Below are 144,179 nucleotides of genomic sequence, written 5' to 3'. Positions count from 1 at the left end.
AAGGTTGTCTTATGTCAATTTGACTCTTGGATTAACACTTGATTATAGCCTTAAAAACCATCTAAAAAAGAAAACCTTTCTGAACCACTAACTTTGGATAGAATTTGTTCCATAGAAGGAAATAGATGGTGGTCTTTAAGAGAAGCCTTATTTAGGTCCCTAAAATCTACACATAGCCTAATCTCGTTATTCTTCTTCCTAATTGGCACAAGATTAGCTACCCATGAGGAGTGTTTAATAGGGAAAATAATATTAGCCTCTATGAGCTTAGACAATTATTTTATCATTAATGGTTCAATCTGAGGGTTAACTAGCTTCTATTTTTGTATAACGGGTTGTGCATCATGACTTAAATCTATAGTATGCTGAAATAAGCTTGGGTCAAAACCCTTTAAGTCTTCATGTGTCCAAGAAATAACATCATTGAATTCTTGACATTATTTAATGAAAACGTCTTGTTTAGCATCAATGCATACCTTTCCCAAGTTATGAGTCTTTCCATCAACAATGGTGATGGCTATGTAGTCATCCCTCTTTGCAGTCAAGTTTGAACCTTTGCTCCTTGCTTGATCATTAGAGTTAAATATACCCTTCAAAGTGACTAGACCTTTAGGTAGTTTTTTAGAATTAAGATTCATAATCTACTCCCCATACTGGCTTTGTAACTTGGACTGATTTCTAGCAGAGAATTTTGCTTCATTTTGCAAGAAATTAACAATTTGCAAATCAAAATAAAAAACTTGCCAATTCGAGCAGTTATCTGGGACAATAGGCCTTACAACAACTCTGATTTGTTGCTCCTTTTCATTAGCAACATTCTCTAGTATATCATGATGAGGACCAATTTATGCAAGCCTATGAGCATGCTTATTCTCATTCCTATGGATACTATGAATGTTGAATGCTTGGAAGCCTTCAAGTAAATCCCATACTCTATGCTTGTATGACTTGAGAAGGTTGTTCTTTATGACATTCTAATTTTTTATTTGATTCACAACCAACTCATTGTCCCCAAATACTTTCAAGAGCTTAATGCCTCTCCTTTGTGCAAGTTGGAGACCTTGGATCAAAGCTTCATACTCTGCCACATTTTTAGTGCAGTTGAATTGGATTCTATAAGAATAATAATATTTTTCCAAATCAGGTGAAACAAGCATTACACCAGTGCTTGAACCATTTTTGTCCCTTGAGTCATCAAAGAACATATTCCACAATCCACTTGTATCTTCTTTTGTTTTTATGAGATTGGGATAGGAGCATCATTTTCCAATACACAATAAGTTCCAAGACCTATCTCCTCAGCCTCCTATATTGGATCAAATTGATAAGCAGTGGCCTACTCATCTAGAAGATAATCAAGCACCTCTTTTAAAGAAGTTGTTTGTTCATGAGTTATGCATTCCTTATCCTCCTCCCAAATTGTGCAATTCAAGTTTATGGGGTTGGGAGTATAAGTTTCTATATGATTGAGGGCTAAAGGCTCTACTCTTAGGGAGGCTTTTGTTCCATATCTCATTCTAAAAAACATCTAGGAGTAGTCAGATGCAATGTAACCACCTATTTGTATGGTGAAATCCCTAGAAAGGTAGATAGAAAAATGTGGCTCAACCTTAGTTACTGATATTCCTTGAGTGATTGTACAACCATGCATGCATTTAATGCCATTTTCATGTCTCTTAATATTCCTACTATCTTGATAGAGCTACCATCTAACTGGAGCACATCCTTAACCATTGGCTCATATTTAATACCAAGGAGGTTAGCAATACATCTAGGCATTACAAAGTTACCTATGACCTAAGAGACATAAAAGGGAGGAGGTTTGTTTTTATTACATGTTTCTCCTTCCTGTATTGGTTGTACCAGGCTTGTTCCACCCCCCTCTTTGGTTAACTAACTTGTCTTCTTTATAGCCTCCAATCCCTATTGCGGTAACTCCAACTGTGATGGCATAGTGCCAACATCCCACATAGCAACACTAACATTCGTCATCTTCATTTGATCTACAATATTGAGAGGAGTGCCAACTACTTTGACTAGAGCCTTGGGGTTTGTAGGAACTACTGATTGATTTTTAGCGGTTTGAGGTTTAGTGGACTTCCTGTTGCTCATATCTTGCTTCTGTTGGGGAGCAACACTTGGTTGTACACTTGTAACTCGAGTAGAAGAGTCAACACTTGAAGTTGAAGCTTGGTTTAGTGGAAAAGGTGTAGCATTTTCAATAGCTCTCCTTTTACTTCTAGTTTTATGGGCAATGACATCATAGTTATCATGATTAGCATGGTAGTGTTCTTCTGGCTAATGGTTCATCAAAGAATACTCACCCCACTATTGTAGATGAGAAGCATCAGTGGGCTAATTGGAATTACATTGATGTCTTGTTGTTGGATCTTATATAGTTAGTGCTTGGAATGATTCTGCCTTTTGGCACATATAATACCCATATGAATAATTGCAAGAGGGACAAAAATCTTCATCTTGACCAAGATTGTTCTGAGGAACTAATGCCCTATTCAGATTTGTATTTGCATTTGCAAGGGTAGTGCCCATAGGTCTATTTTTTTTATGTGGAACATAACCATGATTTTGATTTGGGGGTTTGTTGTATGTTGGACCTTGATAATGAGGCTAAAAAGGTCTATAATTTTGAGCTTCTTTCCTTTCCAATGTCACCACCTTGTTACTCATTTTTTGCACCATCAAGAAGCTCTTCTACTAATCCTACAACTCCTTGTCTATATGTTGCATCAAGGCCTGCATCATGTCCTTTAATTCTCCCAACTCAAAAGAGTATGTAGAGGCTATTGGAGTTATGGTGAGAGGTTGGCTTATAGAAGTGGTAGAGATAGGGGCTACTAGAGGTTGATGAATAGGCATGTCAGGAAAGAAAGGCATTGGATTCCTTGGAGCAAACTTCCCTCCTTGTATTAAGAAGTTTTCTGCCTTTATAGTAATCTCATAAGCATTTTAAAAAGTGTCCCCTCCCATGGTATGTATTGTAGTAGCAATATCACTATTAAAAGCTCTAAGGTAATGTGAAAAAGAATTACCAAGAGTAGGCTTCACAGTAGCAAGTATTATATCCCGTGTCTATTAGAACCTATAATTGAAATCTGTCATGAACTCATGAGGTGCCTTTTTTATTGTAGTTAGTTGCTCCAAAAGTGATAAATAATCACTCTTATCTTCAAAGTGTTTACATAATCCTTCTCCTAGCCCATCCCAATCAATAGTAGAGTTATGTGATAAACTTTTATACCATTGTAAGGCTTTTCCTTTTAGAGATGAAGCTAATAATCTAACAAAAACATCATCTTCTGTAATACCATGTATATTGTAGATATTTGAAATCTCTTGAATGTGCTCTATAGAAGAGATGGAAGTTTCACTAGTAAAATCAGGTAGACTTTTAAGAGAAGATACTGGGATATCATGTCTCTATGCTAGGATGCAAGGACTTCCACCATTGAATATGGAAAAAACTTTATTTATAGAGATAGCAATGTGAAATAATGATCTATTCAAATGGATAGATGGTACCCTAGGTTGTGATCTATCAACATGAGGAGTAAAAAAAGATCTAATAGGTGTATGTGCTACTTCTGAACTTCTAACTAGTAATAAAGAGAGTCTATTTTTTTTTTTCTTGGATTTGAAAATGAAAATTCAGTATATTGAAGAACACCTCTAGAAGATGCTCTTTTTTTATCTTGATGCATGAATCACAACAATTCTACTCTGAAACCAAGATGTAGAAATAAAGTCACCAAGTTCTTAAATGTGAACTTCTTGAAGGCCTGAAATGTTTTTTGGCAATTGGCTATATGAAGATATGTAAATTTTGTCATTAATGGCAAAACATGATGTACATACTTGTATAAAACCTCATAAATAAAGATACTTAGCTTTTTGGTACTTAGAGAATTGTCTAAGTATGAAAATGGTTTACAACAGTGTATTATTTTGTATGCAACTTGTTGTTGACATCATACTATGACCAGCAAGGTTACATGGAGGAAGAATGAAGTAAATTGAACATGTGGTTAACATCACTTGTAGGAATACTAACTCTGAAACTTGTTATTCAAGTTCTAGTGAATGCAATTATGTGTTTATCAAACAGGAACAGAGAACAATATTTGAAGTATAACTTGTTTATATGATGTTATTTTTGAGAGAGAAGTTATATGGAAATAGTATACATGTTGATGATGATGTATATAACCACAGACATTAGTACGGATAGTATGAAAAAGAGATATTTAAGATTTACCAGTATAACTATGTACAGAATAGAGGAATGAAAGGTAAAGGAATTATTTTGTTTACAAAATAAATACTTGACCAATTAGGGATGACATCCTAGATGTTTACTCTAAGTTGAAAAGTTTATTTTGGTCCTAGCTAACCTACCAACAATTTGTGAAAAGGCATGTTATTTATGCAAAGACATCTTACGAATTTATTTGCAAGTTATCCACAAAAGATATGAATGTGAAGTTTTCTATCATACTTGTATATTTGAGGAACTTAAAGGATAAATTACTTGTTTGGGTAGTGAGCTCTTCTTGTAATTGAAAGTGCATGGTTGGGCAGTGAGTTCTTCTTGCATACATTGTACCACAACTCCTAACAAGGTTGCAATCTCCTAATAGGGATTCAAAGTCTCCTAATAAGGACTTTTATGTACTAAATGTGTTTACAAACTCCTAACAAGGTTCATCCTCTAACAAGGAATATATATCAGTATATCTTTGTGGGCATCATTCCCACCGGGCTTTTCCCTTGGCCAGGGTTTCCCTAGTTAACAAAATATGGTGTTATGAGTTCTCTTTGTGCATGGTTACTCTTACTATTCAACATTACTTGTTTACTTTCTTATGTATGGTTCAAATTAATAAATAATATCTAGTTGGTAACAAAAGTTTGTAGAATACTAATTCACCCCACACCCCCCCTCTTAGTATTCCCTATTTCTAACAATTGGTATCAGAGCCAAAACAAAAGGAAGATGAGACTAAAGTATCTAGCTCATCCACTCCACTATCTCTTGGTGACCTTACAGGTGATGATGATGATGATCAATCTAACTTGATCTCATCTTTGACCAAGTTGATTGAGAAGAACAAGAAATTCAAGAGTCAAAAAAGGACACTTATTCCAATTTCATATATTTCAACCTTAATGTAGTTGAGATTGCATCATATGCCTTATGTGTAATTCTCACTACTGCCGAAGTAGCTAAGGACACATGGGAGAAAGGTATGGATAGTCTAAAGGAAAATTTTGATGATTGTATGAAGATGATATCATCTTAAGTTAGGGAGACAAAATTTTTGACAAGTTTTGATAGTTTTTGATAGCGGTTAGACATAACTTTTTGACTTTTTTTTTTGGACATTTTGACCTTTGTCATTGATGTCAAAGGGGGAGAAGTTGTATGAGAAAATTGTAAGTAAGTTATGCATTTTGTAGTCATATAAAAAGGGGGAGCATTTGTAATAAATGAAGATGAAGCATTTGTAATAGATGGTAAGTGTAGTAATTGATGTTCTAAGTTTTGGTAAAGTTTTGATACTTAGCCAATTTTCCCTACTTTTTTGCCCTCAATTCCAAAGGGGAATATTGTTGAAAATTATACATATTTTGAAATGTAAATGTTGTCATTAATGGCAACATGTGATGTACATGCTTTTAGAAAACCTCAGAAACAAAGATACTTAGCTTTTTGGTACTTAGAAAATTGTCTAAGTATGAAAATGGTTTACTCTTTGTTTTGCATGTAGCTTGTTGCTGACATAATAATATGAATACCAAGGTTACATGGAGGAGGAATGAAGTGATCTGAACATGTGGTCTCTGACACTTGTTATTCAAGTTCTAGTGAATGTAGTTATGTGTTTATCAGACAGGAACAAAGAACAGTATTTGAAGTATAATTTTTTTATATGATGTTACTTTTGAGAGATAAGTTATATGGAAATAGTATACATGTTGATAATGATGTGTATAACCATAGACATCAATACAGATAGTATAGAAAAGAGATATTTAAGATTTACTAGCATAACTATTTACAAAACAGAGGAATGAAAGGTAAAGGAATTATTTTGTTTACAAAATAATTACTTGACCAATTAGGGATGACATCCTAGATGTTTACTCTAAGTTGGAAAATTTATTTTGGTCCTAGCCAACCTAGTACCAATTTTTGAAAAGGCTTGGTATTTATGCAAAGACATCTTGTGAAGTTATTTGCAAGTTATGCACGAAAGATATGAATGCGAAGTTTTGTATCATATGCACAAAGTAAGTTTTTGATAACCTATCTTTTCGATCTAAGATTGAGTTGAGGTTAGAGGTCAACAAAAAATAAGGTACAACATCTATACTTCTATATTTGAGAAACTTAAAGGATAAACTACTTGTTTGGGAAGTGAGATCTTCTTGTAATTGAAAGTTCATGTTTGAGTAGTGAGCTCTTCTTGCATACATTGTACCACAACTCCTAACATGTTGGAATCTCCTAATAGGGATTCAAAGTCTCCTAATAGGGACTCTTATGTACTGAATGTGTTTATAGACTCCTAATAGGGTCCATCCTCTAACAAGGAATATATATATATATATATCAGTAGATCTTTGTGGGCATCATTCTCACCAAGGATTTCCCTTGGCTAGGGTTTCCCTAGTAACAAAATATGGTGTTATGAGTTCTCCTTATGCATGGTTACTCTTACTATTCAACATTACTTGTTTACTTTCTTATGTATGGTTCAAAGTAATAAATAATATCTAGTTGGTAACAAAATTTTGTACAATACTAATTCACCTCCCCCCCCTCCCTTCAGTATCCCCTATTTCTAATAATGTTGAGAGTAGAAATATATCCTTAGCATTGATTTGAAGATCTTTTCTTGACACCAATGAACCAGTGGACTTAAGAAATGTTTCAATATGAGTCCCACTAAGAGTGCTAAAAAATATTGACATGAAAGTTTGCACCATTTCCTAAAGTTTTGACCTAAAGGCAACCTTATGTAACATGGAAACAATCTCAAAAGTGTGGTAATTTGCAATCAGAGATTGAGTCTTTGCAGAAGGCCAACTTCCTTACTATCAGGGTGCACCTAACTATTGCTTTGAGAGAAAAAGGAAGAAGGAATGCATAAGAAGAAAACTACCTATTCTAATCTAGAAGGGGTGATACACCAAATAGTATTGTTCAATCTTATCTCTACCTAAGGAAGCACAATTCATCAATATAATCCTCAGATACACAAATTATATCTTAGCTTTAACTCAAAAATCATACATAGATTGAAAATCAATTGAATGATATAAGGAAGAACTTTACTCTTTATCATTCAAAGATAAATGGATACAACATATAACTAAAGAATGGCAGAAATACATCAATATAAGGCAAGAAGATATTGCATGATATATCAATGAAAGAAGGAGATACAACTAAGAATTATATTCACTCAGGGGTGAAGGAAATTATAGTAGCAGAATAAGTAATATAATGGCTATAGAATTAGAGAAAAGATTGACCCTTGGAAGGGTTACAAAACTTTCTTTTATAGTTCAAAAAAAACTAATAAAACTTCTATCTGAAGCCAAAGTTCAACTACCACCTTTGAATTCATAAAGAACAAGCATTACAAATCTAAAGAAGATTTTATCAGGTGTGCATCCATTTGTATAAAATCATATCTTTCATACAATTTCTGACCTCGAAGAGATAGAAATGGTGGTCATAAATACATGGTTGAGTAAATGGATAACTCAGGTTAGCAATAGAATGTCCTTTGCATCAAATAGGCATGGAGAACATCAAAATGTAGTTGCAAATGATCAAGGAATTGGTTTTCCATTAAAGAGTTTCTTCTGATAGTGTTTTCGATGTGTCAGATCAAATATGTCATCATTTCAACTGTCAAACTCACCACATGGCCCAATATCATCAAATAATTCTACCACCTTGCAAAATATTCAACTATCTATTTTTCTCATGCTTATCTCTGTTCGTGTGTTCACAGCTTATTCATTTCTTTAACTATCTAACCCTAGGAAACTATGACCACCCATGTTTCATTTTTATCGTTGCTCTACAGCTTGCTTTCACTCTATCTTCTTAACCACTACAACCCTACACTCATTGTGAAATTGATCAGTCGCAACATCACCATGATTTGGGCTTGACAACCCTCTAACCATGTCATGTTGCAAATATTGTTGCTTTTCCTTTGTTGCCCCTTTACAAGCTTATTTCCTAGTTTGCATAAAATTCTTGTGACCTCACATCAAGCATTCAAATTGACTGTCATCACACCATCATGACCTGAGTTTGAAACCTTAGCTTAACCAAAGCGATGATGCGAACAAGGATTTTTGCAACCTCACAATCTAAACCCTAGATCAACATTAACCTCATGCAATGGTGTGACTGCCTCAAACCTTCATTATTTTCCATTAATCCGCAACAGTGTAGCTTAATTTATTAACTCATCTACTAACTTAAAAAATGTGTGAACAAGGAAATTTTGTAGCATCGCCACTTGAATTTCTAACCCATCTTTTAACATTGCGAGCATGTGATAAAGGGATTTCACAGCATCACCATCCTGACTTTGAGTTAATGTTGACCACATGCAAAGCAAATAATCTGAACTATTGGGGTTAGTTTTGCATGGTTGCAACCTAAATCTACTTGTTGGCCTTTTGAGCTACAAAGCCACACTGACTATTGAGATGACCACTTCACTTGTTCATGGCCTTCATGATGGTTAAGCCTTAACTGTGTGTGACTAAGTGAAAAGGTAATCGTATCATCATGACTTAAATTCTCTCATTCATTACAAAGGGATTAAATTCTTATGGATATAGGGAAAAGTCAAAGTATAATGTATCCATGAAATTCTTATATGGAAAATAATGAATAGTCAATGGGCAGAGACATTATTGTCACTCTGGATAATTGAAGTTCTAGGAAGGGGGTAAGAAATGGTTAACACTTCCCAATCCTCCTAAAGAATTTTTTGCCTGGTGAAGGTTGCACTCTCCGAACCCTGATTAAAAGACTTGTCTAGAATGTCTGATAGTTGTTTCCTAACAAGATCTTTTTCTTATATAAAAAAATTGGGTCTTAGAAGGTATCCCCACGACCCAAGCCCAACGGGTTCCCTTTACGGAGAAATTTTGGAGAGAGACTAATCCCTTCAACCATGGGATAACCAACACCTCCCCCTAGTGTCTGTGGTGGGGTAATGATGGGTAGGGGAGTTGAACCCAAGACCATGGGGATCACCCACAACCTCAGACCAACTCACCTAACCTGTGGGAGCTCTTTTCAAAAAACAAAAAAAAATGTCACCTCATTCTACTTTTTAATATGCTTCTTAATGAATCTGAGTTTCTGAGAAAATTGGTGCATTTTAGATCCATCACATCTTGGAGCAGTCACCCACCATTTTTGCATGAGTGACATAAATTGAGGGTGCCAAAACCACATCCTCTCAAATTTAAAAGATGGTTGATGTTAAAACCTTTTGTTAGGAGGTGGTATAACAAGCTACAAGGTAATAGGGAAGTGATCAAAACCTGGACACCAATATCACTACATGGAATGTGATGCCAATTAATTTCCAGTCCAAAGTAACCAAAAACCTATCCAATCTAACCGCAATCTAAGAAAAGTCTTCCCTTTTATTTGTGCATGTAAAAGAACCCTTAATATGCTCAATATCCATTTGATTATTATCTACCAGAAAGTTTGAGAAATTTGAAATATTTTTCAAGGGAGGAGATATGTCCCCCAATCTTTTTTGAAGCTTTTAAAATGGCATTAAAGTCTCCTCCTAGGGTTATATGTTGGATAGACTATGATTGTATAATTCTAGTTAAATTCAGCCAAAGGGCTTGCTTGTTTTTTGTTTCCATAGGTCTATAAACATTAATTAGGATAGAATTTAAGTCATAAACAATAACTTTCAGAATTTGATAGTTATTAGACTAGGCTAAAGCTTGGACTTGAACTATTTTTTAATCCCATAGTATTGCCAAACCCCTTAAGGCTTCATTACCCTATTGATGAACCAATTGCCATGATCTCTGTTGGGAGAACTTAGCTGATCTCACTGAAGATTTAAGGGTGTTGATATCCAAGGAAAAAGGCGAGATAAATTCAAGATGAAGTCTATAAACTTTAAAAGTAAGGCCAAATTTGGCAAGATGGCAATTTTAGTCGCTAAATTAAACTATTACATTTTGGAAGTAAAGGGCAGACATTGCCATACAAATGGCAAGTGGAGTGATTACGAATTAAGAAAAATGTATTTTCGTAATTATGGAAACCCTTTGCAAGTTTCAAATTTCTCTCCAAAGGGAAGTATGAAAGATATTATTAATCAGGGTGTCAGAAATTGTCGGGGTGATCTAAAATTATGATTTTTCACATCCACGAATTGCATAATAACTCGGTATGGGATTTTGGAGCTCATCAAAAATGGGTCTAAACTTTTTATTTTTCATCTTTTAAAAAGAGTTAAGAATAAGAGTAGTCACAGAAAGATCGAAGCCGAAAAAGTCAAATGCGTATTTCTGAAGAAGGGGAGTCAGAAATTGGAGAAATTAAAATGGGGGGGACCTGAATAGGTTGGAGCAAATGAAAATTGAGAACTTTAAGGATAGAATGACTACCTGGTTTTTATTGAAGGAAGGGGGTTTTTTGCCCTACATGATGTCGATGGTTGGATATGATGAGAATTGCATGCACTAGTTTGTGAATAGTTGGAATGATAGGAAGGTTACCATCAATGGTATCACCTTCCAAGTCACAGAGGAAGTAATCACCATGGCAACCAGCCTCTCCATGAAGGGCAAAAAATGAAGGAAAGTTACCAAAATTACTGACGAGGCTAGCATGAATAGCTTTTTTGTGGAGGGTGAGGAGTTGATTCATTACAGAGATGGGTTTAAAAGAGATAAGTTACCCGCTCCCTGGGATGATGTGTGCCTGGTCCTTATGAGGTATCTGATGCTAGAGGGCAGGTTTGGTGTATGCTATTACTATCATTTTTCTCTGTTGAATCATTTCAGAAATAGGGACTTCATTTCTATTCCTTTTTTTTCTTCTCCACTCTCTTGAAGACATGGTTGCTAATGTTAGGGGAAAAAAGAGTAAAGGTTTATATTTTAGCATAATTCATCAAGGCTTAATTTTCTGCCTTTATTAGTTTCACCTCACATTGTGTCCCCCCAGAGAGGTGGTTGTGGAAAACCCACACCATGGTCAGAACTCCCCCTTGAGCTCAAGTACAAGGACGAAAATGCACACCCCCAGGCCATCCCCTAGTAAGGAAACTAAGAAAAAGAAAAAAATCTGACATAGCCTTAGAATAAAAGGGAAACAAGAAGATTAAAATTGAAAAATTAGTGGAGCTTGTTGGAGAGGATTCGGGGGAGGATAATGGGGGTAAACCTAGAAGAGGTCTGGTAGGCTTGCCCAATCCTAGGCTAGGTGCAAACAACAGTCCCTTAGATACCCAGTGGAGGAGGTTGAAGAAGATAGCTCTGGCAACAACAGTGATAGAAGGGAGGAGGAAGATATTCCCAACTCCAAGAAGGATGATGGTAATGAGGAGGGGGAGAAAAATTTTAACTCTAGGAACAATTCGGTGGATGATACTCAAACCCAGGTGTCTGATGGAAAAGCGAGGAAAACTGAGACCACCCATGTGTCTGTCAGCTTCTCCCTCAAACCTATTACCTTTTGTGAAGAGAACAACAAGAAGGATAATTCCCCCATAACCATTTCATCCCCTGTTAAGGAGAATTTGAAGGTTTCCTCTAACCCACGGGTTTTGCAAGATAAATCACAGGTGCAAAAAATGAAGGAGGTTGTTGCAAAGGGAGACGTGGGGCCTAAAGATAGGACTGAGGTGATGGACGAGCGATACATGCATCTAGAAAGAAGGGTCAAATATTTGGAGGAGGAGTTCTTCACCTTCTCCAAATTCAGCCTTAAAGTTACCCATGTTGTGGCAACAACCCTTCAATTGTTGGCACAAGAAAAGGAGGACGAGGGCTTGGACATGGAGGACCATAAGTTGCTCTTCAAGTTTCTTGCTGATGACTGGGCTCAAATCCTACTACATGCAAAGGGGAAGGGGAAAAAGGAAAACTAAGTTTTTTTATGTTCTTATTAGTTACTGGGGTCTTTGGATCCAAAGACTTTTAATACTTTACTGGCAGTATTGGTTTTGTTGGTTATCAGCTGTAATTAAGACTTGGGTTGGCTTGGGTACCTTTTTGGATAGTGTAGAAATCTAGTAGTTAGTTTGTCTCCTTTTTGGTTTTAGCTTAGTTGTTGGTCTTTGTTCGTGGTTGCAGACTTTTGGATCTTTGCTTAGTTAATTTTTTGACTACTAGTGTTTCTAGCTAGTAATGTGTTGGTTACCAACTTTTTGATTGTATTTGGTCCGACCCCTTGCTTTTGATCGCTTTTAATTTCAAAAAAAGCATATCTAACTTCTAATTGCATGAATGAAACTCACATAACAAATCTAACACAAATATTTGGTAACGTAGAAACTGTCCAAGTTTAAGGTAAAATTGTGGTGGGGATGACACCCACAAAATCTTCACCACTGCAGCAATAAATTGTTTGTGTTAAGGTTATAATGTTTGATCACTTCTGATGATCCATCATGTGAGGTGTCTACCATGTTAAAGGATTACAAGACTGTTAAGTCCTACCTTGATTAAAGGATTTAAACATCACAACTAAGTGAGTACTTTATTAGGAGATTCACAAAGTCCTGTTAAAGTTGCTCTGTTAAGAGATTTAAACCCTAAAACACTTGTTAAAATGTATCAGTACCCGGTCCTTCAATTTTTAGTTTAGTGTTGATATAAGAAATCCTTTATGCAATGTATTATCAGCTCGTTGTTTTTGATCTTCTATAACTCTACTCAAAAAAATTCACTACACTGCTCAGTCGCTTCTACTCAATTCACCTTCTACTTCACATACAACCAAACTCTTAATCATATATGCTCCACACACGTGAACTAGTTCTTAAGCCCTTCTGAAATAGTTATTTGGGTGAAGCTTCTAGATCCCAATCAACAATCTAGATTCATTCCTTTTTCCACTTAGTCTTTGCAATTTTTTGATTGGAGAATTTCCTTACATAGAGATTAATGATCCTCTATTGGATGCATAGTCAACTCCTCAATCTATAAAACACGCTTCTAACTTGATAAAAATGGTTTTTATAGAATTTTGTGTCATTCCATATATTTATACAAAATTTTCTTACTTGGTACTTATACCATAGTAGTGCTTGGCACATACTATTTATGCATGTTGTCCCTTGGCCTTTACTATACTCAACATACTCTACTTTGCTTGGCCTCTATTTCACTCGACTTCTATTGCTTTCTCTAAAAAAATTGGAAATCACTAGAGTACTTGATGACCTTTGACTTTCTTAGATTATATAATATTAGTAGTACTGTACTTAAATATGTAAAATTCTTTATCACATGGCTCGACATTTATAGGATGGTTTTGTCACAATGATGAATGATCTATCTTGCCTTGTGAATGACTAAGTGCTTGACACTAATAGACAACTTTTCCTTAGGGATCAACAATCTCCCCTTTTGACATTAGTGGCAAAAATGCTTTGTCATGATAAAAAACTATTGATTACAAAAGTTAAACACAAGTACTCCCCCTTAGAATACAATCCATACCTTGACTCAGTAAGAACTATACACAAATTATGACTCTGCTCTCAATATATACATGTTCAAAACTCCAACTTCAAAATCAAAATTCCCCTTGACTTAATCATCGTCATATTTCCCAATTATTTTTGTTACTCATGACTATTGGGGTGTAGGTTCAAACCATACTTATCCAAAAATAGTTTGTGGACTTGAAAAATTGTACCTAATATACTATCCTAGTTTGTCCATATGGATTCAAGTTTGGCTCTAATTCTTTTATACTTTGTAGTCAATTAGGTGAGCCTCCCATGTTGAAAATTTAGCTTGCATAAGTGTATTGCACTGGAACTTGTGTCCATTTTCAACATTGGCACTATACTATAAATCTCCCTTTGTCTTATCCATTCTTCCCCTTATCTCTTTTGTAAATGTGGAACTATCACATAGCTTCCTAAACAATGCATGAACATTTTGAAAACTTATTCTAAATTATTTACAAGGTTTGTTAGCTTTGTCTATCTAACAACAATCTCTACTACAACCTTCTTCGTAACTCTCTTCTCAAATTTTCTTTCTCACCACCACATCACTCTTTCGTTTGCATCCATGTTAGGGTCATTAATTTTCTCCACAATTTTAATCAATTTCTCAACAATAGGAGCATTCTCATCCAAATTATCAACAACAAATGAATCAAAAAATATGTCCTTGATATCATAAAATACATGTTTGTGTGCTTTCTTTTTTTGATATTCTCTTCTTAGCTTGGCTTGCTTAGCCTTCCTTGCAAACAATTCACTTAGTATCTTCATCTCCTCCTCTATTAAATTTAATTTGTCACATTTTTTTTTCTTGATCTTATTTCCTTTCGAATCAAGAGTACTAGAGCTTGGCACTAGTAACTGAAAACTCATACTCCTACTAAAGTGGGGGATAAATGTACCATCTTAAAATGGATTCACTTTTCTTTCAAGCCCTTTTAGCTCTCTCTTCATAGTTCCCTCTATGGACCATGGATACTCCTGTGCTTGATCTCCTTTTTCTCCTATCTTCTTCATCTTTCCATCCTTATCTTTTTGGCTACCTTTTCTTTCTATGGCACCCAGGACTTGACGTCCAGGACCACATAGACTCAAGTTGACCTAATCTAGACTAGGTCAACCTAGTCCTCCCAAGTCAACCTCATCCTAGACTAGGTCATCCTCATCCTAGACCAAGTCAACCTCATTCTAGACCAAGTCAACCCTGGTCAACCTAGACCCTAATTTTTCTGGAGCTTAGGGCCCAAAAGGCCTTGGGACTTTAATTAATTTATGACTATTATCTAGTCGACATGTATTTTTTTCTCACCTGACTTGGAGGCTTCATTTTCATAAATTCATACTCATAATGCATTCATTGCACTCTACCTATTTCTCTTAAGTGAAGATTTTTTCCTTTTGCATTCAAGGAGTTCAAGTATTAATGCTTTTCAAGAATTCAAGCAAGGAGACTTATATTTAGTGTTGAAGGATCCTTTTTTAACATTTCATCTTCAAAATCTATCTTATTGTTGGCCATAAAGGGAGGAGATCTACATTGAAGCGTTCACTATCTTCTTTATTGATGCACTTATATATCCATGACACCATGATAGGATTATGGTAGATTCATAGCAAAGAGTTGAGATACCCTACATTCCTAAATGCAAGATCTACATTACATTTGTGTACATAAAAGAAATGTAAATCCTAACATTTATCTTGTCTTTCAGTCATTTACATTTACATTTCTCAATTATGGTTAATTCCTTAACCTAGGGCTTGACCAAGCCAAGCCCTCATCAAAACCCAACCTCTAGACCTTTCTTTTCTATGTTGATTTAAAGGTCTGGAGTAAAAATGACTACACATCTAGAACCTATAGTTCAGAAGCTTTCCAGAGTCATCATTTACAAATCACCAAACTACATCAACCTAGTCCTTTAGCCTCAGATTCTAGGGAGATTTTTGGGTGTTTTTCCTTTCGTCATTTCTTTCTGAGATCCACAGATGGATATTCCAATATAGTTCAGACCTGTGCATGTTGGAGCACATTTCAAGATGAGTCATTTATATATCATTTCCTTTCATATCTTTACTTTACAATTGTCTCTACATAGCATCTAGATTTATATTATTTAAGCAATTAGTTCAGTTTTACATTCTCATTATCCTATTAAGGGCCAAAGAGACTACATTCCCTTGTATTGCATTGCTCTTTATAATTCAAATTTAGTATTATCTCCCTTCTTCCTTTGGGTTCTAGCTAATCTAATTTTGACATTAAGAGGAATCATACTTGGAAATTCCCCTCTTTCCCTCACACACATATTTGAATGGATTAGTGACCCAGTAAAGTGGAAGTCTACATATTATTTCAAGTGCTTCCATTTTACCACTAAATATTTAAAATTCATCTTTTAAATTTCTAACTACTTTTTTATTGCTTTATTTGAATTCTAACTTATCATACTTATACCCAAATTATTCCTAAGATCTAATTATCCTATCTAGGTCCCCTCTAACTATCTAGATCCCAATTAGGCACTATTGTGTCCCCTTACAAATGCATTGGCTCTAAGGTCCTCATCAAGGCCTTTAAGAATATGGATTTCCATATTAGATTGTTAATACAAATAGCCATTATTGGACTTAGAATTTCCCAATTTACCTTCATAGATGTCCTGAAGTGTTGTAATGCACTGCCCAAAGATCCTTCGAACAAGGACTAAAAAAGGCTAATATTTTTTTTTCAAGGGTAAGGTGTAATAACAACAAAAACTAACACTAGAAAGAAACAAAAGACTAACATAAACCCACATCATAGATCCCCAAGCATCACTACTTACCAATTTAGAATCAAAGATCACATAGTTCACAAGAATACCTAAGGTAGATGTTCTTTTTAAAACCAAAGTGAAAGCTTCTAAAATGATTAAACATACATGTCCATTTCCAACGAATCATAGCATAATCAAGAATACTAAGTAGAGACTTTCAAATAGTCATGTACAAGATGAAGGCTTGAGGTTACTACCATTCATCTATTGGACACCCTACTAAAAGAAAAATGTTGAGCCTTGAAATTTGGCTAAGTCTAAAATCCTAAGGCCCTAAAGTTAGGCTAAGTCTGAGTTTATGAACCCCTAATTTTTTATAGAATCTTTATCTCAACTCCTAGAGGGTTGGAACCTATCTCAAATGAATCATCGCATATATTGAAATATATCTTAACTATAAGGAATTAATTATATGCCAACTTATACTTAAACAATATATTTTATTCACCATATACCTGATCTATTTTAATATGGGAAGATGAAAGACCAAAAAGGGTAATCAAAACCATAATTCACATCTTCTCAAAGTGTGTACAAACACTCACTATTTTCCATGTGAGAAAACAAGAAAGATGCTTGCACAAGTGAGGATTGCCTCTTGCACGAGTACTACCAAAAACCTACATGATTTTCCCCTTTAGAAATGTATGAGACTTTGTGTTTCCATGCAAGGGAGAAAATGCCCATGAGAAAGAATGCATGTTCTCATGATAGAATACATGCTCAAGTGAGTGAATGCATGCTCACACTAGAGATTTCTCTCCGATGCAATGAAAGCTAACAGTGTATCAACAAAGAAATAATATATTGTGAAAAGCATGAAACATCCACACCAGAGAGTATTAGATCCACATAATTTGAGGAATGATCACTCAGGAGAATAAAAGTAGATCTAAGAACTTGAATGAAGCTAAAATATACATTGCAATAACATACATCCATCTAATCAAAAATATCAATCTACAAATTGAGCATAAGAAATTGTACGCATTTCTTCCCTAACATAATGGCATCATGAGACCTCAAGGGCCCTAACCATACCCCTGAGCATGAATCTCAAATTGCCAACAAGATAGTTGGATTTGTCTCCTGAGATCATTCTTACCAATAACCATCAATTAACATCATAAGAACAAGTACATCCAACATGCTAATCTACCAATAGCATCACTAATTAAAGTAGTGGTAAGAACTCTCAACTAAGAAATATGATACATCTATTGGAAAATTACAATTGGAACAATTGTTATTTTTTCATTGATGTCAAATCTATTGATAAGACATATTGTTACATAATCTAAATGTAATATATATTTGATTGATGAAGAGGATTTGAGAAATTGCTCATAACAATAGAACCTAGAGGAAATGTTGAGTTATAAAAATAATATTACAATGGATATTTGATTAGATAGACTTTGATAAAGAAAAGTGATTGTTTATATCAAGAAATTCAAGCCAAGTCGATCAATAGAGTAAAAGGCTAAGGAATGCAAAGTGATACTAGTGTCAACCAAGCCACGATAAGTGTCAAGAAAATCTTGTGTTGACCAACCACCAGTATTGACCAAGAAAAATAGTTGATGTCAAACTAGATGATTTATAATGATGTCCGAGTGTCAAAATTTAGAGATTGTTGAGTAATAGTGTTGAGAATGAATTTGAGGAATTCATGATATATAGCTGACTTAGTTGATTTCTTGGGAGATGTAAATTGTGTTGAAGATAAGATTCATGAGTTGTATCATTAAATTCAAGGTGAGGATTAGATAAGACCTAACAGACAGATTCCAGATAAGCTTCTAGAGGATGATAAAGAAGATGGACGGACATAATGAATCATGTTGAACCTGATCATAAACCCTAAGAAAACATTGATCATGGAAAATGGTAAAGAAATAATTTTTTATTTAAAGAGGTACAAATCCAAATAAAAGAGTGTGGTCTAGTGTAAGGAACATAAAGAAAGGTTGACAAGAGATGCACAAGGGTGAACACAAGAGTATGTGAGTGAATGCGAAGAAAAAGGAGATAGATTGCACAAATGCTACAAATTTTGATGAGTGAATATAAGAAGATGGTTTAAGTTTTTTTTAAAGGAGAAGGTTGATTTCTTGAAGGGTTGCCAAGAGAATCAAGAACAAAGATGACAATGGGGAGCTTATCAGTGAATTAGCACATGGACCGAATAGAGATTTGAACTTGCAAAGTGAGTTGTAGTCATATAGATCAAAACCAACTATTTTCTTTCTTATCATTGTAAATAATTTGTATTGAAATCCTTTTAACAGAGGTTGACCTAATAGTCATTTGAAAGACTTAACAGTCTGAGTGAATCCTTTAACAGGGTGACATTCTAAATAGAATGATCAAGGTCTTTTGACAAGACCACTCCTAATAGGGTGATTAAATCCTTTAACAAGGTTACATTTAACAGTGTGAAATATTGGAAACCTTTAATAGGGTTGGCTCCCAACACGGTTCACTTCAAAAGAGTGAAAAAATGGTGACATGTTACTTCTAGTTTTTGCCAAATTGGGTTTCCACATAAAATCCTAGTATCAAATATCTGTTAAATGCTTTATATGTTTTTTATAATATTTTCATTAAGAAAAGTATGTTATGTTTGAGAAAGTAATTTTATCAATACATTAGAGATAGAGCAAGAATAGGATAAGTAGACAGTAAGTGCTTATGTTTAATTGTTGAAATGGTACTTATGGACTTTAAGTAACTAATTCACCCCTCCACACACCCCCCCCCCCCCCCCCCCCACCCTCTTAGTTATTCTAAACATTTGTAACAATTGGTATAAAAGCCCAATGCTTATAGAGAAATTTTTTAAGGTACTTAAAGCTAAAGATCATGACTAACAAGATATGTACCAAAGTTGAGAAAGGAAAATTTTTCTACAAAGTATCTTTCTATGAGGTTGCACATATCCAGTATCAGTGATGTTGCTATCAACTTTATGGACAATGAGTATGTGAAGGTAAAAAATACTCCTCTAATAGCTAAATAGCTATAGAAGAAGAAAGAATACAACCAAGCAATGTTGGAAATTGCCTTAGCCTTAAGCTATGTCAAGTTTGATGACTTACAAGATTGTGACAGTGCATAGAAAATGTGGGAAAATTTGAAAACCATATATGAAGGTGATGAAAATGTATTAAGAGCCAAATCAAAAAGCTTGAGAGAAAAATTTGATGACATGATAATGATGGAAGGTGAGAATATAGTACAATATTACACAAGAATCAAAGAGGTTGTCAATGCTATTCAAGGTGTAAATGGAGAAATCAAAGATAAAATAGTAATAAGAAAGGTATTGAGGACTCCACTTCCTATATATGCCATTAGAATTTCTACAATCCAAGAACTAAGATGTACACTAGGTAACACTTTGAATTTAAAAGCAAGAACTATCAATCAGAAGATGTTTTGGAACTTGTGCATATTGATTTATGTGGACCCATTGAAATAGAAACTTATAATGGAGAAAATTTTTTCATTCTTTTTGTTGATGATCATTTTAGAATGATGACTGTTATGTATCTCAAAGAAAAATTAGAAGCTTTTGAGAAATTCAAATGGTATCTTGCTAGAGTAGAAAAGGAAACTAGAAAAAGATTGAAATGCTTAAGATCAGATAGAGGTGGTGAATTCATCTCAAATGAATTCAATAATTTCTACATTGAAAGAGGAATCAAAAGAAAATTATCAGTCCTTGGTACTCCTAAGCAGAATGGAATAGTTGAAAGAAGACACAAATCCATCATGGATTGTGCAAGGACATTAATGATTGAAAAGAATGTTGTTATCAAATATCGGAAGGAAGCTATCAGTACTGTAGTTCATACTTTGAATTGAGTTCAATTGAAGAAGGACTCAAACAAAACTCCCTATGAATTATGGTATGGCTACAAACCCAATGTAAGTTACTTGAAAGTATTTGGCAGCAAATGTTATATCTTGACAGAATCTAGAAAAGGAAAATTTGATATAAAAGGTGATGAAGGTATATTTCTAGGATATTCATGTAGAAGTAAAGCATACAAATGTTTGAATTTGTCCACTCACAAAATCATAGAAAGTGCACATGTGAGAATTGATGAGTTTGCAGAAAAGACTAAAGAAAAAAGTGAAAAGGAACCAAAAGATTACAAAAGATTTTTCTACTATGAACCTAGTACATTGCCAAACACATTTGACAAAAAGGAGACTTCATCTCCTAAGCTCCCTAATTCTCTATCAGCTACCGAGTTGCAAGAAGTTCAAACTGAGTCATAGGGACCTGAGTCACATTCAGAGGATATCGAGTTAGTGCATACCAAGTCTGAAGAACTTGAGCCATAGATAGAAGGACCCGAGCCAGAAGTTGAAATTCAAAATGAAGATAGTTCAGTTCATTCAAAATTCAAAGAATTTGTATTGGCTAAATATGTCAAAAGGCATCATGCACCTAATCAGATTATTGGAGACAAATCTGATGGAACAATGGCAAGAAGCAAACTAAAAGGTACATGTTTACTTGCTAAATTTGAACCTAGAAGTGTTAAAGATGCATTGGAAAATGAAAGTTGGATTGAGGCTATGAATGAAGAAATAGAACAGATAGAAAAGAATAAAACTTGGACTCTTGTACCTAGGCCCAAAGGTAAAAATGTGATTGGTAAAAAATGGGTATTCAAAAATAAGTTGAATGAAGATGGAAAAGTGTCAAGAAAAAAAGCAAGGTTGGTATGTAAAGGTTATTCTCAAGAAGAAGGTATTGATTGCGGTGAAAATTTTGCCCATGTTGCAAGATTAGAAGGTGTTAGGATTCTACTAGCTAATGTAGCTCACAAAGGATTCAAAGTATATCAGATGGATGTTAAATCTGCATTTTTGAATGGAATTCTTGATGAGAAAGTCTACGTTGAACAACTAGAAGGTTTTGTTGATCCAGACAAAAGAGACATGGTCTGCAAATTACAAAAAGCCCTATATGGTCTTAAACAAGCTCCTAGAGCCTGGTATGAAAGACTACATAACTACTTGATACAAATTAATTTTCAAAGAACAAATGATAACAGTAGCCTATATATCACGGAAGGACCAGATAAGAAAATTATGTTGGCAGAAATATTTGTGGATGATACTTTATTCATAGTAAATGATGACTTATGCAAAGCATTTTCAAAACAAATGAATAAAGAATTTGAAACGTCCATGTTTGGTGAAATAAAATTCTTTGTTGGATTGTAGATACAGCAGAACAAAAACGGTATCTATATCACTCAATCTAAGTACATCAAAGAGATACTCAAGAAATTTGGAATGGAAGATTCAAAACCAGTTGGAAACCCCATGTGTACTAGACTTAATCTTACAAAAGATGATGACTCCAAAGAAGTAGATCAGACCTTATACAGATCAATGATTCAAAAATTACAATATGTGGTACATACAAGGCCTGATATTGCCTTAGCAGTTGGGATAGTGGCAATATTCTTAGCTAAACCCAAAGAAAACCACATGATGGCAATAAAAAGAATCTTGAGATATCTGAAAGGTACTAAAGACTATAGCTTATGGTACAAACTTGGAGGTAACCTTGATCTAAAAGTATTTACTGATGCTAATTGGGTAGGAAATCTTAATGACAAAAAGAGCACTAGTCGTGGAGCATTCTTTCTTGGTAAAAGGTTGGTGTCTTACACAAGCAAGAAGCAAAACTGCACATCTCAATCCACAGTAGAAATAGAATATGTGGCAACAACAATAAATTGTTCTAACATTGTTTGGTTCAAACAATTGTTGGAAGGAGTGAAGGTTGAAATCAAAGAGCCAATAGTGATGTATTGTGATAACACCAATGTAATCAACATATCAAAGAATCCAGTGATGCATTCCAAAACAAAGCACATTACTATCAAATATCACTTTGTAAGAGAATTAGTATAGGACAAAGAAATCAGATTGGAATATGTGCATACAAAAGAACAAATTGTAGATGTATTCAACAAGCCATTACCTAAGGATGTATTTTTGTATCTAAGAGGTAAGATAGGGGTCATTACCCTATCTAAAGCTCACTAAATAAATTTTAGTGATGCATCAACAAGAACCAAGTTGAAGATCAATTAGTTGATGTATTATTGATAAGGACATATTACAAATGAATCTGTACTCAAGGTACATTGATACTAATCAGGATTGTCTTTGGCATATGTTGTCAAAGAGGGAGAAGTTTACTATCATATCTTTCTAAAATTTTACTGAGGGAGAATTTAAGAAGTTCCTTCCCAGAGGAAGAATACTATAAGAGAATTTTTTTGCATAAAATCAAAGAGGGAGAAACTTTCTGACAGAAGGAGTCTTGTTCTCAAAATTTCATTGTGCCATGACATGTTGTGTTGCCATCAATCCCAAAGAAGGAGATTTTTGGATACAATTGATTAATTGTGTGTTGTCTTTGATGTTACACAAATGTCATATCAGTTGACAGTCAGTGCATGTCGGGCTCACTTGGTCAATGAAGACAGTTTTCCTATTCTATCGAGCATTCCTGAGTTCACTCTATGTAGAAGGCAGTTTCTACCGAGCTCACTCAGGCGTCGAAGGAAGTTAAGCAAAAAAGAGTGTTAACTGAGCTCACTCGATTAATGAAGGGAAAGTTGAGCAGAGTCAGTATTAACCAAGTTCACTTAGTTACCAAAGGAATTTTGTAAGTTCTTAGTGTTAACCAAGCTTCTGTTGGTTAACACAGGAAATCATTTCAGAATTAGTTTCTACCAAGCTGGGTTGGCTACCAAAGGATTTTCTTATTTTGACATGTAAAGCTTAATTATTTTACCTATTGATTCTAGCCGATTGAGGTGATGAATATTGGTTATTCTAAGTTGTATTTGAGTTGACTTGACAATCTGAAAAGTATAAGTAAAAGGTCAAGTTGTGATTTCAAAGTGTGAGATGCGAGTTGAATGAGTTGAAAGAGATAAGAAGAGAGGAAGCAAACTTGAAGGATAAAGCAGATATCCTTGTGGAGTAGAAAAGTATTATTCGAGTAGGAAGGATCAAGTATGAACCAGAGTAGAGATCTATAATCAGCAATTGAAATGCATCACAATGAGGTCATTTCATTGTTACTCTCTAACCATTGTATGCAATGAACTAAAATCTCTTAACAGAGTTGGTTAAACAATCATTTGTAAATCTTCTAACAAGGTGGCAATTCGATTGAATTATTTCAAGACCTTTTTACAAGGCCACTCCTAATAGGATGATTAAATCCTTTAATAGGGTCACACCTAATAGTGTGTTTTGTAACCTTCAACAGGGTTGGCTCCTAACAAGGCTCACTTCAGAAGAGTGAAAAATAGTAACTAGTTACATTGGTGGTTTTTCCCAAATTTGGTTTCCACATTAAATCCTAAAGTCTCATGTGTTCATGTTATTTATTTCATGCTTGCAAGTAATTACTAATAACATCCTAAGATTTACTAAAGTAATTCACACTTTGCATTTACCAAGTTACAACAATTTTTGTGTGTTTGTCGAGTATCAGCAGTAATCAATTTTATTAGTTTAAATTTTATAATTGACATCTAAGGGATCTAGGATTTATTTTAGTAGTAACTGATTTACCCCCCCTCTCAATTACTTCTCTTATATTTCCAACAAAAATATCTTCACAATAAAAAACATCCTACTACTAAACCAATTAATAAGTTTGTCTTCATTCATCTTCCCCTCATACATGATGATATCTAATTTTCCTTTATAGTCATATGCCTTAATGTCTCTAACCAACTTTTCCATCCTAACATCATTCAAGTCCAACTCCTCTCTAGGTGTTCTTCCCTCTCCTTCTTCGACCTCAAGTTCTTCTTCTTCATCATCATGATCTTCATAATCATTATGTCCTTTATTCTTCCTTGTTTATCTTCTCATCTTCTCCATTTATGCCTTCATCTTCTTGATCTCTTCAACCTGTTGTGCCACAAGCTTAGCAAGCTCTATATTTGTCATTCTATGAGGCATTTCTTCAGCCTCTTCTCCAAATGTGTCAAATTATTCTTCCTCATACATATATCTTGTCCTCCTTCCCAAATATTATATTATTCTCTGATATCACTATGATGTAGAGACAAGGTGAGGAGCAACAATAACACTAAGGCAACCTTGTCAAATTGCTCCAAGATGTTTCACAACCTTACAATATTCTAAAGGCTACAAATGGTCTTGAGGAATCCAACTATGAAAACCACTTGACCAATGACCTCCAATGATCTTAGAGATTTCTACCAACTCAAACTCTTTAAACTAACCCATTTAAAAAGTTTCATTTTCCCATTTCATTGGCAAACTCCAAAACTAACCTACTAGGCCTAGTGACCAATTAAGCCTCCAAAGACTATTTTCTCCCCTTTTCTTCAAATTTATCCAAATTACTCTTAGAAAAAAATACATATTTGAGCACCCATTTGGATCTACTTTAAAATATCAAAACATTACTATGGTTTGTTTTGATCCAATACACCCTAATTGTTAACTGTGACAATTTTTAGGTTAGAAATTGGTCACTTTTACAAAGGAACCCCTCTTAAAAATTAACACCCAAACTTGCCACTTTGTACAAAAGGTTAATTTGGTCTCAATTAGATAAATATTCAATCAAGTTGCATCTACAAGCCTTCCAAACCCAAAAGCCCAAATCACCCTATAAAACCATCATTAAACTAGGGCATGTTAAATGTCACCCTTCTCAACACTTATACAACCTAAAAATAGTTGATTCACCTTCTCCTAGGCATATATGAACATATTAAATCATAAAATGTGGGCCTCCAAAATGATCACTCGTACATGTCACTTACTTCTCCAAGTTCACTTTCTACAAATTAATGTTATTCGCCCATTATACATGTTAATCTATGATCATTCCATGAGGATTAGACTCATAAATTCATGGAATGATCATTCTTCCATATAGGAACTCAAAACTGGTAAATAAAAGAGTAATTTTCCTCAATCTTGTCAGCAAATTAATGAAAAAATGTAGCAATAATGGTCTCACATCATTTACAGGCCATATAAATGGGTTTATGGATGTCCTTGGATTATTATCAAGTCGTAGAATGAAAGATCAAACAACCATTAATAAAGAAAGTACAAAATACTTACTTTTATTGTTATTTCCAAGTGTTTGTCCATACAAAATGTTGTTCCACCAAACAACCACGATGAACCTAGGCCTTGACCACGCTATATAGGGTGTCTCTCAACTGTAGCAACCAATCCAAGTCAATTGGAAGATGTTACCAACTTTTTTAAGGCCCTAAATCCATTTCCCCTCTGAATTCTACCTAACGTTAGGATTTAGAATTTTGTATTTCTAACTTTTGTTTTATTGCTTTATTTGACTTATAACTTATCAAACTTGTATCCAAATTCTTCTTAGGATCTAATTATCCTACCTAGATCCCCTTTAACCATCTAGATCCCAATTAGGCACTATTGCCCCCCCCCACACACACAAATACTTTGGTCCTAAGGTTTCAGATTCCACTTTAGATCACTCATTACAAATGATCATTATGGGCCTTAAAATCTCCCAATTCATCTTCATAGATGTCATGGAGTGCTCTTCCTCACTTTGTGTCTTCGTGTGGCCTTGGGACGTTCTAGGTGCTCTTACACCATAGTTCTTTTAGTTATACTTTCTATGTTCCATGAAGCTCTTGTCATGTTGTAGTTCAATACTTTGTTATATATTTTTTATCAAAATTATTTATACATAAATTTATCTCTTAATAGCTTAAAATTGTTGTCCCATTTAATATTTAAACTATCATGCATTCTTAGAATTATTATCAATACATTAACCAATTTTATATTTATTTTACTAGACGAAATGTTGAAATACAATCCCTTAGCTCAATGTTGTTAGAATTTTAGTTCATATTATATTTATTATCACTTATAATTATTATTATTAAAAACGTAATATTGATCATTTACAAGATCATAAATCATTCTTAAAAATATACATATATACATACACATACATTATTTTAAAAAAATTGTATTAAATAGACCATGCCATACAATTATCTAACTACCTTGCAACTAATTACTTTGTTTAATCCTCCATATTTGAGCTTTAAGAGGCAATATTTTTTTTTATATGATTGACTACATTTCTACAAATAGGAAAAAAAACATCATCATTGACTTATGTGATATAATCTTTTATTCAAATAATGAAAATCTCTCTCACCCCATTATATCAAAGAGGACAAACCAAACTATTGCATTTCAACAATAATGACACCAAACTAATGTTCGAGATTATGATGATTTGAAATTAAAAAATGTTTTTTTGTTAGCTATTGTGAGTGCTTCCTTCACTATCTTATGCTTTATGAGCATGAAAGACATGAATATCCAAAAGTAATCTCTTTCATAATCATACCACTTCGTTGAAACATTCACCTTCCAATCATGCCACTAGGTAGGTAAGTGTCCCTCTTGCACACGTTATTCAATGCATTGGATTCTCAAAGTGAAGATTTTATAAATGACATTCTACATTTTATAAAACAAATAAACTATTATTATTATTTTATAATATAGAGAAGTCTTCAAGATTAGGTTGATTAGTTGATGTTGATATTTGTCGTTATGTGATTTATATTTATATTGATATAGTATTATACAATTTATTAAAATATTTGATTAATTAATATAAAAGAATTCCAATTCCTCCTACATTAAAAAGACATAGGTAAAAAAACATCAATAATGATAAAAAAGGATTTAGATTTGAAAAATAATTGTTTACACCTTTTCAAAAAAATTCATGAATGGAATTATTGAATTTGGAGGGACCCAAAAAAATTGCACTTAGTACTAAACGTAAAACAAAAAAACAAAAAATTGTTCACATTTATAGTACCAAAATTGTTCCGTCTTTTAGTGTTTGTTGGCTCCACACGAAATATACGTGGGAAATATATGACAATTTCTAAGAATAAAAATAACTGCAATTATTTATACGCGGCGCTCAAATAAAGTTGTACCTTCTGCGATTCACATTAGACACTAATGTTGTCTAGCTAAGTATATTTTTAAAATGAATTCTTGGCATTTATTTCCGTAGATATTATTTCAAGTTTTACGTTGTGTAATATTATTATTAATTAAGTTAAACAAATATTTTAATATTTTAATTATAAATATATAATTGCATAAGTCTTAATTAATCTATTAAGAAAGGATGATATGCATCAATATTAATATTAATTGTTATTGAATGGGTATAAAGGAGCATTGTATGTGTGAAGTGCAAAATAAAATAGTCTTAAAATATGAGTAATCATGATAGTTTAATAATGTCTATGAAGATCAAAGTAGTCTAAGGACTTAACAACACCATAGTAGCATATGAATCTTGTTCTTAAACATAAGCACTGTCGAATTTCAAGCAAAAAACATTTCCATGTAGTAGATCTTTATTTTAAAAAATTGCAATTTTACCCAATCTTGCCTCCTCGAATAACTAGTTCAGATTCTCAACTATTATGTTGTATTCATAGTTGACATTCATTAGAGGACTAAAAACTCTATAAATGAAAAATTAATATCTACAAATATACACTTGCTACATAAAATTGATGATGACCATTAAAAATCAAAATTCCTCTTAAAAATTAATTCCATATGTATTTAAAATGTTAAAATATTCACAACCAAAAAATCTTTTTACTTGAAAATTATTTCATTATAGAAACATTACTTTTGGTTTAATTAATGAAGTGATATTTTAATTTATTTTTGAATTTCTTTTACTTAAAAAGAAACATTACAAGGGTTTTGCCACTTACAAAACAAAAACATCTTAGTTGTACAATTGGGCTAGCCAATGAAACCAAGACATTATGTCAAAAGATAAATACTTGAACCAAGACCTAACAATGATTAACAAAGGAAAGACAACCCTCAAGGGGTCACTTATTTTGTTTGACATCTCTTGCTCTCTCATCCTGATGATGGATCACGTAGTGTGATTCGAAACGTTGATGGTAAAAAAAATTGTCACACAATCTAATCCAGAAACTGATTCACAAAAGAAACAACAAGGCAAACATATCCTTGCACTTCTCAAGATTTTGAGCTGCTCCTCCTTGAGGAAGTTGAGAAGTTCCAAATTACAATTTTTATCAGTTTCCTAAGGATTGTACAACAATAAACATAAGGTAGTTGAAACATTGTACATGATCTTGGAATCTAATTTTGCTATGTTCTGCATTCTACCGTCCACCTCAATAACCTTTATATCTACTTCTATACCTTTTTTATCCAACACCTTCACCTATTTAGAGAGAAAATTTGTTAAATAACCTCTCTCTTTTCGGTAGGGGGGGTGGGGAGTGGGGGTGAATTAGTTATAACCAGTTATCCTGCGGGTCCTTAAAAAAACTCGAAACTTAACACTTTAAAATTTCAATCAACTAGCTCAGTAAACAGATCAATCTTCACAATATCATTCAACTTAATCTTTGCAGTAAATTGTTAACTTCATATACCAAGTATCAAAGTAAACTTCATATGTATATATCGAGTTGTAGCAATAAAAAATAAACCAAAAATAACATGCAACACAATCAACATCCACACATTTTGGCACAAGTATTTTAACATGGAAACCCTATTAAGGGAAAACCCACCTAAGAACTTACAACCCAAAAAAATTGCTTTGTTAGGAGCCAACCTTGTTAAACGTTACATACACATTATTCATCTAATTGTGTTAAAAGATTCACACCAAAGATTATTTAGACCTTATCAATCCTCAATATTTAGAGTGGTCCACTCTAAAGGACTTACAAACATTCAACTGAATGTCACCACACAAATGGATTGACAAATAGGACTGTTAAGTCCACTCGATTAAGAGATTTTTTGGTATAGTGATTAAAGAGTAATAGTGAAATTATATGAGAATAATCCAACTACCTTTCCTATTTCAGATTTCCATTTCACTCATTCTCTTTCTTTTGTTCATCCTCTTACATCTTTTTGGTTGATCCACTCACATACACATCAATTTAGCACTTCACTTGCTAGATTTCACAATGTTGCTATGCTCGGTTATACCTTGGCTATCAACTTCAACTTAAACTTGATCAGAAACAACAAACATCTTGTTCATCCCTTAAATAGATAATTTATTGTCGCTTCACTAGATTCATGTTTATTTTGTTCCTTAATCACAATCGCCTAATCTTCATCCATCTCAAATTCATTGAATCTAGACACTCAGATATTACACCTTCTCCTTGAACTTTGTGCTTTAAATGAAATCATTAAGTCTCCTTCATTAGATCTTCTTTGAATTGCTCCAATCCTATATCTCATAACTAACAACATCTTTATCTTTGAAACTCCTCAATCAATCTTTATTTTTATCAAATGTTGGCCTTCAATTGAATCTCCAAGAAAATTGTTCTTCTTTTCCTAGCTCAGTTACCACAACATTACGCTCGATCAATATTAAGCTTGATTAACATTCTTATTTCTTAGTTAATACTATCCATCATTCACTTCTTTAGCATGAACTTGATTACAATTGTAGTAGATCAGTGACCATTGAATTATTTATTCATTGACCAAATTGTCTTCTCACTTCATGACTTCATATCTTGCTTATACATTATCTCAATACCTAATCAAATCATGTAATACAATCAAACCAAAATTATACTATCAAAGCCTAACTCATCAATTTCCCATTGAAATCCATACACTTATCATTTATTATCTTTATCATTATACTTTTTCGAAATCCTCATCATCGATCAAATGATATGGCACTCTACTGAACTAGCACGATGTCTTACCATTTTAGGTTTGACATCAATGACAACATAATAATTGATATGACTCTGTCACATTCATTAGCAACATTATTAGTTGGGGCTAACAATCTCCCCCTTCAATATTGATGGCAACACATTATTATATATCATTACATTATGAAATAATAAACTATTAGATACCAACATAAACATCTTCAACTCTGACATCATTAGGTTCTCTGCAACTTCATGATATTTTCACCTTACTAGTTTATTTGTTCTCCATCACGTTCTCTTTCTTAGATTGCATCTTCTTCATTCATTAAATTCATATTCTCCCCCTTTGGATACACGTCATTGTTCAACAACTTCTTCATATTCTCATACTCCCCCTTTGATTGATCCCACATCATCTCCTTCATTGATTCCCAGCTTTTTTTCATACATACACATCTCCCCCTTACAATAATTCTCCCCCTTTGGAAGAAATGCCAAGGTAACAATCAACTTCAATGAGAAACTTATAAAACCTTGTAGTTATACCTTGTACCTTACATGTACTAATTGCATCTTTGACATTACAATCATTTTCACAACTCTAGGACAATTCCTAAAAAGTGAACTCCTGCATCAACTCCATAGAGATATTCTAATCATCCATAAATTTATGCACTATGTGTCTTCACTTAGTGAACATGGGATAGGGTAAGGACCCCTAGTTTATCTCTCAGATACTCAAAAGAAACCTTAGTAAATGGCTTTGTCGATATATATGGGTAAAAGCACAAATATGTGTCACCCTTTTGTAAAGGAAAAGGCTAACAAAAGCATAATTGTTCACCTTCAATAACATAACAATGGTATTATTATTTAGAATTTGAAAATGAAGTAAACTAATGAAATATGTAGAAATGAATGAAATTTAGGATTATAATTTTTAATAATTATATGAAATAAGAATTGATGTATTTTCCTAATTTTTTAGGTGCTAAAAAATGTAGAAAATCAGGGGTCTAGTTCCCACCACAAAACTATATGGAAATAAACTTTTTTTTCCCTTTGATCTTAGACTATGTTATAGGTAACATATATAGCTAGAAAAATCAAAAATAAAAATTGGCTTTAGACGAATATTTTCTCTTTTATAATGATTCAAATATCAACTCACCTGAAATTGATAGTTTTCATCTCCCGCCAGATTTTTCAAAACAATTATATTCTAACTAGAAGAAAATTTATACATTTTGGAAGAGGACTCTCTCCTCTAGAACGTTATATAATTTTATTTTATTTTATGATATAGTATTTATTTCTTTCTCAAAATTGACATCTTTTCTAGTGTTAAAATACGAGCTTCTAGAATTTTTTAATTACAATAAAATATATCTAATTAAAACACTATAGCCTCTATATGAGAATATTCTTGACTTTGAGTAGAGATTACTTAAGCGACGAATCTTCGTCATTTGTTGATCCCATCTAATGGGTCAATCATCATTTGGTGAATAGTGCATGCAATGTAGACCAACCGCGTCACCAGATATTTATCAGATTTGGGTTCAACGCCCGTGGTAGTCACCCATTAGTTATCACATGATTAGTCAAAAAAATTGGTTCAATTGCCAATGCAATATACATTTTGGATACATTTATTTTAAACATTTTTCCATCATTTGCATGTTGTTTCTTATTGGCCCATGTTCTTTTGCCATTACTACAACCAAAAAATTTTCCCATGGGTTGGGTGTCGCCTACTATTTTCTCGACGTATGTCGACCACCAGCCTCGTTTAGCCAACTGTTTCCTATTGTGGGCTTGCATAGGAAGGTGCATTTCACTTACATTTGACATTCCCACTTGTTAATCCCACTTAATTCGCCAACCTAGACTGGACTATAAGATATTATTATTCTACACAATTTTCTTTTTTTTGGTCTAGATACTGACATTTCTTATTGCTGCCAAACTTTCAAAGTACTAAGTGCATTGCCCATTAACTTGTGGACCATGGTATTTGTAAAAGGCAAGTGATTTTTAATTTATTTTTTATGTCAACAGTGGTACTGGTACAATGGTACTAGTTATTTTTTTTAGTTTTACTGTTAGGTGTCCACTAGTGATTGGACATCTCACATGCTAAGATAGCCTATAGGTTTACAAATTATATTAGTAGTACCATAGACTATAGTACCATAGTAGTAGTACCCTTTTTTGAGAATGAATCATATTATTTTTATTATATGTAGTCTAAGTAGTCTACTATCATTGTTCCTAGTCTTTGACTTGTCACTATTTGAGTCTTTTGTTCAAAAACTAAGTTGATTTATTTTTTGCAACCTTTATCGATTTGCAATGTCAAACAAGAGGGGTAACAGGGGTTCTAGTAGGATCCCTAAAAGCCAAGAGAGGCCACCATTACCAAAATGTAGAACTATATTGGCATATTTTGGTGGTGTAAATGTTGGCAAGCTACAAGATTCACAAGTTAGATCTCCAGTGCTTATTGAAAAAGGAGATTCATCACAAGTTAGAGACCTAGGTCATATTGAAGAAGTTCAAGTTGGTGAACCTGATATCTCAGTTGAGGATGAACTTGAACATGATTTGGAGGAACTTCCCCTAAGTAAGGAGTCACAAACTGATATTATAGAGTTGGAGTCAGTCTTGGACAAGTCGAGTGAGAAAATCAAAAGTGATTCCATAAATCATGTTCATGCACAAAAGGGGAAAAGAAAATTGGAATCAAAGAAGATCGATCTCGCTGCTCAATTTGTCCAAAAGGAATTTTCAATTAGAATGGGTGGAAAATTATTGGTTCATTGAACTAGTGGCCAATCCAATTGATGGTGAGCCTCCTAAAGAATGCAGATGTAAGATTTGTATAGAGATAACAAAGAAGGATAAGAGGTTACAATTGAAACTTGATACCATAGAAAAGCATGTCGATAAAGTTTACAAAAAGGAAACTATAGATGGAGTTGAAAAATTTTTGCTAACTTGGAAAATAAAGGACAACTATCTACATATTAGGAATGCCAAAATATACGAGTTACACTAGCAATTACAGGAGAAGCATTCTGCAATAAAAGGTTTCATTGAAGATTTCATTGGGAAAGCAATGGAAGTGCAAAATATGAGAAAAGTAGGTCAATTAAGTGTGATCTTTTATATTCTGAGTAGAGGATGTCCTACGATGGACTACCCTTCAATTACTACCTTATTGCACTTTTTAAAAGTTTGAAATTATCCGAACAGTTACTGGTCAGTAAACAATGGGTGGGAATGGGCTAGATGTCTTGCACAAGTTGAAAAATAAGATATGAAGGAAAAAATAAAGCAATCAAATTTCATTTCATTGTCTCTAGATGAAGTTATAGCAATTGATAATATATCCTGGGTGTGCATGCATGTTTATACTATAAATGATCTTTTTCATCAACCCTTTCTACTATCTGTTGCTAAATTGAATTGTAGTGTGACAACTAAAAATTTATATGATTTATTAAAGAGTACTCTAATCAAATGTGGAGGTTTGGATAACATGGAGATTGCCAAAAAGTTGGTGTGTGTTGGAGCAGATGGAGCTTTGGTTGTGCAAGGACATAAAGGCAGTCTTTGCAAAAAGATCAAGAATGATTTGGCACCCTACGTTATTCCCATTCATTGCATGACCCATCGAATGAATCTAGCTTTTGGAATTGTCAGTGATTTTGGTTGTGTAAGTAAAGTGGAATCTCTAATCAAAGAGATTTACCAATACTTTTGTCAAAGTCCAAAATGAGTCCAGGAATTTCAACACTTTGCTCAAGGACTTACTTATGGGAGGAAGCCTCTTAAAGATAATGATACCAGATCGATCTCTTTGGATGGACAAGTGCATCAAGTAATCTCTAAATATCCATCATTTCTTGGACTAATCCACTATGTGCAAGATAGATTCCCTCAGCTATGTTCAAGTCTCACTAATATTAAGATACTCTTAACTTTAGCAACTATTCTCCCCATACTACAGGACATGAGAAATATTATAAAAAAGGTTCAACAAAGAGCTATGTACATAATAAGCTGTGTAAAATGACATGTAATAGCCTAGATACTCTATATTGATTACTACCATTAGATGAAGCAAAGTTTGCAAGTAGATAGAAATCACATATTTGAACAACCCTGGAAAATTTTTACATATTGGTGCAAATGATGAGGTATGTGCCACGGTACGTGGAGTTGACATACCAATGTAGTACTATGCCCACATCAACCTCAACTCCAACCACAACAAAGCAAGAAGCGAAGTAGAATCAGAACTAGAGAAGGTACTTTCATGTGTTACAAGTGAAGACTTCAAGAAGATCAAAGACTTTGTGCTTGACTCTATCAAGCAAGTTTGCTACAATCTTTCGTCAAAAATTAGATTCAAATTCCCTGCAGAGGAACTACTCGAAGAAATGTCAATTATTTTTCCTCAATATTGGTCTCTAAACTATCCGACTAATTTTCAAAGAAGAATTATGAATTTAATTTAGCATTTTTGCAAACTTAAAGTAATCAATGAAGTAACTATAAATGGAATTTTAGATGAATCTCGACTGAGAGATCAATCATATTCTTTTGCAAACATAATGAGGGAACAATATGATCATATTGAGAATCCAAATAAAGAGGGAGCAGTAACAAATCTTTGGAATAACCTTGGTGTGAGCAATCAGTTGAGACAGTCAATGCCAAAATATTTCAAGCTTATCGATTTATGTTTGACAATGATATTGAGTTCAGTGGAGGATAGAGAGTTTTCAGTACTTTGGGCTTCCTAAAGTCAAGGGTTAGAAACAAACTAGACAAAAATTTGGATAATTATCTAAGACTCTATAATTCTAGGTATGAGGTAGATAGTTTCCCTTATGACAGGGCTCTCAACATTTGGAGAAACCAATGTCAAAGAAGAGGGATGGCCAACATTTCAAACCCAAGTGGCAGTGGTAGTGGCGGTGGCAGTGGCAGTGGTTCATGTCTTGATATTGGAAGCAATGAAGATGATATTGACTTTGGCATGCGTACTAACATTGACAGTGAATTTGAAGAAAACACAATGAACAATGAAATGTTATATGCAATAAATGAGGAGGATTCTGATGATAGTGATGTTAAGCCTATCCAGGCAGAGTGGCAACTATAGCAACTTCTCAACTTCAAGTTTTAACTTCTACATGAGTCAAGTAGTAGGCTAGTAGCTCTGATCTAAGACTCCATCTACTAATTAATTATGTATGTAGAAGTTAATTTATAGCCTTCATTCATTGTATTTTTATAGATGTTTAAATTTTGTTTTAAACATGTTGATTTTACAAACTTGCATGTTAAGATTTTCATTGAAACTAGTTTTTACTTTTAGAGTCTACATATGTTGAGAATTTCATTGATTGTATTTTTTAAACATGTTGAGATTTTCATTGATCCTAGTTTTAATACAATAGTACATTTTGAACTTGAGATTTTCTTTCATTCTAGTTTTTAGACATTTTTACTTTTAGATTTTCATTGATTCTAGTTTCTTTAAAAAATTGTAACATACTGCATTTAACAGAATAAGCTCTATTTTTAAAAAATTATATTATAATCTATAATTATAAATGAGCTTGTAATATAATACATTTAACAATTACAAACAATTAAAACCCTTTGCAAATGACTCAATGTCAAATTGAAATTACCCTAAATTCCCTTTTGCAGATACAAGGGAGAAACAATAGCTATAGGTTGGTTTGTAATTGTATATATAATCAAATTATTAATACATAATACATTATGTGTGTACAATCACATTGCCAATTGTACAATTTTTTCAAGAAGTAGGAAAAAAATTTCAATCTGCTCTATGTAGTAATAGTATGCTAGTGCTTGGCTGTCCAACTATCCTAATATGTTGGCTCTTGATTCCTGTAACAATTAACATTAAACAAAGTTGAAATTAAATCTAAAATTTGAAATTAAAGAGAAACAAGTAACAAAATGATTATAGTACTATCACTTACTAAGTTGTTACTTCTTAGTGCTATCAGTTATGAATACCACTGACTGCAAAAGTAATAGTTTGAAAAGATGACCCAACTCAAATGAAATTCTTTAGGACACTCCATTCTACATCATTTGGAAACTCCAGCTATTTGAGGTTGTAGCTAAATAGTTATAACCTCATCAACAATGAATACTTCACAAAGATATTTTTACATGAATCGAGGAATTTATCTATAACTGCATTCATTTTTTATAGTGGTTTGATGCAACTTGCAATTCTTTCTGGAGTGGTTTCCTCAAGCAAGTTGCCTAAATCATAATTTGTGAGGCCTCACCTGACCTACCCTAGCATAGATGACAAATTTGCATTTTGATACTTCTAACTCAACGTTTTGATACACTTTTGAGACTAAAGGGTTATGTCATTTTAATATTTTCATTTTGATAACCCACACTTATGTCTATACATTAGGACCTAATCGATATATTTAAGGATTTTAGTTCATGTTCTAAATTAGTTGCATTGCTTTAATAGAAATTTAATGGTACAAATGCTTGTAATGTAACATTTAAGTGGAAATTAGAGGTAAAGGATAGATTGTGTTATGCACTAGGATCTAATCCACATGCTTAGGGACTCAATAGTCATGGATTCAACATTTTGTCACTAGGATATAAAGTAGATTATGAAGTTATTTAGAATATTAAATTGATCATGCTAAGAGAAGTTTAATGTTGATAAGTAGAGTTTGATATTATAGTATTCTGAATATTTATGTGAAAATTATTAGAAAAAGTAAGTTAATCAGAAATGATGAAGTATGGAACCCAAATGTTAAATGTGATATGCAAATTTTGATATTTTAATATTTTGAATGTTTTATTTGAAATGATTAAGAAAGGGAAAGTTAATTTGAAATGAAGAAATATGCAAGCCTAGTGTTGAATGGGATAATGATTTATTGCACATATTTACTTATTGCTTACATGATTCTTTTGGACTACTAATGCTCGAGTTTAGTGTGCAAGAATTTGACCATGGGGTAATAGGGAACCAAGACTCAAGCCCATGTGAACATGACATAGCCGAGGTGAATCTTTGGAAGATTCAAAGCCTCATTGAAATGTATTTATTTTGTAAATGTGAGTTTGCATGTGTAGTAAATTTAAATTCATGAATACATTAGGGACATGTCATTGTGAATTGTGAGGTGTTTTAATTTGTCACTTGACACTTGTATTTTCCATGTGGAGATGACATGTCATTTAGGGTTTGGAAAGAAGTAACCTAACCTTAACATAACCCCAGCATAGTATCCAAGTTAACCCCACATTTATAAGTGTTAGGATAATTCCCTATCCATTGAAATCCGAATTCCAACCTTCCATTAACTTTTGGGGATCAAAAAGTGATCCTATAGGGTTACCATGGTGAAAAATAAGTGCCCACATGATAATAGTATGGGTTGGGGATCTAAATCTAACCCTTAGTAGGCCTAGATGACCTTGGGAACCCTCCAAACAAGTCACTTTCAAAGCAATTCGAAAATTGGAGTGTCACATGACTTCTTCCACCCTATTAGTTAGTCAAGGCTATATTTTTAGAAGAGACAAGGGTGTAAGAAGAAAACGCTCATGTTATGACCAATTTTAGATAGTGGGGGTTTTGGGATCCTTTTAAGAGGACTAGGGGGGAAGTTAGTGGATTGTCTACCCACTCTCTAACTTTAGAGACACTTAGGGTTTGGAAGCTTGGAGGGAGCTTTTCTACAACTTTTTCATCTCCATTTGCAAAGGGATTCAAGGTTGGTGTTCTTGCCATGTAGTTAGTTTTCTTTCCATTTTGAAGTTGAATTTTGGTATTGCATTCATGAGAATGTAGGTAGTGAGAATGACATTGTAAGGTAAATGTGTGGAACCATCTTGTATCTTGTTGTGTTGTGTTGAGCATGAAGTTTGGATTTTCTCTTGTTTTCTTTCTTTTGATCTTCCATGATTTTGAGCTTGAGTGTTGATATGGGTGTGAGGGCTTCACTCAACCTTTGGGAAGGGAAGAGAAGTCCAGGGTGAAGGGCTTAGTTGGGCTTGAAAATGTATTGAGAACCTTGGAGTATGGGTTCCATTGTATGCCATAAACATTCATATCTTGTTGGGGTGATAAGGGAAGTATGGTGCAGAGAGGAAATTTATGGAATATGTGATTCAAGGAGGCTAAAATTGATGGTAGTGGGTTTGGAGGATGATTTGTGAAAGCCCCGAAAGGGGCATGAAAATTGTTGATTTATCATAGCCCTGAAAGGGCATGAAATTTGTTGATTTATGATAGCCCTGAAAGGGCATAAAAATGGTTTATTGCAGATATAGTTTGATATGGCAAGTCTCCATTTTTTTTAGCACACCCTCACCCTATGTTTATGGTTCCATTTGTGAACTATTGTGAAATATCCTTGGGAGGGAATTGTTCAAGTTTGGAATGTAATTTTTATGCATGTGTAACTTTGTATGTGAACCCTGGTTTGAGCCTTGTTCCCCTAGCGTAGGGGTGGCCTCCTTGGAGGCCTATGGTTGGGTGGAAAGCACCTATGGTCCCTGTTGTTTTGTTGTGGTGTATTTGCAAATTATATGCTCAAGAGAGCAAGGGAAAAAGCTTGAAAGGATCACCTTGTAAACGTGCTTGAAGGATAAAACTTGTCCTTGTGCTTTGTACATGATATACAGAATCTCTCCCCACCTTATTCATATGTTGTGAGGTATGATAGCAAAGAAGGGATGGGTCATTTTGTATTGTTTTGAAAGGATGAAATCCTCCTCCATGTTATTGTGTGTTGTAATGTAAAATCTGCACTCTTCACCTATGTTCTTGCAATTTCATTTTTATGTATATCATTGTGAGGAATGGATCCATGAAGGAAATGGTGAAATATAAGTGTTTTCATTTGTGCTTTATAACATGCATTTAGATGTAATGAAATTAAAATAATTGTAGTACTGACTAAGGATACTAAGGATACTAAAAGATAGTTGGTTATTAAAGCTATTAGAATGTCGAGATGTAAGTATACAAGTAAATTATCAATTAGTTGGTATGTAAATAAAGGTCGATCAACATGCTAGTGTAAATAGTTTACCAATTGTGTCATATGTATTTGAGTCATGATGGGGTAGTATTTTCAAACCTTACATCAATTTAGCATCTTGAATCTTTAAGTATGGGTTCTCAATTAGTAAGTGCCTACGCTATGATTAGGAGGTGGTATAGAGTTAGAGTAGTACATATAGTTGATATGGGGTTACGTTAGGGAGTGATTTAAGTGTCGTAATTGATTTAACAATGAGAGATTAAGTTTTTTTTTAAATAAATTAATTAATTAATTTTTTAAATTAAAAAAATTGGTTGTATTTTTGCCCTAAAATTTGGGCATGACATAATTCATGGTGTTCTGCAACTTTTTCATGTAATCTTCTTTTCTAATGAATTTGTTGTCTGAGTAAGTTGGATTTGGTAATCCAACATTTAGCAAGTTCAATATGTTGTGATTCATCTTCATCAAGTCTTTGGAAGTAGATTTGAGAGCTTCATCTATTTCTATTACTTGTTCACAATTGTGACAGATAGCAAAGGTCATTACAGAGGTATCCAAGCGGTTGTTTACTCCATGGTTTGCCAAATCCTTGTCACTGGATCTCTGTACTTTATTCAAAATTTGTTTAGCAAGATTTTTTAAGAAATTGGTGAAGATTCCTCTTTTACCCTCAACATCTTTTTTAACATTTTCAAAGACAAGTCTGAGATTGCTATTTAAATCAAGCCATTCAAACAAACTATCACTGTTCTTCATTATTTTGTCCCAATTTTCTTGTTTGATAAGCTTAACCGTGTTTATTATAGTATCCTTGACATAATGGTCTTTGGAAGATGTCGCTCTATTTTATGCAATTACATCCACCATCTTTTTCCTCATTTCAAACATCTCTATTTCACTCTTTTTTTGTATTTCCTCTAGTTGCCCTTGTCAATTAGTTGCTCTCTTCCTCTCATCCTCCAATTTCTTCTTCAAATCTTGGATTATCTTTGTAGTATTTACCTCTTTTTTCTTCTCATCCTCGAGTTCCCTTTTTAAATCATGGATTTTCCTTGTAATGGACTCCTTTTTCTTCGCATTGTCCAATTCCTTCTTCAAATCATGGAGTGTTTGAATAGACTCCTCTTTCTTCACGATCTCCAATTCCTTCTTCAAATCCAAGATTTTCTTTGCAGCTGACTCCTCTTTTTTCTTTGCATTCTCTAATTCCTTCTTGATATGGTGGATTGTGTTACTATTTGCAATAGCACTAGACTCCATTTTCTTCACATTCTCCAATTCCTTCTTCAAATCAAGGATTATTTTTGCAGTTGACTCCTCTCTTTTTTTCATATTCTCCAATTGCTTCTTCAAATTTTGGATTGTGTTTGCACTAGACTCCTCTTTTTTCTTCTCATTCCCCAATTCCTTTTGCAAATTATCAATTATCCTTGCCTTAGAATCCTCTTTTTTCTGTACATTCTCGAATTCAATCTTCAAATTATTATTTTCCTTGACAGTAGAGTCCAGGTCAGTTTTCAATTTATTGTTGACCTGTGCACTACTCTCTACAGACTTGAACAACTATGCAGTAGAGGCTTTTTCATGCTGAATTCTTTTTTGGCACTCATCCAATTCTTTAGTCAAATTTTACACTTGTTCATTCATTTTTTCTTGTTGGACAACTACCTCTGTAGGAGAAGAATTCTTTATTCTGTTTTACAATTATTTGAACCTATTGTTTGTTACTTTCTCCTTGGCCTTCACATTATCAAGGTCTATCTATAACTTTTCTATTTTCTTTGTAAGCCTTTTGTTTTCCCTCTCTGCTTTTAGAAGTATAGAGTAGACCATTTTGTTTTTTATTAGATAAACAAGTTTTACAGAGATCCTGAAACCCAATAGTTAAAACATATAAGGCTGATAATAAGCATGAAAGCCCAGCCAAAAAAGTATAAGTTTAGAGGCTAATAATAAGCATAAAGCCCAGCCAAAAAGTAAAGTTCTGAGAAAAGAACAGGAAAAAAGACAAGTATTACCACGGCCTAAATCCAGAACAAAAGCCAAAAGACATAGAAAAACAAAAGAACAAGTGAGAGTTATTCCTCATTCTTTTGCTTCAACTCTTGCATAACCTGAGTAGCCTCTAAGGATAGTTGATTCTCCTCTACTTCTAGCTATTGTGCCCTTTGGTCCCCCTGGTCCTGATCAGGAATGGTGTTGTCCATTGTAGACTCGTCCTCCGTTCTGGCTTCTTCCCTGTATTTTCCTTCCTCATCGTCTTGCATTTATCTGTTTTTGATCCAACCCATAAGAGAGATGATGTTGTTGTTAATGGAGCTTAACAAAGAGAACATCTGATTCACAAGGTTGCGATTGTAGTTCTCCAGGTTGTGTATCCCTCTTTCCACCAAACTGAGCCTGTCAGCCGAATCCATCCTCCTGTTAGCATCCATCCCATTCCTTGTTGCCTCAATATATTTCACCTATTCTTTGACCTCCTCCAGCTTGTGGAAAAGCCATTTGATTGATCTAAAATTGTCAATCATACTGTTACGAGCATTATTCAAGAGGTTCATCCCTATCTCCCTAGCTCTGTCTGAAATAGCCACTATCATCGAGTCAATGAGTTCTTCCAGCTGCAATTCATCTTGATTTTCCATGAGGATTTGGGGATTCATGGCCTCCCTGAAGATGCCCATCTTCAAAGTCCTAACATTAAAGTTTTTCCAAGCTCTACTCCTATCATTGACTTGCACTTCCCCTTCCACATTCCTTGCATTCTCCTCTTTCTGCTCCTCAAGTTGGGCTTGGAGGTTGACAGGAGATAGGGGTAGCACTGACGCCTCCTCAAACTGAGAGCGCACTTCCTCCAAATTCTCCCTCTTACATTTCTTCCTTCCACTTTCATCCTTAATTTCCTCCTGCATCTCCTTAACCACCTCCTTAGACTCTGACTCCTCCTCATCATCATTGTCTCCCTCCTCATCCTTCTCAGGAGGCTTCTGCCCATGATCCCTAGGGCTTTTTCTGCTAGGGGTTATGGGGGAGGTTAATTTTTTATTTTGGTGGGTCACTAATTTCCCCAAAGAAGAGATCCCTCCTTCCTTAGAGCTGAGGCTCTATATATCTTCTAAATCAGAGGAGTAACTAGAACTACCAGATTCCACATTCTCTACCTGAGGGGGAGCAATGCTTATAGTCTGAGCCTTGAAGTGCTCGTGGATAAGCAGCAGCAACCCCTCGTGCAGAGCCGAATTTGCGATGGGCTTCTTTTTGAAGCTGTCCACCGCCTTGCTCATAGAGGTTAACAGATAATATGGAAAGGAAATATTAACATTATGCCAAAAATGATTCAATATAAAAAAGTGGTGGGTATGAGCTCTATCAAACCTAGGTTCCAACATGATGTACTTGATAACAGCTCTCAGAACATATCTCCACCGCTTCTTCATGGAATCGGAGACATAGTAGGTGTCAATCTTTCTTAGCGCCTTCAGTTCCTTCTCACTCTCCACAAAGTCCCTAACCGCATTGGCTGAGAGCTTCTTATCCCTGAAGCATTTAAAACCCTCGATAGGGATTTCAATGACAGTCGCAATCACCTCTTCAGTAGACCATTTTGTTGCTCTCTTTTGATATATTGATTTTGTCAATATATTTCACTTTTGACAATCCATTTGAAGATTGGTAACTTGTACATCATTACAATTTATTACATATTCTAGTGGATTATTATCTCTAGCCAAGAGCATAACAGACATGAAGTTCATCATTTCATTGTTTGGATCATATGTTGGAAATATTCTATTAGTAGATCTCTGACATTCATCAACTGCATCACTTTTCAAAGTCTTCATAATTTGCCTATTTCTTTCGCTTGTCTAATCAAACTTTGATGCAAACTCATTCAAACTAAAATATGTGTTTATTGACACAATTGAGTGTTTGAAAGGTGAATTATCAATTGTATTGTTGTATGCTCCTCCAACTCTAGGTAAACTTCCTCCACCTACAATTGTATTTTGAGGATTGCCAACATACTAAAGATAACCCATTCCAAATCCTCACATTTTAGGACTAGTTTCAGGGTTTTGTATAGAAGCTACTAGTGCATACATTGGTAAGTAACTATTGACATTTCTTGCAGTGTAATTGTCATAACTTTTTGTTTTTTTTCAAAAGGTTCATCCATGCTAGTGCCAGTGTCAGTGTCAATGGGATCAACTACAACTAGATTTGAAGATTTAACAAATAATGTGTTGGGATGACCTTCAGAAGTAGAAGTATAATGTTTTTTACCCTTTCCAAATGAATCATCTTCAATCTCATCAAAGAGTCCAATGATTGGTTTACTTCCTCTTTTGGGTGGGTCTCATACTAGATCTAGATTCCAAATCCCTTTAACACTTGCACCAATGGGTCCTATACCTACATAACCCATTTTTTGTTTCATAGTTGCCCCTTTACTATATGTTTGTTTAATAGAATCACTCATTTGAAGATTAACAATATGTTTGCCCCTGGTTTACCCAGAATCTTAAATACCTTGAATGTCAGCATCAGACTCAAGGTCCTTCTATCTTTGAATATCAATATCACTACAACTACCAAAATCTTATAGTACAATTGGATGCTCTTTATTCTAATAATCATTGAAAAGTTCATCCTCCTCAATTTCCTCAAAACTTACTGATGTCTTTGGTTCACCCAAATTTTGCATCATTTTTCAAAAATTAGTCATCTTGGTTTGACACCACAATTTAGATGCGCATGCCTCTTTAATTTCTTTTGGCATAGACCTCTCAGAAGGTTGAGATGCTTTCTTGTAGAATTTTAAGTATGTCAGAGGCTTTGATTTGTGACTCTGATATGTGCAATATTGTAATTTGGGATGACAATTCCTGCATTGAAATATTATTTTCTATTGCATGTTTCTCCATCTCTTTCTTAACCTCATCCCACGAATCCTTGTTTTTTAACTTTTCTATCAATGGCATCTCTTGATGTTGATATTTGCTCACAGAGTTCCCATTGGCAATAATTCTTGTTTTTATTATGTTTAGTGGATCATAATTCCAATGACTAACAAAATCAAAGCCAAAAAAAGTTACCAATTCATTTACCACTTTGAAAGCCTTTCTCTCAAATGTGAGGCTTCCAATTGCAAAAGGCAAGGAAGGAAATATCATTTTCTTTTATTGTCCAATGAAAATGTTATTTGTGCTCTCCATTTTCCATACATATTCCAGTGCAAAATCCCTTTATGTAACATGCATTGGAAGTTTGCAAGGTTCAACCAATGAACTGTAAAACCTTAAGACAATGTACTCTTCCATGAAGAACTAGTCAGCCAATTGAATTCGACTTCCCAGTTGAATGCAATCTTTACAAGACACAAGCAATCTAGGCATCGAAGTGATTGTGATTTTTTAGTAAATAGGTGCTAGAAAGAAGTCTACAAAATGGTTATAGTTATTATTATTAGCAGTCATCCTCATCTTATGTGTCCACTCATATACTAGACTCGAAGTCTCTAATTTCTTCTAGGTTTTCTCATCAAACTTATAGACCTCAATATCAAGCTTGTTGTTCTCTGTCTCAAATATTTGGCAATGCTTTTCAAAAAAGGTAGCACAAGTAACTTGTGAACCTAAATTTCTTTGTCTTGCTTGTATTTGTACTTTGTTTAATCATTAGTAATTGTTGTTGCATCGATTCAACAATGTGCTAAACACAATTATATCTTACATCTACCTTCTCAACTAACTGACCTCGACAATGGCTATTATAAATCATTTCAAGAACAATGGCCCCCACTTCCTTGTTATTGTCAAATCTCAGAAAAAATGATAACAAAGAAATAGTATTCTGAACCCATGGCACAAAAATATCATATTGATAAGGAGGCGTATGGTTTATGTCCAGTGTAACACTAGTAGATGACTCTGAGTTTGTTAAATTCTTAATATATAAATCTTGAAAAACTCTTTCTAGTTTTTCATAAGCCTGTGCTAGTTTATCGAATTCAATGCACTCATTAAAGCTTTATGGTTTAAACCATAGCCCTAGGTCTAACAAAGTGAAAAATTCACTCTTAGTTATGGATAAAATTTCCTCCTGAGTGTTTTAGTTTACAATTTTCTTTTTATTATCATCATAATTATGAGTGCATAGCATTACAATTTCAAAGCAAGGGAATACTTTTGGTACAGCGAGGTTTGCTAATCCAGTAACCAAAGTAGCTAGTTTATTTGTATGTGCACAAATACTATTGTTATATTTGTAATAAATTCTCCCCTTCTGTGGATCTTTCCACTTATCAAACAATGAATGTCTAATTCCCATGATTCTAAAATCTCCATGGATAACAGGATCAAAAATATCATGACATTCATTGGTGAAACTTAGGATTTGTAGCATTTTCCTGAGTTCTATAATGTCTTTATTTTCCTTTGTGCTTGCACTCGTACTGGAGGTTTTTGACTTTGTTTTTCTCATACCTGCTACTGGTTATTACACAAAATTATTCTTCAAGCCCTATTTAAAAAAATTGTAAAGTGTAAACTTAAGACAATTAAAATCAAGGTTTCTATTGCTACAAATTGCAATGAAATTTTTTTTAAAAATTTAAATACCTAGAATCGAGATTCGATATTGGTGTTGTCCTGTGATACTCAAGTTTCACACTTTCAGTCTTCAGAACACAAAATGGAATTCAGTTAGTCTTTGAAAAGTTAAAATTTGAAAACCCTATCATATCGGACTCTTGACTTTGAGAACTTTCAACTTCATACTCTAAAAACATAGAAGGTGAATAATTAAAAGATAAAGCAAAAGTATTAAGTAATTAATGGTTTTAGGTACTTTACTAATAGTATGTACAATGTACATGTAAATGACACAAAGACTCAATAATGTAGTAATGTACATAACTATAATAATAAAAAGTAAAAATTTATTACATTAATATACATTTGAATTTTGAAATTTGTTCATTTTAATTAATAAATTAATAAAAATTGAACTTAATTATCAATATGATTTTTGGGTCAATTTGTGGAATGCTATCATTATTGTCAAGAGTCATCCGAAATCGTGACACTTGTCAAGGACATGTGTCGAGATTCTAGATGTTTCTTGACAACAGTGATAGCAGACCCAAAATTTACCTAAAATTCATCCCGAGCCATTTTCGTTGGCATTGATCTACCTTTTACTTAACAATCATGGCATCGTCGAGTCAGGATTAAGTAATAATTTTTTTTAAAGACTAAACATAATTATTATTAATATTAACCAAGTCCTGACACTTAATTGATCTTTGCAATGACTAGACACGTGTCACAATTCTAGATGAAACTAGGACATGGGAAAACATTCCCCAAATTGGCCTGAAATTCATCCCAGGCCATCGATCTTTCTTTTAGTCAACAGTTGGAATTTTGGGTAGAATCTTTGAGTACACGTGTCTTGATTTCAAGCAGAAATAGAATTTAACTTCAATCTTTTAAAATTTAGCCCAAAATAGAGCCACAGTTGTTGATCTATCATTCATTGAACAGTCTAGATCAAATCGTGAATTGTTAAAATTTAAACCTTTTGAATAACTAATATTAATTATTTAAACAAGGTTCCATAGCAACTAAGTTTGTGGCAAAAAAATTTATAGAATTAGTAAAAATTTGATTTAAAAAAATATTAGCATGAAAATAATTTAAATAGCATATTAATTAATATAGAAAAAATTATTGAAATAAATATTATTAAAGAAATTGTTATTAATTATTATTATTTTATTTTTAAGTTTGAGCAATGAGCATGTCAAAATCATGATGTTAATTAAGTTATTTATATAAAATATTATATATATAATATAATTTATAATTATTATTATAATATTTATAATATAATATAATTTATAATTATTATTATAATAGTTATAATATAATATAAATAAAAGATTTTCTTTTCTATTATAGAAATAATTTTCTTTTCTATCATAAACTTTTTATTGTAAAGATGATATGACAAATTTGATGAAGATATATTAAATTTTATAAAATAAAATTGGTGCAAGATATGAAATAATAATTACAATAGTTTAATTTAAATAAAATAATTTAAATTTAAAAATATAATTACAAATGCTATATTTTATTCATATTTATTATTTAATTTCAAAATTAAAATGTAATATAGTTTAATTATCTATAAATTATTAACATGTATTGATAATTGTGATAATTGTTTATATACATAATTATTATTAATTGAGTTTTGCAATGATTGGACATCTATCACAATTTCTGATGAATTTAGGCACATGGGAAAACATTCCCTAATTTGGCCTGAAATTCATCTTTGGTCATCGATCTTTCTTTTAGTCAGTGGTCAGGATTCAGGTAGAATCTTCAAGTACATGTGTCCCAATTTCGAGTAGAAATAGAATTTAACTTCAATCTTTTAAAATTTGACCCAAAATAGAGTCACAGTCATTGATCTATCATTCATTAAACGGTCTAGATCAAATCTTGAATTGTTAAAACTTAAATCTTTCGAATAACTAATATTAATTATTTAAACAAGGTTCCATAGCAACTAAGTTCATGGCAAAAAAATTGATAGAATTAGTAAAAAAAAGATTTAAAAGAAATATTAGCATGAAAAGAATTTAAATAGCATATTAATTAATATAGAGAAAAATATTAAAATAAATATTGTTAAAGAAATTGTTATTAATTATTATTATTTTATTTTTAAGTTTGAGCAATGAACATGCCAAAATCATGATGTTAATATATATGTATATATAATTTATAATAATTATTATAATAGTTATAATATAATATAAATAAAGGATTTTCTTTTCTATTATAGAAATGATTTTCTTTTCTATCATTTTTATTGTCAAGATGGTATGAAAAATTCAATGAAGATATATTAAATTTTATAAAATAAAATTGGTACAAGATATGAAATAATAATGAGAATAGTTTGATTTAAATAAAATAATTAAAATTTAAAAATATAATTACAAATTTTATATTTTTATTCATATTTATTATTTAGTTTCAAAATTAAAATGTAATATAGTTTTTTTTTTTTTGTGAAAGTGGATGAGCCACGTAATATATATTTATAATATAAATTGGTTCAAGAGCTCAACTGGGAAAGAACCAGAAAGAAAACCTAGTATCGTCGCCTATGTACAAGTTACAAATCATCAATATTTACAACTTTAAATTATCAATGTGCAAAAATTATCTTCCAAAAATAGAAAAGAATCCCACCAACTTTTACGTTTTCACAAAAATATACAATTACCCAACCAATCCATTAGCCCTGAAGCAAACCCAAACTTGAGCAAAAACTAGTACCACTCACTCCTCCTTAATTTCATACCAGATCTGGCAAACACAACACTGGAACAAAACTATCATATTGAGCTCGAGTCGATGAAAATTGATAAAACTTTGCAAAATACGAATATCAAGCCGAATACCCAACTGAAGGAATCACCAACAAAAAAGTTAGAAAGGCTCCCAATCCATTGAAATCGGTCCATCCCTAGTTGACAAATCTAGTCTCGCAAAGGTATTATCAATATTCATGATTTGCAACTTGTGATGGCTAGAATCCTCCGATAAACTTGGAATTGAGCATGCAAAACAGTTGAAAGTATCCATCATATGATCATGTGAAAGTAAAACATCAATAGCACGAGCTTTGGTAATTAAGTCATCAATAGACTGTGAAGTTAAAAATGGGTTGTAATACCATAAATATAAATGAGCTAGTCCAAGATTCCCTTCACACAAAGCCTTTGAGAACGACACCAAAAAAATTTGAAATTCCATATGTCCCCTATTTTGAAAGAAGCCTTTAATACCTGCAAAAGGAATCTCACCTCGTAATATATCATACTTTCGTAGGGCACATCAATACTTTCCATACCAAACAGCCTACCAAGACCAATTTTATCCACAATAATCTCCACAGTAGTGCAATCCTGCAAAAGGTCAATGATAAAAGTGAAGAAAAAGGATAATATGTGGGATGGAAGAATAACTCGCGAGCTAGGAGAATATAGAATAGAGGGACCCAATATATCCATAAAGCAATGCAAACATATATCACAATTGATCTTCAAAACATCTCTCAGTTCACTGACCGAAACGTATTTGAGCCATGGATATTGACGATCATACCCTTGAAAAAATACTTTGAACACATTACGGCAAAGCTTTGAGAAATTCATAGCCCACAATTTTGAATTCTTCCACAAAACAACCATGGCCACAAAATTTAAAAGTTGCCTCACATAAATTGCATAATTAGAAGACACCATTCCCTGCTACATAACAATACAATCTTGATCGAATATATTCATCAGTTGTGAATTACTCATATGAGTGACTTTTCATTACACAACATGTACTACCAGTGCCAATTTGCAAGGGAAGATCCTTATGAGTTATAAAATCAATTTTTGTACTTGCCTTGAAGAATAAAGGTCATAGCCATTATAGTTGCCAAAGTACATAGCACTAAACTCATGTCATCTGCATTATCAACCCATGAATTTCATCATTTACAATACAAAATAATTAGAACCAAACCAATTCTTTTTGTGCGACCATCATGACATAATAAAGGGATTGAGCTAGTATTAAAAAGTTTGCTCTTGTTTAATTAAGGTAAATAAACTGGGAAAGTTGGCAGATATAAACTTTGTAATCCTTGCCTCATTAGTCTTCAAGTCACAACCTATATTGGATAAATTATCTGCAACTTGCTTTCCCTCCCTGAGGGTATGAGAGAAGGACACCACTTTAAAATATCTCGTAATGAAAAAAAGTGAGGTGAAAAGATAGGAATAAAATAAAAAATTGACACATAAATTATCAAATTTTTATTTAACTTTGTTAAGGTTATAATCTTTAGTTTTCCTTGAAATCCGCTCTTATCGCTCGATTTGTTTTTTAACAAATCAAATTAAAGAAAAATAGTTTTAGAAATTACAAAACTTTTAATTGGATAATTTTCAATTGAATATTTTTTTACTATAAAATGTTAATTAAATATGAAACCATAAAGGGATCCAGATTGTTGAAACCCTTTTTTTGTTTCTAAGTTCTAACTTTATAACTATTAATAGTTAATTTTTTATAACAAAGTCACAAACTAACATTTCAACAGTGCATTGAGATGCCAAAAACAAAGTCGTAGACTAACAAGAACAACTTGAGAAGCCAAAAACTATTATTTTCATTGATAATATTTTAGAGTGTACAATGTACATAATATTGATTCATAGCATAGATATTCAAAATAGCTAATTAAATCAGCCTTTTTTTATTATTTTGTAATTTACATTAAAGGGAAAGTGATGGTAGCCGACTTGATAATAGTGATACTGACGTAACGACATTACGACATCATTAATAATAATAGACCTAAGATAGTACACAAGTTAAAACTTGAAGTGACTGCTAATTTACTTTAGGATTAAACAAATTTTTAGTTTACCACTAAAGATTAGCCAAGACCATTATTATTCATTTTCCTACAAAACAAGTAATTCGCCTATAACATTATTAATTCATTTTGGCAAGGGAAAAATAGTCATCATTTATTTATATGTCAGCAAGAAAAAACATTAATTTGCTACATTTAAAATAATTTTTGCTAGGGCAAAAAAAAATTGTGAACATATAATATTTTATTTCCCTATATGGAACAGAAAGATCACCCTCGACATTAAAATTTTTCTACCCACAAAATGTTAGATTCACCAGCATTTTAGGCATATTTTTTGGGAGGGTTTTCTTCAAGTTATCATTGACTTTGAGCTCTATAAAATGGTGTTTATATCTTATTAAAAATATATCATAAAAAATAGTAAGAGTGATTGAAACATTAGTTTTCTGAAATACTTTTATTTCTTTAGTAATTAGATACAAACTAGTATAAAACATGCATTTAATAGACATTTCCAATTGGAAAAGTGTGAGCCCATATATAACTTAGCTAGAATGAATTTATCTAGATCATATCTTTCAACAAAATTGATTTTTAGATAGAAATACTCAAATTCAGTCATTCTGATAAGTCAACCTCAAAGGTGACACAACTTTGTACTTTTACCCATCTTTTATCTTCTCCTTGGACTTCACATATTCCAATCTAACTTATTTGTCTTATACTTTCTCTCTTATGTAGTGATACTTGATGGTTATTTGATTGGTATTTGCATGTGTCACAAGGTTCTTTGATATATATTAATAACACTTGTATTGTCACAAAAGATAGTAAAAGGTTATGTGACTTCCTTTTGCATACCTTCCAAAAAATATTTGATTCATCTTTTTTCAACAATTAATTGTAGCAATTACACACTCAACTTCAATAGTGGATTGTGAGATACAAATCTATTTCTTCTTATCCATGTTATCAAAATTTCTCCTAAAAAGAAAACTCCTCCACTAGTACTCTTTTTGTCATCAACATTTCTTACCTAGTCAATATTAGTGTATACTCTTAGCTCAAAACATCCTCTTTCTTATTCCATAACCCATAATATTTAGTACCTTTGAGATATCTTAACAATCTCTTCACTATAGTCATGTGTGTCTCCTTGGGATTTCCTAAAAATATCGCAACTATCCCAATTGCATGTGCAATATTAGGTTTTCTATGAACTTCGTATTGCAACTTTCCAATCGTAGATCTGTACAAAGTCTCATTCACTTCAACTCAGTTGTCCTCCTTATAAAATCTACATCTAGTGACCATGGGAGTGCCAATGGGTCTTGAATCATCCATGCCAAATGTTTATCAATATCTCCTTGATGTATTTGGATTGAGTAACATATATTCCATTTTTTGCTAGATGAACCTGTAAACCAATGAAGATCTTAATCTCACCAAACATAGACATTTCAAATAATTTACTCATTTGATCAAAAAATAACTTACACATCAATTCATTACCTTCAAAGATAATGTTATCAACAAATATTTATGCTATCGGGACCTTATCTTTAGCTTCACTCTTCAAGTACAAGTTACCGTTATCGCTAGTTCTAAAAACTACAATTCTAATCAAATAGGAATGTAGTCTTTCATGTTTATACTTTGATGCTTGCTCCAAGCAATATAAATATTTTTTCATTTTATATAACACATTTATTTTATTTGGCTCCACAAATCCATCAGGTTGTTCAATGTAGATCTCTTCCTCTAGAATTCCATTCAAGAATGCAAACTTGACATCCATTTGGTAGACCTTGACTCTTTTGTACTATGCCACATATGCCAATAGTGGTCTCAATACTTCCAATAGGTTTCTCCATAGTTAATTCCTTCTTTATGTGCATAACCTTTACATACAAGTTTGGTCTTATTCCTCTCAATTTTTCCTTTGTCACTCAATTTGTTCCTAAATTTCCATTTAATTCCAATCACATTTTTGTATTTGGATCTTGGTACCAATGTCCATGTATTTTTCTTCTCAATATGATCTATCTCATCATTCTTTGCATTTATCAAATCTTCGTCTTAAAGTGCATATTTTATAGTTGTAGGCTTAACCTCACAAATCAAACATGTATTTTATCTCAACTTACTTCTTTCCATGACTCCACCATTCTTATCTCCAAAAATTTAATTCTATGAATGATGCCTTTGACATATTGTTCTCAAACAGGCCTTGTTATGCATTCTCTAGCATTATCATTATTCAGTTGGGGCTCAACATTGTTCTTGATGTTCTCTATCTATGGCTCAAGTACTTCAGGTAGTTTCTTGGTCACTCTTTATTGTTGTTTAGTGACCCACTATAGTGACTTGGTTTGGTTCTTAGGTATGGTATCAAGTGTTGAATCTTGTATATATAAAAATATATTGTAATATTTAGGCTCTTCCTTTCTTTCCTTATCATTCTTATTTGCAAACTCATCTATTCGTACATTTTTTCTTTTAACCATGGTGTCTATTACTTTATTCAAACACTTATAAGCCTTGTTCATAGGAATTTACCTTAATCTCCATTTGAATCAAACTTTCCATTTCTTGTAGCTTTATGAATTTAACATCTCATTTCAAAGATTTTAAAATAAATTGCATTCGGTGTATATCCATAATAGCGTTCATATGGTGTCTTCTCCGTGTCTTTCTTCATATGAACTTAGTTGAGGGTGTAAACAACAATGTTTGTTTCTTATCTCCAGAATATTTGTGCAACTCCTTTTTCAATTACTAATGTTCTAACACAATCAACAATGTATTTGTTTCTCCTTTATAAAATGCAATTATGTGGTTATGTTCTAGGTGTAGATATTTTCCTTTTAATTGCATGCTTAATACAAAAGTTAGTAAATTCATTAGACATGAACTCACATCCTTTATTAGATCTTAAACATTTTAACTATCTACTAGTTTCCTTCTCAACTCTTTCCTTGTAATATTTGAACATATCAAATGCATAATATTTAAACTTTAGAAACATTACAATCATTATTATTGAATAATAATCACCAAATAGAATGGAGTTTCTATCACTATAGTATTTCTCAACTTTCATAGGACCACAAAGATAAGTATGAAACAACACCAATATATCAATAGATGACATAGTCATGAGATTTATGAAAGTTTGGTAAACCTATAACTTTCTTCTTTCTACTCACTTTAAGCATATTATCAAAGTTCACATGACAAAGTCTCTTATTACATAACCAAACATCTTCAACTTTTCTATACAAGCTTGTAATTATAGTAGGATATGTTGGAAATATAGATATAGATAGAGTGAGTGAGAGGAGGTTTGAATCAATTACCACAAAAACAAATCCACATATCCCTTAGATGTCTTATAAAACTAGTTACTATTGTCACTTGGTAGCCATACAGAAAAATGATGTAACTTAGTAGATGTAGTGTATGTTATCTTTAACAGAGCTTAAATATTCATAGTGATTAACATGCATGCATAAAAGAAATAACATGAACACAAGAGACACCAGATTTAATTGGAAACTCAATATGGGAAAAACCACCAAGTAACTAGCTACCAATTTTCACTCTTCTGAAGTGAGCCCTGTTAGGAGCCAACCTTGATAAAGGTTACAAAACACACTGTTAGGTGTGACCTTGTTAAAAGATTTAATCACTCTGCTAGGAGTGGCCTTGCTAGAGGTCTTTAGAACAATTCAATAGAACTATCCACCTTGTTAGAGGATTTAAAAAATGGTTGTTAAACCAACTCTATTAAGAGATTTAGAAATCATTGTTAGAATGGTGAGAAAATAACAATGACTTGACCTGAATGAGATGCAACTAAATTTGCTAATACAGATCTTTGTTTTGCTTCACTATATCCTCACTGATGGAATAAATCTTTGCTGCTCCTCAAGGATATTTGATCCTTCTTCAAAATTTACTCATACTTACACAATCAACACACTTGCATGCTCGCTCATTACACTCATCCATACTTTTGAATTCACAACTTTACCTCTTATTTATACCTTACAAATTATCAAGTCAGCTCATTTACAAGTTACAATTACCAATAATCATTACATCAGTTGCCTACAATTATTACATAAAACATTAAAATTTATTTTCCAAAGCAATGAAATCCTTCATTGGCTGACCCTGCTCAGTAAACACTACTCCATAAATGATTTCTAGTGTTAACCAACTGAAGCTTGGTGAATACTGTAAACTTTGCAAAATTCTTTGGAGATTGAGTTAACTCGATAAACACTGACTTTCCTTCACTAACTTTGTGAGCTCGGTAGAAACTGACTTCTGCCATAGAAACCTTTGATGCCCGAGTGAGCTCGGTAAGAACTATTTCCATAGAGTATCTTTTAGGAATGCTCGGTAGACTCTAAAATTTTCTTTGCTGACCAACTGAGCTCGGTAGACTCTATCTGATAACTAATATGACATTTTTGTAACATCAAAGACAACACACAATTGAAAAATTGTATCCAATAATCTCCCTCTTTAGCATTGATGGCAACACAACATGTCATAGAAGATGAAATTTGAAGATAAGTCTTTTTCTGACAGAACAATTCTCCCTCTTAGATTTTATGCCACAAACTTCTCTAATGCAGTAATCTCCCTCTATGAAGGAATTACATAGCATCTTTTCTAAACAAAAAACTCTCCACAAACAAACTCAAATTTTAGAAAGATATGACAGTATACTCTCCCTCTTTGACAACACATGCCAAAGACAACACAAGCCAAATGAGTAAAAATGTACCTTGAGTACTAATTCATATACAATGTTTCCATGACTATGCTACATCAACTGGTAGATTTTCAACTTGGTTCCTATTGATGCATCACTAAAACTTCATTTTAGTGAGCTTCAGATAGTGAAATGACCCCTAGCTTACCTCTTACATACAAGAATGCATCCTTAGGTAATGTCTTGGTGAATATGTCAGCAATTTGTTCCTTTGTATGGACATATTCCAATCTGATCTCCTTGTCCTGGACCAATTCTCTAACAAAGTGATACTTTATTGCAATGTGCTTGGTTTTGAAATGCATCACTAGATTTTTAGATATGTTGATTGCACTTGTATTGTCACAAAACATAACAACTAGTTCTTTGATATCAACCTTCATGCCTTCCAATAACTATTTGAACCAAACAATATTAGAATAGTCCACTATTGCTGCAACATGCTCTGCTTTTGCTGTAGATTGGGATGTACACTTTTTCTTTTTACTTGTCCAAGAAACCAACCTCTTTCCAAGAAATAATGCTCCTCCACTTGTGCTTTTTTTGTCATCAATGTTTCCTACCCAATCAACATTAGTAAACACTTTCAAATCCATATTACCTCCAAATTTGTACCACAATCCATAATCTTTAGTGCCTTTCAATTATCTGAAGATCCTCTTGATTGCCATCATGTGATTTTCTCTTGGTTTTTTTGAAAATTTTGCTACAATAGCAACTACAAGAGCAATATCAGGCTTTTTATGAACTACATACTACAACTTTCCAATCATTGATCTATATAAGGTTTGATCTACCTCTTTTGATTCATCATCCTTGGTAAGCTTTAGTCCAATACAAATGGGAGTTCCAACTGGTTTACAATATTCCATACCAAACTTTTTGAGTATCTCCTTGATGTATTTAGATTGAGTGATGTAGATGTCATTCTTGCTCTGCTGAATTTGAAGACCAACAAAGAATTTAATCTCACCAAACATTGACATCTCAAATTCCTTGTTCATTTTCTCTAAAAATTCTTTGCATAAATCATCATTTCCTATAAAGAAAGTATCATCCACAAATATTTCTTCCAAGACAATCTTGTTATCTGATCCTTCCTTGATATACAAACTATTGTTATCATTAGTTCTCTAAAAGCCAATCTAAATAAGGTAGTTATGCAATCTCTCATACCATGCTCTAGGGGCTTGTTTCAAACCATACAATGCTTTGTGTAATTTGTAGACCATCTCCTTCTTGTCTTGATCAACAAAACCTTCAGGTTGTTTAATGTAGATTTCTTCATCCAGAATACCATTGAGAAATGCAGATTTGACATCCATTTGATATACCTTAAATCTTTTGTATGAAACATATGCAAGTAAGGTCCTGACACCTTCCAGTCTTACAATAGGAGGAAAAGTCTCTCCATAATCTATTCTTTATTCTTGAGAGTATCCTTTACATACCAATCTAGCTTTGTTTCTTGATACCTTACCATCTTCATTCAACTTATTTCTGAATACCCACTTAGTACCAATCACATTTTTGCCTTTAGGCCTTGGTACAAGAATCCATTTCTTGTTCTTTTCTATTTGCTCTATCTCTTCATTCATAGCCTCAATCCAACTTTTATTTTCTAATGCACCTTTGACATTTCTATGTTCAAAATTAGCAAGTAAACAAGTACCTTTTAGCTTACTTCTTGTCATAGTACCTTCATATTTGTCTCCAATAATCTGATCTGGTGCATGATTTCTCCCAACATACTTTGCTAATATAGGTTCCTTTCCTTTTGACTAAGTTCCACTATCTTCATTTTGAGTTTCAATTTCTGGCTCTGGCTAATCTGACTATTGCTTGGGTCCTTCAGACTCAGTAGGCATTGGCTCGGTAGCATCTGACTGAGACTTGGGTTCCTACAACTCGGTTTGAACTTCTTGCAACTCAATGACTAAAGACTCAAGAGTAGAAGCTTCTTGATTGATAGATGTATTTGGCACTGTATCAAGTTCAATGAAAAAAAATCTCCTATAATCTTCTGGTTCCTTTTTGCTTTCTTCTTCAGTACTCTTTGCAAACTCATCAAATTTTACATGTGCACTTTCTATGACTTTGTGAGTAGGAAAATTGAAACATCTATATGCCTTACTCTTGCAAGAATATCCCAAAAATATGCCTTCATCACCCTTCACATCAAATTTACCTTTTCTAGATTCTTTCAAAATATAATTGCTTCCAAATACTTTTAGGTAACTTACATTGGGTTTATAAGCATGCCATAACTCAGAGGGAGTTTGAGTGAGTCCTTCTCAACTGTACTTGGTTCAAGGTATGAATTACAGTGCTAATAGCTTCCTTTCAGTATTTGATAGCAATGTTCTTTTCAATCATTAGAATTCTTGCACAATCCATGATAGATCTATTCCTCCTTTCAGCTATTCCATTATGCTCGGGAATTCCAAAAGTTGATACCTATATTTTCATTCCTCTTTCAATGGAAAAGTTATTGAACTCATGGGAGATGAATTCACCACCTCTATTTGACCTCAAAATTTTCAATCTTTTCCCTGTTTCCTTCTCTACTTTGGCCAAATATCATTTGAACTTCTCAAATGCTTTTGATTTCTCTCTCAGATACATGACAATCATCATTGTAGAGTAGTCATCAACAAAAAGAATGAAGAACTTTTCTCTAGTATAGCTCTCAATTCTAATAGGTCCACACAAATCAATATGCACAATTTTCAAAAAAAATTCAGACTAATAATTTTCACTTTTAAAGCTAGTCTTTCCCATCTTACCAATTTGACAATTCTTGCATAGACCAACATCAAGTTTCTTTACACTAGGAATGCCTCTTACTTTCCTGAATTTGCTTATTTTCACCAGGTTATCAAAGTTCACATGACATAACCTTCTATTCCATAACCAACTTTCTTCAACTTGAGCAATAAAACATGAACATTCACCAAGTTCATGATAAAACAAGTTACCTTTTGTTTGTATGCCTGATCCAATCAGCTTTCCTTTGTCATCTAGTAGTCTTGCTTTTCCATGCATGAATTCCACCTTGAATCCAATATTGATTAGTTATGCCACACTCCAAAAATTGTGTTTTAGACCTTCAACTAATAGGCATTATCACATACAAGCTCTTTGGTTAGTGAGATTGTTCCTCTACCTTTTATGCAACAAGGTTCATTATTACCAAACCTCACACTATCACCATCATAGTCTTCAAATTGTTCAAACATTGTTTTGTCACCAGTCATATGATGAGAACAACCATTTTCTATGATCCATGTATCATTTTTTCTTACACGAGAAATAAGTGTCATCTTATCTTCCTCATCATTATTAGATTCATCTTTCACAGCAATGTAGATAATTTCATCTTCGATATTATCAAAATCCTTAGAATCTTTAGCCATGAAACATGTTTTCTTACCTTTGTCCTTGAATGATTTGAAGTTTTTCTTGCCATTGCACTTATGACCTTTCTTCTCATCCTTTTTTTTCTTGTTTGGGCACCTGGCAGCAATATGACCAATTTTCTCATATGAAAAATAGATTAGAGGAACATTACCTTTGTATTTTCCTTTGCCTCTAGAATATTTCTTTACAAGTAGAGCCTCAACCACCTCAAGATCACTATCAAAAATCTATGCTAATTCTTCTTCACTTTCTGACTAAGAATCCTTTACCTTTTTTTCCTTTTCTTTGAGTGAAAGCTTGGCTTCAAATGCTGATTCAGTGTTCTTGGAAGCTGGAACATAGTTGTCATAGTTATCTAGCTCAAATGCAGTCAATCTTCCTACTATGGTCTCTAAATTTATCTTATGATTTGCTTCACATCTTCTTTCTTGAATTGCAAAAACTCTAATTGCATAAATGGGAAGCAATGTTCTAAGAACTTTACTTACAACTATTTCTTCTTTGATATCTCCTCTAGAAGCCTTGATTGCACTGATGCTTGCTTTGACTCTTTCAACATATTTAGCAATGTTCTCATCTTCTCTCACCCTCATTTGATCAAATTATCCTCTTAAACTTTCTGCTTTGGCTCTTCTCACATTGTAATCACCTCCATAGATATCTTTCAACTTATTCCACATAGAAAAGGAAGTTTTGCAGTCCTTGATATCATCAAATTATTCATAGCTTAGGGCTGATGCAATGTCTATCATCATGGTGTTATGAGTCTTCTTCTCAGCAATTTCATTAACAGATAGTGTACCAAAAGGAGTCACATATTCTTCATCAAGATATTTCAATCTTGTATCTCCAATGGAAGCCAGATGGAGTCTCATGAGACCTTGTCATGTTGAAAAGTTATCCTTGTTAAGCCTTGGAATTTCTCTCTTGTAAGACATCCTTATCTTTAGCTTAGATCCTTGAAATCCTTCCTACAAGCACCAAAAGCTCTGATACCAATTGTTGGAAATATAGATGGAGTAACTAAGAGGGGGGGTGAATTAGTTACCACAAAAAAAAAATCCACAAATCCCTTAGATGTCTTATAAAACTAGTTAATGTTGTCACTCAGTAGCCACATAGAAAAATGTTGTAACTTGGTAGATGCAGTGTATGTTATCTTTAACATAACTTAAATATTCATAGTGATTAACATGCATGCATAAAAAAAATAACATGAACACAAGAGACACCATATTTAACGTGAAAACCCAATATGGGAAAAACCACCAAGTAGCTACCAATTTTCACTCTTTTGAAGTGAGCCCTGTTAGGAGCCAACCCTGTTAAAGGTTACAAAACACACTGTTAGGTGTGACCTTGTTAAATGATTTAATCACCTTGCTAGGAGTGGCCTTGTTAGAGGACTTTAGAACAATTCAATAGAATTGTCCACCTTGTCAGAGGATTTACAAAATGGCTGTTAAACCAACTCTGTTAAGAGATTTAGAAATCATTGTTACATTGGTGAGAAAATAATAATGACTTGACCTGAATGAGATGCAACTGAATTTGCTAATATAGATCTTTGTTCTACTTCACTAGATCCTCATTGATCGAATAATATTTGTTTCTCCTCAAGGATATCTGATCCTTCTTCAAAATTCACTCATACTTACACAATCAACACACTTGCATGCTCGCTCATTACACTCATCCATACTTTTGAATTCACAACTTTACCTCTTATTTATACCTTACAAATTATCAAGTTAGCTCATTTACAAGTTACAATTACCAATAATCTTTACATTAGTCGACTACAATTATTAGATGAAACAATTAAACTTTATTTCCCAAAATAATGAAATCCTTCATTGGCCGACCCTACTGAGTAAACACTGCTCTAGAAATGATTTCTAGTGTTAACCAACTGAAGCTCGATGAATACTGCAAACTTTTCAAAATCTTTTGGAGACTGAGTGGACTTGGTAAACACTAACTATCCTTCACTGACCTTGTGAGCTTGGTAGAAATTGACTTCTACCACAGAAACCTTCGATGCCCAAGTGAGCTCGATAAGAACTATTTCCATAGAGTATCTTTTAGGAATGCTCGATAGACTCTAGTATTTTCTTTGTTGACCAACTGAGCTCGGTAGACTTTGTCTAATAACTAATATGACATTTGTGTAACATCAAAGAAAACACACAATTGAAAAATTGTATCCAATAGGATCTAGGTAAAATAGGTTACCTCTTGTTTGTTCACTAGTTCCAATTAATTATCCATTAGCATCAAATATTTTCACCTTTCTATTCTAAAACTCCAATCAATGACATGTGTTATTGAGTTGTGCAACTCTCAAAAAACTACAATTTAGGCCTTGAACCCAATAGGAATCATCACATAGAATCTTTTCATTCAACATTAGTGAGCCTCTACCCTTCAGAGGACATGGAACACCATTTCCAAGCTTAAAAAATCCTCCATCATTATCTTATAACTAATCAAACTTATCAATATCACCAGACATGTGATGAGAACAACCATTATCAATAATCCAAATATCATTTTTACTAACATGAGATATAAAGGATTTCTATTCTTTAGACATTTTCCTCCTTTGAGTCTTTTGAAAAAAGAACATATATAACTTCCTCATCTTCATTTTCATCATCAGAGTTTGACTCGTTGTGTTTTTCCTCAACAATGTAACATGATCTGTTTCCTTTATCTTTGTAGTATTTTTTTTCTTTTGGTACTCTCCCTCTTTTCATTCTTGTCACTCCTCTTGGTGGTACATCTAGATGGAATATGATCAACTTCATCACATTTGAAACATGTTAGGGGTGTTTTACCTTTGAATTTTATTTTTCCTTTTGGTATCCTCCTAGATAGTAGTTCTTCAAGCTCATATTGCTCTTTGTTATCTAAATCCGAATGACGATCATGTTTGCTACACTTATCTTTTATTGAACTTTAAATAGTTAGTGATTAACTCTTATCAAAGTTAATCAAGTCAAAAGTAGTCAATATACTGACCAAAGCATCAAGAGTAAGTACATTACCAAGAATAGCTTTGAATTATTGAATAGTTCAAACACTAATAGCATAAATAGACAACAAGGTTCTGAGTACTTATAAGTATTGAAAACAGGTTGATACAAGTATGATTAATGTGTTTCAATCCTTGTTTTGTCACTGATGTCAAAATTGCTACTTACTGGTAAGACAATTGTTTATATGATTTGGGTACTATCATTTTTTTTATTGAAGAAGAGGATTTGATCAAATGAGGTAACAATAGAACCTAGAGGAAAGGTTGAGTTATGATATGGAAAAGGAGTACAAGGATCACTTAAAATAGTAATATTATAGTGGATTGATAATCTACTTACGGTTGCAAAGGATGGTTACACTGAATAAGTTTAGAAGAACAAGTTAAAAAAAGTATGTCTGCCAAGCTTAAAATTTTGCATAGTAGGTGCCAAACAAAGTCAATTTCAATGTAAGCCGAAGTGATATAGTGTAAGCCAACTAAAGTTTAGTTGATGTTGAGCAACAACAAACTTTAGTTCATGCTAAGTGATTTGATAGAGAATGTCAAGAAACATAGTATGTGTTGAGCACTGGAAGCCAGTTAATATTGAGTGATAGAATTATGAGAAAGATTGAGAATTTGATGAATCTAAGCTAACAAGTTTTATTTCTTGAATTGTGTGAACTATGTGGAAGATAAGTTTGATGATTTGGTAGCATAGAATTCACGATGAACCATTTTGAGGTGAATGCAAAGAGGATTGAAGGAGAAGTTTCTAGAAGGGAATAAAATCAAATGATGGGTAGATTCATTGAATCCTACTTAATCTAACCTAACCCTAAAATGGATGATGGAGGATGAATGACAAAAGATCTCAATTCTCTATTTATAGATATGGTTGGTGAGAAGCAAAGGTTGTCATGTGCAAGAACCTAAGGAAGACAAGGAGTCTAGGGTATTTCTTCATTCAGTGACCTAAGAGAAGTGTTTGCATTAGCAAGTAAAGTAAGAAGGCTTAAGGGTATGGATGCTTGAAGGGTGAACAAGCTACCAAAGCTGAAGTGTGAAAGCTAAGAAGAATGGAGGACTAAAATAGAGTTCTGTAATCTGCAAGTGTGTCGTAAGTTGTTATCAGATTAAGCCTTATTATTACTTTCTAATCATTGTACTAGTCTATGATAAATCCTTTGAATTAAGGTTAACCTAATAGTCATTTGTAAATCTTTTAATGGGGTGACATTCCAATTAAATGATCTAAAGTCCTCTAACAAGGATCACTCCTAACAGGGTGATTGAAATCCTTTAACCAGGTCACATTTAACAGTGTGCATTGTAACCTTTAATAGGGTTGGCCTTTCATACGGTATCACTTTAAAAGAGTGAGAATGAGTAGCATGTTACTAGTGGTTTTTCCAAATTGAGTTTCTAAATTAAATCATTGTGTCAAATGTGTTATTGAATCTATTATGTTTCATGTTTACGTTTCTACAAAGTTGATTTGACAATAACCTACTGTATGCAACCTAAAATGGTCACCTAGACTATGGGCCCCCATTATTCAATTTATCAAATTTCTCAAATCAATGGTGTGTAATATTTTATTAAATCAATTCAAATCAATTTCCTTGATCAAATTCAATTTGTTTTATTTCTAAGGTTGATCATTTTATCCTAAGTCTTATTTAATTAAAAGAACTTGCTCTCTTTTAATTAAATAAAATAAGTCCCCGTTTAATTAAAAGAAAACCTCTCTTTTAATTAAATAGTTCATCCACATTTAATTAATTAAGAGAAAAACCTCTCTTTTAATTTAATTAAATATTTCATATTTAATTAAAAGAACTTGCTCTCTTTTAATTAAATAAAATAAGTCCCTATTTAATTAAAAGAAAAATCTCTCTTTTAATTAAATAGTTCATCCACATTTAATTAATTAAGAGAAAAACCTCTCTTTTAATTTAATTAAATAATTCTTATTTAATTAAAAGAACTTGCTATCTTTTAATTAAATAAAATAAGTCTCCATTTAATTAAAAGAAAACATCTCTTTTAATTAAATATTTCATCTACATTTAATTAATTAAGAGAAAAATCCCTCTTTTAATTTGATTAAATATTTTCTATTTAATTAAAAGAACTTGCTCCCTTTTAATTAAATAAAATATCCCACTTAAATCTCTTTTTGATGAAAAAGAAGTTATAACAAATAAAAAATTAAATAAATCTTTTATCTACACTTAATATGGGACTTATCTTCATCCTTTCTCCACTTTCTCCTCAACCACTCCACTTTTCTCATTGGTGGATCTTTAGTTCACATGGATCATTATTTCTCCACCCTTGATTAAAACCTTTTCCTCTCAATCTAGATCATCCAATCTTCTTTATAAGGGAGAGCTCTCTCCTCATTTTAGAGACACCCATTATTATGCTATTGTTATGTTGCAGGTTTGGAGAGTGATTTTTGAAGAAGGAGTTTTGAATATTAAAGCTTTTGTGGAGAACTTCTATCTTCTTGTCTCATTCTCTCTTGCATGCATGGCTTCCATCATCATGATCCATACTTTGATTTTCATGTTAGCTTAGATCTTGCTTTCATAGATTAGATTTGCATTGTTATTTCTTTTCATAGATTAGATTTCATTTCTTGCATTGTTTTGCATTGTTATCATTTAGATTAGTTTTTCATTTCCATTTGCATGCATATTAGATCATTGAATCTCTTGTTTCATGGTGTACTTGCATGGGCACAAACTAGGTCAGACTGAGGGCCTCCATTACAAACACCTGCACCCCATGAATAGGGAGCTATGAGTCGCCATTCGAGACCTCATTTTTTATAAATCTTGAATATAATGACTCATAGAAGTGTGCCCACATTTTAGGCATACATTTTTGGCGCCCACCGTGGGGCAACCCACCTTTTCTTGCTGGATTTTATGCAGATCTGTTTGCAGACTTGAGAAAAAAAAAAAAAATCTAGATTTGAAAGATTTGTTCATATCTTTCAAATGGCTAGGTATTTTAATCTTCTTTTTTTTTGAAGGGTTCTAATGTATTAGGGAAGCTTCGGTCCAATTTTTAGATTTTTCTGAAATATTTTCGATTTTTTATGATTTTTCCTTTATTTTTCATAAAAAAATATTTTCGAAAGTAAATTAGCATATTTTTCAGAAAAATTTATAGTTTTGGAAAACTCTGTAAATTTTAAACAAAGTTGGTTCTTTGTGTTTCAATTTTAGAGGTCATATCAGGGGTCAATAATTTGAGACTCAAAGAAACCCTAGATTTGAAAGATTTGATCATATCTTTCAACTGGCTATGTATTTTGATCTTAAAAAAATTTTGTAAGGTTCTGATGCATTAGAAAAGCTTCGGTCTATTTTTTAGATTTTTTTAAAATATTTTTGATATTTTATTATTTTTCATTGATTTTTCATGAAAATTTATTTTCGGGAGTAAATTAACATATTTTTCAAAAACATTTACATTTTTGGAAAGATCTTAGAATTTTAGATAGAGTTGGTTCTTTTTGTTTCAATTTTAGAGGTCATATTAGGGGTCAATTATTTGATTTGCAAAAACTGGTCTGTTTTGACAAAATGACTCCCTAGGGCACAAATTAAAAGATCTTTTCAAATTTTTTGCATTTTTGGAAAGCTCTCTAATTTTTGGTAGGGGTTACTTTTCTGTATTTTGATTTTTGGATCCAAATTCATATCATGTAGATCCAATCTTTATGACTAGGTCAAAAATCAATTGAAAAAAATGGCATTTAATGAATAGCTTGCATTTAATTTTTACAATGAATCAATGTATGATGTGAGCTTTCATTTGGGTTACTTACTGATTATTATCACTCTTAAAAATCAGATTTTTAGATCTAACCCTAGTTTTGCATGAGTTGGACATATATTGCATATCTTATGTTTGCTTGTGTTGTTTGTTGCTTTGTTCGTTGCGAGCGAGCGATCAAGCGTAAACGAAAGGTACAACAAAGAAAAGACATGTTGCAAGGATTATCAGGTATTTTGTTTGAACTCTAAAACATTTAAATTTTGGATTAAAATTAAACATCTCATGTGTTTGGCTTGAGTGTTTTACATGCTTTCATAAAACACATTTCAATTGATGCTCTTAATGGGAAATGAATGAACATAGATTTGCTTTCATACAAGTTTGTGTAAGTGAATGCTGGTGTTTAAACCTTAAGTAATTCTTGGTCCCAATATCAAATATCTCATTAAGTGATTGAGGGCATGGATTCATTCCTTGTTTACATAGAGAGTTGAATGCACCACTTTGTGGACTCACTCTATGTTTACTTGGAAACTTAAATATTCCATTGTTCAACCCTTTTTCATTTGTGAGTAGTATTGATTAGCAGTCTTAGATTACTTGTGATTGATCTAGATTTCTATTTTGGGTTATTGGACTTGCTAATCTTCCGACCCCTCATTTCCGCCCCATGGTTGCAAGATCAGGGCCACGTTAAGGGGGAGGGGTCTACAAGGAAAGAAGCGTTAATTGCTCCACTAGGCAACCCTTTTGTGCTTTTTGGAACTCACTTGTTTTCTAAGGTGTGGACTCACTTTGAGTTGGTGTGAAGAGTTAAGTGTTCCACTTTTGGACTCACTTTGAGTTGGTGTGTAGAGTTAAATGTTCCACTTTTGGACTCACTTTGAGTTTGTGTGAAGGGTTAAATGTCCCACTTTTGGACTCGCTTCACATTCTCTTGAAGGGTTAAATGTTCCACTTTTGGACTCACTTCACATTATCTTAAAGGGTTAAATGTTCCACTTTTGGACTCACTTTACATTTACTTGAAGAGTTAAGTGTTCCACCTTTAGTGCTCCGAATACTTTTGATAGTGAATTACTTAGTTTTTATTTCTAGGAGGCCTGCTTGGGGATTTCATCACCCCTTGGGACGACCTCAACTCATGTGTTTCAGCAGAGTATAAATATCGAGAGGTGAATCCAAAGACACCTCTCTTGGAAATTGAGTTTGATATCACTCTTGGCTAAGCCTCAAAGAACTTTATACCTTTGAGAAGTGAAAGAGGAGATTTGGGTTACACTCTCCCCCTAGCTATGTGATTTTGGATTCTTCTCATCTACGGATTTGGGCCTCATGTACCTTGCGTATATCGAGGACTCCTTTTAGAAAGCCACGTATATCCTTCTAGACAACTTGATAAGGTGTTGTTGTGTTCTAAGTGCCTGCTAAAACATTGTCAAGAAGATACACAAGTAGAACCTTTAAGGAGTAGAAATACTAAGTCACTATACATGTTCATGTGCAAGGTTGCTTTGCCCCTTGCTCATTGTTTGAAGACTATTTTCTTGAAATCCCTGATTGCTATCTTGTGTGCTTGGTTCATGATAGAGAATCTATTAATACATCTAGTTGGATATTTAAAATGAACAAAATTTGAGTTCTTGAGCTGAGACTTTACGATCGAATAAATTTGTTATCCCATTATTTCTAGTCTCCCTAGGTTGATCCTATTTGGATTAGGCTACTTACCCCATTATTAGAAGCCTTTTTGCACCTTAGGTTATTGTGCTTTGACCTCTTGAATTAGTAGTCATTGATTTCACAAGAGACCTTGTTTTGAGTTGGTGAGTTAGAAACCGTCCTTGTTGAGAAAGACATACACTTGGATCCTTTGATATTACACTTGGAGAGTCTTAGTAATCTCTTTTCCATTCACTTTCATAAAAAAAAAAAATCAATTTTAATTATTTATAATTTGGGTAAATCATCCTTCTAGTCCATATGTGCTAGGTTATTCACCCAAAGTTGTGAGCACCTCTATGGCAGTGTTGGTTTATGCCTATTGCAAAATTCTATCTTATCACATCTCTTTTGGACAAGTTAGTGCTTTTACTATCCTAGTTTGGTACCAAAATTTCTTAGGGTTATCCTATCAATTAGTACCTTTTCTTTCATGCTGGTTACAACAAGATATCAAGTAGATCAAGGAAAGCAACCTCAAGTTGTCTTTAAACAATTACCCTTAGTTCAAACTCGTAGAAGACGTAAGGGAAAGGAACCTGTGTCTATTCAATCACCTGAGAGTATTCCAAAAGTTTTGTATGACCCTAGTGGTGATCTTATTGAGTTGAGTACACCCTTAGCATCACCTCATTCAACTATGGATATGATTTTTACAAGAGCGCCATACAAGAAGAATCAAATTAGTGAGTATAATGTTGACCTTTTGAGTGGTGATCCCACTCGTGGAAGTAGACCAACTTCACCTCTTATTGAGGATAGGTATTTGGATTCACATCAAAGGGATGAGAAAGGAAGACATTATGCCTATCAAGAAGAGGAAGCCCAACATGATGATCAAATTGCTGAGCCTTCTAGTGCTCACGTGAATGCAACATTTACTGGTAATCGATTTAGAAAATCAAGACCATGTACACCGCTCATGACACCTCTAGGTTATGCAAGTGGAAGGCTCAAAGCAATTGATTGTGAAAGAAAATCCCTTCTAGAAGAAAAAGCTAAGAAAGAAGAACAATTTCAATGCCTAGAGGAAGAAAGGCAAGTTATTATTGAGATGGAAAGAAAATCCCATCAAGAAGAACAAGACTTTTTCAAGACTTCACAACTTGACAATCAATTCAACAATGTGCACATTGGTGGTGGAAACAACTCTCCCCCATCTACCCCTCCCAAGACTCCACAAAGTGGGAGATATTCAAGAACATCTTCACAATCTCTTGCTCTTAGAGGAAGGCAAGCTTCAAGACATGATTATTATAGGAGACCAACATCTCCTAGAGTTTCAAGAAAACCTTCACAACAAGCTCATCATGGTTCACAATATGGAGGTGGTAGTTCCAAATTTGAATATAATTCTTATGATTTCATGGCTATACCACAAGATCCACATTTTCAGCAATGTATGGAAGCATATATGGACCAAAATAGAGATGCATGCTTTCAACGTTTGATCAACAAGGGTGCTAAGGTCCCTTACAACTTTGATGTGGATAAAAAGATTCAAAAGCATGATCCTTCCATGAAAGAATAAATTTATGAGTTGAAGAAACAAATGAAGAAAATATCGGCACCCAAGAGTTCTTTTTCATTTGATTCAATTTGTCCAAATCCTTTTGATAAGAGTGTTGACATGAAAGATTTTCTTAGAAAAGTTGAGATCCCCCAATATGATAAATATGATGGAAATGGGGATCCAAATGATCATGTGCGTCAGTTCTATACTATGATTTTTGAGTTTCATCATGAGGACTCATATCTTATGAGATTATTTCCAAGGAGTCTTAAGGCTCAAGCCATGGAATGGTTTACCAATATAACTCCTCCTGTTAAGACATTCCCTGAGTTAATTCAAAGATTTTTTCAACACTTTTCATACAATCTTTCGTGATCTATCTCACTATTGGACTTATGTCACACAAAGAAAAATCAAGGAGAACCCTTTGTTACTTTCTTGCAAAGATGGAGACGACAATGCTCTCGTTATTCTAGGACTATTCTTGAGAAAGAAAGGATTGAAATCCTCATTAGTAATATGGTTCCTAAGATGAAGTATGAAGTTAAGAAGATGGTTTTTGAATCCTTTGATACCATGATTGAAGCTGCATTTAGAATTGAGGATGTTTTGAGAGAGCAAGGTATTTTGACAAAAAATGGGAACAATAACAATAATGGTCATAATAACAAAAACAACAAGGATAAAGGAAAGAACATAAATTGGAATAAAAACAAACAAGTGGTCAATGATGGAGTTGTGGATTCCTCAAACCCTAAAGACCAGGTTGTTCTCCATTTGGCTAGTGCTAATCAACAAAGTAACAAACCAAGATATCAAGAAAGGTCTAAAGGAGAGAAACGTAACTTTACACAATTAGGTGAGACATATGAAGAGATATTCACAAAGCTCCTTGAATGTGATCTTATGTACCCTTATGATGCTGCAAAGTTCTACATACCTGAAGTTAAGCCATGGTGGTGGGATGAGAAGGCTTATTGCAAGCTTCACAATGGCGTTGGACATAATATTAAAAAATGTGGGAGATTCAAGCATATTGTTCAAGATCTTATTGAGAATGGAAAGCTTAAAATAGATGGACTAAATACCAATGCTGATCACACAACATTCAAAGAGCCTTTGCCCAAGTATGAGAAAGGGGAAGCTTCCCAACCTAAGAATGGTAGGGCTGCAATCAATTATACTTATACAAATGCAAAAAATGTTGTCAATATGCTTGAGGTTGTAGAAGAAAGTGTCAACATGATGGAAGATAAAGATCCCAATGGTTATAATTTAAATTTTAACTCTCCTACCTTTGGCGAAAAACCTATTTTGGTGCTAAGGGGTGCTCACTCTAGAGAGTCATCTCAAAGTCCCCTTGTCATTAGAGGACCCAATTCAAACCAGTCAAGTAAACCTAAGCAAGTGTCTTCCCAAAGTCTCAATGTTGTTACGCGAAGTCAAAGTCCCCTTGTTATCAAAGGACCTAGTTCAAACCAACCAAGTAAGCCAAAAAAAGTGCAATACAAGAATGTTCCTTCAAAACCAGTGGTTAATCCCAAGTCAAATTATAATCTTGTTGATCAATTGTAAAGAACTCCGGCTCATATTTCAATCTTTGAGCTTTTAGAGTTGTCTCTGAGACACAAGTAGGTCCTTGAGGATGCTTTGCGCATGGCAAACGTCCCCAATAATTTAGATGTTGATCAATTCCAGAACATGGTTAATCATATTGCAAGCCCTCATTATCTTTCCTTTTTGGAGGAAGATGATAAATCTTTGAGCCATCCACACAATCTTGCCCTTCATATTGAGGTTATGATACATAGGACCCATGTTAGGCGTGTGTTGATAGATGGGGGTGTTGGGCTTAATATTTGTTCTTTGAGTCTTTTAAAGGGTTATTCTGAACATGTTATTGATAGCAAAAGAAAGATTACTATCAAAGCTTATGATGAGGCAAAGAGAAGTTCAAAGGGGTTGGCTGTCCTTCCTGTTAGGATTGGCCCTGTGGAAAAAGATGTTTTATTCCAAATAGTTGATGTTAGACCCCTTGCATACAACATTATGCTTGGTAGACATGGATTCATGATATGCAAGCAGTACCATCTACTTATCATCAGTGTGTTAAGTTTCCTTACAATGGAACAGAGATATGTATTCTTGGGGATAACACTTTGTCTATTAACTCGATTTCAGCAAGTGCTCATGTTCCCCTTAATAGACAAGCAGATGATTTTAATACAGTTTTAGCTGATTGCAAGAACAAGTTTAAGTCCATAGACCTTGACATGGGGGGATATCAACTTAACTCCCTCATTGCATTACCAGTTTCACCTAGGTCTTATGGTAAACCTTCACAAGAGATGAAACCTTCCTCTTTAGCTATGACATTGTTTGACACATTTGTACAGTCATCAGTGCCTATTCAAGATGAGAAGGAAAATGTGGTTGTTAGAGATTGGATTTATAGAGAAGAAAAGTATTTGCACAATGAAGATTTCACTCCTTCACCTAATGCTTATGGAAGAGGGTATTCTTTTGTCAAGAAAATGGGTTATCCTAGACATAGTCCTCTTAGTAATAGATTGGATGCTAGAGTTGAACCTCTTGATCATCAACTTTTTGGATGCAAGTCTAAGAAGTCATTTGGCCTAGGTTATGTGGATCAAAGTAAGAATGTTGTTTATATCCTTGATAAGTCAGATAGCAAAGAAGAACAAGAATACATACCTAATTCAGAAAACCAACAAGATATGTGTGAAGATTGGGTCCCTTCTACTAATATCCTTTGGGGAGATTCAGACAATCTGGTATCTCATGAGACAATTTCCAATTTAGAACAAGAATTTGTGACTCTTAATAATATTGAAGCTTCCACATCCAGGTATCCCTAGCATTCATGGTTTAAGCATCCTAGTCGAGACTTTGAAATAGATTCTAATGAGTATGAATGGGATTCTTTCTCAGAATCTTCCATAGTTTATATAGATGTTGATGTTGTTCATACATATAGTTCTCAACCTGAGTTAGTCAATGAATCATGTGTAGAATTAGAGGATTTGAACTTGCATGTTGTCTTAGTGGACGATTCTTCACTTGTGAGGATGAATCTTGATTTGGGTAGTTTAGGAAGTTACTTGACAGACCCTGAATCTTCAAACACTAGAGATATCATCCATATTCACAACCTCAAACCTGTCATTGATTTACCCCTTGTTCATCCTAACCTAATTGATTGGTCCTAATGCAATCAAGAACCTGAGCTCTTAACATTTCAAAATGATTATGAAATAGCCTGTTATTTGAATGTAATTGAACCTATAGTCTCTTCCACCAGTGAACCAACTACTAGTATGACAGAGCCAGATATCAAGTACCTTAGTCACAAAATAAAGAGAAAAGAAAGGAAAAAGAAAAGGAGTTCTGATGGCGAAAACCACTATGTGGCGGTGTCAAAACCAAAAAAAGTAAAAAGAAAGGACGTATCCAAGGGTGAAAACCTCTCTAAGGCACCTAAGGATGAGGTACTTGATTCTCTTCCTAGATATTTTCAAGATAGATCTTCAGTACTTATTGAACCAACACAAGCAGTCAATTTGGGTACAAATGAAGCTCCGCAAAGGGTACATTTGGCTCAGTCTTTTTCATCACAAGAAAAGGAAGCCTATACTAAGTTCTTACAAGAAAAGAAGATTAATTTTGCATGGACTTATTCAAATATGCCAGGGTTGGACACTAATCTTATTATGCATCACTTATCCATAGCTCCAGGTGTTAAATTAGTTAAGCAAAAATTGAGACAAATGCATCCTCATATAGCTCTCTTAGTCAAGGAGGAATTAGAGAAACTCCTTGGTGCAAAATTCATAAGAGATATTGACTATGTCAAATGGATATCAAACATTGTACCAGTTTCAAAACATGACAAAACCATTTGAGTTTGCACAGATTTTAGAGACGTTAATAAAACATGCCCAAAGGATGATTTTCCACTTCCTAATATAGACATGATAGTGGATATGACTGTAGGTTATGAGATTTATTCCTTAATGGATGGTTTTTCTGGATATAATCAGATTAAGATAGCTCCTGAAGACCAAGAAAAGACTGCATTTACTTGTGCATGGGGTACCTATTGTTGGAATGTTATGCCTTTTGGATTAAAAAATGCAGGAGCTACCTATCAATGAGCTATAAAAACTATTTTTCATGATATGATGCATAAAAACATGGAAGATTATGTGGATGACACCTTGGCCAAGTCCAAGAAAATAGATACACACTTAGATGATTTAGAAGTCATTCTAGATCGTATGGAACAATTTCAACTAAGGTTAAATCCTAAAAAGTGTGCATTTGGAGTCACCTCTGGCAAATTACTAGGATTCATTATTTCGGCAAAAGGGATAGAGGTGGACCCTGAAAAAGTTTAGGCAATTGTGGATATGCCACCTCCTAAAAACATTAGTCAAATGAGAAGTCTTCAAGGACGTCTTCAATCTATAAGGAGGTTTATTTCACAATTGGCAGATAGAGTTCAACATTTCAACAAGAACTTACATAAAGGAGTGAAATGTGTATGGAATGATGAATATCAACAAAGCATGGACCAGATCAAGAAATAATTGGCAAATCCTCCTATTTTAATGCCTCCTATCCCAAGAAAACCACTTATCCCATATGTTTTAGCAACAGAATCTGCCTTGGGGGCATTATTAGCTCAACTTGATGAACATGGAAAAGAAAGAGCAATATACTACATTAGCCATACTCTTGTTTCATATGAGGTTAATTACACCAGTATTGAGAAAGCTTGCCTCGCAGTTGTGTTTGCTTCCCAAAAGTTGCAACATTATATGCTTGTGCACACTATACACCTCATAGAAAAAATAGATCCACTCAAGTACTTACTATGTAAGGCTTCCCTCACAGGTAGACTTGCTAAATGGATGATGATTCTTTCAGAGTTTGACATAGAGTACATTGAGCGTAAAGCAATCAAAGGACAATTTATAGCAGATCAATTGGCTGATTTCCCACTACAAGATGATGCACCTATTCAAGTTGATTTCCCAGATGAGCACCTCATGTATATGACTGAAAGAAAATGGAATATTTTCTTTGATGGGTCCTTTATGCAAAATGGTTTAGGAGCTGGTGTGTTTTTTGTTTCTCCTCATGGGTACACAATTCCTAAATCTTACACGTTATTATTTCCATTTACAAACAATATTGCTGAATATGAAGCTTTAACAAATGGACTTAAGATGGCCATAAAATGGAGAATTATAGAGTTACACATCTATGGAGATTCACAGCTGATAATCAACCAAGTCAATGATGATTGTCTAACAAAAAATGATAAATTGGTACCTTACAAGAAAATGGCGGATTCCTTGAGACTCTACTTCACATTTGTCTCATTTCAACAAATTCCTCGAATAGAAAATAAGGCAGCTGATGCTATGGCTACACTTGCTTCACTTCTTCAATTAGAGCAACATGAATCAAGATTTGAATTCCTGGTGGAAGAGCTACATCACCCTATCTATGATTCCCAAGAAAGTCATGTTATGTGTACCCTTGTTGGTCATGAGTCATCTCATTATGGTGCCATTTACTCATACACTTGTGATGGAATTATACCTGAAACCTTTAACCGATCTGAACGCAGAAACCTTATTCAAAATGCCTCTCACCATTCCCTTATCTCTGGTGATTTGTATAGGAAGGGTCTAGATGGAACACTTCTTAGATGCTTAGAAAAGGATGAATATAATCAAGCGTTAGTTGACATCCATGAGGGTATCTATGGGGGACATTCTAATTGTCTTGCCATGGCTCGAAGATTGCTTAGGGAAAGATATTATTGGCCCACAATGCAAATTGATGCAGTAGCTTTTGCAAAGTCATGTGAAAAATGTCAAAAACATGGTAACTTGATACATACTCCAAGTAGGGAGCTCATTCCTTCTATTTCTCATTGGTCATTTCAGCATTGGGCCTTTGATCTTGTTGGGAAAATTCATCCCAACTCATCATCTGGACACAAGTTTATTATCACTGCCACTGATTATTTCACTAAATGGGTAGAAGTTGTCCCACTTTCTATTGCCTTGGGTAAGACAGTTTCTCTATTTATTTTGAATCATATTATCTGTAGATATGGAGTGCCTTCTGAGATTATCACTGACAATGGAGGTCAATTTAAAAATAAGGACCTTAAGCAACTCTGTAAGAAGTTCAAGATAAAACAGCATTGGTCCTCTATATATTTCCCACAAGGGAATGGTCAAGCAGAAGCATCAAACAAAACCATTCTTAAAATCTTGCACAGAACAGTTCATAAGAATGGTAGAGATTGGCATTTACAAATAAATCTAGCTTTGTGGGCCTATAGAACGAGTATTCCTTTTGCTCTTACATATGGTGTTGAAGTAGTGTTACCTTTAGAGGTTGAGATTCTTTCACTTAGAGTTTCTCTCAAAGGTCTAGTTACAGATGAAGACTACCGTGCCATGAGACTTCAAGAGTTAGAACTTCTAGGTGAGAAACGACAAGCATCATTTTACCATATGAGGGTCTATCAAAAGCGTATGTCAAAAGCATTTAACAAAAAGGTTCACCCTAGAGAGTTCCAAGTGGGAGATCTTGTCCTATGTGTGAATCATAAGAATCAACAAAATAGAGATCAAAAGGGTAAGTTTGAACCTAATTGGCTTGGACCTTACATTATCATAGCAGCTTTTGGTTCTGGTGCTTATTTACTATCTACAGCAGAGGGAGAGCAGCTCCCTAATCCTCTAAATGTCTTGCACTTGAAGAAGTTCTATCCATAATGCCCATTCTGTCTAGGGGCATCTTTGTATATATTTATTGATCCTGAAAAAAAAAATTTTAAAAAATTGATATATTTGAAAAATCCAAAAAATTGATATATTGTAAAAAAGTCTAAAAATTGAAAAATGTCCTGAAAAAAAAATGATCTTCTTAGTGACAACCTAGCAATAGGCACTTTGATGTATCTCTAAAAAAGTTATATATTCCAAAAATTCCAAAAAAAAATTAAAAATATTCAAAATATTCAAAAACAAAAAAAAAAAATAGAAAGAGTGCCTTGGTGAAAACCTGGAAACAGGCACCTTGGTAGCAAAATTACAAAAAAATTATAAAAAATTCTGAAAAAAAAAAAAAAAGAACCCAAGTGGTGAAAACCTGGAAACAGGCGCTATTTGAGGCCTTTGCACCCCTATTTCTTAGCGCATGTCCTCGACACTTAGCCTTTCTCCATCATGCCTTGTCCTTGTTGCCTTGGTTTGGAATTGGTCTTTGTCTAGGGGGCATAACTATGTTAGCTTTGGTCTCTTGGATGTGTTAGTCTTTAGGACACCTCGCAAATGGTGTTTTTCAACACCACCCCAATTGTATTTTTCAATACAACCTTTGGAATCGATTGTTTTTCAACACTTATTGGTTTGGTCTTACCCAGTATCATCATGTGATCTTCCCTTCCTGCAAGCATTTGATCCTTATCCTCCAAACTCAGTATCAGTTAACACACTTAAATTTTAAACGCAACACTTAATGCTTGACTTATGTCATGATTTTTTCTTTGTGTGCTGACTATTATTGATTTTTGTTGAGTGTCCTTGTCTGATAAGTCTCTCCATGAGGCATCGCTAGAGGACTTGGGGCATGGGACATGTTTTTATTTATTTTTTGCTTGTGGGTGTGGTCTTGAAACTCTAGAGTGTCTCTTGTTGTCCCCTTGAAACGCTTAGGAGATTTGAGGCATCATCCTTGATTTTTTTTGCACAACCGGTCTTATGGTCATCTTGGCATCTATGCCTTGATGTGAGCATGGTTTTGCTACATTAAATTGGGTAAGCTAACATTGAAGTCATCTTGACCTTTATGTCTTTGATGCTTATGTTAGAATCTTTCCACATTCTAATCTGATATAAATTACATTCATATCTTCATAGTTGCACTTGTGACTAGTGATGATTGTGTGATTTTTGATGTCCATTAATAATGGCCCAATGATAAAAATAAGTTCTTTTACATTCTTTAATGAATGATGAACACAAAAATCCTATGTTATAGTTGCTCTTTTGCAAGTACACCTTTGCATTTTCATGTAGCTTGCATTATTAGACTTCATGTCAGTTTGCATTTTTAGGCTACATTACGAGTTTGAGAGGGTTCTCCCTTCATCTTTATTGTGGAATTTTAATCAACTATGCTCACGTTTTGATCTTCATTTCCTTATCTTCTTTCATGATCTCAATCGAAATTATCTTAAATAGTTCATTGATTTTGGGGCATTTTCTTTTCTTCTTTCTGTTTATTTCCATATCTTACAAACTTCTATCTTCCATTTTCTTTTTCCCCACTTCTTTTCTTCTAAATCACCTTTGGGGCATAATATTTCATGCCTGATGATCTACCTTGGTTCTATGATTCTTATATCTTTCATCTTACATCAAGAACATTATCTTTTGTTTGATTTGATCAAATTAGGCAATTAGTTGTTTCTCCTCTATCTCATTTTGATTTCGATCACGAGGGGGCATTAATTATCAAATTCAATCTTTGATTCATCAAATTCAATCTTTGATTCAGTTTTATCAATTTTATCCTTGACTTTTTCAAGTCAAAATTTATTTGTATTCTTTGTCCTATTGTGTCCCCAATTTGATCGCACATCTGGGTTGTTTTGTGATCTCAAATCGACCTCACACTTCAATTTTTTTCTTTGACTACACGCATTCCCAAATCAATCACACATTAGTCAAAGAGGGGCAAACATATGCACCCTAAAATGGTCGCCTAGACTAGGGGCCCCCATTATTCAATTTATCAATTTATCAAATTTCTCAAATCAATGGTGTGTAATATTTTATTAAATCAATTCAAATCAATTTCCTTGATCAAATTCAATTTGTTTTATTTCTAAGGTTGATCATTTTATCCTAAGTCTTATTTAATTAAAAGAACTTGCTCTCTTTTAATTAAATAAAATAAGTCCCTGTTTAATTAAAAGAAAACCTCTCTTTTAATTAAATAGTTCATCCACATTTAATTAATTAAGAGAAAAACCTCTCTTTTAATTTAATTAAATATTTCCTATTTAATTAAAAGAACTTGCTCTCTTTTAATTAAATAAAATAAGTCCTCATTTAATTAAAAGAACTTGCTCTCTTTTAATTAAATAAAATAAGTCCTCATTTAATTAAAAGAAAAACCTCTCTTTTAATTAAATAGTTCATCCACATTTAATTAATTAAGAGAAAAATCTCTCTTTTAATTTAATTAAATAATTCCTATTTAATTAAAAGAACTTGTTGTCTTTTAATTAAATAAAATAAGTCTCCATTTAATTAAAAGAAAACCTTTCTTTTAATTAAATAATTCATCTACATTTAATTAATTAAGAGAAAAACCCCTCTTTTAATTTGATTAAATATTTCCTATTTAATTAAAAGAACTTGCTCCCTTTTAATTAAATAAAATATCCCACTTAAATCTCTTTTTGATGAAAAAGAAGTTAAAACAAATAAAAAATTAAATAAATCTTTTATCTACACTTAATATGGGACTTATCTTCATCCTTTCTCCACTTTCTTCTCAACCATTCCACTTTTCTCATTGGTGGATCTTTAGTTCACATGGATCATTATTTCTCCACCCTTGATTAAATCTTTTTCCTCTCAATCTAGATCGTTCAATCTTCTTTATAAGGGAAAGCCCTCTCCTCATTTTAGAGACACCCATTATTATGCTATTGTTATGTTGCAGGTTTGGAGAGTGATTTTTGAAGAAGGAGTTTTGAATATTAAAGCTTTTGTGGAGAACTTCTATCTTCTTGTCTCATTCTCTCTTGCATGCATGGCTTCCATCATCATGATCCATACTTTGATTTTCATATTAGCTTAGATCTTGCTTTTATAGATTAGATCTGCATTGTTATTTCTTTTCATAGATTAGATTTCATTTCTTGCATTTTTTTGCATTGTCATCATTTAGATTGGTTTTTAATTTCCATTTGCATGCATATTAGATCATTGAATCTCTTGTTTCGTGGTGTACTTGCATGGGCACAAACTAGGTCAAACTGAGGGCCTTCATTACAAACCCCTGCACCCCATGAATAGGGAGCTATGAGTCGCCATTCGAGACCTCATTTTTGAGAAATCTTGAACATAATGACTCATAGAAGTGTGCCCACATGTTAGGCATACATTTTTGGCGCCCACCGTGGGGCAACCCACCTTTGCTTACTGGATTTTATGCAAATCTGTTTGCAGACTCGAGAAAGAAAAAAAAATTCTAGATTTGAAAGATTTGATCATATCTTTCAAATGGCTGGGTATTTTAATCTTTTTTTTTTTTGAAGGGTTCTAATGTATCAGGGAAGCTTCGGTCCAACTTTTAGATTTTTTTGAAATATTCTCGATTTTTTATAATTTTTCCTTGATTTTTCATAAAAAATCATTTTCCGGAGTAAATTAGTATATTTTTCAAAAAAAATTATATTTTTTGAAAGATCTCTAAATTTTAAACAAAGTTGGTTCTTTGTGTTTCAATTTTAGAGGTCATATCAGGGGTCAATAATTTGAGACTCAAAGAAACCCTAGATTTGAAAGATTTGATCATATCTTTCAACTGGATACATATTTTGATCTGAAATTTTTTTTGTAATGTTTTGATGTATCAGAGAAGCTTCAGTCCATTTTTTAGATTTTTTTGAAATATTTTCGATATTTTATGATTTTTCATTGATTTTTAATGAAAATTTATTTTCGGGAGTAAATTAACATATTTTTCAAAAAAAATTACATTTTTGGAAAGGTCTTAGAATTTTAGATAGATTTGGTTCTTTGTGTTTCAATTTTAGAGGTCATATTAGGGGTCAATAATTTGATTTTCAAAAACTGGTCTGTTTTGACAAAATGACTCCCTAGGGCACAAATTAAAAGATATTTTCAAATTTTTTGAATTTTTGGAAAGCTCTCTGATTTTTGATAGGGTTTACTTTTTTTTATTTGGATTTTTGGATCCAAATTCATATCATGTAGATCCAATCTTTATGACTAGGTCAAAAATCAATTGAAAAAAATGGCATTTAATGAATAGCTTGCATTTAATTTTTGCAATGAATCAATGCATGATGTGAGCTTTCATTTGGGTTACTTTCTGATTATTATCACTCTTAAAAATCATATTTTTAGATCAACCCTAGTTTTGCATGAGTTGGACATATATTGCATATCTTATATTTGCTTGTGTTGTTTGTTGCTTTGTTCATTGCGAGCGAGCGATCAAGCGTAAACGAAAGGTACAAAAAAGAAAAGATGTGTTGCAAGGATTATCAGGTATTTTGTTTGAACTCTAAAACATTTAAATTTTGGATTAAAATTAAACCTCTCATGTGTTTGGCTTGAGTGTTTTACATGCTTTCATAAAACACATTTCAATTGATGCTCTTAATGGGAAATGAATGAACATAGATTTGCTTTCATACAAGTTTGTGTAAGTGAATGCTCGTGTTTAAACCTTAAGTAATTCTTGGTTCCAATATCAAATATCTCATTAAGTGATTGAGGGCATGGATTCATTCCTTGTTTACATAGGGAGTTGAATGCACCACTTTGTGGACTCACTCTATGTTTACTTGGAAACTTAAATATTCCATTGTTCAACCATTTTTCATTTGTGAGTAGTATTGATTAGCAGTCTTAGATTACTTGTGATTGATCTAGATTTCTATTTTGGGTTATTGGACTCGCTAATCCGTCGACCTCTCATTTCCGCCCTGTGGTTGCAAGATCAGGGCCACATTAAGGGGGAGGGGTCTACAGGAAAGAAGCGTTAATTGCTCCACTAGGAAACCCTTTTGTGCTTTTTGGAACTCACTTGTTTTCTAAGGTGTCGACTCACTTTGAGTTGGTGTGAAGAGTTAAATGTTCCACTTTTGGACTCACTTTGAGTTGGTGTGAAGAGTTAAATGTTCCACTTTTGGACTCACTTTGAGTTTGTGTGAAGGGTTAAATGTTCCACTTTTGGACTCGCTTCACATTATCTTAAAGTGTGAAATGTTCCACTTTTGGACTCACTTTACATTTACTTGAAGAGTTAAGTGTTCCACCTTTAGTGCTCTGAATACTTTTGATAGTGAATTACTTAGTTTTTATTTCTAGGAGGCCTGCTTGGGGATTTCATCACCCCTTGGGATGACCTCAACTCATGTGTTCCGGTAGAGTATAAATATCAAGAGGTGAATAGAAAGACACCTCTCTTGAGAATTGAGTTTGATATCACTCTTGGCTAAGCCTCAAAGAACTTTATACCTTTGAGAAGTGAAGGAGGAGATTTGGGTTACCCTCTCCCCCTGGATGTGTGATTTTGGATTCTTCTCATCTACGAATTTGGGCCTCACGTACCTTGCGTATATCAAGGACTCCTTTTAGAAAGCCATATATATCCTTGTAGACAACTTGATAAGGTGTTGTTGTGTTCTAAGTGCCTGCTAAAACATTGTCAAGAACATACACAAGTAGAACCTTTAAGGAGTAGAAATACTAAGTCACTATAATTGTTCATGCGCAAGGTTTCTTTGCCCCTTGCTCATTGTTTGAAGACTATTTTATTGAAATCCCTGATTGCTATCTTGTGTGCTTGGTTCATGATAGAGAATCTATTGATACGTAGAGAAGAAAACCTCTAGTCTAGCCCAAGACCAGTATACTAAATATAACTACAAAGATAAAAGGAGCATTCCTTAGTCTTAGAATTTTGTGAAATATATTTTGAACTATTTCACATTTGACCATAACTTTGTAATTTAAATTAAAAATAAATATTTATTTATGATCCCAACAATTGGAATCTTCATAAGACTATCATTTACATCACATAGTTCATAAGGGATAAATTCCTTTAGCCCCAAAGTACATTGATACTTTCCAAATCTTTGAAATAACTTCTTGTTGAAAAATGTCTTCTTGTTTTACCAAATTCAGATATGACCAATGAAGAATAGCTTTTTGCTTTCCTTCTTACCTTTTTGCATCTAACAAGACTTTCATATCTCAAACATGGGTTATTAATTAGAACTTTAAACACAATCTTCAATTTAACATTCTTTCTCTAACAAAAGGGAATCATACATATTTATTCATTTGATAGAAAAAACTACACTAATTAAGTCTTTGTTTATTTGATTTTTTTAAGGATTTCCTAACATAGAGGAGTTCTAAATGATGAATAATGAGTTGGAATTACAAAATATATATGCAAAATTGATTTAATATTGTGAATGTTAAGGGTTAAATTTTAATTTTAAATAATTTAATGTTGTCCCAATTCAATTCTAGTTCTCATTAGCTTAATTGTTGAGCTTGCTAATATTGTTTCAACTTTTGATATGTCTACTATATTGAAATGAGGTTATATAAATGACTTCTATATTAATTCAATTTTGGTGTATCTTATATTCTTAAGAGTAAATTAATTAAAGTCCTACTTGTCTTAATATTATTAAAATTAGACTTCAGCTATTTTGGAAACCATGATAGTATGTGGAGGCCAAAAAACTTTAAATCTAATTCCCTTCAATAAGTCATCTCAATTTCCTTTGATTTGTCTTACAATACATTAATGAAATAGACTATTCAATTTCCTACCTAGATAAACTTTTTACTCATCTGAGATAATCATCCTAGATGATGATTCATTATCTTCATGTTCTTCTTCAAGGCTTTGGTTGGACAATTCCAGTAGACTAGTTTCTAGAATGGAGTTTCTATACCACCCTTCTATTTCTTCTTCCCTTGTGTATTTTTCCATCAAATTACTACTAGAATCTAACTGGACATGAAATAAAACCATCAAGAAGGCAAGGTTTCTCTTAACTATTGGAAACCATGATTTGATTAGCATGTATGAATCAAAGGAGGATATGAGGGGGTAAAGCAGGATCAACTATCTTTTGTCAATCGGTATGTCATAATGAAAAGGTCAACAAATATATATTTCATTTTTGATATTAGCCATTACTTTATCTAGATTACCTATATAATCATCTTTAAATAACCATTTGCACAATGTTGAAATGCTAGTTTTGTTTGCTTCCACTAAGCAATCCATTTCTATGAACATTGTTGGAATGTTACTCAAAACTCTATACCAATCTGTGTTGCTCACAAATTATTTTCCCAAAATTTTGGAAACAACCCTTTTGATTAGATAGTGGGTATTCTGCCAAATTAATGATAAATGCAATTCAAAAATATTTTCATCAAATGTTATTTGAGATGAGGGGCCCTTGAGTTTAATGATCAAATTCATGTTGGGGACCCTTTAAGAAAATAATTTGAACCGATCAGATTTAAATAGAACCCTTGACAACGAGTATATGTTCAATACAAAAGGCAAGGAGAATGTGAAGAGTCATCTTTCATTCAACTGAATTGCATTTCTAGGGATATGAATCGCTAACGCTTTGTCTACCCTATTTGGAAGATTTATCTTAAGCCTTAAATTATTTTACATTCCATGTAGACATATCACTCACTTAGATCATCTTTGGATTTAAAGTATTTTACCACAAACCCTGGCAAAATAAGATTTACATCATTGATTTAGGATTATCCAATGAATATAAATAATAGGGGTGTTGCCCCCAAACCACCAATCAATAATTTGGAGGAAAATTGTGATGATAAAAGTGGGTTGAATGTAGCATTCAAGTATGATAATTAATTAGGCTCTATATAATAATAATAAAATCATGGTTTCTAGGTATGTGTACTTCTAATAGTAATCTTCTTCAATAATAAAAGATTCGCTAGGATTTTATATAATTTTTGTACAATTGAAAAAAAATTGCTAATATTATTTAAAAAATTCCTACTTTAAAGAAAAAATTCGCCAATAAAAATGAAAATTTTCCCCTAAACTAATGTTCATTTTGCCAAAATTTTATACTTTTTCCAAAGGGGGGGTTCTTAAGGTTATCCATGTTTGTGAAGGAATAGGCATTCCTGGCTAACAAAGTTAAATTCTTGGAATATGGGAAGCATGTTGAAGATAAGAATTAATTAGTTGGAATATTTAATGCAAGAGAAACTGTGTTTTTGCATTTCTAGGCATGGATTCAAAGAGAAGTTTGGAGAAGTTTCCAAAAGGAAAAGGAGGAAACAAAAATATGGAAGGATTCGATGAATCTAAACTAAACCTAAGATCAATGGTGGTGTGTAAGCGGAAAAAGATCAAACGACCTATTTAAGGAGTTATAAGGATTAACCTATAGAGGCTAGAAGACCTAAAAAGGTTGGAACAATTGTTGATTCTATTGATTCAAGAATTAGAGAAGAAGGATAAACAATGAAGTGTTGAGGTGAAGAGTGATTGCTTGAAGGTTCCCAAGAGAATCAAAGATGGAGATGATAATGGAGGCCAATCAATAAACTAGTTGTTGAACCAAATTGTGATCTATATTTGCAAAGTGAGATGTATTTATTCAGATCAACCTGTTGTTACTTTTGATCCATTGTATCAATTGAAATCCTTTAATCAAGTTTTCCCTAAAAATCATTTGTAAATCCTTTAATCAAGGTGGAATTCTAATGGAATGTTCTTAATTCCTCTAACAAGGGCACTCTTAATAGGGTGATTAAATCATTTAACAAGGTCACACCTAATAGTGTGTGTTGTAAACTTTAACAGGGTTGACTCCTAACATAGATCACTTTAGAAGAGTGAAAAATCGATGACATGTTGCTGGTGGTTTTTCCCAAATTGGGTTTCCACATTAAATCCTAGTGTCTTACTTGTGTGGATGTTATTTGAGATGTTTTATTGATAATGTTTTACATTCTACAAGTTTGTTGCTATTGGAATAGGTGACTACAAGTTTATGTTATCAAGAAGTAGCTATAGAGACCGAATGAATGAGATGTTAGATCTAAGTTGTTTAATGAGTTGAAAAGTTTAATTGGTACATCTAGACCTAAAGATAACTGATTCACCCCCCCCACCCCCCTCTCTTAGTTATTCTAAATCATTATTCTTTAGATCTTTTTCTTAATTCCCTTCAAACTTCCTCCTTTAGGAACTTAGCTCTAATACCAAATGTTAGATAACTAAGAGGAGGAGGGGGTAAATCATCTATAACTAGATATCCTATGGGTTATTAAGTTTTTTTGCAAACTTAACACTTTAAACTTTCAATTAACTAGCTCAATAAATAGATCAATCTTTACAATATCAATCAAATTAATCTTTGTAGTAAACTGTTAACTTCAAATACTAAGTATCAGAGGAAATTTTATATGTATATACCAATTTGCAATGATAAATAGTAGACATAAAATAACCTGAAACACAATCAACATCCACACATTTTGATACAAGTATTTTAACTTGGAAACCTTGTTAAGATAAAACCACATGGGAAACCCAAAAAATTTACTATTTTCAAGTGAACTATGTTAGGAGCCAACCTTATTAAAGGTTCCAAGGGCATTGTTAATGTGACCTTGTTAGAGGATTTACACCAAACATCATATAGACCTTATCACTCAATATTTAGAGTGGTCTTCTCTAAAGCAATCATAAACATTAAACTAAATGTTGCCATACAAATGGATTTACAAAGAAGATTGTTAGTTCCACTTGGTTAGGATATTTTTCACTACAATGATTAGAGAGTAACAGTGAAATGATATGAGAGTAATGCAAATACCTTTGTTATTTTAGATCTCTATTTGTCTCATTCTCTTTCATCTGTTCATCATCTTACTTCCTTCTAGCTGATCCACTCACATACACATCAATTAAGCACTTCACTTGCTAGATTTCACAATGTTTATCTTCTTGGTTATCCCTTGGCTATCAATTTAAACTTCAACTTGATTAGAAACAAATAATGTCTTGTTCATCCATTAAATAGACAACTTATATCTCTTTACAATATTCTTCTATATTTTTCTGTGTATTCATAATAATCTGATCTTTTATTGTATCTAGACACTCGAGTATCACACCTTTACCTTGAACTTTGTCCTTCAAGTCAAATCATTAAATCTCCTTCATCATATCTTCTTTTAATTTCTCGAGATGTAGATCTCATAAATAACTTCATCCTTATCTTTGAAACTTCTTGATCAATCTTTATTTTCATCAAATGTCAGCCTTCAATTAAATCCTATGGAAACTATTCTTCTTTTCCTTTCTTATTTACTACAACACTATGCATGGTCATTACTAAGCTTGGTTAACATTATTCTTTATCCATTAATACTATCCATCCTTCATTTCTTTAGCATCTTTTTTATTACAACTATAGTAGCTTGGTGACTATTAAATTCTTCATTCGCCACCCGAATTGTCTTCTCACTTTGTGACTTCATATATTTCTTATACATGATCTCAATAGTTAATCAAATCTTGTAAAGTAATCAAACAAAAATTATACTATCAAAGTCTAACTCATCGAGTACCCACTGAAATCCATACACTTATCATTTCTTATCTTTATCATTATACTTTCTTCAAATCCTCTTCATTTATCAAATGATATGGCACTCTATTGAATTAGCATAATGTCTTACCATTTCAAGCTTGACATCAATGAAAACATAACAACAGATATGACTCTTTCACTTACAATAATCACATGAACAATAGGGACTAACAAAGAGATGCAACACTAGCATTGAAAGTGGAGAAGGTATCTCATGTTCTAGTTTTATTTTTCCAATAGCCTTTAAGTTTTCAAATACATGTGAAACACTTCCATTATTTTTAAAAAATTAACAACCTTATTATCCCATTTCATTTTCTTTCTCTTAGCTTTAACAACATTAAGTACAATATTGTATGTTGATATATGGAGCCTAATCAAGCTCATATGTTAATATTTTGATATAGAGCCTAATTAGAGTCAAACATTAATTTTTCCACTTTCATTGGCATGATTTATCCATAGGTTTTTCTAGAGAGGTTTGGGAGAAATGCCTCCAAGATGGGGTTGAGAGGTTGTTAGGTAACTAAGGGGGGGAGGGGGGTTGAATCATTTATGTCTAGTTATCCTACAACCCCTTCAAACTTTTAAATACACATAAAACTTCATAAACATTGAAAGAAATCACTTATTGATCTCATTCAACTTCATAATTAACTCTTATAATTGATTTATACCAAACTATTCATCCATTAATCTTGTTACAATCAAATATAAAAAATATAACTTTATTGTTACCTAGTTGTGTTAATAAGTAAATATAATGAAAAATAACTTGCAACATAACAAAATTGACACATTTGATACCATGATTTTTAACATGGAAACCTTGTAAAGGAAAAAACCACCTGGGATTGGAAACTCAAAAATTTCACTCTTTTGAAGTGAGCTTTGCTAGGAGCCAAACTTGTTAAAGGTTTACATACACATTATTAATGTGACCTGGTTAGAGGATTTACACCAAAACATCATCTAGACTTTGTCACTCCTTGATCTTGTCTAAAGAGTGGCCTTCTCTAAAGGACTTACAAACATCACTAATCAATGTTACATATAGGATTTTACAGACTTATTTTTTAGATTAAGGAAAAAATAGGTTTTAAGGGGACATGAAACCCCTTATAAGAACAAAGGATAAATGAGAAGGATCACCAAGTTTTACAAGGAATTGAAACCTGAAGTTCACAACAAAATATCAAAAAGCTGGGTTTTACACAAACCTAAAACCAAAAAAGTTTAAACATAGTGCAAACATAGGTTTTACAAGGACCTAGAACCTAGAGTTAAAATAGAAAAAGCTGCAAATGACAAAAAAATAGGAAACTAGAACCAACAACCCAACCAGGGACTAGACACTTGCAAATTAGACTAGCAATTAAATTAGCTCTTTAATGACCTTAGAAAATTCCCTACCAGCCTTTGTTGTACTATGAGGGATATCTTTTGTAGAAGAACCAAGAACCTCAATAGCTGCCTTCTTCATACTTTATCTTGTTCTTTTGACTGGACCACCTAGAATCTTGGTCGCAACTACATCAAGGGACATGATCTCCTTATTACTCTTTTCCCTAAACTGGCAGCCACAGAACACAAGCTGGAAGTCACCATCTCCATTTTTTCCCCACTATCTTTAACTAGTTTTTGAAGTTCCATTTCATACTCTTTAAGTTTCTCAAGTATGTTCCCAACTTGATTTTCTAGTTGGGTTCTCTTAATTTTTTCTTGATCCAATTTTTTCTGCATATCACCCAATTTTTTCTTTAGCACAATTATTTCGTTATAGAGCCCGAAGTCAACTTGGAGGGAAGAATCTACTTTCAACTTGGCTTTGTGAAGGAAATATAGCTTCACCAAATTAGTTTCATCTCTAGTCTCTTCACCAGACTTTTTCCCAAAATCATTTGTAACATCTTGGGTTTCCTTGAGATGGAGTTGATTCTTAGAATTTAAACCCTTTTGTTCTATTATCTCCTTCTAATTCTCCTTACTCAAGCATTGATCTTTAATGAAAAGGGTTTTTCCTTCATCATTCTTCTTTGTTTCTATGTCCATCACACTCTTGACATTAGTAATATTCATTTTTGTGGGTGTAGGTTGATCACTTTGGTTCCCATCATTCTGCCCTAAGGCTTTAGAAATAGTTTTTGACTCTAAATTCCTTTCTTTACTACTTTCCCCCTCATGCTTAACTATAAAAATACCCCTGCTTCTAGAGTACCAATCCAAATTAGAGCTAAAATCCCTTGTTTTTGTATTATCCTCTTCATCTCTAGTTTTCTCAAACTCCATACCTTCCTCAATATTTTTCTTCTTTTTCTCCCTCTTAATCTCCTTCTTGGAGCCCTTGCTATCACTAAAACCCTCCTCAATTTTAACCTTAATTTTCTTAGCACTCATCTTTTGATGGGGCTCACTACCAAGCAATTTATGCTTCTTCTCTATAAAAGGAGAAGATTTTATTGCATTACTTTTATAGTAATTTTTAATTAATAAAATAGGCCCCTCATGGAGCATAGGTTTAGATTCCTTCTTCCTATGGGCTTGAAGACTATGAAGCAGAGAGAACTTCAAATAAAAAAGGGAAAGACAATCTTTATACCAAAAATGGTTTTAAAATACGAAATGAAATTTATGTACCCTTTTAGATCTTCCATCTAGAATGAAGTATTCACGAATGCAGGATAAGACATCTTGCTATATAGCCTTGATTTGGTCCAAGTCATTGAAGTCCCCATTCTTCACAAGCCCTTTCTAATCTACATCATTTTTTCAAAAATTTCTTGAATGTTTCATTCAAAATATTTGTTTCCTTTCTGAATGTTAGCCCCCCCATAGGAAGACCAGTGATCTCCATAATGAATTCTTCTGTCAAATTCATAGTAACTTCATGCATAGTGACCCTTTCTTCAATCCAGTTTTTGAAGAAATACTCAGTAATATGGGGCTTGTAGCCATGTAACTTCTCGATATGCTCTGTCACTTTGCCCTTGGAGAGTATATCCCACACTACAAATTTTTCCTTCCACTCCTTGCAGGTATCCTTTACCCTTAAAATGTTCCAAGTACATTTAATGATGACATAATAGTACCTCCTTGAGATACGCAAACAATCCACAATAAAACCATCACTTATCATTATAAATTTCTCAATCTTATGTAATTTTTCCTTCAATAGAATTAGTCATATCATTATTAATAATCACCATCAGCTCACTCTGCTTGTTGAGGTAATCACACCAAGTCATCTTCGCATCCTTATTAATGACTTTATTCACTATCCAGTTAGTAGCTTTATTGCCTTCACAAAAAATATGGGTAATAATAACTTTGTCAAAAAATTTAATAAGATCTTTAATTTCCATTATGATGCCATCAATACTCCACGTGGTTGTACTCTTGTTATTCAACATATTGACAATATTAAGAGAATCCCCTTCTAGCCATAAATTCCTATATCCAGATTTTACTGCCACCCTTAGTATATAGAGTCATAGTAGCCTGAGCTTTATGACTAGTAGAATGACCTATAGGAATAGCAACAACATCCACCACTCTACTATATCCCTATAACTCTCATTTTCTATACAGAATAAACAACCAAGCTATTTGAAATCAATAATTTAAAATCAATCTTTATCTCATTGTCTCTATTTCTTCTTTTCTATCTTATTGTATATTTATATATATCTCAAGTTTTATATCCATATGTCTCTCCCTAACTTTTATATATATATATAATTAAGAAATAAAATGTAATGTGTTAAATTGAAAATATCGATACATAACATTTGATGCTAATGATTCTATAATGATAAAAATTATTAGAAAGTAAAACTATAAAAAAAAAAAATTTAAAAACACTCACACCTAAGAAGGTGTTGAGGGTACTTCAAATATTTGGATTTTTTGAACATGTGAACATTAAATAATGCTTTAATTTCAACTCATGTTGCAATTTTATCCCATAATAGGGCATCTTGGTCTTCTTATTTTGTCAATAATATCATTTTATTACATAGAATTCACAGTTTGCATTTATGTGATAGTGCATCTTCTAGAACTTGCACTTTTCCATCCATGTTAACCTTTCCATCTCCATCTCTTGTTCCACATTCTTCCCATTAATTTCTTTTAATTATACAAATTTTCTACCACTTATTTCACATTTAAAATACACACACCACTTACACTTTGAATATCTATGTTACATTATTCATTTTGTTTATGACATTCAGTAGCACAATATGCCTTCTTAATGCAATCCACTAACTGATTAGTTGTGTCTATCCCTTCTCTCATCTGTCATTCCACACATTCATTTTGTCCATTATGTGAAAAATAGGAAATTGAGTTATTATATGCATAGTGATAGGCAAAGATATTTGACATACCTGTAAGGTAGGCAACATGAACATAACCATTATACTCCTGACTCGTATGTTCCCCAATGAAATACACTACCCCAACCAGTGCCTGGCATTCATTATCAACAACTTCTCTTAGTAATGGATAAATGAAAAATAAGTAAATTTCCTTTGAAGGGTGCAAGGATCAAGCCGATAGCCTTGTATACTTCTGATAATGTTCTTGAATAGTTATTCATAAACTCTCTCTATCTACTTCCCTACCCCTATATTTTAATGATGCTTTTTGTTGATAAAATAATTTAAATTTAAATTTTACATAATATTTGATGGGTATTATGAGATAAATTTTTATCATATTTAACAAAGCTATTTTTATTTCTTACTCCTGTATGATATTCATTTATATTATTATGTCATATGGTCAAACATCAAGAAAATGCTTTCTAGTATATCTCTCTCTTTCTCTCTCCTCCCCTTCCCCTCCCACATGTTTTCTCTCTTCTCTCTCCTTTCCCTCTCTCACTCTTTCTATCTATTCATACTTTATTTCTTTCCCTCCTCTCTCTTTCTCTCTAATCTCCCCTTACACACATTCTCCCTCTACATATCCCTTGCTCTCTATTCTTCATCTTAATCATGACCCTATATGTTTAATTATAAAGCCTAACTATAATCCTAATTGATAAATACCAACCCTATACCTAGATCTTAAACATTACATTTAGTATTACACGTAGGATTATGATTACAGTTTTAAACTATGAAAGGGATTAGAATTATCATTAGGGTTGGGATGTAGTTTAGAAGTAAAATTAAGGTTAGGGTTAGAATTAGGATTAGGATAAGGATTGGTCTTAGGTGTGGTTAAAGGTAAGGCTAGGATTATAATTATGATTAAGGTTTAGGTTAGACTTGGGATTATGGTCAGAAATTAGGTTTAAAATAATAGTTAATATTTTGGGTAGGGGTATGGTTTACATCATGTTTAAAGTAGAGGTTAGAGGTAGTTGAGTGTATAGTTAGATTTTGGGTGAATATTATGTTTAGGGTTCGTTTCTTTATTGTATTTTAGATTATGGTTAGCCTTATATTTCCATCATGTTTAGGATTATTGTTTAGCTTGTAAATAGGGTTAGAGTTATAATTATAGTTAGGGTTAGGGTTTGTGGCAAGGATATTGGTTAAAAATAAGGTTTACATCGAGTTAGGGATAGAGTGAGTATTTAGGTTAGACATAAGATCAGGACTTAGGTTTATGTTTTTCTCTATTATTAGGGTTCTATGGTATAAGTCATGATTAGAGTTAAGATTTTGGGTATGGTTAATGCAAGGGTTATAAATGGCATTACGGTCAGGGTTTAGAATTATTGTTTAATTTGGGATAGATTAGACTTATAATTCAACAATATTAGGGTTAGTGTTTAATTATGAATAAGTTTTAATTAGGGTTCTACTTTAAGATTCAATTAAGAATATCATTTCAATAGGTTAAGGGTCAAATATAGGGTTACATTTAATTATAATTTGATTAAGGTTTGGTTTTGACTAAGGGTTTAATTAGAGTTGGGATTAGGTTTGAGGTTGTGTTAGATTAGGGTTAGGATGCATTTATATAAATATAATGATAATATAATTTAGGATTAAGATTATGGTTTATACCTGTATGCGTGAATATGTGGCCTCTGCTAACACACACACTTCAACACGGTCATTGTATGCGGATTCATCCTGGAATGAACATTGGATTGTTCATCCGAAAATTAGCCTGCAAAACGACCTATTGCCTTCTATCTAAAGGGAATTGCTTGTCAGATATCCTCAGATTCGAGGTGTTTAAGCAACCAGACCCTGTAAAAATGAAGGATTTAAAGAAAATGCGACTAATCTATATGATTGTGCAGATTAATCTAGAATGAGATTGTCTTGCGCGAAGTTATTTCTGTCTCGCGCAAAACTATTCTGAGCCTGCGCGAAGTTATTTTTGTCTCGCGCGAAATTGTTCGAAGCCTGCGTGAAGTTATTTCTGTCTCGCGTGAAACTGTTTGAAGCCTGCGCAAAGTCATTTTTGTCTCACGCAAAATTATATTCAGCTCGCGCGAAGAAACAAGTTTCGCGCGAAGTTTTGCGCGCCCAAGAACTTTCTCACGCAATTCAGAAAGAATCTTCGCGCGAAGATTCGGTATCCTCGTGCGAAAATGAATAGTCTCGCGCGAAGATTCTCAAATTTGTACGAAATAGTACGGACAGAGAACAAAAAATGATTAAAAAATAGAAAGAGGCCAGAAAAATTGATTTTTGGGCCCCATGGTGGGCGCCACAAATGTATGCATGAATATGTGGCCTCTGCTAACACACACACTTCAACATGGTCATTGTATGCGGATTCATCCTGGAATGAACATTGGATTGTTCATCCGAAAATTAGCCTGCAAAGTGACCTGTTGCCTTCTATCTAAAGGGAATTGCTTGTCAGATATCCTTAGATTCGAGGTGTTTAAGCAACTAGACCCTGTAAAAATGAAGGATTTAAAGAAAATGTGACTAATCTATATGATTGTGCCGATTAATCTAGAATGAGAAATGTATTCTAATCTAAGAACATGTAAAAGAAATTATACTAAATATATGCATATTAAATCTAGAAAATGAATATGAAAGTAGGGAGCTCAAATGAACGCACAATCCAGCAACAATTCGATGCAAATTCTCCAAATTCATCCTCCTAAATGAAGAGATGAGGGTCTCTTAAATAGACTTTCTTGAAATCCTTCAACGGTTGAGATCAATTCGGATCAACGGTCAGGATTGAAGATGAGGTTCAGTCATAAAGGGAGATTCCCAAATTAAAGGGAGTTAACAGATTTAATTTGAGTAAAATAAGGAGTTAACTGATTTAATTTGAGTAGAAAAAGGAGTTAACTCATTTAACTCATTTTTGATCAATAGTGAACTGGAAATTTCTCTTTTTGAACTGAAGAGAGATTTTGTTGTGATATTTAATTTAATAAAATGAGATATGCTCTCATAATTACTTTTTCTATTTAATTAAATAATCTTTAATTAATTAGAAACACTTTTCTTATTTAATTAAATAACTTCATTTAATTAATTAGGAATGGCTTCCCATTTAATTAAATAACTTTTTTTAATTAATTAGAAGTAAGTACTCTATTTAATTAAATAATTTCGTTTAATTAATTAGAAATACCTTTCCCATTTAATTAAATAATTACATTTAATTAATCAAGATAGGCGTATTTATTAAATTAAATAAATTTAATTCCATAGTACATTAGCCTTAGGATATAATTTAATTTAATTAAAGTATAAATACTTAATAATTAAATTATAATTAAATCAAGTAGGTTTAATGTGACTAATATGAGTACGTACTATAGGAATTAAATAAGAAATATGATGAATGCAGATTAGGGTTTTTTGCATCTGACAATTAAGTCAAGTAGCGAATAGCAGAATGAGAATTGCCTATTAGAATAGGTCTTTAGGATTGGTTTAAAAATAGACCAAAATTGGTATCATGGCAATGAACCAATTTTGGGGTATTAAATTTTGCCCCTCTTTAAATGAATGTGCGAGCAGCATGTTCAATTCAAAGAAAATCAGAAAGCATGATGCAAAGATGAGATTGGCTCCGAAGTTGATGACACGGAGACCAATTGATAAGATTTTAAGGACTATCTCTAGAACAGAACTTAATCCTAAGGAATCCAAGTAGAGCACTTAGATACCTAAGATTGATAGCATTTAAAAGACTATCTTCAGAACGAAGTGTAATCTTTAAGGATCCAGACAGAACATCTAGATACCTGAAATTGATAGCATTTAGAAGATTATCTCCAGAACAGAGCTTAACCTTCAAGGATCTAGATAGAACACCTAGATACTTGAGAATAATAGCATTTAGAAGACTATCTCCAGAACGGAGCTTAACCTTCAAGGATCTAGATAGAACACCTAGATACCTAAGATTGATAAAAGATAACAAGATCCCATCATGAGTCATAGAATCATCCCTAGAACGAGGCTTGATCCTCAGGAGTCAGGGTTTAGACTATCCCAATACCTGTCTATCGAACTTTGAGAAGAGTTGTTATAAGGTTGATCAATTGATGAAAAGATAAGATAGATGGCAAAGATGCTAGATAGAAGGGAACAAAATGCCCCAAGTGATGAGATGCTCCAAGTGACTAGGACATAAGATGGGAACCAGATGCCCTAAGCAATAAGTATTCAATGATGTAATCATCCTGCCCCCTTGGGAGAAAAATCGAAAGATGACACACCAGAAATAGATGTGAAGCAATATAGCAATAGATACAGAAGAAATCTAAGATTCAACAGAATGTAGAAGAGATCAGAACAATTAGAAGAAATATGAAGAGATCAGAATGATCTGAAGAAATATGAAGAGATCAGAACAATCTGAAGAAATATGAAGAGATCAGAATGATCTGAAGAAATATGAAGAGATCAGAACGATCTGAAGAAATATGAAGAGATCAGAATGATCTAAAGAAATATGAAGAGATCAGAATGATCCAAAGAAATATGAAGAGATCAGAATGATCTGAAGAAATATGAAGAGATCAGAAGAAATATGAAGAGATCAAAACAATCTGAAGAAATATGAAGGTTGATTCGAAGTGATTTTGAGATCCAAAAGACCAAGTTTGAGTTGAAAATATTTCAAGAATTTCAAAGTATCCGAAAGATTTGGATTGCAAAAAAAAATTTTAAATGCATTTTGAGCCACTTAAGTATGTCATATTTCGAATTTGATCCTGAAAAATGGGTTCAGAGCAACCAAAGTAGCCAAGAGGGTGATTAATCAATCATTTGTGCAGTTCATGAAAGAACACGATACTTTGAAGAGATCAACAATCCCTCATTAGGGAAGGTGAAAGTAGATTTGAAATTGAATCACATGCTTATGCAAGTGAAGTATGTAATGCAAGACTATGTTAAATGCAACCCTAGGCTAGATGCAACTGTAAACTAGATGCAACCCTAGGTCTGGTTACCAAGCCTCAATATTTAATCATCACCGGATATAGAACAAAGCTCATAGGTCATACAATTCCCACTGACATTGCAATCATGGAAATATGAATATAACATACGTTATTGGTTTTTCGGGATTAAATGTAAGCATTCAAGGCACAAGAAGCCAGAATGACCAAAACATTTGTCCCTTTTAATGTAGCAAGTTAACATAAGCATCAGAGCATAAATGTTAGGATGACCTGAATGTTGCTTGCATGACAGGCACACCAAACACATGGGAGATTCCTCTTATGCTAAGTATTCAGTATTCATTCTATCCACAATGACCCTTGCATTCGTAACCTAAGACAGAAGTGTGCTAGACATACTCGCAGTGACCCGTACGTTCACTTAATAGGACGAGTATCATTATGTACTATAGCATGAAGAGTTCACTCCAACAAACAAGGAGAAGAACCAATGTCATTAACGTATCTATATAAAAGGAGTCAAGGTACACACGGCCATCCAATACGAGATGGTGGCTCTTATAGTGGACACTCCTCTTATAGGAATAGATCAACTTATTAGAACTAAACCGCAAACAAAAAGCAAAGAAAAAGATCATGCCCCCAGTCATTACTTCTCTAGTCGAAGATGACATCATCGAGTTGCTCGAGGAGATATGATAAAGCAAAACAAAGCAAACAAAGAAAATGCTCAGCATATCCAAACAAGTATATCATTTTTTTTTTTAGTTCAATGTTTTCGGGATTGATGTCAAGTGCTAATGTCCAAAACATGTAAGAAAGAAATCTCTTCATTAGGGTGACAACAGTAGGCAGACCCAGTCAGAACGACTGGTGACTGAGGTCAGAGAGGAATCTTCACGATGAAGAACCTAAGAAGGACTAAGTGACAGTAGACAAACATAGCCAAGACGACTGGTGACTGACGCAAAAGAGATCTTCCATAAAGGAATCTTGAGACATGACCTGAGCAACGGTAGGCAGACATAGCTGAAACAACTAGTGACCATTGCGAAAGAGATTCTATGAGGAGAATCTCGAAAAGAGTGACACTAGCAACAGTAGGCAGACACAGTGAGGACCACTGGTGACTGTCGCAAAGGAGATTCTATGAGGAGAATCTCGAAAAGAGTGACAGTAGGCAGATGCAGTCAGAACAATTGGTGACTGTCGCGTAGGAGATTCTATAAGGAGAATCTCGAAAAGAGTGACACTAAGGGGGAATGCCCTCGAGCTGTAACAAGACTCAATCCATGGATACATGAGTAGAAAGCAAGAAAAGCATGAAAGCAACTGTACAGAATAGCTAGAAGATGCGCTGCAAGATGGAGCATTGGGAACAAGAGGCGCCTGTTTACTAGGTTTTCACCTTCTTGGTAGGATTTCTCTTTTTTTGCTACCATGATGCCTATTTCTAGGTTTTCACCAATGGCACTTTTTTTGTTTTTCAATTTTTTTTGTATTTTTCTCATTTGATTTTTTTTGTATTTTTTGGATTTTTGAAATTTTTTTGGTGTTACCAAGGTGCCTATTGCTAGGTTTTCACCAGGGTAACAATTTTTTTCAGGGCTTTTTTCAAATTTTTAGATTTTTTTAGAGATTACTAGCTCTCAAGAAGGATCACCTTGATTTTGTTCCAGTGTCTAGCAAGGTGTAGGATGAGATGTAGTAGCAAGCGAGTGAATAAGTAGAGATGGAAAGACAAGGAGTATGAAGCAGTGAATGTTACCCTCAAGGAAAGCCTTCACAAGATTACCCAAGCTAGGGAAAAGGATATAACAATATAAGTTCATGGTGTAATGAAGGGTGTCACATAAGTAATCCAAGAAAATGACCATGTCAAGAGATCACTAAGAACTGAGTTTTCTTCTTTCTTTCATTGATCAAGACCAAAGGGTTAACTGAATAGGATAGCAAAGTCTGTTATGGAGGTTATGAGTGAGTGACTTCAGGAATGAGGACATCTGAAGGATAAGAAAGATCATGATAAGATTTCATGGATGGAAGAATTACGCATGATGCCTGTTTACCAGGTTTTCATCATGGTACTTATCTAAGGCACCACAAGAAGTGGTTTTCACCATAGGACAAATTTATTTATCTTTACTTTTGCTACCAAGGTGCCACAAGAAGTGGTTTTCACCAAGGCACTTTTTCATTTTTCTTTTTTTTTCTTTTTTTTTCTTTTTTTTATTTTTAGAGTTTTTGGAAAGAATTCAAGCATTCTTCAATTTGAATAGTACTCCTATAAGAAAGATAAGTTATGATAAGCCAAGGCCATAGCAAGGTACACTCAAAGATGTTGATAAGGTAATGGAAGGGAAATGATAGAAAAATGAGAGGTAGATGGAGGATAAGGTTGTTGGTTTTGGAAGACTGAAACAAGCAAGGATGGCAAGCAAGCATAAGATTTAGAAGATCTCATGAGGGTGGATGAGATATTAGGCAAGATCAACATTGACACACACCTTGAAGGGTAGTGGAATGATGGAGGAAATATGGATGAAATAGATTGAGGTTTAGATATATGAGGTAGAAAAGCCATTTTGGAGAGGGGTGGAGTAGAAGGTTTTGAAACCTTTTTAGGAAGATGTTTGGAAGAAGATGGAGTGGAAGCCTTTGGAAGCTTGAATGTCAACTTTGATTTCTTTTCAATATTCAAGTCCTTCAAAAGAGACTTGGGAATCCATATAGCTTTTGATTTTTCATTAGATGCTTTTGAATGCATTTCTTCAATAACAGATTTAAGAACCCATACTTTCTTTGGTTGAGCTCTTTCAATAGTGGACCTTTGTGGTCTCTTTTGCATATTTTCCTTCTTGACATTCACATGTCGATTAGACGAGACATAGTGAACTTTTGAGGATGGATTAATGCACTTGTGTTTGAGTTGATCATCCAAATTGCTTCTAAAGGACTTGGGATTTATGGATGAATGAGGCCAATATGACTGGTTTAGATGGAAAGGTGAATGTGAAGAGTTCAAGTATGTGTATCTTTGTTGATCTTGGGGTAGGGTACGAGGAATGTGTAATGGGCTAAGAGTGGAACTAGGAGATAGAGGAACATAAGGTCCCAATATGGATGGAAGACTTGAAGGATTTAGCTTAGATGGATAGGGACCAAAGATAGATTTAGAAGATGTGAGACCAGGAGTATGGATATCAGCATCTTTAGAGTGAGCAATATGACCAAAGCCATCAATAGATTTATGAGTAACTGTTATAGGAGCAATACCTTTGACAGGAGTATTTAAAGCTTGAGCATAGTTTGAAAGTGAATGTAGCGAGGTAGAATAAGAGAGTGAGGGAACACTTTTCTCTTCAAAAGGAATTTTGGGTAACATAGGAAAAGTATCCTTCTCTTGATCTTTTGTAATCTGCTTAAGGATGGTGGAAGGAATATCTTGATCTTGCTTAGTAGAGGTGCATGACATGGGAGATGGAGGACTATTTGGCTCTTGAGATGGAGGCATGAGATCTTGGAAGATTTGAAAGGGGATGAAGGAATCTTGGTCTTGATCAACACTTGTTTCTTCATCATTTAAGTGGTTCTCTTGACATGAAACCAAATCCAAGCATGAGGGAGTATATGAATTTGTATTCGAATATATTTCTAGAGTCTCCATAACAGGCTCTTGAAGGGACAATGGAGGAATAGTTGGATTGGGGATAATAGGAGGAGCAACACATGGAGGTTTTGGATCTTTTCTTTGTGTAGTATGGGAGAGGTTTGCAGCTAAGTCAAGATTAGCTTGAGTTTCCTTTAAAGGTAGTCCTTGAGGGTACACATAGTCAACTGGGGTAGTAGTGAGTTCATTTGGTGAATATGTGTTGGAAAGATTGGACAATTTAGAAAGTGGATGTATGTTGGAAGAAGTAGAAGTTGCATTTGAACCATTGCTAGACATGGTTTCATGAGGTTGATCCTTCTTAAGAGTAGAATCTTTAGTAGTTGAGAGCTTAGATCTTTGAATTATGCCTTTGTCAAAGAGATCTTGGATCTTGTTTTTCAGCTCCTTACAATGTGAAGTTTTATGTAAATTATGTTTGTGATAGGCACAATAGTTACTCATAAAGGAAACTCCCGCAAAAGTGACCTTAGGTAACACAATGAGTTTCTTTTGAAGAAGTTCTTCCAAATTTGATTCATAAGATCTTCCCAAAGGGGTGAAATCATGCTTTGGTTTAGGTTCCCAAGGTTTTTCTTCAAAAATATTTCTAGATTTCTTGGGTATTTGCAGAATGTTTTGAGATGGCTTGGACTCAACATTATAAGAAGGTAAATAATCTCGCAAGGAGAATTTGTTTGATGATGTGTCATCTTCCTCCTTTAGTCTTTGAAGTTGAGTGCTCATTGATTGAATTTGTTGCTTCATGTTTGCAATAAGTAGCTTTTCTTCCTCACTAGGAATATTGGATTTAGCACATTTGTTGTTAGCCATTTTGTTGTACTATGTTTCAAGTAGTGACAGCCAAGTTTTAGAACATAGTCAAGTTGCCACAGTCATAGGCAATGACAAAAAGCAAAAGATTAGACAAGGACCACACTAGAACGTAGTCTCAAAAAAGAAAGATAAGAGTGCAGTATACTAAGGTACGAATAGTCTAATTTGAAGGCTAGAACAACCAAAGATTATGACTATCATGACACATAGTGCAAGCACTAAAGGACAAGAGCAAGATAACTGAGAGACAAGACTAGTTAAAGTATGGATCACAAGTCATTAGCTAAGTAGGATGTCATTGTTTCAGGACTGTTTGCAGATAGAGAGCGATAAAAGGACGTAGAAAAAGATAGCATGCAGATCACAGATAGCTAGATCAGACCAAAAGTGGAAATGCTGACACAAGATCTCGCACGAGAAACCTTTACGGGTCGTGCAAAGAAGTTTTACAAGCCGTGCAAAGAAGTTTCTGTCTCACGCGAAGTTCAGTGATAGTTTTTAATTTTGTGCGAGAAAGCTCACAGGGTCGTGTGAAGACTCATGACAAAATTTTAATTTCGCGCGAGGACCAAATGATTTCATGCGAGACTGAAAAAGTTTTCGCGTGAGAAAGCAGATCAGTTTTAGAACTGCCACTGATTTTGGCAAGATTTTTGGACTTTTTTAGATCATTTTAGTAAGCAAGCAAATAAATAGGCATGTAGAACAGCAAGCAGGTGATATCAAGCATATCTGAAAACAAGAGCAAGGGCAAAAGAAACCTTATGCATGAACAATCAAGTGACTTAGTACGCGCTAATTCTTAAGAGAGCTAATTGTGTATGTTTTCAAAGAGTTTTGCAATCACGCATACATCCCTAGAAAATAAAAGTTGGCCTCTCTAAGGTTTTTAGTAATGGTTTGACTTTGCAACTTTTATGACTCATAGGGGTGACCTCCAATCCTGACGCACTGAGGTTTTGACATAGTCCGAGAACTTAATCTTCAAGATCTGCTAGGGAGATCTGACAACCCACAATGAACCACACCTGTGGAGATTTCTTCCACAAGGACATTTATATAGCGATTGTCACTACCATGGCAAAAATGGCTATTACCGCTTGAGGTTTCGTCAATGCAGTTTTCCCTGTAGAGGGATTATCTTCTATGATTAACCCTCTCTAAAGGTGATCGACTCACAATAGTGTACCACAAGGGCACTTAGCTTCCAGATCCAAGTTTTTGACACCTTTTCACTTTTAGCCCAATCAAAGCAGACAAATTAATCTAACACGCTAAACTAAGAGTATCTCTTAAAGATCTATGATATCAACTCCCAATGATCTATCAACCTCTCCGGAGAAAGGATGCCTCAATCAACAAGTTGAAGATTCATCTATCTACAAGATGCTCAAAGTATCCTCCCCACCTACAAGGAATCCATCTTAGAGAGGAGTTTCACTAGGAACCCACTCCCTCAAGATCCACGAATAGTGTTCATGGGGGCCTAATTACTATGTGTGTACAGATGTTAATTCCCGAAAGCAAATCTATCCAAAAGCAATCAAAAAACACAAGGTGGTACACTTAACGCTTTAACTAATGCGAGGTGAGTCCAAAGATGTGGAACATTTAACCCCTCACACAAGCCAAAACGAGTCCACAACTTAGAAACTAGTGAGTTCTAGAAAGCACAAAAGGGTTGCCTAGTGGAGCATGGTCCTGTAGACCCCTCCCCTTTAACATGGTGTTGATCTTGCAACCACAGGGTGGAATGAGGGGCCAGTGGATTAGCGAGTCCAATAACCCAAGATAGCTAATTAGATCTATCACTAATAACTAAGCCTGCTAGATGAAACTAATAGAGATCACAACCTAGTATCAAATTATTCATGTGTTGTAAAATGAGAACAAGGAAGGAAATACACACAAGCTTGACACAAGATATGTTCATTTTAGCTCCAAATGAAGTGTTATCAGTTAAAGAGAATTACCTGGTAATCCTCATAACGCCCTTAGTAGATGTTTTACCTATTTTTAGCAACTTTATCACGCTTTTCCAATTGTCCTACAAACCGCTGTTATGCTGCAAAAAAATCAAAAAAATAGAAATAAAGATGCTTAAGAGAAAACATGTTAGTGAAAACTGAAGCTTAACTATGGGAAAATAAAATTTAACTTTTTTTGTTCATTTTTATACCCATAAAAAAGCTTAGAAAATGCTAAAACCTATGAAAACATCAAAAGTCAAAATTCGTTTAAAAACTGAAAAAAATTGTTTTTTTTGTATTGCTGTTGCAAAATTTCAAAAAACACAGAAAAACCAGAAACAGTGAGCAATTAACAAAAAAATTAGAAAACACGAAAATCAATGCAAAAAATAGCATCTGTCAGCAGAGTCTTGCGCGAAGTTATTTCTGTCTCGCGCAAAACTGTTCTGAGCCTGTGCGAAGTTATTTCTATCTCGCACGAAATTGTTTGAAGCCTGTGTGAAGTTATTTCTGTCTCACGCAAAACTGTTCAAAGCCTGAGCAAAGTCATTTTTGTCTCACGCAAAATTATATTCGGCTCGCGCAAAGAAACAAGTTTCGCGCGAAGTTTTGCGTGCCCAAGAACTTTCTCGTGCGATTCAGAAAGAATCTTCGCGCGAAGATTCGGTATCCTCGTGCGAAAATGAACAGTCTCGTGCGAAGATTCTCGAATTTGTACAAAATAGTACGGACAAAGAACAAAAAATGATTTTAAAAATAGAAAGAGGCCAGAAAAATTGATTTTTGGGCCCCATGGTGGGCGCCAGAAATTTATGCGTGAATATGTGGCCTCTGCTAACACACACACTTCAACATGGTCATTGTATGCGGATTCATCCTGGAATGAACATTGGATTGTTCATCCGAAAATCAGCCTGCAAAGCGACCTGTTGCTTTCTATCTAAAGGGAATTGCTTGTCAGATATCCTTAGATTCGAGGTGTTTAAGCAACCAGACCCTGTAAAAATGAAGGATTTAAAGAAAATGTGACTAATCTATATGATTGTGCCGATTAATCTAGAATGAGAAATGTATTCTAATCTAAGAACATGTAAAAGAAATTATACTAAATATATGCATATTAAATCTAGAAAATGAATATGAAAGTAGGGAGCTCAAATGAACGCACAATCCAGCAACAATTCGATGCAAATTCTCCAAATTCATCCTCCTAAATGAAGAGATGAGGGTCTCTTAAATAGACTTTCTTGAAATCCTTCAACGGTTGAGATCAATTCGGATCAACGGTCAGGATTGAAGATGAGGTTCAGTCATAAAGGGAGATTCCCAAATTAAAGGGAGTTAACAGATTTAATTTGAGTAAAATAAGGAGTTAACTGATTTAATTTGAGTAGAAAAAGGAGTTAACTCATTTAACTCATTTTTGATCAATAGTGAACTGGAAATTTCTCTTTTTGAACTGAAGAGAGATTTTGTTGTGATATTTAATTTGATAAAATGAGATATGCTCTCATAATTACTTTTTCTATTTAATTAAATAATCTTTAATTAATTAGAAACACTTTTCTTATTTAATTAAATAACTTCATTTAATTAATTAGGAATGGCTTCCCATTTAATTAAATAACTTTTTTTAATTAATTAGAAGTAAGTACTCTATTTAATTAAATAATTTTGTTTAATTAATTAGAAATACCTTTCCCATTTAATTAAATAATTACATTTAATTAATCAAGATAGGCGTATTTATTAAATTAAATAAATTTAATTCCATAGTACATTAGCCTTAGGATATAATTTAATTTAATTAAAGTATAAATACTTAATAATTAAATTATAATTAAATCAAGTAGGTTTAATGTGACTAATATGAGTACGTACTATAGGAATTAAATAAGAAATATGATGAATGCAGATTAGGGTTTTCTGCATCTGACAATTAAGTCAAGTAGCGAATAGCAGAATGAGAATTGCCTATTAGAATAGGTCTTTAGGATTAGTTTAAAAATAGACCAGAATTGGTATCATGGCAATGAACCAATTTTGGGGTATTAAAATACCTATATCTCAAAATTAATAATACAATATATGATTAGCCTCAACTTGTTAAATTTTATATAGATTATAATTCAATTTAAAGTTTAATGTAAATTTGTGGGTTAGATTTAATGTTTAAAATTTATCAAGTGAATCTATTTTTCATCCTTGATGGGAGTAGATTTTAGAAGGAGGTGAAAGATCAATTACAATTAGTATTAGAGTTCATTTTTATTATGGTTAGACAAGGTTTAATATTAGGGTAATAGTTAATTTATCAAGATAGATCATTATGTGAATGATTAAAAAATATCTCGATATCAATTCACTAATATATTAAAAGACTATATATAATAGAAAGACAAATATTTTATAAAAAAATTAAAATGATAATTTTCTTACTATATTTATATTTATATATATGAAAAATAATCCTAACATAATCTTAATTTATTTAGAGTAATTAAATTATATATACATATTAAAATTGAGAATTGAATGAAAAGGTAAATAATAAATATTTAAGAATAACAATTTTATTAATTTTATAAATTTGAAAGAATAATTGTAACATAATCTTAACTTATTTAAGTACTTAAATTTTGGAAAAGTAGCAAGATCGAGAAATATAGAAACATCTTAATCTTCCATATTGATATTTATAATCACATAATCTCAATCTAATTAATTAAGGACTTCAACTTTTTAAGACTAAAAAAATTGATATATAAACTTCTAATTTTTCATTATTTTTATTACTATATTGATTTTTATTAATAGTCTTTTTACATTCTTTAAATTATAAGACATTAAATTTTACAAACATAATCAAAGTAAAAATATAGAAATTTAAATTTAAAATAATTTGTTTACAAAAAACATTTGATATAATTTTGTAAATTATTATTTTTCTTTGGCATCTTACATTATCAATTTGAAAAAATTAAATTTAATACAATGGCACAAACTTTATTACATAAAACCGTCATGTCTCATTAACATATAATATAATATCATGCAATTTGATCTCCTCTTTGAATTTCTCCAAATCTGCAAAATCATCCATAGAAATTAAAAAAACACATTAAACATAGATATAAAATAAAATAAAAAGAGAAAATTGTATCCTATATTCAAGGGCATGATCTACCTCTCCAACTCTATATCAACACATCGTGGAGATGTTCCAAAAAAACTGAAAACAAGAGCAAATAAAAAGATATAATCAAATGTTCACAACTTTCAGTGTTCAAATAAATCATTTTACAACTACTTATAATGGAATTGCATCGCTTAAATGAACACAACTTTGAGTGTTCAAATAAATTAGTTGTTATGTATGTCTTATCTAAACCTTTTTTATTTACTTTTGTTCACAATTTTACTATTAAACTAATTAAACCATAAATACATTATTTTGATCAATTATTACCTTTTTTTAGGGTCATGATTTAATATTGATTAATTGCATGTTAACATACTAAACATCAACTAACCCACCTACTTATATGTAATATACAATATTACTTATAATTTTTAATTATTTAAAAATATAAATCTTTACATAATAAAAACCATCATTCATTGTTTTGATCAATTATTACACATTTTCTAGACAACTATGATTTAATAAGAAAACTATTAAAAATGTGTGTGGTTTTTGCCAATGAACAAAAACCTATTTTATTTCGAAGCCTTTCTCCCATCAATCATTTTATGTACAAAGCACAGTAGTATTGGAAGATGTAATCACATACTCCAAATGAGAAGTCAAAAACTTGCAACTGCCAAAAAACCATGAATTTTGTTGATTTCCACATTTTACAGCATCCAACAGTGCCAGGAAGTCAAAACAATTTGACGGGAAGTCTTCTAGGCCATTTCGGGACTGTGATTACCAAACATCTTTCTAAGAATCAACATTATTTCAGGTTTGGTTTCGTGATCAGGCTATTGTTCTATCCTCCAGGCTTCATCTTCTATAACAATCACCTCTCTCGGATACTCATTTTCAAAATTTTGTAAAACAAGGGAACAGGGGATCCCGAAATGATTCCTGACAAAATAGGTGATGGGGAAAATGACTTTTTTGAGCATTTGGTTTTATGACAATTTTGGCATTTTACAGCATCTAACACCACCGAATTGTCATAATGGAGTGTCATAATATTCTAGTTGTAAATCTCGTAGCAATAAACCTATTGGCTTAAATATACCAAAATAGAGCAATCTAATACAATAGCAAAACAAATTACAGGGGTCTATATAATTTTGAGATACTCAATCTACTTGGGTCAATCTAGTCAACCTAGTCTATCAACACAATGTATATTTATTATGTGCATATTACCATATCAAGTATAACAGAGGTGGTCCTACTATTGATCTATTATATAAAATGAGTTGGCATATATTTGACTACTAAATGTGTTGCTCCTTATATAATATTATTATTCAAATTATCAAGTTTAATTTTTTTCAAGTTATCATTTATCGTTATTTAATAATCTAAAGAAGGGAGTCCCTTAAAGTGGAATTTTACAAGGCAATTTTCACAAAATTATAATTATTCTAACAAGGGATATTACAATAGGACCACTATGACATTACATTGAAGTTTCATGCACTACAATACAAGTTACGCCAATAATACAACACAATTAGCCTCAAAGGAATAACATGTATGTTGTCCTTCATAAATATCCATAGAATAAAAATTAGATTATTTCATCTTGAACATAGCTTCATGAATATGTCTTTGACCAAAATCCAAGCTCGTTGAACAAGCTTCAAACTCACCAAAACGATACAACGTGAACAACAACATGCAATTTCTTGCACAACCAATCCTCTGCAAATCTTTTGTAACTAAATGAAAAGATCATAATTATTTCTATGTACATGGATATAGAATCTATATGCATCCAAGATCATACTGATAACCCCTCCAAAAAAAAATCAACAACCTCTGACCCCATTGATCAAAACTTTATCTTCTAATGTATCAGGACTATCTAGAATGTTGATATGTTGACATCAATGACAAACCAAGTCATGAATGTGACACATAAGCACTCAATTATCTCCAAAAAAATCCTTACAATAAACCAAAGTCATTCATGCAAAAAAAATTATCTTTAATTAGTGTTTTTGTAATTTATCAAATTAGTTTTAAAAGCTTGTGATGAAATTATTGAATGAAAGCACTCGCAAGAGTTTGAAAAGAATCAAGAGAATAAGGAGGTAGAGATCAATACCATTGCAAGGATCTATCCCTAGAATTATGTGTAAAAAACTGAGCTATGATCCTATAGTCATGAGAAAAATAACTACATACAGTTTGGAAAGTTTTAAAATGAATCACAAGATCTCCCTTACCATTATAAGTCTCAAGATCGGGTATCTCAAAATGTTGTTGTATAACAACACAAATGATATCTAAGAAAAGTGGATTAGCAATGTCAAATGTAAGAATATTTTATTTATATTGAGATAATTAAGTCACTTATTATTGCAACACAGTGACAATTTGAACCAAGCTACTAATGGTAGGATTGGAAGATGTGATAGCAGGTGTTGAAATTGATGAAGGATCAATTCCATAGCTCCCAAGAATCACCTACATGAAAAAAACTTGTCATAGAAAGAGAGAAGCAAAAGCTATGAAGGTAGGAATTCCCAGATCCACATATGAGACATTCTTGATGAGAAAAAAGAGAAATCGCTATTATCAAAAGTGAATGACTTCAATAATTACAAAGAGAGATTGTCCTTATAAAGGAGATCAAAACCCTAAAAAGGTCTAACCTAGGTTGCATCATAATAATTAATACAAGAATTAATTATTAGATGAAAAAAGTTTATAAAGCTTAAGAAAACTATAGTTAAATAGGAAATATCTAATTACTCTAATACCCTCCCTTAAGATAAACTTAGGGAGTAGCTAAAAACCTAGAAACTACTATTGAAAGTAGAATTGGGTCCCGAAAACAAGACCTGATGAGGTACACAAGCACAACCAAATCTTTGAAAAGAGGAGAAATAGAGAAAACCACATGGAAAAAACCCTACTCTACAAAGAGATGAAAAACATGTTGAAAGAAACCAGTGAAGGACTAAAGAAGCCTCCAAACTAGGGAATCTCCTAGAAGCTAGGAACAAAAGATGATCATGCAGAACACCACTGAACATGTAGAAGCTGCAAAGCTCTGTCAAAAGTAATTGCTGATTTCAAGAACCTCCACTAAAATAGAATCTGACTAGGTAGAGAAGACTATGGTTTGCATTGAATTAGGAAGTAGATAAAGGACAACAACTAAACTTGAAGATATAGATGGCATAAAACACCAAAGCCTAAAGATTTGATCAATCGAACATAGAAGGCTACAACCAAAGTAGGAATGAAAAGAAGATTTTCTGTATGGTAAATGATCCATCTCATCGAAATGCATAGGTACCCAGCCACTACATCCAACTAATACATAGGAAAAAATATTAAATACATAGCTCACTCCATCAAACCAAGGAAGCATGAGAAACAACAGAAGAACCCCCCTAATGCAAACAAAGGTGAGATGATAGGCAACTGAAAAGGTGGGCCAAAAAAACTACATGTCAAGGAACCACGATTAAGATGCACAAAAGAATACATATGTGTGTATTGAGGTGATCAATCTCATACACATCATGAGGCTAATATCACAAAAGGGAAACTCACTAGACAAAGGAAAATGGCAAACAAAGGCAAAACATCAAACCCCCATGAAACTTTAATCATGAGTAGTGCATGTACAATATGGCACAAGATATAATGAATCCCAAGAGTATAATAATCTGCATGAGTCTCCTCAAATGACACTGCTTGAATCACAAGGAAAAACAAGGCAAAACTACTGAAATGAAAATACATATGCAATATGGCACTTTCTCTCAGTGCATTTGTAAGAATGCATATAAATGGTGTCTAAATAGACCAAAAGAGGCATAAGACTAATATAACATATAGTACAAGTCATGATGAATCATCTAAAGCAATGAAATCAATCCTCAAACATGAAACAACCAAGATATCTACCAGAATGCAAAAATGCAAAAAAGTGAATAGAATGTGCCTGGAGTCGAGTCTAGAAAAACAACTAGCATCACTAAAAAGATCTCGAAAAGACCTTTCCAATGATATAGAGAATTCCCAAATCAAATATTGGCTACTCAAGATATGTTTCCCAGAGTGCAAAAAGGAACTCCTAACTTTGACAACAAAAAATGATATCAAAAAAGTATCAAAACTGAAAATCACCTATACTACTGTGATGGGTTTGAAACCAAATTTTGGCAAAAAAATTTTGTGGAAAATGGAGTCCATATGCCCAATATATGAGAAAAAAAAATTGAAGGTAGGCCCAAACAGAGCTTGAAGGGGTGACAGGAGTGTTAATGCAATGTTGATATTAGCAAGTGACAAGCATAAATTTGATGGTCAAACAACTATCGAGGCAAAAAAAACCTAAAAATGACCCTTGTCAGAAAAAAAATTCAGCCACTTATAGAAACATGTGCTAGATCAAAGGGTCGGTGCTAGAAAAAAGTATGGTGGCCAAGGATGGGCCCAAAAAAAAGGGGTTGTGTAGTGTTCCCAAAATCCAGCATGGATGTCTTATCAAGCCAGCACACGAGGTCCTTGCAAAGCCCAAAATTCACTTGTAGTGCTGACGTGGGATCCATAAAAAGTGGGTTGCATTCAAAATGACACAAATAAAGTTGCATGCACAAAATACCATGCAAATTCACCCAAGTTTCCAACCACAATAAAGCATGTGAGTTAGAGCTAAGTAAGGAGCCACATGTTCCTTCACCACAAAATGCATCCCAAAACTGCCCTCAATCCACCCACAAAAAATAATCACACCGATGAACAAGGAAAAACTCCCAATCAACCAAAAACCACTATTGGAGCAAGGAAATATGCCAAACCACTCACTATGAGTTGACAGTGCCAATGCATGTGGTCCAGAAAAGGGTCCCCCAAATCAAATGTGTACATGTGGAGAGAGAGGGCTCTAAAACAAGTAGGATGCGACCCAAAAACACCAAATAAAAACCCAAAAAAATTGAAATGATGGGCATTTGTCAGATCTTAGTATGTTGCCAAAGGAGTAGAAAAAGCTTTGACGTTAGCACATGAACATGAACAGGGGCTCATGTTGATGGAGACTACATAAAATGACATGTGATAAACTCAATGCCTCATTCATAATTTGTGTGCTAAGAAATGGATCAAAGCCTACAAAATGGCTTGGAGGTGTGATGGGAGGAAGTGCTTCCTAAGTTTAGCCCATACTTGGAAAAAGTGCCAACCACAACTAAACTTGGCATAAACCACCACTCTTGGAGTTGATTGCATGTGGGAGTTGGTCTTCCAAACATGGCAGATAGGAAAATGTGGGCACATGTTTTGTGGAACATATCCTAATGCCTCTCTTAAAATCTGGTATGACTCCTAATACAACAAATACTTTCATTACCAAGGAGCATATCATGGGAAACAACACCCATGAAATATCATTACATTGATTAAAAATATGAAATTGCCATGCAATATACAAAATTTGCATGGCACAAGTCAACACACATCAGCAATCAAAACTTCTATCCAATCAAAAAATTCATGCCCCTGAATTTGCAAAGGCCCATGAAATTGGTTGGAAATGGAGGTTGAGGTAGTGTTGATAGTATTTAATCCTGTGTGGAAAAGGTAGGACAACCAAAAAACATAGGGTCTTCCTATCAAACTTGTGTTATGTCCCAAAAGGATAAGAAGGGGGTCGTGCCCTATGAAAAGGGCTTGTTTTTTGAAACATAATTCACATGCACATTGATGAGCCTCTAAAAGGCCATTATTTTGATTACTTTTTATCTTGTTTTTAGTAGTTGTCTTGCAAGAAATAGTTTAAGACTCTATGGTTTAAGAAAAAAAACTTATGTTTTATGAATATAATATCTATATGTTAAGACATGGAGATTGAAGTATAGATTGATTAGTTGTGTTGTGTTTGCTTGAATCTATGATTTATTTTATGGTTTAATGAAGGATATCACATGCTGATAAATATTTCCTCATCCATGCTATGTTTGGGTAGGTTCCTTCCCGCAGCTGTAGGATTTGCAAGAGTGATAATTCCAAAATTATACCATTTCTAACATTAATGATGAAATGAATGCATGTATGTGGAAGTTGTTGCGTTCAATGCTCTGCGGGTGTTTGTTGTTGCACATATTGAAGACAACATTTCAGTACTGAGTGAAAGCTGACTGGATGATTAATGAACCACTGCATAAGTAAATCATGGTGCAAATCCTGTTATGATGGTGCACGAAGATAGCTTCCTCAACCTGCTATATTCTTGGGAGAGTTAAGATGTTGTTAATAGTATTTTTATTGTAGACTTTATAATTTGTAATTGATCCTCATTGATGGAGTGATCGTAGGAGTTGGAAGTCATTAAATTTTTCCTTTAAATAAATTTTTTTGTAACCTTGAAAAGGGGATTCATGATTGATTATTGATTTTGATCTTTTCCTAGTTTTGACTAGAAGGAAATAGAGTAGAATCTTGTTTTCAAATGTAATTCCTTATTATGAATGAATAGAATACAGAGTTCAAGTTTCCACCTTTAATCTTGATTGTTTTATGTTCACTCATCTAGGGGGGCCCACTTGGTGAGTGAACTGTTTTGTTAGAATAGATTTCCTTTCTTAGTTTGTTTCCTTGCAAAGTAGACTTCTACTATTCCTGCAACCATTGATAACAAAATCATTGAACTGTTCCTATAGCATAGGTGTTTAAATAGATTTACTATTTATAGCATTGCTCTAAACTCTAAGATAGATGTTTTTTCAATTCCTAGCTTAGTTTCCTTCAGCATTTCTTTCTTGTTCTAAGTTATAATGACTTAAAGATGAATCAGAGCATATACTTTGTAGCCAACTTCTCAAGCTTACACTCTCGGGTTGACAAATAAAATGAAGTTAGTATGTTATTCTTAGGAAAATACATGATTTTGTCTAGTCATGGAGTCAATGTAGAAGGATGTCCAATCCTTTATTACTAAGGTATTTAGCTTACCGGCCATTTTTAGTATCGTTGCCAAGGAAGGTGTCAATCTAATTCAACCTTGAAGTCATTATGTTAGATTGGATTTTGCATTATTTTGCATGCATATAAGAAGAGACCCATTTGGGAGATTTCTTCCCCATAATATTCAGGAAGACATATTTAATCCTCAACACATAGTGAAAATGAAGAAGATCCTTTTGAAAATCCATTCGCTACTGCTCAAGAATGAATACCTTCATCCTCTGATGAATCCTTACATCTAGATGATCTTTTTGCTAAACCTGAATACCAAGATAATCCACTTACTCTTGTCATATATCAAGCACCATTAGTAGTACCTCCTCTAGGAATGGCTCAGCCTCAACCAACATTTCCCTTTCCTATCCCTCCTTAGCAAGGTAACCAAAATTTGAAAAATATACCTCTTGCTGCACTTCCCAAGTTTTATGGCTTGATCATTGAAGACCCTAAAACCCTTCTCTTTGAGTTTGGCATACTATGTAGAAGCTATGACTATACAACTAATGCCCATAAATTGAAGTTGTTTCCTTCTACCCTCAAAGAAGCTTCTCTAAGATGGTTCATGGGGTTGGGTGCTAATGTTGTAGCAGATTGGTCTGCAGTGAGCAATCTATTTCTCACAAAGTATAAGGAATACTATAGGGGTTGAGATTAAAGGGGGATTGCATTTTCAAGATGTCCCAAAAGATGATGAAACATTGGAAGACTATGTTTCCAGGTTCATGTTCAACCTACAATGTAATACACAACAACAATTGAATGAGGAGTCAAAGAAACATCTTTTTCTAAGAGGTGTAAATGAAGGAAGCATTGAAGCTCTAAACCTTATGGTAGGAGGAGACATTACTCAAAATACTTGTACTAAGATATAGAGCATATGCTTGAACTATTCCAAAACTACTGTGAAGAAAGGTAGGGGACTTAGAGACCTACCACATAAGTCCAATGGTAGTTCAGGATTTTCCAAGATGGAGTTATCTAATTTTTTAATAGACTTCAAGCAAGACATTATTAATGATGTAGCTACTTAGCTAGAAACCATGCAAGCCTGAAGAAAGAAAGATGAAGCTAATGCCATGTTGACTAAATTCTATCCACATTTTAGAGAAAATAAAAAGCATTATAGATGTAAGTCTATTGCAAGTATGGAGACACAACCAATGCTAATTGAGTTCAAAGCCATTGACAAAAATGGAGAGGTAATCTATGTTGCTCAAAGAAATCCATGGGCTCAAAGACAAGGTATCCCAGAAGATCCTCTTCAAAGTTATCATAATAATAATCAATGGCAAAATTTTCAAAATACTAGTTTTAGTGGAAATCATAGTTGGCAACAACCCTAGTAGGGTTGGCAGCAACCTCAGAATTGGAGTCCCTAATCTAGTCAGCTAACCATATTGCCACCAACTCAGTAGTTAGCACTAATGCCTCCTCCTGTAGCCTACAATACTCCTTCCAAGCAAACCCAACTACCAGTTCAACCTAACCTGAATCCAAATAATACTAAACAGCAGCCTCAACAACAAAGCTACGCCATCTCATTGAATGATATTCACTTAAGATCAGGCACCACTCTTCTTGCACCCCAAACACCTATAATAACTAAAATTGAGTATCCTCCAATTGAACATACTCCTATAGCTAAAGAATCTCCATTTCCCCATAGGTTGATAGAACAAGGCCAATCCAAGGAGAACCATGCAGTCATTGATTTGCTTAATCAGCTAAAATAGATGATAGTAAAAATACCATTGTTGGATGTTATTAAAGAATTCCCTACCTATACTAAAGCTATTAAGGAAGCATGCAGTAAGTAGCTAGGAAGAAAGAGGAAAGATTCAAAAACCATTCATGTCCTTGGACAATTGTCTAACCTAATGTTGGAGAAATTAGTTGTACCCAAATACTCTGACCCTAGGAGTCCTGTAGTAATACTTACTAGACATGGAATCCAAGTTCAAAATTCTTTGGTTGACCTAGGAGCATCTATTAATGTCATGACAAAGGAGGTATTGTCTTGGTTGCATATTGTTGGCCTTAGAGAGACACCCACCATCCTTCAACTTGTTCATAGCTCTACCATTGATCATGTTTGTTTCAAACTACTTGTAAATAGGCACTACCTCAAGCTTTACTATAAATCAACCAGTCATGAAGAGTTCCTGCATCAATTCCAGCACAATGAGGATATTGTAGTTCCTGTAGCCATTGAGTCTAGGTCTTCTATCCTGACTCCTACTAGTTCTTGACTTCGATCAAGACCTTCATAAGAAACACTTCTTTTTTAATCACTTTCTTTGCATTCACTCTACTTCCACTTTTCGCTCTTCCATCTTACCATTCCATTCCATCATTCTATCAATTCCAATGATCATTTCAAAACATCTTTCTTGTAGCAGTCGGTAGGTACCTTTTGCATCACTCTACATGCATTTTATTTTATTCATTCTTTGTTACAATTTGGTATTGTTTATATTTATTCACTCTTTCTTATCCTGGCCTGGTGGGACCCATGCCTTCATTTAGTTGGGGGAAGGGAAATATTTAAATGGATGTTTGATTGTTTTTTTTTTAATGCATTTTTCAAAAATTGCATGTAACTTCAAAGTACATTGAGATGACTGGAAATAAGTTCATAGTTAATATCACATGTTGGTGACTTTACCTCCTACAATTGCGTCAATATGCAATTAAGGACATTAAAAGTGGTAATTTAACTTTTAATGATGGTTTGCAATGTGTTTGGGTGATGAACCTATACGCGCATGAAAATCATGAAATTTGATGCAAAGGGATATTATTTGATATGGTGCATTTAACTTCTCAAGTACACGTCATTTTTTTGAAAAACTAGAGCCAACATTGTAAGCCTTGATTTTCTAAGCTTTGAATATCAGAGTTTTTGATCCAAGAGCATCCAGAGGTATAAGGGCAATCCTGTGTCACCAAAAAAAAAATACCTAGACATAGTTTCTATTTCATGTGTTTTCATTTCTAGATACCCATTTGGGTCAAATAAAGGTTCCAACTCTCACAGTTCCACTATTAGGGTTCTGGGTTAGATTTTTTAAGCACCTTGGGACACGTGTAAATGCTAAAAAAATAGGACTATGTAATTGAGCAATAATTATGGTGAGTTAGAAGGTGTACATTGGAGGGATGATTAAAATTGTAATTTAGAACATTCCAGAAAAAAAAAAATCAGGTCAAAAGGCTGCACGGTTTGAAAGTTATCGCAGTTTTTCGATTTTTGGAGACCTCCTAAGAATGCTTCAAAGTCAGGTTCAAGGTACTAAATGACCATATATGGGCCTAAAAAATGAGGGATAAGCTAAGATTGTCCATAAGGATATAGAGCACTCTGAGAGGTTTTCAAAAATGTAAACAGTTCGTCAATCAGAGCTATGGTTCAAAAGTTATGCCTCTCGAAAGTTCGGCTACTATTTCTGGATTCTTCTAATTTTGCACCAACTTCTAAAGCGACTTTTGGGGCCTTCCATTTTGGCGGTGGATTCCAACTAGCACTTTCTAGAATTTATTCCTAATCCTTAACCCTTTGGGGTATATTTAAGAACATTTCTGGCATTGTAAAAGGCAGTTCAAAGTAGAGTTTGAGAGGAGGTACTGGGAGAAGAAATTATCTCTAGATTTATACTTTTGTAAGCCCATAGGGCATGTTTTGGAATCTATTTTCTCTGCACTAAGTGTATTGGCATATTTTCATAGTTAATAAAGTTTTCCCTTTCCTGTTGTGTCCATTCTGTACTTGGGTTGTGTCTCCATCAGTTTTTCTGCAATTTGGTTGTAATTAACCATGGGTAGAGGTATACAGGGGAATGAGCCTATTGATCATTGAGCTCTTTTGGGAGATGCAGTCAGCTATGAAATGTTTTAGAGAAGGGGATGGTTGGATTATTACCTTAAGTTGAATGGAATTAATGAAGAAGTAGCTCTCCAATTTATGACCACCTTAAGAGATGGAGTAGTAGTGGTTAAAGGTCTAAGAATTGAGTTCTTAGAGGAAGTAATAGCCAAAGTCACTGGGTTGCCCCAAGAGGGTGAAAACTGGGAGAAAGAGTTTGAGTTGAAGATAGCTAGGGTACAATTTAGCATACACCAGGACCTACCATTGGACATTGATAAGAAACAAGGAACTTTGAGGCTTTCCTTGCCAATGAAGTTTATTCAACTTGCTGTGTTTATCATTTGATATTTCACATGTGAGGGATGTTACAAATATCTCCATGCCTTGCATTTCAAGTTGTTGGCTCACCTATGACATGATTATAGACAGGTACACATTCTGATGCAGGAGCATTCAATGGTGTAAGGGCAATCCTGTATCACCCAAAAATATGCTTAGAAACAGTTTTTGTTTAATGTGTTTTTATTTTTGGATACCCATTTGGGTCAAATAAAGGTTCCAACTCTCACAGTTCCACTATTAGTGTTCTAGATTAGAGTTTTTAAGCACCTTGGGATACGTGTAAATGCTTAAAAATAGGACTACGTAATTGAGCTATAATTATGGTGAGTTAGAGGGTGTAAATTAGAGGGATGGTTATATTTTTAATTTATAACACTCCAAAAAAAGAATCAGGTCAAAAGGCTTCATAGTTAGAAAGTTATTGCAATATTTTGGTTCCTGATGACCTCCTAAGAGCACTTCAAAGTAAGATATGGGGCACTAAACAGCCTTGTATAGGGCCAAAAAATGGGGGACAAGTGAAGTTGGTCTATAGGGTTGTAAAGCACTTTGAGAGCTTTCCAAAAATGTAATTGATTCGTCAATCCGAGCTACGGTTCAAAAGTTATGCCTCCCGAAAGTTTGACTATCATTTTTGGATTCTTCTAATTTTACACTAACTTCTAACGTGATTTCTGGAACCTTCTATTTGGGTAGTGGATGCCAACTGGCATATTCTAGAATGTATTCCTAACCCTAAACCATTTGGGGCTTATTTAAGAATATTTCTGGCATTGTAAAGGCAACACTTAGTGGAGTTAGAGAGAAGGAACTATGTAGAGGATTTCTTTCTCCAAAATCATATTGTTGTAAGCCCATAGGGCAATTTTTGTTGATAATAATATTTTCCCTTTTCCTGTGTGTTTATTCTGGTCTTTGGTTTTGTAGATCTCCATCACATTCCCAACTTCTTGTTCAATATTATTAAGAAACAAGCCTCTCTGGTACAATCAGGTAGTGATTAGTCGATCTCTCATCATGGTCTAATAAAGTTAATTGTAGAAAGAGAGTTAAATAAACAAGAAATTGGTTCATGGAAGGAATTCTTGCAGTTCAAAGAAGTGGAAACTAGGTTGGTTGGCCCTAGAGGCCAGAGTGTAGGACATAGGGAAAGAACATCTATAGGATTCTATAAAATTGTCCCTAGAGATGAAAATGCTCCTGAAGCCTCTTCTTCTGGTCTTAAGCCAACTAAGAAATAGATTTATGAGGCCAAACCCTCCATGTTTAGCAAGAAGAAAAGCAAAGAGGTAGAAATTGCTAGTGTTCCTAAAGCCTCATCATCTGTTAAAACTAGGTCTTCCACTAAGAAGGAAAAAGGCAAAATTTTAAAACCTAAAGCAGAAAGGCTAGAACAATCAAATGAGGAGAGTAATCCTAATGAACCCTTGCATTCTTAAGAGGAGGAAGACCTACAAAAACTTCTTGAAGTGTCTGTGGTAGAAACACCTGTTAGCTGGTGGAAATGAAAGAGTTCCCCATGCTTGTCAACACCACCCATGAGGTGAAGTGAAAGACTCTCTAAGAGTAGGGTTTTGAAGGCCTCTATTCCCATAATTATCCTTGGAGTGCCTAAAAGTGAAAAGGAGCCTTCTCCAGGGGAAAAACTGCCACAAACTTAAATGAGTGAAAATGAGAGTAAAACTTAAAATATGCCACCTAAAGCAGAGTATAGTATTAATTATGTGCTTATCGATAGTGATAAGGAATCTAATGAGATTGAAATGTATGATGAATTATTTTTTTATTTTATTTTTTTAAAAGAATTATCTAGAATTTAGACCTAAAATTGTTAAAGTATTGGAAAAATTGGATCAAGAAGGGTTGGATACATTAGCTACTGTCACAAGGAAAAGTGGGTGATCCACACTGTAGAATGCCAATAAAACTCATCAATTGGTTCCTGAATGGATAGACCATTTTCATTGTGATCCATTGCCATCACCAAACTTATCTACACCTTTGTCTGTAAGAATTAATTTGTTTCAACAACTATTGTGGGAAAGAGCTCAATGGAACTTAGAGAGAAAGAAGTTAAAGTATGTTATTAATGAGTAGAGCTACCAGTTAAAACAAAGTTTAGATCAAAATGAAGTTCTAAAGCAAAGAATTGAGCAGATTACAAGATTGATTCTTGAGTTAATGGAATGCAAGTCACCATTGCTAGTATATACTTTGTTTCTTAAAGAACAATTTGTCAATTATAAGTTAACTAGAATTATAGAAGGACTTAACCCCTCTGTCTCTACCCCACATGAATTTTATGATGCATTTCAATCAGTTCATATGGCCTTGAAAAATTTACTGTGAATTGTATCTTCACAATTTGGTTGTGCTTAATGATACTGAATGGAACCCAGTCCTGTATGTAGGGGATGTACAATTAAGGGCAGCAATGTCATGGATTCAAAATGAAATAAATAGAGAACATCAAGCCACACCCTATAGGGAAAGTGAGATGACAACACCATTGTTCATGAGGCCAGAAGTCCAATATTCTAGACGAACATATCTAGATTGGATTTCCATTTTGGGCAATCCTATAGGACTCGATAAGGTGAGTGTAGTTAGAGAAAAAGGCTTTTATGTATTGGGAAAAATATTTATCTTAAAATGTTGAAACAACAATCGTTGCCTCAAGACAACGACAGGTGAGAATGCCACATGATTTAAAAATTAGAGAATCCCACTCTCCACAAAATTTGACTCTTGCTACAATAAGGATTCCTTGGTATATTGATTTGGGGAGAAATTAGTGCAAACATTGGTTACCATTAAGATACCAACCTCCACTTCTCCTATAGCCACTACTATCAAAAAATGACAATGCAGGAGATCGTGACAGACTGTTGAAGTTCAACGCAAGAAGAGACTCAAGAAAAATTATGGTTACTTCGACTATGTGAAGAATGAGCTAAAAGAAAGGACACTAAGTGATTGGAGATTGTAGGCCAGGATCTTGAACTTCATGATTATTTGGGGCCAACAATAGTTCAGTTGGGGGGAATGATGAGCCTCTAAAAGGCCATTATTTTGATTACTTTTTATATTGTTTTTAGCAGCTATCTTGCAAGAAATAGTTTAAGACTCTATGGTTTAAGCAAAAGAACCTATGTTTTATTAATATAATATCTATATGTTAAGACATGGAAATTGAAGTATAGATTGATCGGTTATGTTGTGTTTGTTTGAATCTATGGTTTTTTTTATGGTTTACTGAAGGATATTACATGTTGATAAATATTTACTCATCCATGCTATGTTTGGATAGGTTCCTTCCTGCAATCATAGGATTTGCAAGAGTCATAATTTGAACATATACCATTTCTAACATTAATGATGAGATGAATGCATGTATGTGGAAGTTGTTGCATTAAATGCTTTGCAAGTATTTCTTGCCGCTCATATTGAAGACAACATTTCAATGCTAATTCAAAGCCAACAAGATGATTGATGAACCACCATGTAAGTAGATCATGGTGCAAATTTTGTTATGGTGGCACATGAAGATAGCTTCCTCAACCCACTATATTCCTGAGAGAGTTAAGATGAAGTTAATAATATTTATGTTGTATTCTTTATAATCTTTAATTGATCCTTGTTGATGGAGTGATTGTAGGAGTAGGAAGTTGTTAAAGTTTTCCTTTAAATAATTTCCATTGTAACCTTGAAAAGGGGATTGATGATTGATTGTTGATTTTGATCTTTCCTGGTTTTGACCAGAAGGAAATAGAGTAGAATCTTGTTTTCAAATGTAATTCCTTATTATGAATTAATAGAATACAAAGTTCAAATTTTCACCTTCAAACTTGGTTGTTTTCTGTTCACCCATCCAAGGGGACCCACTTGGTGAGTGAACTACTTTGTCAAAATAGATTTCCTTTCTTAGGTTGTTTCCTTGCAAAATAGACTTTTGTTGTTCTTGTAGCCACCGATAACAGAATCATTGAACTGTTCCTATAGCGTAGGTGTTTAAATAGATTTATTGTTTACAACATTATTCTAAACTTTAAGGCAGATGTTGTTTTAGTTCCTAGCTTAGTTTCCTTCAGCATTTTTTTCCTGTTGTAAGTTGTAATGACTTAAAGATGAATCAGAGCATATACTTTGCAGCCACCCTCTCAAGCTTATGCTCCTAGGTTGACGAATAAAATGAAGTTAGGATGTTATTCTTAGGAAAATACATGATTCTGTCTAGTTATGGAGTCAATGTAGAAGGATGTCCAATCATTTATTACTAAGGTATTTAGTTGACTGACCACATATCCAAAAAAGTGCTTTTCCTTCAAAATAATGTGGAATAAAACTTGAGGAAAAACAAATGCCTGTAATCTTTATTAAAATAAATAAATCATTGCCTCGACTTGTGTGCTTAGGTCAAGACAACCTGGGTGCAAAAAAATTGCCTCAAATTTCAATAGTGTTCAAACTAGACATATTTTATATGGAAATGGGGGTTTTCGAGTGCTTTGAGCTCAACGGTGATGTCCGTTTGAGCTCAAAGTGCTTATAAAAATAGGTACTACCCAAATCCAATACAAAAACTTTTGAAAGCCATAGATCTGAAAACTGATGCCAAAACTCTCACAAACATAATAGGGGCATGAAGATCTAGAGCTCTAATACCATGTTGAAATTGATGAAGGATCAATTCCACAACTCCCAAGAATCACCTACATGCAAACACCTGTCACATAGAGGCAGGAATTCCCAAATCCACAGATGATACATTCTTGATGAGCAAAAAAATAAATTGCAATTATCAAAAGTGAATCACTTCAATAATTACAAAGAGAGATCATCTGTATAAAGGAGATATAAACCTAAAAAGGTCAAACCTAGGTTGCATCTTAATAATTAATATAAGAATTAATTATTAGATCCTAAGGTTTAGCTTTAGAAAACTAGAGTTAATTAGGAAATATCTAATTACTCTAACAATGGACATAGATATATTAGATGTGGTAGGAAAGTTATAAGAAGTAGAAAAACAATGCAAAGATGTTTGTAAAGGATTTGAAGGAATGGGTAAAGGATTAGAATAAGTAAAAGGAACCACATTATATGAAGGTAAAGAAAAAGATATGGAAGTAGGTGCAACACTCATGGGAAGGGAAAATCTAGGAAGAAAAACACTTAAAGAAGTATACACTTGTTTAGAAGTTGTCATAAGAGGTGGAACATATGTAGGAATGCTAGAAAGAGTGGTGGAAGTTTGAATAGAAGGTTCAAAGATTCTAACCTTGTTATGAGTTGATAGGAAGACAACTAAACCCATTGGCCAAATTGATTTAGATTTTTTTCACTATATAATTTAGGAAAAATAACAAAAACAAGAACTTATCTTTCCAATACAATTGCTTTGAAGTTTGAAACTTTTCCTTAGCATCAAACACTACTCTAGCCTTCAAAAATTTGCATCTAAAGCTCACATAACATATCACCACTTATGATCTCACTAATATCACACACTTTACAACCAAGGAAACATATTTCCTTTATACCAAGTCCTAATAACTAATTTATTCATCCTTGAGACTTTCCAAATGTACAATGAATAATATAGTACCATCATAAGATATTAAATTTAAGTTCCACATACTACAATATAAGTTACATCAATAATACAACACAACTGGCCTCCAAGGAATAATCTGCATGTTAGCCTTCATAAATCTACACATAATGAAACATAAATTCCACCATCTAGAACATAGCTTCAAAAAAAATGTCTCTAACCAAAATCAAATCCCATTTAGCAAGCTTCAACCTTGCCAAAAAGATACAACACAAACAACAACATTCAATTTAATGAAAAATGCCCACAACCATTCCTTTACAAATCTTTTATAAATCAATGAAACTATCATAATTACTTTTGCACACATAGGCATAACATCTATAAACATCCAATATCATACTTCTAACCCTGCTAAATGCAAATCAAAAACTTATGACCTTGCAAAACAAAATTGTCTTTGCTACTCTACCAAAACTATCCAAAAAGTTGATATGATGACATTAGCGAGAAACCAAGTAATGAATGCAAGATATAAGAACTCAATCATCTCTAAAATATTCCTTAAAATATCCCTAAGGCATTCATTCCAATAATCTCCCCCTTTAGCATTGATGGCAACATATGATGAAAAACACCAAAGTACCAAGAATACCAAATATATTTCTTTCACATCTTCCTTTACTCCCCCATTCATGTTTCTCCCCATGAATGTATATCACTCCTCATAAGTATATCTCTCCTCATAGATATAGACAGGTTGTAAATATTTTTTCCTATTCTAATCTCCCTCATTGATCAACAATATTTTTCATGTATATATCTCCCTCATTGATTGACAATGTTTTTCATGTATATATCTCCCCCATTGACATAAATGAAAAAGGTGTCACTATGTCAATTCTCAAAATTAAATCATATCCAATACTATCCAAAAAAGCTCAACAAGTGTCAAAAGACACTCTGTAGTGTCAAGCCTAGTGACTTGATTTATTATGTAGTATATTTACTTTATGTGTTAAAGTTTGGAGATGTGATGTTACTTACATTGGAGATACTTTCTTATATGCATACATGTAGATAGGATTTACTTAATGTGATATCGGTTTATGGATCCTAACCCTACTAACCCATCTAACACCTATATTATTGTTGATATGTTTTTATATTCATGTTGTGTTGGTTGGTGATGCAGACATGTACAGGAAAAACTACTATAAGCCTTTATATTTTATATTGATTTGGAGATGGAACCATGATCCATATGGGTGCCTTGAACCTAGAAGTCCTAGTAGGAGAATCACCTACATACCCATTTGGGGACTTGGGTATTTTCATTCTCATCTGGTTTAATGATGTTATACTCATACCTTTATTTTATATATATTTATATATATATATATATATATATATATATATATATATATATATTGTTGGTCTCAGAATGGTTTTGACAACTGAGTGTCAACACACTTAATCACTTTTCATATAGGAGTCGAATACACTATGTATGTCAAGCCACAGTATGTGCCAAGCCAGAATTCCAACAAGTGTTAAGTGACTTCAAGTATCGAGCATTATATAAGTGTTGAGTGATATACAGGTGTCAAGTCATAATTGATGTCGAGCAAGTCAGAACACTTAATGTGCTAAGTGAGCCAAAACTATGCTTATTCTGAGCAAGACAGAATGTAATAGGTGTCGAGCAAACTAGGATCAAACATGTGCCGAGCATTAATAGTCCAGCATGTGTCGAGTAACTCATAATCAAAATATGAGTTTGTGGCCTAGAAAACTCAAATGTAAACCATTTTTTGAGCCAACATATAAGGATTTCAAAGGATAATAAGGATAAGAACAAATCTTTTATATTTCCTATGCAATCAGCATGCAGCCAATAAGAAAAATGGAGAAGGCATGCAACCAATGAGAAAGTGCAAGGAATGAGTGGGAATTCAAGATTCAATATGGATCATAGATCCATACCTAACCCTAAGTCTACGAAATCTTTATAAGAAAGCTTAGACCCCATGATTTTAGGTTTTTGAATAGAAGTTAAGTAAGTTGCTAAGCAGATAGCAAAAATTGTAGAACATGGCAAGCAGTAGGGGTATTAAAGACTTAGTGAATTGAGCAGAAATTACTTATCCAGTTGATCAAAACAAAACAAGGGATATGAAAAGATATCAGATCAAGCAAGGATCACATCAGAATGAGCAGATCAAGTGCCTAAAATTAGCAATTGAAGATTATAAGCAATCAGGTCAAAGATTCCTAATACTCTCTAGCAATTGTATTAGATAGTGAAAATCCTATGATAATAGGTTAGATTAACAACTATTTTGTAGATCCTTTGGAAAGGTGACTAAATCATTTAATAGGGTGACAATTCATGTAAAGTGTTTGTAAATCCTTTAACCAGTCACTATTGACACAGTGTAAAGCCTTTAACAGGGCAGGCCTTTCGCAAGGCAGACAATCAGAAGTGGTCAAACAAATACTACTGCAATGATTTTGTGGGTATCATCCCCACCCTAGTTTTACCTTTTTATTCTTGGAGGGTTTTTGGGTTACCAAATTTTGGTGTCATGTGTTTACTTGCATGTGTTTACTTCATGTTTATTTGATATGTTACATGCATGATGTTTATTTTTAGTTAAAATTTTTATGGATAAAATGCATTACTTTTGATTCACCCCCCTCTCAAAAGTATTCTTCCCATTTGAATATTCCAACAATTGGTATCAGAGACTAGTTACTTACAAGGGGAAGCCTAACAGCTTAGAGAAAAGATCTGAAGATGGAAGTTTTCAAACTTGGGAAGATCATAGACAATCAGGTGATTGATGTGCATCTCTCTCTACACAAATTAGAGGAAGCCAGAGAGGAATTGAGAAAGTCCTTGAAAAGAAGGAAGGATATAGCCATAGCTAAAAATGACACACACTACAAGGAGATTGATACTACACAAGTGTTTTCCAATGGAGATTCCAAGGAATTTGATGTAGCAATAGCTAAACTGATGAAGAAGAATAGAGCTCAAGTGGAAAAAATTAGAATACTCAAGCTTGAACAAGAATCACAAGCCATAATGATTTGTGAAGTGACTGAACAAAAGAAGAAAGCCATTGAAGACAAGGCCATGATAGAAGATGATAAGATAAATCTCACCAATAGACTGGAGAAGAAGACAATTGAGTTTGAAAGAATCTCAAACATGCAGCTTGACACCTTAAGCCAAATGATGAATGCTCATCATGAGCTAAACATGAAGGACGTTGAGATCTCCACCTTGAGAATGCAAAATGAACAACTACAAAATAACCTAAAAAGAGATAAAGAGATAGAAAAAAGCTTCAACAAACCCAATGAGGCTATCAAGTATTTTGAGTGGCTACTGAAATCACCAAGGGCCAGCAATGATACTTCAGGACTTGGTTACACCAACAATGATACTTCAGGACTTGGTTACACCAACACTGAACAAGGAGAATCATCCAAGACTGTAGAGGAAAGGAGTAACAAAGGTAAGAATTCTAAACCTACTTGTCATTTCTGTGGTAAAAAGGGACATACCTCTAATGTATGCAGGAGCAAGAATGGCCATCAGCATGATAAGCCTAAGAATGCAAGCTACTATCACAGTGCAAGAAGCAAGGACATCAAGCACATGAATGTAGGACTAGGACTATTAGAACACCAAGATTTGAGGGTCACTACTACAACTACAAGAAATATGGACATAGAGCATTTGAATGTAGATCAAAGCCTATGTGGACACCTAATCAGTCTGCAAGGAGAAACAACCATGCACACCACTACAACTAGGATTACAATACCAAGTATAGCTGTCACTACTATCAAGAATATGGGCACATTCTTGGAAACTGTATAAGAACACATTTCAGAGGGAACTGCAGCAAATGGTTAAGTCAAACCACATGTTTTAGTTGCTTGAAGACTGGTCATATCAGCAGGTATTGCCCAACAAAGTCAAAGGCACCCAAGTCAAAAGTCAACAAAGGAAAATAGAAGGTAGATGTTGAACAAATCAGAGGGTAAATGAACAAGACTTGGAAGAAGAAAGATGAGTGCAGCACATCAAATGAAGGGATCACTTCACCTAAGAAGTCAAGTGATCACACCTCATCCAACTAAGCATGAATAGGTGTATGGGACTGAAATACAAAATTATATCATACGTCAATCCCAAGAAAAACAAGTAATGCAAAGAAGAAACCAGCATGAGCAAAGATGCCAAGTCAAAATTTGAAGTTTTTGCAAATACTATCGAGTTGTCCTTAGATGACAAGTAAAGCTCCAATAGATGTCGAGTTTCTAGTAGCAACTGAGTTGATGGTTGATGCCGAGTTGAGAAATGTCAATAGAAGTCAAGTGAAGTGGAAGTCTAGTTGAAGCTAAGTAATGGAAAACCAATGGAAGTTGAGTCATGTTGAAACCTTCAAGTGCTGAGTCTATAGCTATAAGCACTAAGCATTTAATGCTAGGTTTTGAAAGGTATAAGGTCAAATTTTGATCTTTTTTATGGCATTTGAATGCAAAGAAAAGATGAAAAGAGTGCAAAAGTGATCATACAGCAACCTTGAAGCCATTTGCATTGATTTCAATAGTGATTCAGCATCATTTTTGTCGATCTAAGGTATTTATCAAGTGTCAAGCTACGCATTATTGAAGTTTTTAGTATATTGAAACCCTAGTTTGGTATAATGGCTTCTAGTTCTAAAAACCCCAAGGGAAAGGAAAGCTGTGAGGTCTAGCTAGTCAGTAATGAGGTCAAACAACCCGAGTTTAGGCCAATCCTTGAAGTCGCCTATAAAAATGATCCTACTGGCACATGGTCCATAATTCCACCCAAGATAGTCATGGTGCAGGATGTAAGGAAATGTTACAACTATAAGATAGGAGCAGTAGGTGATCTTGAGATATACCAAGCCTATGACAAACTGTGTGAGAACAAAATTCTAAAGGATGAGTTCCAGATTGTAGAGAAGAAGGGTTTAACTCATGCCCTAGTTTAACCTATAGGTTTTAAAATAGAATGGATATGGATTGTTCTCAATAGAATTCACAATGCATGTTTGTGGTTAGAAACAGGACTAGTGAAGACTACCAAGAAGATAGTGCATAGGGTTACAGGTTTCCCAACCCTAGATCAGCCTAAAACCCTGAGAAGTGATTCAAAAGAAGTTATTGAAAGGAATACAAGGGCTAAGTGGGATAAGAGGGGTATGACAATTGATACTATAATAGATCCCCTTCTATACTTTGTAGTGAGAGTAATATCTCACAAATTCTACCAATCCAGTAGATTGAACAGTGTACCATGTATAGTTGTTGATGTAGCCTATAAGCTTATAAAGAAAGATCATACATATGATCTAGTAGAACTGATGTTGTAGCAAATAAATAAGAACCTAGGAGCAATAAGGAGGTCAAAAGGTGCTCAATGCAAGTTTGGTTCAGTTCTTGTTTACATATTTTTCTATGTCATGGAAGAGTTTCCATCAATTGGAAAGGTAAACTAGAGTTCAAACTCTACAATCACACAAATCAATGAGTACATAGATAAGATGGGTGATAACTTTGAGGCCCAAATGACAAGCTATTTTGAGGATTTTAAGAAATCTATGAAGCAAAGGGTTAGAATACCAATTTCCCTAGTGGAAAAATATATCAATGACATATTCTTTTTGGTTGACATTGACTATACTTACATTCAAGCAGTGATTCCAAGGGTGAGATGGCTAAGGCCATTAGGATATGAACTTGATGTAGATGAAGCCTCAGTATCAATCACAACATTGCTTGCAGAAGAGATTGATAAAGAGGCACCCCATTTTGGCACATATGATGTTGTGAAATCTAAAGTTGAAACAAAATTGAAGACAGTATTTGTAATTAAAAGGAAAGACAAACTAGTGAAGAAAATAAAGAAGAGATTTGGTGCAGATATTGAGAGAGAAGTAGGTGTTGAAGAGGAAGAAGAAGAATAAGGTGAAAGTGAAGAAGAAGAACAAGGGCAAGGCCCAATGGAGTTGGCCTAGGGCTTAGGATACGACAAGGAGGAAGGTGCCAAGGAAGAAGAAGCCAAGGAAGTAACTACACAAGTTGAGAAAAAGAAAAGAAAGGCTAAAACTCAGCCTCCAGCTTAGCCCAAACCCAAGAAGGCTATAGGAACAACACAAGCTAAACCAAAGGCACCAGTAACAAGGGCTACCATAAGGGCATCTTCACAAAAGGCCAAGAAGGAAACAAAAGAAAAGAAAAAGGTCACTGAACAAATTGATGAAGTGCCAAAGAAAAGAAGAAAGCATGTGGCACAACCAAACACTAATAATGAGGAGAGAACAGAGTCAGAGGATATCAGCCAATTCAGAGTGGTAAGCCATCCTCCCAAATCTGCTATAGATAAAATATGTGAAAATATTAAGAATGCAGATTTGAATGATTTGAAAAGCCTTGATTTCAATAAGCTAAGTAGAGAAGAGAAAAATAAAATAGAGGAATCTATATATGCCATGATGGCTGAATTTAAGAACACACCTCTAGAGCTTGACAATACCATGCCTAGGGAATTATATGAGATAATTGAAAACAAATGGCATTATTGTCTAAAAATGGAAAAGGAGATCAGAGAATCTACCTTAGCATAAGTGATGCCTGACCTAACAAGAGGTCAAATAAAAAAGGCTAATAAGAAACATGGTGGAAAATTTGTACCTAAATATAGAGCCTTCAGCATCCAACAAAATAACATTGAGGATGTAGTGAATAAGTCCACACAATTGTGGAACATAATCTACAAGATAACTGATGACAAGGATAAAGAAGAAAACAAGGCAAAGACTAGTGCCAAGGAGAAGATAGAGGAAAAGAAAGTGGAAGAGAAGTCAGAAGAAGAGAAGAAGGAGGAAGCAACAACAAAAGGAGAAGAAGAAAAGAAAGGATAAGAAGAGAAAAGAGAAGAAGAAAATGAAGATGAGGAGGATAAAGCAAAAGGAGAGGAGGAAACATAAAAGGGAGAAGATATGGCAATAGTTGAACAGAAACAACAAGAGGAATAGAGTGTGCAAGACACACAAATGTCACCCCCTAGCCCTCCTCATATAACCATCACACCTGTAGACACAATAACTATCAAGGATGTTCCTGACACTTCTGCTCAGAAAATCAATCCCCTAACTCTAGAGGATCTCTTCAAGATCCTTCACCAATCAACTTTGCAAGCATAATTATGCACAAATCCAGTATTGGTGAGTGTAGATGAGTTACAAAAGGCAGTAGCAGAACCAAAAATAGATAAGATGAAACCACAAGAACCACCTTTCATCTATATAGCTACTAGCACTCAAATTTTAATGCTTCCACAACCTATAGCAGTAGGTGACACCATTCAAAAGCTGAGTGCAAAAGAAGGGAAGTCTGAGGAGAAGCAGGATACATCAAAAGAAGAGGAACAAGCTACTATTCAGACATTGGTAGAGCTACCAAAAATAGGCACTCCTACAAAAACCCTTTAGAAGCCAAGCATTGAAGCCATCCCTTTGTAAATCTCCACACTAGGCTCAAGTTCTACAAAGGTGACTAGGGTACTTCACTATGGAGACCTTGAGTTAGATGAAGACATAGTCATACCTGCTTATGACTCAAAGACTATCACAATGGAGTAGATTACAAAAATGCAAGATGCATTAAATAGAAGGAGAAGACAGGAAATACTCAAAAAAGACTATAAACATAAGCAAGCATTACATGATATTAAGGACATCTTTATGGATGCCTTCAGCTTGCAGTCACTAGATGAGTCAAAGCCTATAATGGAACAATTGTCAAACATTATTGACTAGGTGACAAGTGAAGACCAAGATACAAATGTCAAACTTATGGAGTGGTTTGAAAGGAAGTTTCAAGGAAAGGTGAATGAGAAAATATCTAGTAGCATAGCACTTGCACAAGTTGAATTGGCCAAGCAAATTGAAAAGGTCAAAACTGTACTTGAGAACATTTTCTCACTATACAAAAAGTTGTGTGATTTTTCCAATTTCACATAAGAGACAGGCCAAAGGATAATGAGCTTGGAGAAGAAATCTTAAGATTTCTAGCATGCAATTACCAAGAGATCTAGCTAAAAGTGAGAAGAATTTTGCCCAATCTCTTCACACTCAAAGAGAATTAGCTACACTAACAAGTGAAGAGGCCAATATAAAGGCCAAGTTGATGTAGATACAGTCCTCCATTACCCCACATCTAGAGGTCCTCCACAAAGAGCAAGTCTATGTTGAAACTATTTTAAAGAAAGATCCTAATATTTCTACATTAGATGGACTTGTACATCTTGCTACAGAGACTGTTATCCAACATAAGTCACTATACATTGCTTTCGACAATTAGGATGCAACTCTCAAGATGATAATGGAGGTAAACATCACATTTTTGGCTAAATATGGTATTACTCCTTAGAACCCTTTGACATAAGTATCAAAAAGGGGAAGATAGATATAATGTTTTGTTTAGGGGGAGAAATAACAATAAGGAAAATATGACTAAGGGCGAGAATACTAAGTATTCTAATAATTACATTCTTTCATTCATTCTTTTGGAGAACAAAAGGGAAGAGATTGCAGATAGCCAAAAGGGGGGAGATAAGACTTAATGTGTAAATAGTATGGGAGAGAAATAATGTTTTGGGGGAGATATGAATAAAACCTACAAGTACAGCCAAGTAGATAGAACAGCTTAGCACATAGGTACATATTACAGAAACAGGGCAAAGGCAAGGAGTAGTAGGTACATTCAACACAAGAAATTTGGTTGCAAGAATAGATAAGACACAATCAGCTTAGGGGGAGTTATAAAGTATTTTGAACAAGTTTTGAAATTTTGTACATATGTAGAGTAGATTGGATAGGGTACTCATAAGGTGAGACCAATAATGTTTAGTTAAGTGTTTTTGACACTCATGTCAAAGGGGGAGATTGTTGGTCTCAAAATGGTTTTGACAATTGAGTATCGACACACTTAACCAATTTTCATATAGGATTCAAATACACTATGTATGTTGAGCTACAATATGTGTCAAGCTAGAATTCCAACAAGTGCCAAGCATTATACAGGTGTCGAGTGATATACAGGTGTCAAGTCATAGTTGATGTCGAGCAAGTTAGAATGCTTCATGTGTAGAGTGAGCCAGAACTATGCTTGTGCTGAGCAAGACAGAATGTAATAGGTGTCGAGCAAACCAGGATCAAACATGTGCCGAGCATCAGTAGTCCAACATGTGCCAAGTAACTCAAACTAAACATATGAGTTTGTGGCCTCACAAACTCAAATGTAAACCATTTTTTGAGCCAACATAGAAGGATTTCGAAGGATAATAAGGATAAGAATGAATTTTTAATATTTCCTATGCAATCAACATGCAGACAATAAGAAAAATGAAGAATGCATGCAACCAATGAGAAAAGTGCAAGAAATGAGCGAGAATTCAAGATTCAATATGGATCGTAGATCCATACCTAACCCTAAGTCTACAAAGTCTTTTTAAGAAGGCTTAGACCAGAATTCAAGATTCAATATGGATCGTAGATCCATACCTAACCCTAAGTCTACAAAGTCTTTATAAGAAGGCTTAGACCCCACAATTTTAGGTTTTTGAATAGAAGTTAAGGAAGTTGCTAAGCAGATAGCAAAAATTGCAGAATAAGGCAAGCAGCAGGGGTATCAAAGACTTAGCGAATTGAGCAGCAATTACTTATCCAGTTGATCAAAATAGAACAAGGGCTATGAACAGATATCGGATCAAGCAAGGATCACATCAAAATGAGCAAATCAAGTGCTTGAAATCAGCAATTGAAGATTGCAAGCAATTAGGTCAAAGATTCCTAATACTCTCTAGCAATTGTATTAGATAGTGAAAATCCTATGATGATAGGTTAGCTTAACAGCTATTTTGTAGATCCTTTGGAGAGGTGACTAAATCCTTTAACAGGGTGACACTTCATGTAAATTTTGTGTAAATCCTTTAACCAGGTCACTATTGACACAGTGTAAAGCCTCTAATAGGGCAGGTCTTTCACAAGGTAGACCATTAGAAGTGGTCAAACAATTATTGCTGCAGTGATTTTATGGGTATCATCCCCACCCCAGTTTTACCTGCTTATTCCTAGAGGGTTTATGGGTTACCAAATTCTGGTGTCATGTGTTTACTTCATGTTTATTGGATATGTTACATGCATGATGTTTATTTTTCGTTAAAAGTTTTATGGATAAAATGCAGTACTTTTGATTCACCCCCCCCCCCCCCCCCCAGAAGTATTCTTCCCATTTGAATATTCTAACATATACACACAAATCTATATGTGTGGAGATATTTATATATGTTGATTAACACTTTGTCTTCCTTAGATTTTGGTTTATACTTTGACTCTTAATGTGCCCAAAGTGATGGAAGAAAAAATAGTTAGCGACAAAATGGGTCAATGTAGTAATCTATCAAAAACCCCTAAATTGAAAGGTACAAGTCCCTTGTGGCACAAATATTCTCAAAGAATTTTTTTTCAGTAGATCAACTAATTTTGGGGTATGCTCTTAACTAGAGAGCAGAAAAGGTATAACTAGATTTCCTACCACTTCAAGAAATCTATGCCAATTTCAGATTATAACTCACAACCTCCAAGATGTGAATGTATGTAAGTCATTGTTAAGCTCATCTAACACCTAAAATGCAATCTATTCTATCTTTTGAGTGCAATATGTAATCATGCAAGACTATCTACCAATGCACATTGCATGAGAAGATAAAGTATGGTTGACTAGAAAATACCCAGATTGCCTCAATTACTAAGATTTGGCAATATACAAATTGCTTCCTATTCGGTCCCTTTCATTAACTAGACCCTAGGCTTCTCACACAACAATGAAATTCCTATGAACTAACTTACACAGAACAAAGGAATTGAAAGAATATTGGAAATAAGGAAAGTAAAGCTTACAATCACTGAAAAGAAAGAAAAAAACCTGCTTTATTTGCAATCTTACAATTTTCATTAACAACATGTTTCATTCCAAGCACAATAAAAGACTTAAATGAACAACAAGATTAAAATGCAGACATAGAGTCTCACATAGTAGTTCCAGCTATAGGGTTTTGCCCACATAATAATTTTGTTGATCTTATTTTCTCATCAAAAATTTATATTTATAGGCCTTCATAGGAATAGCCAATTACATTAATGAGTACTTTGTAGAGTATCTTTGAATCATTCTGATAATAGGATCAATTGGAAAGTCATCAGTTAGAAAACTTTAACCTTCAAGAAGAATGCCAAATATGGCTACAATATTAAAGTTTGAGAAAGAGAAGAGGTGACACTTGTCAAAGAGAGTGTCAGAGCATCAATTTTTCTTTGGGGTCAACCTTAGCTCTATATGTTATCATTGCATCAGTTACATTCTTCAGTTCATTGACACTTGAGATGAGAATTTTATTGGCTCTAATCATCTATTAATCATGCATTTCTGTCAATTCATCAACTCTGGAGATCTTTGATTGGAGCTTCTTCAATGCACGCCTTAGAATGGAATCCATTGTTGAAAGCTCTGAGATATTTGACATCTAGAAGCTTTATGGCTTAGTAGCTTCTTCTAAAAATGCTAGAAATGTAGCTTTCATTAATTGACCATTATTGGTGACATGTGATTCAATAAGCAACACCTTTAGATGTTCAAATATTTTATCCATGACTTTCTGCACTAAATCATGTATGTCCTTTAACATGTTTTCAGATCTTACTGAGCTCTCAACTTTGAATTCCAATGGAGCAATGGTTCTTGGCCTATTTTAAGAATCCCATGAGTCATAGTAACATTAGTTTTCACATCAATTACCTCCTGCAACAAGGCCAATTGCTTCGTTATGCTCTCTGATGCATTCTGCATTGAGGTCTGATGATTGGACACTATTTCTCTCAATTTGTTAGTATCTAGTAGTAGGTTTCCAAGGTTTTCAATTAGAAGGGGACCTTGTGCCTTCATTTGATAAATCTAGGCATGACCAATTTGACCAAATTGCCTCTCCTATTGTAGCTTTAGTAGCAAATTCTTGTTCTCCTCTACACTTGGGTCAAACATGCTTGTAGAGGTGCTTCCAAGTGTAGCCTTGATGTACTCCATAAATTCTTTATTTGAGGCCTTGAGTACCTCTTTTTCTACCCTTAATTCTTCCAATCTATCCTTGATCTTCTCATTTGTTGATTTCCAAATGTTGACCATAAAATCATGCATTGGAATGCCTATGTCAACAATTTTGATCTAGAAATCACTTGTAGTCATCTTATGAAACCTTCCCTCCTTCTAATGTTCTGCAATCTCCACTAGCATATGAATAGTATAGGAATCAATAGACAATGTCACTATAATCTTTTGCTTCTTTTCCTTCTTTAATGATGGTTGAGCCAAAGTCACTTGCATAATGAGGTCCTTGGATGGGGTAGCTTCCTCATTGCATCTTCTTTTCTTCTAATCAATAGTCTCTTCCAACCATGACTTAGTTGAAAGGACATTGATTGTTGATTGCAAGGTTGTGGGGTCAAAAATCTTGCTCGCTATTGGAGGTGCTACATTGCTCTGGGTGGCAGTAGGGAAACAGGTTACCTTGGTGACTAAGAGGACTAGAGTGTCACCTTACTGAGATGCCTCTTGCTCTTGATCATCAAAGGGATTATTTTCATCATCTAGGCTGATGACTTGCATAAGGGAGGAGGGCTTAGCCACTAACTCTTCCCACTCCTTCTCTTTCTTTTTCTCATCATCCCCAACCTTTCTTATGTCTGGCAAAGATCCTCCTCTGTAGGTTGGAGTAATTTGGACATTCTTTTTAGGAGTTTGGTCTCCTCCTCCACTGACAAATTATGTTGGACCAACTAATGTTGAAGTAGCAACAATTGTGGATGTAGCAATAGTTGATTAAGATGTTTCAGAAGCTACTCCACTAGTAGAGCTTGCACTTCTAGTTCTTTTCTTCCTCTCTATGGTCCATTCCACCCATTTATCCATCATTTTGATGACTCCATGCATTGGGACTTCCATTGTGTCGACAACAAGAGCTTTAGGCAGAGTTAACACAATGAAGGTCTTCTTGACTTGCTCATAGGTGGAGGGATGCATGTACGATCCATCATCTACAAGATCAAAAACATCAACAGTACCATTATACAATTTAATTTCACTTATTTTTAGCATATACCAATACCTCTCCCTAGTCTAGTATTCATCACAATATTCGTCCCAATAGTCTTCAATATCTAGGAGATGTCTGTGAGCATATCCAAGCTTTAGATGGTCTTTCACAAAGTTCACTTGATCATAAGAAGGCCTTATTACCTCATAATCAATCAGTTTAATCTTTCTCTCAAATATTTTGACTAGATTCTAGGCATTAGACCTAGAAGCAGAGTAGTAAGGTCCTACCACTATTGGGAAGGAAATCTTGGCTATCTTCTTCACATTGGAACACAACATGTTCACCTCCAGTATTTGTCTACATAATTAAACAAGAAAAACCTTATTCTCAAGATATCTGGGAAGCCTTTTAGGGAAACCATCAAATGCACCAATCCTTAGGTAGGAGAAAGATGGGAATTGGATGAAACAACATCTGAATTGGCCTACAACTAATATAGCCTCAAGTGAAAACCTTTGCTCAGGGAAACCTTGTAATTCTCAACACAACCTCATTGTAAAGGAATCATTAACCTTTACACATTCTTCAAATCTCCTCTATAGCTATAGGTGGGTGTAGAAATCATACACCCTCATGTTCTCATCATAGTCTTTAATATTGGGAAGACCTAACCAGAGGTGATTTTTGGCTAAGGCATATACCAAATATGAAGAGATATAGGATTGTCTGAATGCTTTAGCCAAATTTATCCAAGAAGCAAGCTCTTCACTTATAATCTAAGCCTAATCAATCTATAGTCCCTCAACACATATGGTGTGTACCAAATAGAAGTGATATTTAATGAAATCTAAGATCTCCTCCCTTCCTTTCAATCTTAGCAATAATGCCAAGATGTCCACAATCTCTCTTTTTAAATTGCTTTCAAAAAGAGTCTTTAGCATTTTACTCTTTTTGGAATGAGGTGTTTGGAACCAAGTTCTTTGCATGTCCTCTCTTCTTAGAGTTTTCTTTTTATTAACCATCAATGCAGAGGATGAGAATTCGATGTCACAATATTCTTCTTTCACTAGGATGCTAAATGCAGATTGCATCAACACTTTGTTTATAGGAAGCAGAATAGACTCACCCAGTAGCAATATTTACTTTGTCCCCAGGTTGTATCTTTTGATACATTATTTTGCCAGCTCTGGTGCTTACACAACCATGGGGAACTTGATAGCTTCAACAAATTTGCTTTCCTTCAATTTTTGGGTTATTGAGTGAATATGCTGAGAGTTGAGCCTTCTGTCTAGATTACCTAAAACATAAAATTTGAATGAGGTATCTAAAAAATTATTCAATTCACTTTCCAAACCAATTAGATGATCATAACCTACTACTCTAATTTTCATTAGCTTATACTTTTATAAAAGGAATAAATTGCTTGATAAAAAAGTCATTAAAACAATGAAGAACTATGTTTGAGAAAAATCTGATCAGATAGATGCAAGAATCTAAATGTTGGTGCTACACAAATGAAATAAATCAAAATTAATAGTCATAATGATAGGATTTGTAAAAAAAATTTATGGTTAACAACCATTTAAAACTTTTCACTTCCACCCATATGATGATTCATAAATCCAATGATCATACCATTCACTTAAATCTCATGTTGTAGTGAGTTTAGCCACTTACCAAATCAGTTGAATTTGATTCAATGAAAAAATCCCCTCTTTACTTTGGGATCTAGAACAAGGGTTCATACAAAAAATTCTTGTGTGGGGAAGGAAACATAGAGTTATCTTTCTACAAGCTTGAAGTCCTTTGATTCAAGATCGCAGTGTGAGCAATACTCCTTTGGCACCTTGGGCACTTTATCTCCTTCTTTTCTACACAAGAATTTCTCTATTTATTTCATAACTTGGTTTGAGGAAGCCATGGAATGGTTTCTCCACCTCAATCATGAATACTTGATTTCTTTTGCATTGGACTGTTACTTTACCACTAATTCCATCTAACAACATATTTCTGGTGTCTCTGCAGAATATCCTCACATGTAGTTTTTAGAATTGTTTTCCTCCTTGTCCTTTAGAAATAAAGCTTTGAGTGTTTCCATTAGATGGAAAAGAACCATTGAGACATTCATTTTCCAAAGAGAGAAACAATTAGAAGTACTTTCCTTTGATTTAGTCATTTTTCCTTATATGTCCTCGAGATGAGTTGTTGATCATGGACTCATCATTTAGTAATGCATATCAAGGGCCCAAGTTGACTCCTTTATAACATAGGTTATTCATTTTTAATCAACAACCTTTGATTTGAGATAGCATCAATGATCAATATATGATCTTAATCTTTGGAAATATACTAGAAGTTGTTCAGTCCTAGAGGTTGAGTAACTGAAGAAATGAAGTTCCATTTCTCCACACAATTCTGACTTTAGATCTTTGATCTAAGAGTTTCTTATCTTTATATCTTTTCTTCTCTTGGTCTTTTTGATCATGAATCGATCAAATGTATATCTGTAGATGCCATTGTTGTTCTATTCTTTAGACTTTTTCTTAATGAAGTTTGCTAAAGATAGATAGCTAGCAGAATGGGCCAAAATTTGTAGGAAGCATTCTTACTTGAGACAAGAAGAAAATATAGAACAAATAGGATTTTCTTCTCATTAGGAAGATGCTCATACAACAACCTGCCTAAACCTAGATCACCTAAGACCTTACTGTAGTGAAATGAAAAGAATCTCGCATGGACGTATAAGGTGAAGTGGAGTAGGGAAAACCTAGAAAGGACACAAAAAGTAGAGCCTTAGGATGTTTGATGAGAATAGAGACACCTAGGAGCTACCTAGAAAAGAAATTGAACATAAAATTGCAAAGAAGACACATCAAGCTAGAAGCTCAAAATGGATGGATTGGAAGTCTAGCAATAATATGCATATATGATTTTTATTTGGATGTGCTTTCTTGAATGATTAGATTGCAACCCGTTAATAACTAAAAAGTTTGGATTAAATAAGAAGATAAATAAAAAGGAATTAAAAATATTAATAGATTCAAACTCCAAACTATTTGCATGTAGATTTCTTCCTCCACCAACTTACCCATGTACCTATTCATGAAATATTAGATAGGAAATGGATTGTAACCCTTGTCTTAGTATAAACATAGATATTGTGAAAGGTTGTAAGAATTGAACCCTTGACCTCTTGAGGGAAGATCGTAAAGACTTAACCATTGTGTCATATGAGTCCTTTGAGTAAGGATCTTGTTACAACATAGATAACCTAGTAGTTAATCTAAAGGTTTTAAAATATTATTATTATTATTAATTAAAAGTGGTTTTGTTTAATCAATCCTTAGACAGTGTGTTGAAAACAATGGACATAACCTTTCAAAAATGACATTTTATCCCTATAAATAAGGGGAAATCTCAAAAGAAAACGTTGGAAATTTTATTGGTAAAACCTATAGTCAAATTGAAATATTGAAGACTATCATCTGCACAAAACCAGGGGATATCCATACTAAGCTTGGGAAGGAAACAAACACCAGGACCTAGTTAGAGGGAGGAAGCTTTCATCTTTCACACACTCAAGCCCAATTTCCTACTGGCATTGGAAAACAAGTAGGCCTTAATATCTGATTTTATTGAACATGTTGTAATTTAAGATGAGAAAAATAAAATTAATATACTATCGTACATAGTGCAATTATACAGATATTCATGCCTCTATTTGTTGTGTCTAAATTGAATGTGTTTTTGTTCCTTTGGTTATCTATGATTAAGTCTTGATTATGGAAGTCATGTCAACAAGAATATTGAGTTGAGTCCCTTGATCAGAAAGGGTTGTGGTAGTTTCAATCTAGGATCTCAACCCAAATGGTACTGGAAAACCCTCCTCCACCATATCTGGTCTTAGAGTTCAATTCATACCCTTCTTCATATTATTTTGAATTCTCTGGAATAAATACACATAAAGGATACACATATGTGCAATCCTACAATTTACCCCTTATGTCATGTCATTACTAATGTGTCACTCTACTAGATTGAATGCATAATTATATTAAGAATATGTGTAGTTTTGCTTAACAAATGTGTGGTTATATTAAATAGATGTGCATCATCATTAAACAAATGTGTAATTATTTTGATTAGATGCACATTAACAATGAACAAATGTTTGTTAGCATTGAACAAATGCACATCAACATTGAACAAATACATGTCAGCATTGAACAAATGTGCGGTTATAAGAAATAGATGCATGGTTTTACTATTTTCTTTGTTTCCAATTCACTGTGTGATATCCTATGGTCAATTTTCTCTATTGGTTTATCCTAATTGGCCTTGTTTCTATTATGTCACTTCCTTGAGATGCCTTGACTTATGTAACTCTACATGGCTTGTGTATTGGATCTAGAGTAGGGTAGGAAACCCTAGGTGAGTGGCTCACCATAGGTTTTGGGGCCCAAAAGTGGCTTCCAAAGGATCCTATGCCTAGAGAATAGTTCCCTACGTAGGCTCACTCTATAAGTGAGTTGGCTAACAAGTGATAACTGAGAAGAATATGGTCCCTAACCCAAGGGAAGGACCCCAACATTACTAGGCTATACATATCCTATTGGAGTACTCAGGGAAAGGACATTCTATGCGATATGATGGTCCTTGGCTCAGGGCAATGATCCCAACATTGTGGGAATGTATGATGGCACTCACTTAGATGTGGTTGAATCCCTCACTTTGCTTATGCCTTGCATTGTCCATTTTCTTTTTTCTTTTTTGGGGGAACTTTATGCTTTTGTGTGGCCTTATGTTATCCTTGTAATTGATTTTGGGTATAAGACTTAGACTAGCTTAGAGCCTAGGTGGATCATGGTTTTGTCTCCTAGCTTGAGGGAGTGGTTCCATGTGGTTGGGTGGAAAAACAAGAGGGTTGTGGGTGGCTTGCATTAGAGTTCTTTCTTAGAGATATGCTTGGATGATGCTTAAAGATGCTTAAGGATGTTTGTGTTACTTTCATTAATATAAATGAGTAATTTGATGTAATTTGATGAATCATGAAGGGGGGATTTAGATTCATACATTTTAAGGAAAATACATGTATAAGGGTTGGATAAAAAAGAAAGAGGTTGATTCTTGAAAATAAAATGTGTAATAACTATATCTCTTTTATAAAAATCATCTTGGTATATACTTATATTATTTACTTGCCTTATGTAAATCATGATGTATATCTTGTTATAGTTGTTGTTCTTGATTATCCTCATTGTAAGATTAGATTAGTCGATTATGATGATGTTATGACATTTGTACTTTATTCTTAAGAATTATGTAAATTTCATGGTAATAACATTGATGCATGAAATAACTTAAGTAGTAAAGAATGAATGTTAAGCGAAGTAGAATAGAACTTTACATCTATGATTAATGAGTAAATGGGAAAGGGATTTTTTTAATAAAAAATTTATTACTCATCAAACTTATCAAATTTGACCTATTCTTTTGGTTTTCCTTTAAGAGGGGCATTACACACTATTAAAAAATGTTGAAGAGTTCTTAGTAACTCTACCCAAAAGTGTTTTCTCCCCCAAGGAAGCATCACCAACATACAACTTTGATGTAAGAATAGGCTCTGGATATATTTGGTTGATGCAATCCTGCATCAACTACTTTGAAGAAGGTTGGGGTGTAACACCAAGCATGCCTCTTAGGTACTTAAATGCTTCTTTAGTGAAAGTTTTTATATAAATGTATGCCATCTATTCCTTTGTGTTAACTGTTAGAAATAAGGTGTCTCAACCTTGGATAATTCATATTCTTATTATTTGTTTTGTAATATGTATTTCTTGCAAATAATTTTGATGTGTTAGCATCTTGAATTGTGTATAAGGAGATCATTGCTAAAATGGTTATGATAGATTCCTATGACACATAAGAGCTATGTCAGGAAGATTCAATGACAGGTGAAGACATGTTGCAACTGATAAATTTGAGTACTATACACTCTACCCCAGTAGTGGGGTTGGGTTCCTATTTTCTGGAAGAATGGTAAAACCCTAATACGGTTACCTTTAGGAGTAACCCTAAAGTGAAGCGCATGTTATAAGAGTTTTTAGGGTTGCGAAGAGGTGGTATGCAAGAAAGTGTATTGTTGGTACTGTGAGTTGCTGCTGGAGTCTTTTATTGTCATTATTGAACTTGCATTGCAAGTGTATTGTAACCTTGTGTTGAAGATAATACATTGTGTAGGTTCTGGAGGGGTGGGTTTGTTTTACCGAAAGGTTTTTCCCCACCGGAAAATCTTTTTGTTATGTGTTTCTTTCTCTATCTATTTTCTTTGTGCTTGGTTTGCTGAAATATTATTGTTTACATGATATTGAATCTGTAAGTGTAAAAGATTTTAATAGGATTTGCACCATACTTCTCTTAAGAGATTAGTGTAGGAAGCTGTTTCTGCACCTGAGTTTCCTTACAAGTGGTATCAGAGCCTGATCAACTTTTCATCCTAATTGTTGGGCAGGGTTTTTTGAGCTAATCTCAAGTTGAGTGGGAGTCTTGTGTAGAGCATCCTAAATCTTATTTACAGATTGAGATGGCGAGTTCATCATATGGAAGAATGGAGGTGGAGAAATTTAATGGCACTAATTTCGAGTTGTGGAAACTCAAGATGGAAGACATGTTGGAAGATCGTGACCTATGGGAAGTGATTTCAAATGCTACAAGACCGGAAACTGTAGCTCAAGCAGATTGGGATATCAAAGACCATAAAGCTAAGGGTCTCATAAGACTCTATTTAACTGATGCAATTCTTCTAAATGTTCTAGATGAGAAAACTACATATAGTTTGTGGGAAAGGCTTGGGGACATGTATCAGGCCAAATCTTTGGTGAACAAGTTGTTCTTGAGGAAGAAGTTGTACTCTCTAGGAATGGAGGAAGGTGGATCCTTAACAGATCATTTAAATGCATTTAATCTGTTGGCTGCATAGTTGACATTAGCTGGTGTCAAGTTAGAGGAGGAGGATCGTTGCTACACACTTTTGTGTTCTTTAACAGATTCATGGGACCATCTTGTGATGGCTCTCGAAAGCATGTTAGTCACTTTCAAAATGGATGATGTGGTGTCTTCCCTGCTATTAGAGGAGATGTAGAGAAAGGCTTCCATTTCAGAAAAAGAAGTCCTTGCTATTCGTGGGAGATCCATGGAAAGAGGGAAGAAAAATGACAATAAGTCTGACAATAAGGGTAGATCCAAATCCCGTGGGAAGTCAAAGACTTCCTATAAGTCCAAGGCAAAATGTTGGAACTGTGATAAACCTGGGCACTTCCGTAAAGATTGCAAAGAGCTAAAGAAGAAGAAGAAAGGTTTAGATTCAGCTTCAGAAAGATCTCAAGAAGATGGCGATGCATTCATCATAGCTTTGGCAGCCCATGCATCTAATGATGTGTGGTTGGTTGAATCAGGTGCATCTTTTCACATGACCTCTCATCGAAACTGGTTCTCAAAATATGAAGAGTTCGATGGTGGAAAGGTATACTTGGGTGATGATTCTCACCTAAATATAGTTGGACGCGGAAGGCTCACTATCAAATTTTATGATGGACGAGTAAAGGGAATTAATGGAGTTATGCACATTCCAGGTTTGGCATGAAACCTATTATCTATAAGTATGTTGAATGATGTAGGTGTGCAAGTTGTTTTTTTTAAAAGAAGGATGCAAGATGATGAGAGGATTGATAGTGCTTGCAAGGGGTACTAGGAGAGGTACCTTATTTCAGCTAGATGCATGTATTCCTTTATGTAATAGTTCTTCATCCTCACTGTCTGAACAAGCTGTGAAGAATACTATGGTTATTGGTTTCGATGGCAATGCAAACACTTTGAAAGGTAAGCTTCCTGCAGAAAAGACAATGTTGTGGCATTTGAGATTTGGTCACATTGGTGAAAAGGGTCTCAGAACCCTGAAAAATAAAAATCTCGTTGAGGGGTTAAATGATTGCAATCTCGAGTTTGACTTTTGTGAACACTGTGTCTATGGTAAACAAAATTGTGTTCAATTTTACTCTAGTTCTCACAAATCTTCTGATGTTTTGGATCTTATTCATTCTGATGTATTTGGTCCTATAAAAGTTCCTTCAATCTCCAAGTCTGTATTTTTTGTATCTTTCATAGATGATTACAATAGAAGGACATGGATTTATTTCTTTAAAAGTAAGACACAAGTCTTTAGTCGATTCAAGGAATTTAAAGCCCTTGTAGAGAATCAGACTAGTAAGAAGATTAAGTGTGTGAGAACTGACAATGGTGGAGAGTTTTTCTCAGTAGAGTTTGAACAATTCTATAAAGAACAAGGTATTGAGAGGCATAAGACAACTCCTTATACCCCAGAGCAAAATGGAGTTTCAGAGAGAATGAATAGGACACTGATGGAGAAGGCTAGGAGTATGCTTA

The sequence above is a fragment of the Cupressus sempervirens genome, chromosome 5, assembly GCF_028749045.1.
Source record: "Cupressus sempervirens isolate cs-2001-9-10 chromosome 5, ASM2874904v1, whole genome shotgun sequence".
Taxonomy (NCBI): domain Eukaryota; kingdom Viridiplantae; phylum Streptophyta; class Pinopsida; order Cupressales; family Cupressaceae; genus Cupressus; species Cupressus sempervirens.
Note: the sequence above shows the minus strand (reverse complement) of the source record.